Here is a 144179-nt window from a genome sequence, read left to right as displayed (position 1 = left end):
TGCTGAAATAACAATTTGAGTAAAGAGAAGTTATCTCTTTAGCCATAGAAGTTTTGGAGAAGATTTTGCTAGATTTTAGATAGGATTCTAGTGCTTCACCATCCATAAAGCTAAAGAATATGCTAAGTGTTGTTGAGACTCATTCTGACTCATTAGAAAAGGTTATGGATGAATTAATTCAGAAGAAGTTTAATGAGATGCAGTTGCACCAAAATTTAAAGATGGTTGAGGGAGATAGAATAAGTCTTAGAACTATTATGAAGAGTGTAGAAGATGCATTAGATGAAGGCGACAAAATATTCAAATCATGTATCTTTTTGCCCAAATTTACTACAAATATTGATAAGCAAATAAGAGATCTTGAAGGGAAACTAGTTGGTATTGGTAATTCATTTGTCCCTTATTCAGTTTTTTCAAGTTCCCTTGAAACTCAAATAATGGATATCACTAACAAAATAAAGGGATTTCATAAGGAAAAAGAAAAAGTGTTAAGCAAAGTGGTAAAGCTAAGAAGTTTGATCACTCCCCGAATTGACACCTTACTTGGAGCTTAGCAGGATGCAGTCAGTGCTTTAGGTAAACCGATGCCATCTGATCTCAAAGGCATTGAAATTCATGCATATATGTTCAGTGCTTTAATAAATGTTTTAGATTTTTTCCTGGGAGGATGGAACAAGTACTTGAAATCCTTGAAGGTCACTTATGCAGACATTTTTAAATTCATGTAAATTATTGCATTCATTTGTACATAAGTTTTGGCGGATTCCTACCCTTTTCCATTAATGTCAAAGGGGGAGAGATTTGGGAGAAAGCGGTAAAAAATGATTCTCATTTTTAGGGGGAGTCAATTGAGTGTACAGATTTTAGATTGTTGGATTTCTTGCAGTTTTTGGAGTTTTGGAACACTTATCATTTTTCACAATGTTTCCATCAATGCCTAATGGGAATATTGTTGGAATAAGTTTGTCGGTGATACTTAGTTTATAGTTTTGGTGAGCATTTCTCATTTTTCACAGCATTGAGTAAGTTTTGGTATAAGTTTTTCGGTGATACTTAGTTCATAGTTTTGGTGAGCATTTCTCATTTCTGGTGATGTTTTTTTGGTTTCAATGATCAGAGTTAAGTTGATTGAGTATGATAAGTAGATTATCACACAATCCTATCCTTTGTTGTTGTTTATTAAGCATGTTAGAAGGTTCGATATCTAGTAGAGCAGTAAAAAAGGGTTATCTCCATAATTGGTGGTGTAACGTATGGACCAGATTCTTTGAGGTGATTCCAGTGGTGGTTGGTAAGTTCCAGGTAATTGAACCAACTTATGGGAAGTGTGTGATCATATGTTTTGGATCCGGAATATGGTTTTGTGAAGATTTGAGCCGACTTGAAGCTACATGTTTAATATTTTGATATTTTGAGAAGCCGACTTGTGGGAGATCAATTTTGTTAGTGTAGATATATAAGATCAACTTGGATAATGTTTTTGGGAGATGATATGATATGGGATATGATTTTGGGAGTGATTGAGCATATTTTCACGTATGCACCTTAATTTTTGGTGATCTAGTAACTAGTAGCAAAGCACAACAAAGCAATATATCAAAACAACAACAACAAATCACTTTGTGCCTAATCGAAACTATCATTTGGCATAGTTAGATGCTTTTCTTTAGTTCATTACTCATTGTAATAATTTTTTATTAGCCTGTAAGGTAGTGAGCCTTCTTCCAGGTTGTAGCCCTTTTGTAATTGAGCAATGAGATCTAGGCAGTGTGCCTGAATGTATGTGCATTCCCCTCATGTAATATTGTTCTACTACTAGTCATAGTATAATAAGCACTTGATAAATTCAAGATATTCAAAGATAAGGTGGAGACACAAACATGGTTGAAGCTGAATTGTCTAAGATTTGATAGAGGGGGAGAATTCACATCCATTGAGTTTGATTCATTTTGTGAGGAATGGAATTAGAAGATAGTTATCTTCTCCTATAACCCCTCAACAGAATGGAGTTGTTGAAAGGAAGAACATAACTATTTTGGATACTGCTAGGACTATGTTGATTGAAGGAAATGTTGCACGGACCTTTTGGAGAGATTTTGTTAGCATTTCTATTTACACATTCAATCGGGGATATATAAAAGGTGATTTTGGTAAGACTCTTTATGAGTTATGGTTTGGTCATATTCATACAGTTAGATATTTCAGAGTTTTTGGAAGAAAATGTTATATCAAAAGAGATTAGGATATATGAAAGTTTGATTCAAGATGTGATGAAGGAAACTTGTTGAGTTATTCTACTAAGAGAAAGGATTTCTATTGTTGAGTTATTCACATAGTCATTTAAGTATAAATTACATTTTAATAAAATTAAAGTTTAAGTCAAAAATGATTATTAATTTGAATTTTTGCTTGGTCTTAGATGTACAAAAGCTTAAGTCAACATCATGAGTTCTTTGTTAAAAGAAACCCTAATAAATAGAGTGACTGTCTAATATTAATTATAATAGAAACCTAGTTCATGACTCCACAACCTTAGTCTCCGTCATCATAACATAACATGACCAATACTTGCAGGCTTCACAGAATCAATGGTAGCTCAACCCTTCACCTGTTTATCTTCTATATCTAATGATACTTTTCCTCCCTTCTTGAAGGATAATGAATTTCCTACAATCACTAGGTCATAACAATGTATTTAGCTTGAAATCTTATCAATAATTCTAACATGTATAAATATGATTAGATAACAATATAAAACTTATTGACTTTTCAAAATTATTTCACATGTGAAATTAAGTACCATTGTTTAATTAACGTTAACTAAATATCACAAATCAATGCAAATAAAGTATAGCATAGTATCAATGAAAAAAAGGGATCTAACATATCTCCCCCTTGTGAATAATTATCCTCGATGATTTAAAGTATCAACATTACACCAAAATGAAAGTAGTGTTTATCAAAACATTGGAAATAGTTCAACCATTGAAGAATTTAAGAACTAAGATTGAAAAGTAATAGTCTCCAAAATTTTAACCCCTAAGCTTGAAAAATATTTGACACAAGATTTATACAACTCCTTCTGTATAATGCCTCAAATGGTGCCATCTTTATGGATGATTCATAGGAATAATTCTAGGAAAATTCAACCAAGGGTAAGTAATCTTCTTGTTTGTATTGTTGATCCATTTAATACATTTTCAAAAGGTCTTTTAGAACCTGATTGACCCTCTTTGTATGTCCATTTATTTCTAGATGGTAGGTTGCGCTAATGTTCAGTTGAGTACCTAAGGCTGCAACATGGCTTGCCAAAATCTAGATGTCTTTCGAGAATCCCTATTTGATCTTATCTTTTATGGTACCCCATGTATTCTTAATATCTCTTAGACAAATTTGTGGTCTATAATGGGTGCTCTATCTGTTAAGTTTTTTGGTATAAAATTGGCTACCTTAGTAAATCTATCAAACACTACTAGTATATCATTATGCTTATTTATGGACATTGGAAATACATGGACAAAGTTCATACTAATTATTTGTCACTTCCATTTTGGTACAATATTAGGTTGTAACAAACCTATTGGAAGTTTGTGTTTTATCTCACCATCTGGTATTCAAAAAAATTGGCTACAAACCTTGCGACATGCATTTTCACACCCTTCCAAAACTAAAAAGGTTTTATATTGTTAGGAGTTTAGTGACTCTTGCATGACCTGGATATTGTGCCTATTGCATCTCTTTTCATATTAGACTTCTTATCTCTAGAGATTCCAACACAAGCATTTTGCCTTGATATCTTAATAGACCATCATATTCAAAATTGAATCCTTCATATCTATGGTCTTGAGGGTTAATCTAAAGGGGTTCTTTTACCTACTAGTAATACCCATCTCCCTCTCCTTGTTGTAGCACCCAGTCTTGAAATCTATGTGGACTGAAACCATGACAGTTATATGATGTCTGCATCTCAATATATTTGCCACTTTGTTTTCCTTTCCCTTTATGTAACTAATCTCAAAATTATAATCAGAAATCAATTTCAACTACCTCCTCTAACATGCATTAATATTCAATTGAGTGAAAATATATCTTAGCCCTTGGTGATCATATCAATATTTAAATGACTTCCCTAATAGGCAGCGATGCCACATTTATAAAGTGTGCATAATTGTACAAAGTTCTAGATCATGAGGTGCATAATTCCACTCATAGTTTTACTCCATAATCCTTTCTAGTTGGTGATTCTCTACCTCAATGTTCTCACATAGTGAAAGGATATTATGATCTTGATTAGGAAGTGGATTATGAATGAGACTTGGAAGGAAAATTTCCTCTTGTGATGGAAGGGTATCATCTTGGAAGGAATGAAAATGGGTATTGGTATCATCATTAGAATCTAGGAAGATGGTATCTTCATCAAAAATTGGATGAGATGAGGAAGCTTTGAGATCTTGATATTGATTCACTTTAGGACTTTTTAATTTGTGTTTTTAATTACCCTCTTAATATGGGGCATGAGTTTGAATATGCATTAGTTACTCTTCAATAAATTCCATGTTTTGTTAATGATGGAGATGGATCTTGAAAGGGACTCCCTTGATTGGCTTTGATTGGAAATGGATTGTATGGTGGCATAGACTCTAGATTTTTTTACTCATGAGAGGGTTTAATATCAAGAAGTGGATTAGCTTGGATTTGTATAGTTGATAGCCCTTGACGATAAACTTAAATGGTGTCCTTGTTGAACTCATTGTTTGTTGGAGATGGTGGGATTTTTGTTATTTAATGCTTTAGATGATGAGGGAATGATAAGAGAGATGGAGATATTTGTTTGTCAAAATTTTCATGGGAGATAGATATGTCATGGGTGTGATTGTTGCGAGATGAGCCATTGGTAGACATAATTGGATAATTTTGATCGTTCTTAAAAAATGTATCTTGGCATATACCTAATTCCTCAGTAGGTGAATTATTAATATGTTCTTCAATACTAATGTCACCTTTCTTGATAAGGCATTAGATTAGATTTTCAATATTGTTGCAATTAGAAGTCTTATGTCATATGTTTCTACTATATTCACAAAATTCATTATCATTCCAGCATGATGGTTTTATTCAAGGTTCAAAAGGTCCATTCGTAGGAAGTGTAATTAGATTGGATGCGACAAGTATTTGCAAGATGAATTCCATAGGCTCTTCCAAAGGTGTTTATTTTTTCCTTCATGATTTACCAATATTTACTAGAAGGTTTTTCATGGATTTGTTGTTTTGAGCAATGTGAGAGTGGTTTTGGTTTGCTTGAGATGTAGGCATGCATGTGGATGGTTGGTTGGGTAGAATATTGTGGATGGTTAGTTGTGTGAAATTATAGAAATAACATTTTAAAAATTTGAATTCCCCATTCTCCTATAAGAAAAACAAATAATAATTATTATGAGTTTATCTACCCACCATAACCATCTCATTACTTGTCATGAAAAATTTGTAGAAATAGATCTTTGCAAATCTTGAGTACCTTATGTAACCATTGAGTCATGACATAGAAAACACTTTGAAATTTAAAAAAAAAAAAATTCACCTTTTGAAAATTTCCCCATTCTCTTCTAAGAAAAATAATAAACCAAAAAAATAATATTCACTTACCTACCTAGCACAACCATCCTCTTATAAATATTGAAACTAACAATATGAAATATTGTATTAATATGATATATAGAGATATAAGCATACTGGGCATTAATTTTTTTTTATTTGATAATATGAATCTAAATACTAATAATACTTTAAATTTTTTATATTTTTTGAATTAATAAAATGTTCAATAATATTGTGATTTAATGGTATAAAGTAGAGTATCAATCATTCATTTTTCTAAGCTATAAATTTTCATAAAATATAATAAAATAGTATAGATATACTAAATACATCTATCTAAGAGATATTAGATATATCAACCTAAATAACTTTATCTAACCTTTGTAATGAATCCGATATGAAAATAAAACTAATATTTTTCTACATCTTTTATATAAATGTACATTTGATATCTGTACTATTTAAATTTTGTTTTAACAAATTATTTGACTATATCTATATAATTTATGTGACAATATAGACCCTTGAAAGTATCATCTTTATATACATATACATGTATATAATTTTGTCAAGGTTTTTTTTTTAAATTAAAATATATTAATGCTAATTATTTAGTATTTAATAATATTAAAATAGTCATTTCCCTTATTTAACTATTTGTATTACTTGTTTCACATACAAAACTATTCAATTTATCTAGAAACTCTTATTATAAAATAATTCAAGTCCAACATCACATATAAAGATGATTTTGATTTTATTTATTTTCAATTCTTCTCTAAAATTAATAATATTTCTCTTCTCTTCTACATAATCATTGGTTCATTTATATGTTGCAACTTAAGTCTATTTAGAAATTACTAAAGGGGATCTTTTAAAATATAAATTATTGATTTTCACTAGAATAAAATTATAAAAAATCATTTGGGGGTGGAGCGTTATTATCTGGATGGCATAAATTTACTATACCTTTTGGAAATACAAATTTTCCTTTTCTTCTCTAAGAAAAACCAAAGAAATGTATTTCCTTACCTACCCAACATAACCATTTATCACTTGGTTATCACGCACCATAAGTTTAGTGAAATTTTGTGGAAGCAAAACTTTGAAAATATTAATTGCAATATGCAACCATTGGATACAAAACTCTTTGAAAAATGAAACTATTTTTTGCCCTTTTTGAAATCCAAATATCCCTTATTCTCCTCTAAGATAAATAATAAAACTAATAATATTCACTTTTCCACCTAGCATAACCACATCATCACTTAGTCATCATGAGGCATGAGTTTACTGAGAAATTGTAAAAACAAAGCCTTGCATATACATTAACTATCGTACCATTGAATCACAAATAGCAAACTATTTGAAAATTGAAATTATTGCTTTGCCTTATAAAATAAAATAATATTTCTCTTACCTATCCTTTTTAAATATTAGATCACTAATATACCACGTGGCATAACTTTAGTGGAAAATTATAGAAACAACTCCTTCAAACTATTAGCTATCCTATGTAGGAACTACTACTTTGCCTTATAAAATAAAACAATATTTCTCTTACCTACCCTCCTTAAATATTATATCACTAATATACCACAAGGCATAAGTTTAGTGAAAAATTATAGAAACAACTCCTTGAAACTTTTAATTATCCCATGTAATGGTTTGATCATGAGACTCAAAATCTTTGAAAATGGATTCACCTTATAAATAAAACAATGTTTCTTTTAGCTACCCTTCTTGACTATTGGACCAATGAATTTAAATTGTTTCCATTTATTTTGACTTAGTGGCTACCTACTTTAAGTAAATTCTTAGTGGCTACCTATTGTTTCCAATGTGTCCGCCTCTATCACATGGCATTCACTTGTCTGAATGATCTAGGAGGTCCAAGCTTGTGAATTAGAACCAGAGAGTGTGTTCAGAAATTTTATATTGAAAGACTTTGACAACAAGAACTTTCAATGGATGGAGGGAAGTACACAGGTGACTAAATAAGCCTGTCAAATTAAGTATGGTTTGTTCTTTGAGTGTAGTGAACACAGAGAGTATGTACAAGTGTGTCCACAAGATTGAAGCTATTAGGGTTAAGTATAATATTTCCTTTGTTTTTTATATATTTAATAGTTTTCTCAAAAATGATTATATTATAGAATTCATATATATACTAACTTATGCTCATGTGTATGCAAGAAGGAAAAGAGAATGATGAGTTTTGTAAGAAACATGTTTTAGATGTTTCTAAATTGAGAACCTTAAAATTAATTTCTTTGAGTCCTCTTCAAAATAATAAAAAAACAATAAAAACCAAAATAAAACCAAACAAAATAAACAAGAAGAAACAACTAATTCAAATTCTTCAAAGCTTCAGCTGCTTCCACTTCAAGCTTGTTAGCTCCATTTTTAACAGTAAAATTTAAAATTTTTAGGTCAAACTTTAAAGTGCTAAAATCCTTGAACTAATAATCTCATGGCCGAAGAAGTTATAAATGAGGGGTTTTAAAATAAAAAAAATTATGATTTATTATCCTTCTTGATGAGTGTTGTCAATACAAGTTAAAATACCCATGCATTCCATTCGTGAAAACTTAGTTGTTAAAGCTCATTCATCGAAGATTTAACAAGTTGGCCAAGTTTGTTCAAACACTTTCAATGATAAAGTCTTCATCCGCAAGTTGGTTTATTTTCTAAAGAATCCCATATACTTATATGAGACATATTCTCAAAGTTTCACTTAAAAAAAATTCTCAATATTCCAAAGTTACCAACATATCAACTCATTAATATCATTGGCAAGTTGTAGCACTTTCAAAAGCACTAATTGACTGAAGATGTGGACGATAAATGAAGTAATATTTGTAAGATTGCCAACTTTGCAAAGTATAGAAAAAACACCGATGCACTCTCAAAGTTAGTTACTCTAACTCATTTATTGACAATTTTATCAAGTTGCCAAAGAGCTGATGCATTCTTAAGCGAAAAGGTCGTTATTATTTCATCCATGATTGAGAAAAGTTGTGCAAGCTTCTGAAAGCACATATGCATTTTTCAAGGAAGAGTTAGTTATCATAACTGATTCTTATATTTCTTTGAAACTACATGCACTCAGTAAAACCAACTTGGTAACCATCAAGAAAATTTAAAGTGACAGTTGCGAAGCCGAGCTCTACAATCTTTGTCTCCATCCTCTCTGCCTACGCAAAATGGAAGCTTTCGAACAGGTTACGTTCACCCATCAAAATGCCTCAAATCGATGTGATCTCATGAAATGCGATGACTGCAAGACATGCACAAAATAAAATTGGCGAAAATTCTTTAGAAACTTTCAAGCAACTGCAAATGCCGTGTTGAACATGAATGTAAAATGTGGAAGCATACACAAGGCATACGAGTTGTTTGACAAAATGACTCAACGAAGTGTTGTCTCATGGACTGCTATGATTGTTGCATATGAACAAAATAGCCTTGTGGAAAACTCTTTAGAGATTTTTAAGAAAATGCAGTTGGCAGATGTAGAGCTCAACTCAGCAACCTTTTCCAGCATCCTCCCTGCGTGCACCAAAATGGGAGCCTTGGACGAGGGTATGGAAATCCATCGAAAAGTATTTGAAGATGGATTTTCTTCAGATGTTATAGTTGTGACAGCCTTGATAGACATGTATGCAAAATGTGGAAATCTACAGAAGGCACATGAATTGTTTGACGGTATACCTCAACAAGATGTGGTTTCATGGACTGCAATTGTCGCTGGATATGCACAGAATGGGTTTGTTGATAAAGCTTTGGAGATATTCAAGCATATGCAATTTTCAAGTCCAAATTCAACAACTTCTGCCAGCGTTCCTCTACGCCAGTACTAAGGTTCGGAGTAGGCTGTGAACGTCCATCATCGAATGACTTAGTTGCTATTACCTTGGCCGATATGAATGCAAAGTGTGGAAGAATATAAAAAAAAATGAATGAGTTGTTTGAGTTGCAGAGTGCGCAAAATGGAGATGTTGAAAAAGATTTCAAAACTTTCAAACAAATGCAATTTGCAGAGGTAATGTCGCATTTCCCAATCATTTCGTAGGGCTCTTCACGTCTTCATAGCAATGTATGGTCATGCACTAAAGCATCTTCAAAGGAAAAACATCAAAGAAATGTGGTCTCATGACAACCAAAGATTGCAGGATATGCACAAATCGGTCTGTTAAAAGAAAGTCTTTAGAAATTTTCAAGTCGATGCAATTGGCGGGTGTAAAGACAAATTCTGTAACCTCTGCTAGCATCCTTTTGCCTTTGTTAAAACTGGACTTTTGTAATAGCACAAGGAAAGAATGTAAGTATAGACAAGGTGAAGAAAAGGTTTCAAGGTGGCATATTGGTTTTGTCAACAAGTTGCTAACTCTTCCTAGGTTGCCAAAGTAAAGATTCTCACACATACCATAACGTGGATGAAGAGGGAGAACAAAGAGTTAAACATTGCCAATACTCCTTAAATTGCCTGTGAAAGATGTTAGTTTTAACTATGTCCTAGCAATCAACATTGTCACCCAAGAATACAAAGTAAAGGAGAGGCATTGGTTGACATGTGTGTAGTATGACAAACATAGACATGGCATCATGAATTATTCAAAAGGATGCTTGAGAGAAACATTATTTCATGCTCATGGTATGGACACCCACTGAAGTACACCGGACAAGCCGTGAAAGAATTTGCATAGAAAATATCCATTTGACAAATGCCTCCAAAACATGTCATCTCATGGAGGAAAATGAAATAATAACAAGTTGCACACAAAAGACATATTAGAATGAATTTAAAATCTTATGAGAAGATATGTAAAAAAAAATCCCAAAGTCAATTTCCGGAATCTTGCTGATGTGGAGATAAAGAGAAGTGCAGGAAGTATTGATAGAATGTGACAAAGAATGTATAGATGTATATAAATTTATCATTTAGCGAATACATTCAACTCTTCTCACTTTAATGTCATGTTAAGATGGTTATGGGGAAATGTGAACAAAATATGCAGTATTTTGAAATAAGTTAGTCACATTGATGCAAGACTCCTTGGTTTCTGGAAGAATGTGTATTCATGGAAGCCAAATATGCTTGGTTTCTGGAAGAATGTGTATTCATGGAAGCCAAATATGCTTAACGGGATAGTTGAAGCACATATGTACTTGAAGAATATTTGTTGGCGAAAACTACTTTTTGATGTCAATAAAGATGAATAGATGATGAGACGGTCACGAAGATCAATAAAGAAGATGGAGATGGATAAGTACCTTACATTGGTCCTAACTTTAATGTTTTAATGTTTCAAGTTGATCTTTTTAAAAGTGACCTAAGTCACTTATTGTAATTAAAATTAGCTTTTGGGCTTGAGCTTGGCAAAAGTTAGTTATCCTAACTTGTCTTCAAAAAAAGGGTAGTTACTAGAAGTAGTCACTTGAGGTAGTTATCCTAAGTCCTCATTTTGGGTAGTTATTCTAAGAAGTTATTTCTCCCAAAGTTGAGGAAGTTATTTCAAGTAGTTGAGGAAGTTATAAAGTAGTTATAAAGGTGGTTAGGGTAGTTACCTCATGTGGTTACCACTTCACCTATATATACCTCATTATTATTCAATATAGGCGATTCCACTTTTCACAAGCTTTGTATGAGAGACTTGAATAGTATTATTCGAGAAGTTAAGCAATAGAGATCAATTTGGATGTGTGTTCAACTTATTCTCATGGGTTATTGTCAATGTTCTTATGTTTAATTGATGATTACCTAATGCTTTCCCTTTAACATTGAATGTGAAGAAGATTATTTCAAGTTGTGGTATCTCAAACTTGATTATATGGAATTTATTTTAAACTAGATTCATACCTTGTATGGCGTTCAATCTTTCTTTATTGTTCGTTCTTTAAATTTTTGAAAAATCCAAATACCCCAATTATACGAGGGAGCTGCCCCTCTCAAACGCAGAGAAGAATTACCATTCTTTTGTTTTTGTGATTCTTCAACTGTTGTGAACGCTTTGTTGCTAATTACAGGGCAAAACAGAGTTTTTCAAGAAAGTTTCTTAAAGCAACAAATCTGTTTACCAACAAAGCTAAGAAATGTTCATGGACAACTTAAAGCTTCTTGTTGTTTCCGTATCAGATTGATGATTGTCCTGCCAATGCTCACAAAAACAAGAATGATTGGCAAGTTGGAGATTCATTCTCTCAATTTTAATACTGGAAATTCTCTTGCATTCAAACTATTGTCCATGCTGATTTCCCAATTGTTGAATTATTCCTTCATTTCTAGCAATCAATACTTCTGTGTCATGGGACTTTTTTTTTTTTCTCTGTATTCTTGCATTTCACTTTTGTACCTTTCTTTATCCTTCAATGCAAGCTCCTCGTAAACCTGATATATTAAACAAGGATAAAATATTAAGAAAGGACGCACAAAAGCATTTATTTTTAGCTTTAAAAATTAACAAAGAAGACTAATTATGTACTGGAAAAAGATAAGTCAATATCAGAATTCATTTCTATCTTACCGATTTTTCTTCTTCATTTAGATTTTTCACGAATTACCAATCATTTTACTAATCTCCCTATCCTTTCCAATATCAATGCTTTCAATTTTGTATGCTGCTCGGCAAAGAAAAAAGTGTAATCACTCCTATTTTGGTTTGTGAACCCCTAAAGAAGTATCCCCATTTATTATGATTATTCTAGTAATTATGTACTTCTGTAAACTGTTCTGTGGAAAATCCAACAATACACTAGTTGATTTCTCTGATCCAACAACCACGATAACAAGATAAATTAAGGAGTTTATTATACACTACTTAATTTCTCTTGTTACTATAGTCATTGGCTCAGACAAATTAAGTTGTGTGTTATAAGATTTTTTAGAAAACAATTCGCAGAATTATCTAGTTACATGAAAAATCATAATAATGGGAGTGAAATTAGAAAAGGGATCTTGATCATCCTAAACCAAATAAGAGTGGCTACACTTTTTTCTTTGTTGAGCAGCATACAAAATTGAAAGCATTGCATCCTGGAAAGGATAGAGAGATTAGTAAAATGATAGGTAATTTGTGGAATAATCTAAATGAAAAGAAAAATAAGACAAATGAATCTTGATATGAACTTTTCTTTTTCCAGTACAAATGAGGAGTCGGGGCTTATATAGTGCCCTCAATATAATTCAATGGCTCAGATCAACTTAAGATCAATGGCCAAGATTTTACAATGAAAACCCTAATTAGAGTTTGTTACAAAGACTCAATTCTGGCCAATGAAATAATTGCATTATTTGGACACATGTCTTCTTTGGAATATTCGACCAATGGAGAACTAGGGTAGGTACATCGAAGTTTGTGCCATCTCCCATGAGTCAGGTACATTGAATCTAGACATGCTAAAGTGGACCAACCTGACTGGAGGAGTGATGATTGGGATGCCACCTTGTCTTTCCTTCAAATGTTGGACTGGAAGAGGTCGTCCTTGATGAGGCTGGACTGGAGAAGGTCATCCTTGTTGATGCTGGGCTGGAGAAGGTCATCCTTGTTGATGCTGGGCTGGAAAAGGTCATCCTTATCCTAACCTGGTCTTCTTTCATTTGCCAAAACAAGCCAAAAGATGATTAAGGACACATGATAAATTCATTTCAACATAGCATTTTCAACTTAAATCATCAACAAAAAGATATTAACATGAAACTTGCCCAAGATTTTCTCCAGGAACAGACCCTATAAGAATTTCACCTTGGACCCTTTGGAAGGGTCAAGAGCGAAATTCCAACTTTAGCTCAAAATTCACATTTTTGAAGGTCAAACAACTTTCCAAGGCATTCCAAATAGCTTTTCTCACCCTAGTCCAGGCCTGACTTAGCACAAAATTTGGAGAAAAGGATGGTTTTAGTGTTTTTTGCTCTGGACCCTTTGGAAGGGTCAGCAGCGAATTTCTTGTTTGTAGCTCATTTTTTCATCATTTCAACTTCAATCCACTTCACAAGGCAAGGAAACACTTCTCTTCTCTCATCCAACCTAAGTTTGATTTGATTTTGCAAGGAGAAAAAGGTGATTGAAGGATTTTTGCCCTGGACCCTTTGGAAGGGTTAGGAGTGAATTTCTTCCTTTAGCCCAAAATCATCATTTCTAGAGACAACAATTGACTCAAGGGCAATCTCAAGGGCATCTTTCACCTTGGCCTAGGCATGGTTTAGCATAAATTTGAAAGAAATATGTAAATTTTAGGATTTTCGCTCTGGACCCTTTGGAAGGGTCAGGAGCAAAAATCTTGTTTTAGGGTTATTTCCTCATCCTTTCAACTTCAAATCACCTCCAAGACTTAGAACACCTTGCCTCACTCCTCTCTAGGCCATAAAAATCAAAATTTTACCTTGCCTTGCAAAGAAAATAGGTGGAATTGGGATTTTCGCTCTAGACCCTTTGGAAGGGTCAGGAGAAAAAATCTTGACTTGAGCTTACTCCTTCATTAGTTTTCCTCAATCAACTTCAACAGGGCAAGAACACCTCTCCTCGTACCCATCCAAGCCATGAAAACCTAACGTTTAACTAGACTTGCAAGGAAAATAGGTGGTTTTAAGATTTTTGCTCTGGACCCTTTGGAAGGGTTAGGAGTGAAAATATTTTTTTTGGCTCAATTCCTTCAAGTTTGATAATCATTGCTAAGTCAAAGTCATTCTTGAGGACCTCTCCCATCAAAACTCACCCTAGTCAGCACTTGGCTTGGCACAAAATTGGGAAAAAAGGTGATTTAGAGAAAATTCGCTCTGGACCCTTTGGAAGGGTCAAGAGAGATTTTCATCATTTGGCTCAATTCCTTCAAACTTGATAATTATTGACCATTCAAGGACATGCCTAAAGACACCTCTAATCTTGACCCACACTAGTCTTGGCATAAATTTGAAGGAAACGATAAGTTTTGAGAAAATTCGCTCTAGACCCTTTGGAAGGGTCAGGAGTGAAAATTTCATTCTTGACCAAAAATCATCATTCTTTCAACTTGAAACTTCATTGCAAGGTATAATCTCACCTTTCTTTGCCCTAGGAACAAGGTTTTAAGCCTAAGAAAGGTCAAAAAGTAGGCTTGTAAGGAATTTCGCCCTGGACCCTTTGGAAGGGTCAGGAGCGAAAATTCCTTTCTTGGCTAAAACCCTCATTCCTCAATTCTATCAAACACTCTCAAAGGAAAGATCATGTCCATTTTCCCTTTCAACATGCTTTGGACATCACAATTTGGTCAAATAGGGAAGGAAATGAGGTCTAGGAGGATTTTCGCTCTGGACCCTTTGGAAGGGTCAAGAGCGAAAATCTCATTCTTGGCTTAATTCTTCATTTCTCCAACTCAAAATCACCTCAAGAGGAAACTAAACATCATTCTTCACCCAAGGGATAAGGTCTTAAGCCAAAACAAGGTCAAAAGAATAGGCTTGCAAGGAATTTCACTCTAGACCCTTTGGAAGGGTCAAGAGCGAAATTCATCTTTTGGGCTAAAATCCTTCATTTTTTCAAAACATTTCCAATGTCCAAACATGTCTAATCTTCCCTTCAAAATGCCTTGCAAATAAAAATTTGGTCAAATAAGGCAAGAAATGAGTCTTAGGTTGATTTTCGCTCTGAACCCTTTGGAAGGGTCAGGAGCGAAAATCTTGATTTAGGCTTTAATTGCTCATTTTTCAAACTTCAATCTTCTCTTGGAGGAAAATATAGATTGTTTTCCACTTGAGGAACCAGGTTTTAGGCCCATTCAAGGTAGCCAATGAGGATTATAGTGAATTTTGCTTTGGACCCTTTGGAAGAGTCAAGAGCGAAATTCCTAATCTTGGCCAAAATCCTTCACATTTTTACATTCCATCACTTCAAAAGGCAGAGACATGTTATTTCCTTCCCAAATTCGCCCATGGAACAAGGTTGGTATCCAAAACAAGGGAGCAAATGAGGCTTATCAAGAATTTCGCTCTAGACGCTTAGGAAGGGTCAAGAGCGAAATTCCTATTTTTGGACAAGATCCTCACTTTTCAAAACACTTCTCAAGGCAAGAACACATCAATACTCACACACAAAGCCCAATAAACCAATGCCCATCCAAAACAAGGAAGGAAAATGAGAGTTATAAGGATTTTCACTCTGGACCCTTTGGAAGGGTCAGGAGCGAAATTCCTCTCCCAGGCTAGAATCCATCATCCCAAGGTCTAAAATCTCCTCTCCAAGCCAAAGTTGCATCAGACCTTCTCAATTATGCCTCAAAAGTCTACAAACTTGGCCAAGCTAAGGAAAAAAATAGAGGAAATATGAATTTCGCTCTAGACCCTATGGAAGGGTCAGGAGCGAAAATCACCTTAGGCCATGATCCTGACTTCATTTTTTCGCATTTCTTCACTCAAACAAGTGCTTTTGCCTTCATTCAAGCCTAGGAATGCGTTAGTTCTAGGTTTTGGTCAAAGTAGAATGTCTTATGGAGAATTTCACTCTGGACCCTTTGGAAGGGTCAGGAGCGAAATTCGCTTTGGACCCTTTGGAAGGGTCAGGAGCGAAATTTGACATTTTGAACTCTCCGTCAGGATCATTTTATGGAATATAACATTTAAGTATAAGAAAATACTTTAAGTTATATTCCATATATACTTTTAGGATGTTTGAGAGTGGTTTCGGACCTCCCGGAGTTATATTGCAAAATCTAGTTTTTGGAGGATTCTTCAGTTTTCCAGACTTAGTCAAATTTCAGGATCAGGACATTCCAAACTTAGCCAAATTTTAGGATTAGGGCATTCCAGACTTAGCCAAATTTCAGGGCATTTGAAGATCAAGATGACATTCTAGACTTCATCACTCACCAACTCGACCTAACTCAAACCTTCAAGGATGATACTCACTCACCAAGCAAGACACAATTAGCAACAAGAGCAAAACCAGGCCCTAAGGAAGACTCTCAAAGAAACCCTAATTCTGGGGCCCCAAAGACTTACCTCGCACAAGCAAAGCCTGTCATCCTATTGATCCCCTGCTGACACTCAAAATGCAAAGGCTAACAAATGAACCCTAAACTCCTAGAAGGCGAACCCCAAAAAGCAAAAAAAAGTAGGGGTCCCCATTTGCAATGGGGCGATGTGTGAATACATCACAACACTACTACGATAAAAACTTTCAATAGAACAAGAAAACTATACAGGTGAATGAATAAGCCTTTCCATTTTGAGTTCATTTTTTGCTCCTTTTTAATATTAGAATGATATTTATTTATTCGTTTTTCTTTTCTTCTACATTTCATTCTACTATAGTGTGTAGGTTGGTTTGTTCTTTGAATGTAATGAAAAATACCAACTGTAGAGAGATGCACAGAGAAGACAAGCTCCAGAAGTGTGTCCGCAACATGGAAGCTAACAAAGGTGAGTATTATATTTCCTTTGTTTCTAATGTATTTAATAGTTTTCTCAAAAAGGATTGTATTACAAAATTCATATATTTACTAATTCAAGGTCATGTATATGGAGGAAGGAGAAGAGAGAATAGTGGGTTTTATAGGAATCATGTTATACAAGTTGAGAATCTTAGAATTATTTTCTCTATGGTGTGATGGTGGAGAGTTATCTTACAATTTTCTTTTATTTTGGCCTTTGCAAGAAAAGACACCAGAATCTTGAGTGGTCGCTCAAAGGTTAGATAATGAAATAGCTAAAAGTGATTCTACATAGCGCCTTTATCCAAGTTTAGACAATGAATGAGATTGTATTTTGTTGAAACATGATATCCGTTTCATTCAGATTATGATGTACGCCACGTAACATCCATATATCTAAACTAACTCATGTCTTTGTGCAGTTAGATAATGAAATAGCTAAAAGTGATTCTACATAGCGCCTTTATCCAAGTTTAGACAATGAATGAGATTGTATTTTGTTGAAACATGATATCCGTTTCATTCAGATTATGATGTACGCCACGTAACATCCATATATCTAAACTAACTCATGTCTTTGTGCATATTTTATAAGTTCTCCACGTTTTCTCAATAACCAAAACTTTTAATTCGCTCAGTGATTTTGCGTATTGAATTTAAATGGTTAGTGTACACATGCAAGAGTTTTTGATTGTGTGTTTTAAGATTTCATTTAAGCTTACCAATCTGATAACTGAGTATGTTATTAGTCTATTAGAAATACATAATAGACAAAGAGATGTATAACGAATATTAGTGCGATACAAATTATTAAGACTTAAAATCAGAAGCAAAACACAGAAGAGTAGGTTTTTTTATTGGATAATAATTTTTACAAGGTCTATCTTGCTATGTTATCACATCTAGATGAAGATTCCTCCTTTCTATTTTCTTTCTATTGAGTGCATATATTAATTAATGTAAATTATTAAATATATATATGTTAGTATCAATCATAATATAATTAGAAAACATAATAAAATTATAATAAAATTGACCCTAAGTAAACTAGTTTCCCTGGTTGAACCTAAACCTAACACTAACGGAAATCCTATTTAAAACTAAGTAGTAACCTTAATTGAATCTTAACACTAACCTTATTTCAATTCAAACCATTATTTTACCCTAATCCTAAATCAAATATTTCTCCTAGGGTATGAACCCTAATCTTAAATTTAATTAAATCCCAAGATTTCGACCCTTACTATATCCTAACTCAAATTGAAAAGTAACATGTAAACGAAGTAACATGTAAACGGAGCCCTTATTGAACACTAACCCTATCCTAACCTTAACCCCTAACCTTAATTGAATTGTAACTATAATTCAACTTTAACTTTAAATATAATAATATTAAATTTATCCATCGGACTAACCCTAACTTTAATCCTAAGTGTAATTGAAATCTAGTATTTTAATTATATAATTTTTAAAAAAATATCTAGATTTCAATAGAATTTACATTATAATACATTAATATGTAAAATTATGACTTTTAAAAATAAAAATTAACTTATCAAAGTTAAAATCAGAACGAAAACGTGAAGATCAGATTTTCTATTTAAAAAAAATAAAACTTTTAATTTTTTTTACTTGCCCTTATTTATTATCTCTCATGTGTATCTGACTTTCCTCTATTTTCACTTGTCCGTCTTGCTTCCCTATCATACCCAAATATAGAATTCTCCTAAAAACCATTTTTATTCAAATTAATCCATCAGAAAGGTTTCGTTTTCTTTTTATTCACGGAATATCATATGCAAGATTAGGGTTTGAGGTTCAATAAAACTTCCAGTTTCTCAAGCTTAGATTAATGGAATATTGTATACATGGACTAGAATATCAGAACAAAAACAGCACAAAGAGACCAAAAATGTTCTGAGAGTAAAAAACACAGAGAACATAACCTCATAAAAAAAATTAGGGGCAAATTAACCAGTCCCACCAATCGACAGGACACATCGAAACCGAGGGCCAACATCAAACAGAGACAAAAAAACAGAACACCAGAGACATTGCTTAGGCGAGTTTTCATCACCCTCCTCCTTACCAGACCCTGAACAGAAGACACCTTCTTCATGAATTGATACCCCACAAAGAAATTTTAATCATTTGAAATTTTGATAAAAAAGTTATCAGGAAATCTGTAAACAAATTTACACTGAATCAAATCAGTTTGTGAATGTGAAATTTTGGTAAAAGTCATAGAATATAAGAATTATATATGTTTAGGCGAATTTGTTTCATGATATTAATTTTATGGATCACAGGTAGACTATTGCAATCCGGCTATTTGTGCTTTTAGTCCCTTCAATTTTTATTACAGTCGGTTTATCTGGGTCAAAATTCTATCACGGCTTTTTGTAAAATTTAGTTCCTTTATGAATCAGGTTAGGTTTTGTGGTCTAGTGAAGTTTCTACAGTTCATAATGTAATGTTTGTTATTTTTCTGCTGTATGCATTTTTACATCTCACAAATTGCTAGCCACTCTTAATTGAAAATCTGACTTTAGCAAACGTCGAATCCTACAACATCCTAACTAAAATGGAGTGAGTTAAGGTTAATATATCAGTGAGATAGCACAAATTTCGAAATGAACATAATACATGATCGTAAAAAATAGGAATTGACATCCCAAATTGTTTTGATGCCTCTTATGAGATCTGATTTATAAAATAAGGTGGGATTTCTACCTGATGAAGTTATAAGGCAGTATTTTTGGGTTTCCATGCTAGATCTTACTTTAGGTTTCTAGATGTCAACTTTTGGGATTCTAAAATTTGTTGTTTTCATGAAGTTTTAAGGTAGCATTATTTGGACTACATTATGTTTCAATGATCTATTTATTTTCAAGTATGTTCATATTGGTTACTATTTAATGAGTTTATACTGTAGATTTTGTATTGGCTTTATCAGAGTATCGTTTATTTTTTAAGGTTGTTCTAATTATTTTCATGTTTCTGGATTCAATTGTGTGAAATTTTTTTATCATCTCTAATTGTTGATATTTCACAGATAATTACCTCTCATGAAGGACATCAATTAATGTTATCAGATTTCTACAACCCATGCTATAATTCTTTTGATGCTATCAGATTGAATTTGATTGATGATAAAAATTACATACAAATCCAAAAGCATCAAAAAAATTATAACATGGACTGTAGAAATCTGATAGCATTAAGATTGTTTTAATTAGTCTGTTAGCCTTGCCGATATTTTCATGAAGTTTTAAGGTAGCATTTTTTGATTTCCATGTTAGATCCTCTTTCAGATTTCTAAATTTGAACTTTACAGATTCTAAAATCTGTTTCCTCTCCTATGGTTGGACTGCATTATGCTTGAACGAGCTATTCATTTTCAATTTTAGTCACATTTGGTTAATATCTGCCACTGCCAACGTACTTGGATAACCACGATTGCATGTGATACAGACCCTTTGAAGTTTGAAGTGCTCGACATTAGTGCTCTCTGCCACCACCTTATAAAAGTTTATGATTTCAAAATCTAAATCTTAGCAGTTGGCTACAATTATCTGTAAAAGAGGCTTATGATCACCCAACGTTTAACATGCGTTCTCTATTGTCAAATGCAACATTAGTGCTCTATGTCATGCTGGCTTTCACAGGGATAGGAATGATGTCAAACAATGATGGTGTTGGTAGCAGAGGGAGCAGATATATAAAATCTAAAATGAAATTTATATTCATCAATAAAAACATTACAGAGCTTCAACTCATTGACAATGACAACCTTCTTCAGTCACACATTAACTGTCTCATACATCATTTATACATCATTTCATTGGACAGACTTACGGTTGATACATTTATATCGATAGATACATACTCAACTTCTAACAGCTCTGTGGAGCTGGACTCTAAAAGAGTGAAGTATGATTCAAATATTATATAAACCACCTACACACTACGGAGGAGATAGAGCATGAACAAAATAAATATATATTTTTGAACTGACCAAAAAGAACATGTGACTCGACAATCAACATGTTGGAGGAGTTAATAGAAAATCTTTTCAAATCCAAAGAAAGTCTGCTTGAATGCTTGTCTTAAATGTTTGTGTTAGTGCTGCAGATATGATGGCAGACAGGAGGATACGGAGTTAATTGCAACAGGCAGATATAAATGAGCATTTGGGATTATAATCTCCAACGGATGATGGCAATTGATAGTGCGCCAAGTTGTTTTTGGTATATTGAATTAAGCTTTTAGCTAGAAAGCAGCAGATTACAGCCAAACATCAGAAAGAAGCTGTCACAAAAATGCCAAATAAATAGTGGATGTAATTGCAGCAGATCAAAGGTCTGTAGCTGTCAAACTAATATAAATAACCGAGATTAAGACACTTTAAATAACTCAGTCGAAATAACAAAAGCAAAATTCATCCATCTGTCAAACTAATATAAATACCATCGTTTGCGCCATATCATCACTTTTGCCTTCCATTGCCTTCATTGATTCCTACTTTTAGGTTAAATAGGTTACTTCATACCAGCCATGTCTTTTTCTTTTGTCTTCTATTGTCTTAATTGACCCCTTCTGTTCTTATGTTAGAGGGATTTGTTGATACCAGACTGTACATTATTCTATAGAATTACAATATAAACAATAAAATGAAAGTGGAGGAGAGCCCGGTATTCTAAAGGCACATGACATTGGAAAGACATTGTTATTATTGTTCGTTAAATTTGTTGCAATAACCTCTTTCGAAAATGTGTTCCATTATATGTGTTCCATTATATGTGTTCCATTATTAGTTCATAGGACACTCTCATGGAGGAGATTCCTTATAGAAGCAAGGGATTATTGTCTTGAAAGGTGTAATATGGTGTCTATTGCAACCCAGTTTTTGTGATTTCTATCATCAACTTAAGGTTGGAAAGTAGCCATTAGCAATGAGCCTTTATGTATCGTGAATTCCACAAATAACAGGGCATCGTTTGACCATCATTCAATTCCCTTAGCTGACTTCTTTGCATTTAGAAAATGTCCTTCAAAATCAGATTTCCTTATTCAGAAATATATCTTGTTATCCCAATCAATCAATGATGATTGATTGCCTTAAGCATATTCTTCGTTGGATTCCATAGGCATCATTAAATATTTCTTTCATCTACCTATTCAACTTAATTTGAGAAAGCTTCACAGCAACAATTAACCTATATCTCATGTCAACAATCACGAGCCTTGACTGAGTGCCAATGTCTTTTCTTTATACCTGGCTAAGGTAAGAACATCCAATAAGAACACATTAGATGGTACATTCCTCATTTATGTCAAGATTTTAATTCCCCTTAGGCTTCAATGTGAACAGTCATGGGTCATTCGTTGAGAGTAACAATGCTTGTTTTATATTTAGCTGATGCACCACAACCTAGCATAAAGCACAATGCTTTCACATAATTGTATTCACAAATACCTCACAAATGAACCCATTGAGCTGACCAAACTTATGGTTTAACTCCTTCACTAATTTTGCATTTGGACTTACGATGAATAGGAATCAATCTACGATGCCAAGTTCCTTAAGAAAAGGTAGCACACAACTTTACAAAGTTTAGTAGAAATGCTTATCAACATGGATAAAGCATGGGCCTGTTAAATTCTTAACATTGAAGCTCTTCAAGAAAAAGAATGAAACTGTAGACAACATGGTAACTTGTTGGTCTGACAAGTAGAAAATGCTATGCTACCTTTCAAAAACCTTTAAGCATATTACAAACGTGTAGTAGTTCCCATCCTTGATCTTTGGTCAATGACAATGGGTTGCTCAAATCACTGATAGTGGGCCATTTGCCAACTTTAGAGATATCGGCAATTTATCCACTACCATAGTCTTTTGGTAGAATTGTGAAGTGAATCCACTTTTTCACATGTATTCTCCAAAACAAATGATCGTATTTACAACCTTATTAACATCATAAATATGACTTTCATTTGACAGAACAAAAATGTTGATATATCAACCTTGTTGCTGTGGTCATCTAAAAAAAAGCGAGAGAGAGAAAACGTTGGATATATCAATAAAATGATAATACTCGAATAGTTTGTTACTACTTATATGGGCCATCTCATTCCACAAAATGGTAATATAGTTATTAGTGATCCACCCTATCACAAATTTTCCTATATCCAATTTTGAGTGACCCCATGTACATGACAAATCATTGAAGTGTGTTGTCATTGTTTATGGCAAGTTAAGATCACTAGTAGGGCTTTCATATCCTAGCCTAAACTTAGATGCGCATGAAGAGCTTGATAGAGCTAATTGTACGAGCCTAATTATCTTAGATTGGTTATTACTATGAACAGAAGTAAGGTATAATAGATAGTTATAATAATGCAATCTTAAGTTGGATGGAAACAATTATTTTAGTTGTAGATGGAAAAGGAATTTTAAATGTTTTCAAGGGAGTATACTAGACAAAGGATACAAGGGAAAATGGGAAAATCAAAATACAATAAAAATTCTTAGATAGAAACAAAAAATTGACAAGAATAGAAAAAAAAATAACATTATAATAAAAAAATGATTTAAATCTAAAATACTAATCTATGAACATGAATGACCATCAAAGTTTCACCCTAACCAAGATATGAAGCATGATTGTAATGACCACATAACTCATATGTAGCTAAATTGGCATGAACTTGTTATATGTCATACTTAACCACGTCTCAACTTCTCCACGATATGAAGATAAAGTGATGAATTGTATAGAAAATAAGTACAATACAGTCTCACAACTTTGCCACAGCCTTTGGTTAATAATATGCCAATTATGTGTCACCAAATATGTCATGACCCATTTTCAAAATAAAACTTACTAAAAATAATAAGTCCCACTATCCAAAAATAGTAATTGGGGGTCTTAAGATAGTTTGGGAAAAGAATTATTAATTTATTTTGATGCAATTCTTATATCTCAAATAAATTAATTTTAAATTAATATCCTTGTAATGTTGAAAAATAGGGTTGACTAGTTTAAACATGTAAGCTAGGAATCAAACCCATTTATCACACATCACATTAGGGTAAATGAAATTCAATAAGTTCAACATCAAAACCTATTGGAAAAGGGATTGAGCAGAAATTGGATTCACTTACCTGATTTTAGTTGAAATTGATTTTTAAATGACATGAATTGAAATTCAAGAACTAAGGTGATTATGTAAAATTGAAAATGATAAACATGTATTTAGAGTTTTAGAAAATGTATAAGACATCATGTGCAAGTCTAAAAATGGAAAGTAGAGAGGAACCTATGTCTAAAATAAGAGCTAAAAAATGTAAGTCAATGATGCTAAGCAAACATGACTCAAAAGTGTTAGATGTGGATAGTGGAAATAGTTTAAAAATCATAATGTTGTTCTTAGTATCTCCTTGAATTTTTTTTCAAAAAAGTGTCAATCATGGATGCTAGGTGACCTTGACCCAAATTTTTTGCTTCTTTAATATATGGTTTTGTGTGTCTCATCTGGATCTATATTTGTTCTCTCCAGAATTTGCCACTTACTCACACAAGGGAGAAAAATGTTGTTGGGTTAATAGAGGTTTTCCTAGATCAAACAACGAGTTTGGAATTAACCCTGTGATAAATAAAATAGAAAAGAAGGTGTGCATTAATAGGGCAGACTCTAGATCTAGAATTGAAATGCTTAATTGAAATTGTGTACCTTTATGAATCTCTTTTATCTTGAACTCTTCATGAAAAGGTTAATGTTGTCATGTAGGAATTCATGGATATCTTCGTAAGAACATGATCATGGATGCCAAGTGAATTCTTGAAATCTAAATAATTGACTTCTCCTTTACTACTCCAATGATGCTTGTTTTCTTGCTCATTTAAATTTGAATTTCTCTAGGTGGAATGTAATTGAGATATGTTTCAAATGATAGGGTAAGAATTTTTTTGATACCTATCCTCATGAAACGTATTCAAAATTATGAAGAAGACCAACATTGAAAATCATTGCTAACTCAATTTTTCCAAACCATTAGAGGGTTCAAAAATGGGTCCTTTTGATGGGAAAATGGTACTAGGCATCCTTGACGTGTCCTTAAGGACTAAACAAAGTCCTAGGAATCAAAGAAGATTAGAATCACATACTTCGCACTGGTGTGAGAAGAATCAAACATAATCAACTCATAGCTTGACAAAAATGCCAAAGTGAGGACCAAGTGACTATGAAATTGTATAAGTATACAAACAATCCTCATGGTGGGTGTGGATTTCTGGAAAAATTTCTTGGCATATTTGGGTATCCTGGCATTTAGTAGTTTTGATAATGATTATTATGGTAGTTTCCATAAAATTATTTTTTTACTTAAAATCCAAGATTCCTTCCAACCTTGGCATTAGATTTTGGGAACCCATTTGGTCTAAATTTGGATTTCTTATATTTGCCAATTGGGATTTTGTAAATCATTCACTTTTAAAATTTAAAAACTAGTGGAGGAAGTTTGCTGGATAGTATGTTTTCAAGTGATCAAAGGAGGAGATGTTAGGAAATTAAGCAAGTTGAACACTAAATATTGTGAAGATCAATCTCTATCAAATAAACCAATCAAATGATGAGATATATAAGATCTGGATAACTATGAGATGAAAAACTAAAACCTATATGCAAATCTAAATATTAAGTTGCCTTAATATGGAGAACCGTGATCAAATCCTTCTTAATGATATTAAATTAACCTATATGTCATGCTTAATTAACCTATCTTATGTCAATTTATAATAGCAATAAATAAATAATATCATCACCATAAGCCACAAATTAGCAACATAGGATCACCACATCACAGTATTTAGATGGAAAATCCCTTGTCAAAAAAACTCCATCAAGAAAAGAGAGGAGGTAAGCATTATCAACTATAAAGTATGATTATAGTAAATTCACATTCATTCTCCTCATTTCCTTCAACATGGGAAAAAAATTATACCTATTTGAATAACCTTCTAATGTCCCATCTATCCTTGTTTCTAGAAGAAACTCTACATTTTAACTCTTCACTAATTATACATCTAGAAGGCTGAATTTATAGAATGAGAAGATCTACAAAACCACTACTAAATATTTACAAAAAATGTTCATTACTCACAGCCACAACAACATGAAAGTAAAAAAAATAATAGTTTTGGCTCCAATAGTTTTTCTCCATCTTGGGCACACAATCTTGCACGATAAAAAATATAGTAAATGTAATAAATGATGAAATACCTAGAGACTATGTTTCTCTTCCAATCCCATACTTGGAGAAGACCAAAGGTCACTCATTTTTCCACTTCTTGAATCATTAATTATCTTATTCTAGGTGTCCACATGTGGAAGGAAAAAAATTAAAAAGTGTTGGTGTAATTATTTATTCATGTTGGATATTACTACACCTTATTTAAGTTTACTTAGGTACATGCATATCATAGTACTTTAGGTATGAGACACTAAGGTGTTTGTGCCACATTGGGATAGTGTGTGTAGGAGAATTTCCACCTTTTGTGGTCTTATCTTGTTATTACATTCCACCTTTGGTGGGTGATCCACTTCATCTAGAATATTATATTGTTTCTCCTACCTACCACACCTATTTCCTACCTACCCTTGTTTCTCATTGAGCCACACGTCATGTTTGTGTGCTCACATATCCATATAGCCTTGCCTATATAACCAGACTCATATTCATTGTATGTATTTGATTGATTGATTGATTGATTGATTGATGATCCAGTTGATCGGTATTTTCATCTTGATAGAATACAGTTTATTCCTATTATCCTTTTTGTCTCTCTATTTTAGTTTTCATTGAGCACTTGATCTTGGCAAAATCTCACATGGTATTAGAGCCTAAAGGGCTTCTCTGATTAGTCATTATTGGAGGCTTCAATTTTTGGATTTGGGGATCTGCATTTTTTGGGGCGTCCTACAATAATTTGGACATCACGGTTGAGTCTAGAAGGCCATTCCCATAAATTTTGATTATAAACTCAGCCTATTTTGGGAAAAAATCAGTTTTGGAGGAAAAATTTAGCTTATTAGGCTAGATGGTACAGATTTTGCAATATATATATTTTATTCTGCATTTTAGAATTTATTTAAATTATCAAAAGAATATTTTTTCATCGGGAGGTATTTCAAAATTTTTGTTTTTAAATAAAATAAACCAAAAAAAAATAATTTTTTGGGGGTCGTGACACCCACCCCCGACACCCCGTACTGCATGTATTGTTGCAGGGCTGGACACCTTCTTCTGTCGCTGCTGTCCATATTTTCTGACACCTGCCGACTCAACCTGTACCTCCACCAGGTCCCATTGCTCGTCCCCACTCTGGCTCCCTTTCTCCGTCCCATACATCCCCTTCCCACAGCCCCCAATAGTGGCTGCACCGTCTACCGCCGGTCTTCGCTCTGCCTGCTGCTCACCGCTCGGTGGCTGCTCCGTGCCTAGTCCCCGCCAGTGCTCACCTTTCTGGAAAATCCCATTGACTACTCCCCAACGACCTCCCCGACCGACATCCCCGGTTGCCTCTCTAGTGACCTCCATTTGGCCTGCTGCTGCAGTCTTTCCAGGCGGCCCCTCCTGCGGCCCTCGCCGCTCCTATGCCTTCTAGCAGTCCCACTCCCTATCTCCAGCCACGTTAAATCCATACAGCCACGCTGTCTGCCACCTCAACACACAACGCCACCTGCACCCTCATCATCCGTACAAGTATTAAACCATTCGCAGACTGCCACGTGGCACTTTCCGTATGGCTAGCTAGGGGGAGCGACCATCATTTTGATGGTCATATGACCATCAATTTCAAACTTGCAGGTTGCTAACATCAGCCTGCATCAGATTTTTTTCAAAATTTGAAGACCCCCTTTCATTTGCATATTCAGTTTTGGAGTCCGACTTCACATGGCCATATCTTGGTCATTTTGGCTCCTTTTTTGGTGTATTTTTTTTGGAATTGGGATATAATTTTATGCTCTTCACAGTGGTGGAGGAATTTTCTGATTTTGATAAACAGATCTTTCATAATTTTCATATTTTTATGAATTTACCTATCTAATCCTCAATTTTGTAACTTCAGAGGCTTCATTTGAGATCATACGACCTCCTTTTCAGGTGTCATTTTTTTTTTAGTGTATAAGTTTTTGTCTACTTTCATAATCTGCCATTAGTTTGTAGTAATTTTGAGCAGAAATTGTACTTTCAATATTTGGTCATTTTTGGCCTATTTAGTACTTGTATTTTGCTTGGATCTCAGTTTAGATAACTTGTGGTATTTGTTGGAGTCTCTTATAGCCTATTTGAGGCAGTTGTAAAATTGAACTTAGAAGTCTATTTTTCCTTGTTTTGCAAGTGGACCATTGTATACGCACTAACTATAAAGTGCCAAATCACCATTTTGGGGAAGGTTTCTTGATTGAGTGAATTTGGGGGGGTGTCTTGCGTGATTGTGCCTCTCTATCTTTTTTTTTCATTTTGGTGCTATGGGTTCTCCTAAATTGCCACTTTTAACTCCTCATAATTATGCATCATGGAAGATTAAGGCTTGGAGTAAAATTATAGAAAAATGACTCATTCATTATGTAAATGGAACTATTATAGCACCACTTCATCCTAAGGGTGATCCTAATTCTCAAATTGAATGGCTCACTAAGAATGCTATGGCACTTGGAACTCTTAGAAAGTATGTATCAGATGACCTCATTTTTCACATTGATAAGTGTACTACAATTAAAGAGGCTTGGGATATTTATGAGAAATTGTATGGTCAAGTTGGTGAGATTAAGGGCTACAAGCTTGATAGTGAACTCACAACTTTGGATCCCAAGGATTTTAATATATTCCAAGATTATGTCACAAAAGCAAATGAGCTAAGAGCAAAGCTAAATGATTGTGGCATTGATAAAAAGGATGCTCAATTGGTTTATAACTTGTTGGACAATCTTCCATCATAGTATGCAACCTTTGTATCTAGCTTTCACACCCATAGGTTAGCTCAAGGTTCCTCATATACTTCTCCCTCCTTTGATGCATTCACAGAGATATTAATACTTGAGAAATCTAAGTTGACCAAGATGGGGATTCTCAAATCTTCAAAGTCACAAGAATTGGTGGCTAATAAGGGGAATCAAAGCAATCAAGGAAAAGGAAAGAATCAAATGAAACCTAAGTCAAAACCACAACAAGATGGAGCACAATACTCCTCTCCAAAAAAAGGTGACTCACCTAAGAGGAAATCATATAAGGACAATCTTTTTTGTACATATTGCAAGAAGTTGGGACATGATGAACATCATTGTTACAAGAAGGAAGTTGATGAGTTGAAGCATCTTCTTGAAAAGAACAAAATCAACCTACCTTCTAGAATGTTTACATTGGCTTCTTCTTCCAAAGAAAAAGATAAAGGAAAAGATCACTCTTTTGGGACATATAAAAAAAGGGACAAGCTCTTTGTGCTACTACAAGTCGTGATTTAGGGAGATGGCTTCTAGATTCAATGGCTTCTCATCATATGGCATCTTCACAGTCTATGTTCTCTTCATTTGAGTCTTGCCACATGCCGCAAATTTTTATGGGAAATTATACATACATGGATCTGATTGGGAAATGATCTATTGCCATTGGGGATAACTCCTTCAATGATGTGTTGTGTGTACCCCACTTGACAAACAATCTTCTTTCCATCTATCAAATCACACATGGGGAAACTAGGAAAACTGTGGATTTCACACGTGATTCAGTTATCATTAGAGACCTGGATACTAGATCTATCATTGTGACTGGGGTGATTGATCATGCATCTCAGTTGTACTCCTTTTTACATTTTGGTCCTATTGATGAGGTTGATTCTTCCTATGTTGATGATTCTGATTTTGAGGATAAATTTAGGTACTTGAATTTGGGTGTTCTCACATGTGACCCCATTCTTGATCCTTGCATTTCATCTCCTCCTAATGATATCACATCACCTATTGCACCCAATGATGTAGCTAGTGCGACAGTTTTGCCTTCTTGTGATTCATTGCAACAGGATATTACTTGTCTTCCAGCTTCAATTGACTGGGATGACTACTTGACAAACATTGCATGTTTGTTTCTGGAGTCCTAAATTGTAGACTTTGGAGACATCATTGATGACATTCATCTTTTCTTTGATGAAGATGATCCTTCTTCGATTGTTGCGAGGGAAAACTCTGACCCTCTTGTGCATTCTCTACATGATCATTCATTTGAGGTTGACATGATTGTGGATACTTTTGTACATTAGTTGGAGGAGGTCTCTTTATCTTTTCAAGAGACATGTGAGTCTTTGGATATTGTTCTAGATTCATCTCCACTAGATCTTGGAGTGCCCTTTTCAGCAGTGTGGAGCAGTTCACCACCTTTGGAGGGGGTACCTTTCAGCATCAACATGCAGACACTTGAGCAGTTTTCAGAGATTCCATTCATCATGAGTTTTTTTCCTACATCTTCCCTTCATGATTGGGGAGACTTCATGGATACACCTTTGGTTTTGTTTCTTCCCAAGGGGAGAAATGTTCTTCGACATTCCTGGAGCAGTTTCTTCATACATCATTGAGCTTCTATCATTGGTGCAGATTCTACATTGAGGGGGGGCTACCTAGTCTCTCTTCTTCTTCTCTCATATGGGGGGACTTTTTCCTCACATGGGGTTTTGTTCCCCACATACTTCTATGAGAGTTTCTTTGTATATGGTTTTCATCTCTCTTTTAGGGGGAGGGTTTTTTCCCACTGGGTTTTTCTCTCTTTCCCGACTTTGTGAGAGATTCTATTACATTGGTTTGCATGCATTTGCATTTGTACATGGGTACCTAACATGGCCTTGTAGCCGGGACCCATCTTACATTGCTTAGTTGAATTGTAGACTTAAGCACATTCCCCTAAGTTGCACTTAAGGGGGGTGTTGGTGTAGTTATTTATTCATATTGGATATTATTACACCTTACTTAAGTTTACTTAGGTACATGCATATCATAGTAGTTTTGGTATGAGACACTTGGGTGTTTGTGCTACATTGGGATAGTGTGTGTAGGAAAATTTCTACCTTTTGTGGTCTTATCTTATTGTTACATTCCATCGATCCGCATCATGTGGAATGTTATATTGTTTCTCCTATCTACCACACCTATTTCCTACCTACCCTTGTTTCTCATTGAGCCACATGTCATGTTTGTGTGCTCACATATCCAGTTGATCACTATTTTCATCTTGAGAGAATACAGTTTATTCCTATCATCTATTTTGTCTCTCTATTGTACTTTTTATTGAGCTCTTGATCCTAGCATAATCTCACAAAAAATTGTGTTCATAACCCACATTTAATATTGCTAGTGGAAGACATCACCCCTAATGAATGTATTACAAAAAATAGTGAGAATAAATCTTACAAAATATTTTTCTAATAACCCCTAAGTGCCTTGAGACACTTTTCAAATATGTTGGAACCATGTCATATAATTTACAAGGTAGGTGACACCTTAATCATAATATTCTGCCACTTGACATCATACATTGTAAATACACCCATCAAAATCACAAGCAAGGGAGAGCCATACCTTATCCATCTATGTACCATTTTAATATTCACCATCCTCTCATTCTCGGACAATAGGCCTACAAATGAAACCATGATAACCATCATCAAGAAAAAATATTCTTAGATCCTGCAACATGCCACATATGTAAGAAAAAAGGAACATCCCAAGGTGAACTATATCAACTATCACTAAAACATGCACCAATATTTACACTTACAACCGACCTCTTCCTATCCTTACAAAAACATTACCCTAGATAACATGTACTTCAAATATTTCAACCAAACAACTCCTATTGTTTTATTTCAACTCAAAACTTCTCCAATCCCTTCATTATACTATTGTAGACCCTTTTTCTCTTCTAAAAACTAATTAATAATTTCACTCACAACTACTCTTATTACCAAAATTCCTATAACCAATGTTGGCTTCTCTTCAAGCATTTTGAGCATTAGATGTATTCAAATCTCCTTTTTGGTCATGTAGGTTCCTTTCTCAAGCATTTTGGGCACCATAAATACATCCACATTACCCAAAAGGTTTGAATAGCTAATTTAGTATCTAGCTATCCTTAAATAGTTATAAAAACATAAATATGCTTCACCTTCACACTATTATTTTGTAAATAATTTCATAGAGGCAATTCTCTTAGAGATAAAAATGATGTTATTGGATTCATAGAAAATTTATATATTTGGATATGTTTAATTTTGATATTTTTTGTTAAATAAAGACATAAAATTATTTACAAAATAATGTTGTGAGGATGATGCACATTTATGTTGCCATGAGTAATTAAGGATAGGTAGATTCTAAATTAGTTATTCAAACCATTTATGCGATTTGGATGTATTTATGGTGTTCAAAATGATTGAGAAAGGAATCTACATGATCTCAAATGATATTCTGATATCTTTATGATTTTCAAAATGCTTGACTGGCCAACATTGACTATAAGAATTTTGGTACTAAGACCAGTTGGGTGTAAATTTATTCAGTAGTTTTATGAAGAGAAAAGGGCTCTAGAATAGCCTATTGAGGGGGTTGACAAAGTTTTTGGTTGATATAAGAAACTGGAAGTTGTTTGGTTGAAATATACGAAGTATATTAGCAAGGGTACCATTTTTGTAAGGATGTGAAGAGATAGGTTGTAAGTAAAAAAAAGAATACGATGCCGAAAATCATGAGGGAGCCAAATATGAACATTTTCTCCCATGATGATATATGATTATTCATGGATAATACACTACAGATTGTGTAAACCCAAATTCTAAAGAGTCAAATTTTGGTTGAAAATAATGGTAACTTCCAACAGAGAATTAGATAATTCAAGATTCGTCCATGATAAGGGTAAAAAGAGCCTTATACAAATTGGCTCACACTTGGAATTGAGCAAGCGATCAAAAAAGGCATGGTAAGGGTAAAAAGATGGATTCAAAGAGGAAAGGTGATGGATTGATATGATGAAAGAAGTCTTTTAATGGACTTGGATTGTTTGATGTGAGTAGAAGGTATTGGAATTAATCTCAAGTACGACTATTTTTTTTTGTAGGCTCTAATTTTCTTCTTGTTGTTCTTATCTTCCAGGTATGCTCACCTATCATCTTTCATTGCATATGAGAAAATTTTGGTTACAATCTTGATTGTGATCTTTCATTGCGGATATACTCTCCTGAACCAGGTCTTGTAAACTTTGATTTTTAAATATTAATATATTTAGTGGCTTGCCATTTTTATCAAAAAAATAAAATAATTTAATATGTTAATTAAATTAAATTATATGTAATTTATTTTCAACTCTTTTGATTGAATGTTTTATGTATCAATGTTTTTATGTTTAAAAGAAAAAAAATGGTGAACTATAATAAGTAATTATTAAATAATAAAATTGCATAAAATAATTAATATTAATTTTTTAAAAATAATAGTATTATTTTCGTGAATGATTTAATAAGTTTATTTGAAGATCACAATATAAAAAATATTTAAATATATAAATTTTACATGTTTGTTTAGTCATATTTTTTAAATTCTAAAAAGTTGTCTATATGAAAAATCATTTTTCATATATCATTTATGAGATATGAAAAATAATTAAAATTTACATAAATGATGACATTCGTAAAATGGTAAATAAAAAAATTGACTGAAGAAAAAGATATATATTTGCTCCCTTCAAATAATTTATGAAATTTTTAAAAATTATTTTTATCTTAATAATTAAAGAAGGCTTTAGCATGTTCATTAAGCTATAACAATGTGAACTGAAACAAAAATCAATATTAACAGATATACAAACCATTAACATCTTCCTCTTTTGCAATCTTTTGTTAACCTCTCAAATCAGAAAGTGCACATAAAGTAAGATAATAACCTTTTTACATTGTAATGATATAAAAGATATATTCTTTATTTTGTAGAACTTGATAAAATATACTGCAAAAAAAGATATCATAATGTTGTGGATGTGCATATCAAGTTTGATCTAGAGGAAATGACCTATCAGACAATTGTTATAATTGCAAATACTTATTTTCTGAAAAGAAATAAATTAGTTGTTTTAATTTATAGATCTGCATAACAGAGATGGAAAATTAAGGACGATCACTTTTTTCTGAAGATGAAGCTGAGTGGGTATGTATGATATGAATGGAGATGGCAATATTAGGTTTCTTTATATTTTAAGGACCTTGGGAATTATTATGTACAAGAACAACAGAATGATAATGGTTTGTAAAAATGAATCAATGGAACTCTGCCATATACACATGCAATTTTACAAGTTTGATGAGCTTGGCTTGTAGTAGAGATCTAAATACGGGGCAATTGTATCGGCTAAAAATTAAGGGACAATACAATCGATGGACCTGAAAATTCGGCAAGGAAATATAAACTTAAAAATCAGGAAGAAAATCTAAATGGGTTCTTATCTGAACAAATACAGTCATTTTGGAAGACCGTGTCTAATATAACCACAAATTAATATTTTGAGTCTTGAACTCTTTTTTAGAACTCTTTATTGAAGGATCAGCACATAAATCTTAGCGTTTTGCGTATAAATTCAGATCTCTAGGGCAAGCCAAGCTCATCAAATTCGTAAAAATTCAAAACATATGTGTATGGTGGGAGATCCATTGGTTTTCTTTTATAAAGCATCATCATTCTTCCCTTATGCATAATGATTCCCAAGAAAAAGTGCATCCCCAAAGTACAAAGAAACTTGCTATTGCAATATCCATTCATATCATACGTACCCAAATCTGCTCCGTTTTTAGAAAAACAGAAGTTTTGTTTCTGCATAAAAATGCTTGGAAAATAGTTAATTGTCATACTTCCATTTACTCTTTGAGCCAAGTGAGCATCTCTGTTTTGCCATCTCCGTTTGCCAGATCTATAAATCAAAAAAACCAATCTATCTCTTTGAGAAGATAAAGACATCCAATTATAACAATTACCTAGTAAGTCCTTTCCTTTGAATCAAACTTGAGGTGCACACCCACATCATCATGCTATCTTTCCATGTAAAACGAAATATTGCAGTTTTTTGGTCAGTCTCGCATCTTCAAACAATAGAATTGCATAGTCAATCCATTGATGACTCGAAGGCTTCCATTTCTCTTACAGCTATAAAGATCTTCATCTCCAGCTCTCTAATCCATTACGAGCGACTACATCTCCACTCCTCATTGAATATCCTTTTGCTCCAGCATCAACTTTCTTCTCCACTCCTCCCTTTACCCTTGCCATGTGTATCTTCGATTGATCCATCCTCAATGCGTGAGCCAATTGGTATAAGACTCATTTTCTTCACTGCTAATCCTATTCCAGCTCATTCTCATTCTTTTAGTGCCATGGATGAACCTTGAATTATCAGTTTCTCTCCTGGAAGCCATCATCGCTGTGAGGTTTGTAACTTGTTAACAAATCCCTGTACTTAAATAGAATTAAAACTTGCAATGTGAGAAAATTTAGAGCTATTCCCCAAACTTCGGCTGTTATTTTTTTTTTTTGTAGCCATGCATTATTTTCAATCAAATTTGACTCTCTTGAGATTTTGAATTTGAACAATCTGTAGAGTATTATCCATGACTAAGCACGAATCTTCATGGGACAAAATGGAGAGATTTTTGGAACGTATATTTTGCTGATCTCTAATCGGAGTTAGTGTTCGGTAGCATTTGTCCCAATGCCATCTCAGGATGGTAAAAACGGAGGAACTTGCGGGTTTTCAATACGCAGTTATTTTATTATTTTATTGACCTATCCTAAATAGCTGTTACCTTATTTCGGATATTGGTGTGCGTTGCTTCTGTATATTAACATACAGACAGCTATGTCAATGCACTTGATCTTATTAACACTTTTATTTTTATGTCAATGCACTTGATTTTTATCATTTGTTAATATCCTGTAATATCCTGTCATTCTTCTGCATTTCTTCCCCCTTTGGATTACTTTTTTTGCATTTTCAATTAGGTCTTGTCAACATCATCTTTGAATTGCAATTTTTGATTGTGATCAATCCTATCCTACCTTTTTCAATGTCAGAATTAGGGTTTTGTCCTCAATCTTTATCATTGTGAGTCATAATTGTCCAATTTTCATCATTTTTGAATGGATCTTACATCAATTGCTTATTGTCATGACCTAATTGTTGTCTTTAAACCAATCTTACAGTTTAAACCATTCTAAGTAAACTGTAAATTGGGGGCAGCATAACATAAATGCTTTTTATTTTTGGGTAATCTTACAGTTTACTTAAACCAATCTACCATATTGACGTAAAATTTTCAAAATAGAAAATTTCCAAACAAATTATTTTTTCCCTCCCCTTAAAATCATATCATATAAGATTCATTGAATTTTAAATTATAAATAAAAAATTAAAAAAATTCTCAAATGACTTCTTTCAAGATGTAAATGTGTAAAATTACCTAATGATATTTTAAATTTTTATTAGGATTGCAATTTGGTACTAGAGATCTAGTCTTAAGAAATTCTTACTATCAGCAAACAATGCCTAATGAAACCATCAAAAAGTAAGCTTCTTCTTTCCATGATATAATCAAATTTCACAAATTGGGCAATGTTAGCATTTTCTTTGTTTTATGCATTATCAAAGCCTTGCTTCATTATTATTGTTCTATGTTTTTTTTCATGTTTGAATTATCTAATGTGATGATCTTGTGTATTGTTGTAGTTACAGTATAAACTTCTTTTAGGCCTTTAAGTTTGTGGCTTTTAATATTTTTAGAAGAGTGGGCCTATTGTTTGCATAAGTATCCATGACATTATTATTAGGTCAAATGTGATACATTTTCATATGTTTTGTAAAACGACGAATTTTATCACCTTCTACTTGGAGATTAGAGTTGCTCTGTATATATAGGTCAAATTGCATAAGGTCCACATTAATACTTAGCAATTCTTTTTTATATATCAGGCAAGGTTCTCTAAATCAACAATGGTAAGGTCCAACTTAACATTATAGATTTTCGGTCTTATGACATGATGTGATAGTGCTAACTTAAAGCTTCATGAAGATGAACAATATTGAAGTGGTTGCTAGTAGAGGTTTTCAATTTACAAACATGTAATTAAGGGTTTTCAATTTACAAACATGTAATTAAGGCCTGATAAGTATCAAAAGCTGATCCCTCCATGCGATGTTGATTTTGCAGGTCCACAAATGTACAAGGAATCATTAATAGTACATATATGGAAATTTGTTTACTATCATTTTTTTCTCACCATTTTAGCTGATAGATAACCAATAGATTGCATTGTCTGTTGCCTATATCTTGTGTTCTCACATCTCTCTCAGAGATTGTATAATTCTTTTCTAATCTTGGGGCTAAATTTTCTTCAATTTGCTAAAGATATTGAACATCATTAGTGCAAAGAGTATCAAACAGTAACTGAATTTATTGTAAGTCATGACAGATGTAATTTCATTAAAATTGGTAAGGGTTCTTGTTTTCATGTGCAGATATTGTAATGTTCTCTATTCTTTTATTAGGAAGCTTTATTATGACACAAAAAATTAAGATTGAGTGTAAACAAAAGTTATCAATTAGGTGCTATCATACAAATTGAGACAATCAAAAAGCATTATTTTTATGCTTACACCTTTTTTATTTAGATTTTTTTTTTTAAGTCAAATTCTGTTGATGGAGATGGAATTTATTGCAATATTTATCAATGGCATGGTTTTGCAGTCTCAACCACCTGTTAAGGTCTGCTTTTGTAACCTTTTGCAAAGGGTCAATCTTACGGGTCTAAGTTTTCAAGGGTTTGTGCCTGCTACTGAGGTGGGAAACTCCCCAAGATTAAAACCTTAGTTGATGGCACTGACATCAGTATCAACACCATTAGCATTTGTTTATAAATTTATTCTGCTAGTTTTTTCAAGGGTTTGTGCCTGCTGACGAGGTGGGAGACTTTTCGACATTTACCTCACTTTGCATATGTTTACATATAGATTCACCCTTGCGAGGTGGGAGACTTTTCAACATTTATCTCACTTAGCGTATGTTTTATAAATGCCTGCATATAGATGCAAAAGTGTTTTATATCTTTACAGAAAGTATTGTATAGTGAAAGGATTGGTGTGTGTAAATCGTCTAGTTATGATAGGGACAGATGCCTTGTATTCAACAAATATCATATGGTATAAAAGAGTCAAGGACAATGGCTAACTATTACAGCTGCAGAAATGAAATATTGGTTCATAATTTAATTTTAAATTTGGCATGTTTCTCTATGAAGGGTTCCAACTATTGGAGGCAAAGGATGCATCTTTTATACATGGAAGTTACTTCTCGAGGAGGACTCAAACAAGTAAGGAACCACTAGCCTTAAATTCTATGATCAATATTTGTTTTGGCGTACGTATGAGATTTTTAATATACTTGATTGGTAATTTGTATCTTATCCATTTCTCTTATGTTGGGTCTATTAATTATTCCATTTAGTTTGTCCACATTATTCTTCTTGCCTTACTACATATTGTCTAATCATGCTTTCTTTATTATTAATTGTTGTCATAACTGTCTCTATTTATGGATTTGTATTAATGACTATAAACAAGAATGGCACTAAGTGGTGAAGCTAATTGTGTTTCACGTATAATAATCAGAAATTACAAGTATTCTTTAGTTGTGATTGTAATTATTGCAGAAGCTTCGTTACCATCCAAGCTTTGATTTGATATACTTATTTTTTTTCCTGGATATATTTTTGAGAGGAAAGGTTTGAGAACAATAATTCACTATGCTTTTGGTATGTTTGCGTTTGTCTCTAAAATCTTTCCAAGAAAATCAAATAAAATTTTGAAGATACACGGAGAGTAGAAACTTTCAAAAAAAAACTAAAAGTGTCACTTATTATAGGATAATGGACATGATTCACATCTCAAGCTTTATACGTATACATAGAATGCCAGTACCAAATTAGTTTAGGTTTGTAAGCTTAGTAATGTAACAAGAATGAAAATATATTAATTCATTGTGTCTCTACATTACATGCCAAAGCATGATTTTATACAAATTATGAACCAATGCATGAACATAGATCATGCAAAAATTGTTGGAATGGAATGGAAGAGGCAGACTGAGTTTAACTCACGGTTTGCTTAGTTAGCTTATGCGTTAAATCAACATACAATCAAGAACTTCACAAGTAAGAGAGAAAACTGGACGTGAAGCATGTAATCAACGGAGCAATAACACACTGAGTGCCTGACTATGCACTGCATTCTCAGCGTAAATCAGGAAGTTACACTAACACCCAGCCTTAATTCCAACTAAGGAGAAAAGGAAAAGATAAAAAAGAAGAAAGAGGAAAGAGGGAAAACCCAATGGGAAGAAACCTTCCCTCAAAATTACAAAGATGCAATTATAAGATGTGCAGAAGAATATCCTTTGAGAAGTGTGAACAACTGTCGAATGATGACAACGAAAGTGTTGAATGAAGAACCTCCTCACAAGTCAAGATGATGATCAAGATCAAGAATTGCATGAGTGCCTTAAATGACACTACTCGAACAATAATTAGATGGCAAAAAAAGGCAAAACATCTGACATTGGAAGATGCACATGGCACATGAATCTGCACGAGTGACCCCAATGACACTACTCAACCAGGCAAGAAGAAGCCACTACTAAAAAATACAGGTGCCAATAGTGAACTAATCAAACTTGAAAAAAAAAAGGGAAGCATTAGCACTAATAGTAGAAAGACATGTCCACTGAAACGATGTGTCACAAAGGAGAAGATGAAGGCAAGGCCCATGAACAAAGGTTTACATCAGCTTCCATTCTTTAGAAATCTGCCTGCAAATAATTTTTCCTTCCTCCTAGCTCTCACGCTCTGATACCATGTTAAATTTTTTGCATTGCAGAATACAGACCTAGCTAGAAAAAGAAGACAAACTTGCAGAAAAAACAGAGAAGAAAAATAGAGCTGCAAGAATGAAAATATATTAATTCATTGTGTCTCTACATTACATGCCAAAGCATGATTTTATACAAATTATGAGCCAATGCATAAACATAGATCATGCAAAAATTGGTGAATGGAATGGAAGAGGCAGACTGAGTTTAACTCACAGTTTTCTTAGTTAGCTTATGCATTAAATCAACATACAATCAAGAAATTCACAAGTAAGAGAGAAGACTGGACGTGAAGCATGTAATCAACGAAGCAATAACACACTGAGTGCTTAGTTGGAGTTAACACTAAAACTGACTATGCACTGCATTCTCACCGTAAATCAGGAAGTTACACTAACAATATGAGTAGTTCACATGTTTGGCAAGCTCCAAAGATAGGCCTTTAAGTTTCCTAAAATTAAGATCCCAAGTTAACGTCAATCTATCTGCCTGTTTTAACTATTTTCCATTTGAACGGAGCTGTGGAATACTAATAGTTGAAACTCTCAGAAAAAAAATACCCTTATCTTATTTTAAAACAGCAGGTTCTATTAATGTTGTTTCAATTTTCTTCAAGTCAACTAGTTGAAACTCAAATTTGCAACACAAGAGAAGATCTATGAGCCTAACTGAAAAATAAGTGTTTGTTGCTCCTACTAAGTAACATGTGGTAAATGGAGTCCAAGCTGTCTGTAACAAGGCACACAACTTAAGATATATTTAATCATGTTGAATGGATGCAAATGAAATTGAATATGGTTACTATATTTGCCAATATACGAGTCAAACCGTTTAGAGAAAGAGCTGATCAATTTATCAGGTAATGATGCTCCAATTAGAGGATCACAAAGGACCTAACCTTCTAATCATGAGAATGAAAACATTTTAAGTAACTCATATAAAAAAAAATTGAAAAAATACTAGAAGCAGATGTATCTGTATATCTTATTCTAAAAATAATTTCTGGGAAGGCATTTGCAATCAGTTTGAAGGATAGATACTGAAGAAATGGGATATTATCAAACCGATTACAATTTTTCGTTGACGGTATAATGAATAGACTTCCTTACAGTTATTGGCAAGTCATCGAAGACAGGAAATGGAAGGAGATAACTGTCGGATTTAATTTTCCACCAACAACAACCAACGCATCCTTTGTTCTAAGTACATTACCTTGCTTCATCATTATGAGAAAGTTTACTTCTTTAGGGCCCAGGGTCAACTGATTCCACTGCCACAAAGTAGGTGGAATTCTCCTTATGTTTCTCATGTTCTTTTGTTGTGAAATGCATCTGACAAAAGTATCTTGACTTTTTCTGCTGTCTTCTCCAAGCCCTGTTTCAAACTCTCTGATTTTAAATGAACCTACTAATCCAGTTTTGTATGAAGTCCAGCCTCACATCAAGAGAATAAGGAGGAGAGCCTCAATTCCTATTTCTGGAGGTTGTCAACTCCTGCCAATTCTATTCCTTAACATTTTTTTAATGTTTACTATTCGAATAAATTGGATTTTCTATTTAACTAGTCATATTTATCTGATAAATTCTTGTGTAGCTTGAATTAGTGACTATTGCTAAGATATATTTCATTTTCCTTTCTCATAGGTAGCCCTGCATCATCTGTGGGTCATCTCATAGTTAGCCCTGCATCATTTGTGGGTCATGCCATGGCTGGATTTATGTATGGGAAGTTCGAACATGGCTATATTATTACCGTGGGTGTTGGGTCAGAGAAACTAGGTGGTTTATGAGAACATATCTTGCGGAGTATGTAATTTTGAGGGTTCGGTCTTATTATCTTACTCCACAGGCCACATGCATTTTACTTTCTCCACATGCTTATGTTTAACATTGCACAGTCCTATAAATGGACGCCTTGGGCATCTTCTTTCACATACAGATCAAAGCGCTAGAAGTTGCACACCAAAATTTGTCGAGAAGGTATGTTTTATATTTTACAATTGTGTCATTATTTTAGATCAATCTTTGTGGAGATTTTACTATTTCTTTTTACTATTTCTTTTTCACGTATTGCTTTTATGTTTTAGATTATACAATTGTGTCAATATTTTAGATTATACCCCATAATTCAGTTAGAAAAATCCTTGTGGAGATTTTACTATTTCTTTTTCACGTATTGCTTTTATGTCCAGTTGGAAGACCAATGTGGACAATTATGGAACAAAAACTAGCTATCATTGGGGAATTTCTGCCAGTTATTTTAGAAATTTAATTATTTTCCCTACCTTTTTAATATTAAAATCAGTTTAGTATCGAGAGTTTAAGAAAGGAGGGTCTTTTACCATTACCATGGAATGTAGAAGCTCAAAATATATAATTATTATACATTTGTAAAGCAGAGGTTGTGAATGGAACAGGTCAAGGCCATCCTGCTATGGACGAAGAAAGCCAAGAAGAATTTAACAATAATGAAGAAGCAGGAGGTGGTCGACATCAATTTGGACATGAAGTAGCCCTGAATGTGTAGATAGAAGAGGTCCAAATTGATACCAACCACCTCCTGCTTCTTCATTATTGTTCTTCCTAGCTTTCTTTCTCCATAGCAAGACACCCTTGACCTGTTCCATTCACAACCTCTGCTTTACAAATGTATAATAATTATATATTCTGAGCTTCTACATTCCATAGTAAAAGAGCCTCTTTTCTTAAACTATGAATACTAAACTGAATTTAAGATTAGAAAGGTAGGGAATATAATTAAGTTTCTAAAATAACTTGCACAAATTCTCCAACGACAACCAGTTCTTGTTCCATTATTTTTCACAAGGGTCTTCCAACCAGATATAAAAGCAATACGTGAAAAAGCAATAGTAAAATCTCCACAAGGATTTTTCTAACTGAATTATGAGGTATAATCTAAAATATTGACACAATTGTATAATCTAAAACATACCTTCTCGATAAATTTCGGCATGTAACTTCCAGCGCTTTGATCTGTATGTGAAAGAAGAGGCCCAAAGCCTCCATTTATAGGACTGTGCAATGTTAAACAAAAGCATGTGGAGAAAGTCAAATGCATGTGGATTGTGGAGTAAGATAATTAGATCGAAGCCTCAAAATTACATACTCCGCAGGATATTTTCTCATAAACCACTTAATTTCTCTGAGCCAACGGGATTTTCCAGAGAACAGCTCCGAGAAGTACCTAGTTTCTTGGATGGGGATGGTACTTTAGGGGTTCGCCCTCATCGCCATCACAGGAGAAAATATGAAATTAAGAAAAAGGATTCGGATTATCCTAAACAAAATAGGAGTGTTTACACCTTTTTTTTTTTGCTGAGTAGTATACAAAATTGAAAGCATTGATTCTTGAAAAGGATAGGGAGATCAGTAAAATGATTGGTAATTCGTGGAGTAATCTAAGTGAAGAAGAAAAATCGGTAAGAGAGAAATGAGTTCTGATATGAACTTTTTTTTTCCCACTACATAATTAGTCTTCTTTATTACTTTTTAAGATAAAAATGAATGTTTTTCTGTTGTCTTTCTTAATATTTTATTCTGATTGAATATATCAGGTTTACCACGAGCTTGCATTGAAGGATAAGGAAAGGTACATAAGTGAAATGCAGGAATACAGAGAGAAACACAAATTGCTACATAGCAATAATCATAGAATTGCTTTAAAAAACAGATAAATCTTTATATTTATTCAAAGCTGAATACAAAACACTTCTTATCACGTGATCAAGGATCAATGATCGAAAGATCAAAGACAGAGAATTCATTACAACCTATCTCTTTATATAGAGGTCTTTGGCACATGATTGCCAGCTAAAAATAAAAAAGCAAACATGCATTTAAAATCTTGATGTAAATTCTATTTTTAGAGCTCTTATTTTAGCTCTTACAAACTAGCGTTCTTCTCATGGAAATGGAAGAAATTACCAATATTCTATTTTTATCTCATGTAATGAACTGCAGTTCAAACTACAGTTGATCACATGCATGTGGGGAAATTAATATGCCAACATTCTCCCCCTTAATTTCAACAACTAATCGATTTAATAGTATATTTTAGCTGATAGCTAACCAACAGTTTGCATTGTCTATTGCCTACATCTTGTGTAAATTTCTTAAGTTCTCCCATCTCTCCCAGAGATTTTATAATTCTTTTCTAAATATTGGGGATAAATTTTCTTCAATTTGCTAAAGATATTGAACATTAGTTCAAAGAGTATCAAATAGTAACTGAATGTATTGGAAGTCATGACAGATTTAATTTTATTAAAATTGGTGAGGGTTCCTATTTTCATGTGCAGATATTGTAATGTTCCCTACTCTTTTATTAAGAAGCTTTATTATGATATTTAAATTACACAAAAAATTAAGATTGAATGTAAACAAAAATTATCAATTAGGTGCTCCATAAAATTAATATCATGAAACAAATTCGCCTAAATATATATAATTCTTGGACTTTTAACAAAATTTTACATTCACAAACTGATTTGATTCAGTGTAAATTTGATTACAGATTCTCATCAATCCTGATAAACTTTATTATCAAAATTTCAAATGATTAAAATTTCTTTGTCGGGTATCAATTCATGAAGAAGGTGTCTTCTGATCAGGGTAAAGAGGAGGTGGATGAAAATTCGCCTAAGCAATGTCTCTGGTGTTCTGTCTGTTTGATGTTGGCCCTCGGTTTCGGTTTGTCCTGTCGATTAGTGGGACTGGTTAATTTGCCCCTAATTTTTTTTATGAGGTTATGTTCTCTGTGTTTTCTACTCTCAGAACATTTTTGGTCCCTTTGTGCTGTTTTTGTTCTGATATTCTAGTCCATGCATACAATATTCCATTAATCTAAGCTTGAGAAACTGGAAGTTTTATTGAACCTCAAATCGTAATCCTTGCATATTTTATTCCGTGAATAAAAAGAAAACAAAACCTTTCTAATGGATTAATTTGAATAGGAATGGGTTTTAGGAGAATTCTTTATTTGGGTGTGATAGCGAAGCAAGACAAACAAGTGAAAATAGAGGAAAGTCAGATACACATGAGAGATAATAAATAAGGAAAAATAAAAAATAAAAATAAAAATTTATATTTTTTAAATAGAAAATCTGATCTTCATGTTTTCCTTCTGATTTTAACTTTGATAAGTTAATTTTTATTTTTAAAACTCATAATTTTACATATTAATGTATCATAATGTAAATTCTATTGAAATCTAAATATTTTTAAAAAATTATATAATTAAAATATTAGATTTCAATTACACTTAAGATTAAGGTTAGGGTTAGCGCGATGGATAAATTTAATATTATTATATTTAAGGTTAAAGATGAATTATAGTTAGGATTCAATTAAGGTTAGGGGTTAAGGTTAGGTTAGGGTTAGAGTTCAATAAGGGCTTGGTTTACAAGTTACTTTTCAATTTGAGTTAGGATATAGTAAGGGTCGAAATCTTAAGATTTAATTAAATTTAAGATTAGGGTTCAATTATGGTTATTGTTAGGGTTAAGGTATGTTAATGTTAAGGCTAGGATTCAATTAGGGTAATAGGAGATATATTTGATTTAGGATTAAGGTAAAATAATGGTTTGAATTGAAATAAGGTTAGTGTTAAGATTCAATTAAGGTTACTAAGTTTTAAATAAGATTTCCGTTAGTGTTAGGTTAAGGTTCAATTAGAGAAAATAGTTTACTTAAGGTGAGTTTTATGATAATTTTATTATGTTTTCCATATTACATTATGATTGATACTAACATATATATATATATATATATATATATATATAATAATCTGCATTAATTAATATATGCACTCAATAGAAAGAAAACAGAGAGGAAAAATTTTCATCTAAATGTGATAACATAGCAAGATAGATCTTGTGAAAATTATTTTCCAATAAAAAACCTACCCTTCTGTATTTTGCTTCTGATAATTTGTATCACACTAATATTCCTTATACATCTCTTTGTCTACTATGTCTCTCTAATAGACTAATAACATACTCAGTTATCAGATTGGTAAGCATACACTAACCATTTAAATTAAATACGCAAAATCACTGAGCGAATTGAAAGATTTGGTTATTGATAAAACATGGAGAACTTATAAAATATACACAAAAACATGAGTTAGTTTAGATATATGGATTTTACGTGGTGTACATCATAATCTGAATGAAACGACACAATAACAATCTCATTCATCTGTCTAAACTTGGATAAAGGTGCTATGTAGAATGCAAGTGTATAAGATAGAACAACATAAATTTCAATAACACGAAAGTTGACTGGCACATGTTTTAAAATTATAAACTATGTCAAATATCTACATAGAATTAAAAACTGTGAATGAGAACTTGTCTTTTTATTACCTAGGCATATCTCTCCTTTCTTGTGAAATAATTTGTTTGCATTCAAGCTAATTTTGTTGGTCATTTTGTGGGAGAGAATTTGCAAGTTGCCATCTTGTCTCCTTACATGTTTGCTAAATTACTTATTATTTGAAACGATTTGAAATTGGTCCCCATCAAAATAAAAATAAATGTGATTAACTTATAAAAAGGTATTATAAAACTATTTGAGTACATTATATTTGTCTGATTTTCAAAAAAAATTCCCTATTACCTCTACTGGCAACCTTGATAACAATCACTTCTAGCTATTTCATTATCCAACCTTTGAGCGACCACTCAAGATTCTGGTGTCTTTGCTTGCAAAGGCCAAACTAAAAGAAAATTGTAAGATAACTCTCCACCATCACACCATAGAGAAAATAATTCTAAGATTCTCAATTTCTATAACATGATTCATATAAAACCCACTATTCTCTCTTCTCCTTCCTCAATATACATGACCTTGAATTAGTATATATATGAATTTTATAATACAATCCTTTTTGAGAAAACTATTAAATACATTAGAAACAAAGGAAATATGATACTCACCTTTGTTAGCTTCCATATTGTGGACACACTTCTGGAGCTTGTCTTCTTTGTGCATGCATCTCTTTGCAGTTGGTATTTTTCATTACACTCAAAGAAAAAACCAACCTACACACTATAGTAGAATACAATGTAGAAAAAAAGAAAAATGGATAAATAAATATCATTCTAACATAAAAAAGGAGCAAAAATGAACTCAAAATTGAAAGGCTTATTCATTCACCTGTATAATTTTCTTGTTCCATTGAAAGTGTTTCTCGTAGTAGCCTTACAACATAAAATCTCTGAACACATTCTCTAATTTACTAAATGAAATTCCTCAAACTATAGTTGCTAAGTAGAGAAAATAAATGGAAATCGTTTTAATTAAGCCGTCCAATAATTAAGAAGAGTAGGTTAAAGAAACATTGTTTATTCTTAAGTGAATCATTATTTTCAATTTTAAAAGAGTTTCTTATCTTGTGATCTTATGGTTACATATGGTGTTTGAGAATTTCAATGATTTGGTTCTATATTTTTCAACTAAACTTATGTCACATAGTAAATAAGTGATCCAATACTTAAGGAGGGTAGGTAAGAGATATATTGTTTTATTTTTAAAGAAAAGCAATAGATTCAATTTTCAAAGAGTTTCTTATCTAGTGGTTCAATTTTTAAGGAGGGTAGGTAAGAAATATATTGTTTTATTTTTAAGGAAAATCAATGGTTTCAGTTTTCTAAGAGTTTTCTACTTGGTGATTCAACCGTAGGGTTGTGAATATTTGGGAGGATTTGTTTGTACAATTTTCCACTAAACTTATGCCTCATGACAAATAAGTGACGAGAATAGGAAAATTTGTATTTCTAAAAGGTTATTTCTAAAATATTACATTAAATTTATGCCTTCTACAAAATAAATGATCAATTGGTTATGTAGGGTTGGTAAGAGAAATAATATTATTATTTTTTTAGACAAAAATAAACAATTTATATTATCGAAGAGCTACTTAAATAAATTTCAAATAAACTTATGTTACAACAAATAAATGAACCAATGATTTTGTAGAAGAGTTAAGATAAATATTATTATTTTTAAGAAAAATTGAAAATAAATGATTAAAAGAAATAAAATCAAGAGTCTTTAAATGTGATATTTGACTTAAATTATTTTATAATAAAAAGATATAAATAATTTAACAGTTTAGTATGTGAAACAAGTGATACACAGTTAAATAACCCAGTATTGAAGGACACCCACGTATTGAAGGACGGGATGGAAATACAATAAATAAAAAGGCGATCTTTAGATCTTTAGATGTGAATCATGGCATAAATATCCTTACGCAATTTGTGTAGCACTGTTCATATTTTGATCTTGTTTGAGAAGGAAACCAGGTTAACCAACCTGTCCATACACTTGTTCCCCTCTTTAAGGGTGTGGTTGATTCTTATGTTGCCAAATGTGGCTACAAAACTTCCGTATTTGGTATTTGGTGATTAGATCTTTAATACTTTAGCCTAACATACCTTTACCTTGTAGCATCATGATGACAATAGTTTATTCACCCTCAATAATAATTATTTGATATCCTTTGTCTTCGACAATAGATATCCTATAATAAGGCACCACCACTTCTGCCAAGATGGAAGTTTGAATGCCAAGGTTAATTGCATAGGCCAATACTAGGTTGCCATTGGGATCCCTGATGATCCTAATCCCACCTGCCTGACCTGATTCCCCTTTAGATAACTCATCGATGTGGATTCCCCATTTCTAGAGGTTATCAATAGTGAGAAACTTTTTGTGGTAGACAATCGTCTAGAAGAAGCAAATTTTTGGTATCATTTTGGTACTTTTAATGCTCATCCATTTGAACTAAGAAGGTTATAAGGGAGCCTGAACATGAAAACTAGACTTGATGAAATAATTCTTATCTTTGGAAGAGGCCCAATCAGTTTGTCTTTAGTTTCTAACCTAAAGAATCTTAAGTTATGTATAATCCTTGAGTGTTCCTAAACCGTCATTTGAAGTGGTTGATTAAAATCTATAGGATTAATTTTCCACTCAAATGGAGAAGAAGTTGGATTCCATAATCTTCAACAATGATTTCAAAACTATTAACCAAATCTTTCTCAATAGCTAAGTAGATCAAGTGATATTCCAATGGGATAGCAGAAGACGAAGGTTCCTTACAAAATATTACATTCCCAAACAACTGAAGAGCATCTTTTAGAAGAAAAGGTTTAGTTTTTAGAAAATTATTCCATATGTGAAAACCCCAAGGTAGAGCATCATCAACTAGAAAGGATCTACTATCCCTCCCATGAAAGTATTTTATTTTCATCACATTTGAATAGTCCATCCTTTCAAAGGTAAGTCTCTACCCAATTTTTGCAAGGAGAGCCATATTTAGGTAACAATAATCTCTTATGCTTAGGCCTCTAGATTATTTTCTACCTTAGACCTTTTTCCCAATCGACCAAGGGAATCCTATTCTTCTGTTCAAGGCTAGAACAAAGTAACCTTATTATTTACTCTAAGGTAGAAAATTTAGTTCCTTTATGAATCAGTTTAGGTAAAATCTAAATCTAAGCAGTTGGCTACAATTGTCTGTAAAGGAGGCTTATGATCACCCAACGTTTAACATGTGTTCTCTGTTGTCAAATGCAACTTTAGTGCTCTATGTCATGCTGGCTTTCACAGGGATAGGAATGATGTCAAACAATGATGGTGTTGGTAGCAGAAGGAGCAGATATATAAAAACTAAAATGAAATTTATATTCATCAATAAAAATATTACAGAGCTTCAACTCATTGACAATGACAACCTTCTTCAGTCACACATTAACTGTCTTATACATCATTTCATTTGACAGACTTACGGTTGATACATTTATATCGATAGATACAGACTCAACTTCTAACAGCTCTGTAGAGCTGGACTCTAAAAGAGTGAACAATGATTCAAAAATTATATAAACCACCCACACACTACGGAGAAGATAGAGCACGCACAAAATAATATATATTTTTGAACTGACCAAAAAGAACATGTGACTTGACAATGAACATGTTGGAGGAGTTAATAGAAAATCTTTTCAAATCCAAAGAAAGTCTGCTTGAATGCTTGTCTTAAATGTTTGTGTTAGCGCTGCAGATATGATGACAGACTGGAGGATACGGAGTTAATTGCAACTGGCAGATATAAATGAGCATTTGGGATTATAATCTCCAACGGATGATCACAATTGACAGTGTGCCAAGTTGTTTTTGGTTTATTGAATTAAGCTTTTAGCTAGAAAATAGCAGATTACAGCCAAACATCAGAAAGGAGCTGTCACAAAAATGCCAAATACATAGTGGATGCAATTGCAGCATACCAAAGGTCTGTAGCTGTCAAACTAATATAAATAACCGAGATTAAGACACTTTAAATAACTCAGTCGAAATAACAAAAATAAAATTCATCCATCTGTCAAACTAATATAAATAACCATCATTTGAGCCATATCATCACTTTTGCCTTCCATTGCCTTCATTGATTCCTACTTTTAGGCTAAATAAGTTACTTCATACTAGCCATGTCTTTTTCTTTTGTCTTCTAGTGTCTTAATTGACCCCTTCTGTTCTTATGTTAGAGGGATTTGTTGATACCAGACTGTACATTATTCTATAGTATTACAATATAAACAATAAAATGAAAGTGGAGGAGAGCCTGGTATTCTAAAGGCACATGCCATTGGAAAGACAATGTTATCATTGTTCGTTAAATTTGTTGCAATAACCTCTTTCGAAAATGTGTTCCATTATAAGTGTATAGGAATGTGTTCTATTATTAGTTCATAGGACACTCTCATGGAAGCAAGGGATTATTGTCTTCAAAGGTGTAAGCATGGTGTCTATTGCAACCCAGTTTTTGTGATTTCTATCATCAAATTAAGGCTGGAAAGTAGCCATTAGCAATGAGTCTTTATGTATCTTGAATTCCACAAATAACAGGGCATCGTTTGACAATCATTCAATTGCCTTAGCTGACTTCTTTGCGTTTAGAGAATGTCCTTCAAAATCAGATTTCCTTATTCAGAAATATATCTTGTTATCCCAATCAATCAATGATTGCCTTAAGCATATTCTTCGTTGGATTCCATAGGCATCATTAAAGATTTCTTTCATCTACCTATTCAACTTAATTTGAGAAGGCTTCTTTAACTAGTTTAATCTCTATTACCTTAAATCAATAAGTCAGCTAACTACTTTGGACTATAATGTCAGCGAACAGCAACAATTAACCTAGACCCCTTAGGCTTCAATGTCAAGACTTTAATTTATGTACAAGAACATCCAATAAGAACACATCAGATGGTACATTCCTCATTTATGTCAAGACTTTAATTTCTAAGTACCCAAAATAATCAACAACCTAGACCCCTTAGGCTTCAATGTCTACAGTCATGAGCCATTGGTTGAGATTAGCAATGCTTGTTTTATATTTAGCTGATGCACCACAACCTAGCATAAAGCACAATGCTCTCACCTAATTGTATTCACAAATAGCTCACAAATGAACCCATTGAGTTGATAAACTTATGGTTTAACTCCTTCACTAATTTTGCATTTGGACTTATGATGAATAGGAATCAATCTACGATGCCAAGTTCCTTAACGAAAGGTAGCACACAACTTTACAAAGTTTAGTAGAAATGCTTATCAACATGGATAAAGCATGGGCCTGAAAAATTCTTAACATTGAAGCTCTTCAGGAAAAAGAATGAAACTGTAGACAACATGGTAACTTGTTGGTCTGACAAGTAGAAAATGCTATGCTACCTTTCAAAAACCTTTAAGCATATTAAAAACGTGTAGTAGTTCCCATCCTTGATCTTTGGCCAATGACAATGGGTTGCTCAAATCACTGATAGTGGGCCATTTGCCAACCATAGAGATATCGGTAATTTATCCACTGCCATAGTCTTTTGGTAGAATTGTGAAGTGAATCCACTTTTCACATTTATTCTCCAATACAAATGATGTATTTACAACCTTATTAACATCATAAATATGACTTTCATTTGAGAGAACAAAAATGTTGATATATCAACCTTGTTGATGTGGTCATCTTAAACCAAGAAGAGAGAAAAAATGTTGGATATATCAATAAATGTTCCCTTGCCACATCATAATTTTTGAATAGTTTGTTACTACATATATGGGCCATATCATTCCACAAAACGGTAATATAGTTATTAGTGACCAACCTATCACAAATTTTTTTATATCCAATTTTGAGTGACCCCATGTACATGACAAATCATTGAAGTGTGCTGACATTGTTTATGAAAAGTTAAGATCACTATTAGGGCTTTCATATCCTAGCCTAAACTTAGATGCACATGAATAGCTTGATAGAGCTAATTGAAGGAGCCCAATTATCTTAGATTGGTTATTAATATGAACAGAAATAAGGTATAATAGATAGCTATAATAATGCAATCTTAAGTTGGATGGAAATAATTACTTTAGTTGGAGATGTGCATAGTTGTAGATGCAAAAGGAATTCTAAATGTTTTCAAGGGAGTATACTAACAAAGGATACAAGGGAAAATGGGAAAATCAAAATACAATAAAAATTCTTCGATGCAAACAAAAAATTGGCAAGAAACAGAAAAAAAAAGAGGATTATAATAAGAAAATGATTTAAATCTAAAATACTAATCTATGAACATGAATGACCATCAAAGTTTCACCCTACCCAAGATATGAAGCATGGTTGTAATGACCACATAATTCATATGTAGCTAAACTTGCATGAACTTATTATATGTCATACTTAGCCATATCTCAACTTCTCCAAGATATGAAGATAAAGTGATGAATTGTATAGAAAATAAGTACAATGTTGTCTCACAACTTTGCCACACCCTTTGGTTAATAATATACCAATTATGTGTCACCAAATATGTCATGTTCCATTTTCAAAATAAAACTTACTAAAAATAATAAGTCCCACTATCCAAAAATAGTAAGTGGGGGTCTTAAGATAGTTTGGGAAAAAAAAATATTAATTTATTTTGATTCAATTCTTATATCTCAAATAAATAAATATTAAATTAATATCTTTGTAATGTTGAAAATTAGGGTTGACTAGTTTAAACATGTAAGCTAGGAATCAAACCCATTTATCACACATCACATTAAGGTAAATGAAATTCAATAAACTTAACATCAAAACCTATTGGGAAAGGGATTGAGCAGAAATTGGATTCACTTACCTGATTTTAGTTGAAATTGATTTTTAAATGTCATGAATTGAAATGCAAGAGCTAAGGTGATTATGTAAAATTGAAAATGATAAACATGCATTTAGAGTTTTAGAAAATGTATCAAGACATCATGTGCAGGTCTAGAAATGGAATGTAGAGTAGAGAGGAACCTATGTCTAAAATATTAGCTAAAAAATGTAGGTCAATGATGCTACGCAAACATGACTCAAAAGTGTTAGATGTGGATAGTGGAAATAGTTTAAAAATCATGATGTTGCTCTTAGTATCTCCTTGGATTTTTTTTTTAGAAAAAGTGTCAATCATGGATGCCAGGTGACCTTGACCCAAATTTTTTGCTTCTTTAATATATGGTTTTGTGTGTCTCATCTAGATCTATATTTGTTCTCTCCAGAATTTGAGTTTGGAATTAACCCTATGATAAATAAAATAGAAAAGAAAGTGTGCATTAATAGGGCAGAGTCTATATCTAGAATTGAAATGCTTAATTGAAATTGTGTACCTTTATGAATTTCTTTTATCTTGAAATCTCCATGAAAAGGTTAATGTTGTCATGTAGGAATTCATGGATATCTTTGGAAGAACTTGATCATCGATGCCAACTTGAATTATTTAAATCTAAATAATTGAATTCTCCTTTACTACTCCAATGATGCTTGTTTTCTTGCTCATTTAAATTTGAATTTCTTTAGGTGGAATGTAATTGAGATATGTTTCAAATGATAGGGTAAGGATTTTTTTTATACCTATCCTCATGAAACATATTAAAAATTATGAAAAATACCAACATTGGAAATCATTAAAATGGGTCCTTTTGGTGGGACAATGGTACTAGGCATATGATGAATAGTTTGGGAAATCTGAAGCCCGAATACAAGATTCTTCATGACAAGGGTTTTGCACAATTTATCTATTATCTGGTATTTGATGAGGTGGAATGGGTCTGATACATTCTTAGAAGGGTTCATGATGAGTTCATATGGCTGGACAGACCTCATAAGATTACAAAGCAATCCATTCAAGTAGTCACATGCTTGAGTGCAACTTGTGAGATTCATAGTCTGAGGAAAGTATAGAACACCACTGTGGTAGCTATTACCGGTTCCCAATATGACAACCGATTGATGACAATTAGTGACATAGTTGAGAATTATGTAAGATTTTCTTCAATGGTAGTGGGCTACAAGGTATATCAATCTAGTAGGCAGAACCCAGTCTCTGGTACTTCCCTATTCTCTCCATATCAGATACTCAAGGAGGATAAAAGATATGATCTTTGTTTAGTACTCCTATGTGAATTGATGAGAAACTTGAAGAAAATAAGGAAGACAAGAAACATACCTTCAAGTTTGGATCCCTTATTGTCTTTTTAGCATTATACTTCATGAATGAGATCCCTAGTATAGGAAAATTGCAATGGGCTTATGACAAACCCGTGGCTATGAAAATTAAGGAAGGACTGTCGGGTATAGGTGACAATGTAATGAGAATATCTACCTTATGGGGATATTTCAAGAACTTCCAAGCCACTATGAAAGACAAAGAGAGAATTCCTAAGACCATAGTAGAGAAATACGAGAAAACTATCTATTTTATGGTGGACAAGGATCAATGTCTGATGGAGGTAGTTGAGCCAAGAAATATGTGGATCATGCCCACTGGGTATAAGGTTGATTCTAACACACTTGATGCATATGCTCAACACATGTTGACCCAACTGGTGGAGCAGAGAGAGAAGAGATTTAGCACATTTAAGGAGAAGTATATGGACTTGGACATGAAATTCACTGAACTGGAAAGGAAAAGGAAAATAAGGAAAAAAGTTGAAGTGTTTATAGAGCATATAGGTATTACAAGAGAAGTTGTGCAAAGGGATAGAGCACAAAATATATTGAAGGAAGAGGATATTGTGAAGCCTCAAACCAGACCAAGGCAATCCAAGGCCAAACCTAGCAAATCTTCACCTACCTCTGGTGTATAAAATCTGGTACCTCCACCCAATCCTAAACCAACATCTATTGGTGGAGCTGAGAAGGGGAAGAAGGAGAAATCTACAAGGAAATATGTTGCAGCAGAAGATGAAACAGAGTTGGATGAAGAGGTGAGGGAAGTAAAGAAGACTACCACTTATGTAAGGGTAGTCCATTAACCTACATCTAGTGATTCTCTTCATATCAAGAAAGCTAAGTCACAAGGAGAGCAATTTAGCAAGACAAGAGTAGGCAAGAAAAAATCCGAGATAGATGATGCCCTCAAGTTCGGTAAAACTTGGAGGCCCATATGAAATTGTGCTTCCTATGGCTTTGCAGTAGTTAATTGATGAGATTTTGAAAGATGGAAATTTAAAAAATGTTTCTATATATTATGAGAATTTTGAGGATAAAGACCAGCGAGCTATAGAAGAATCAATTGTAAAGTATATAGATAAATTTAGTAAGGGTTTGATAGAATTATAATATATGATCCCCAAGAGTTTGTATGACATTTGGGATGCAAGAAGACATACAACTTCACTTGAGCATGAGAGAATAAAAGAATATGTACTAGTAAGTTTATCTCATAATATTTCTAAGGAATAAGCCATTGATCTACTAAAGGTTCCAAAGGATAGGTTTAGAAGCAAGAGGAGAGTTAACAGGCTTATGGTCAGCAAAAAGGATTAAGTCATAAAAGAAACCAAAGCAATTTTGAAATTTTTTTGATAGAGAAGGGCATAGAAGTGATTCTAAAAGAATCTTCTCAAGAAAAATCTATTCTAGAAGAACATGCAATAGTCTCTAGGCCTAAGGGTACTCCATCTATCCCAGATGTCTTTGCAAATGTTCCTAGTGGATAGCAAGATTAGCTATCCGTCAATCAAGTTGGACAGGAAGCAAATCATGAAATCAACAACTCTGGTAATGCTATTCAAGATCCTCCATAGATTGAGATCATAGTAGAGATGATAGCTAAGGAGTTAGGTATAGTGGGAAAGGGTGACGGAGATTGTAAGAGTGGTGAAGAGGATAAGAATAAAGAAGTTGGGAAGGAGAAGAGTAAAGAGAAATTTGACAAGGCTTTGACAACCATAATACCAGTCACTATTTCTAACAAAGGTAAGTAAATTGCAGATGTTGAGGATGATTTCTCTCATGGTCCAGTAGATCTAAGACCCTATTCCCTCTTCAAGAACTTAAACTTGCCACTCTTGCATAGATAAGGGCAAGTGAGGACCTGCTGAAATAACAATTTGAGTAAAGAGAAGTTATCTCTTTAGCAATAGAAGTTTTGGAAAAGATTTTGCCAGATTTCAGATAGGATTCTGGTGCTTCACCATCCGGAAAGCTAAAGAATATGCTAAGTGTTGTTGAGCCTCATTCTGACTCATTAGAAAAGGTTGTGGATTAATTAGTTCAGAATAAGTTTAATGAGATGCAGTTGCAACAAAATTTAAAGATGGTTTAGGGAGATAGAATAAGTCTAAGAACTGTCATGAAGAGTGTAGAAGATGCATTAGATGAAGGCAACAAAATATTCAAATCATGTATCTTTTTGCCCAAATTTACTACAAATATTGATAAGAAAATAAGAGATCTTGAAGGGAAACTAGTTGGTATTGGTCATTCATTTGTCCCTTATTCAGTTTTTTCAAGTTCCCTTGAAGCTCAAATAATGGATATCACTGAAAAAATAAATGGCTTTCATAAGGAAAAAGAAAAAGTGTTAAGCAAAGTGGGAAATCTAAGAAGTTTGATCACTCCCTAAATCGACACCTTACTTGGAGCTTAGCAGGATGCAATTAGTGCTTTAGGTAAACTGATGCCATTTGATCTCAAAGGCGTTGAAATTCATGCATATATGTTCGTGCCTTAATAAATGTTTTAGATTTTTTCCTTGGAGGATGGAACAAGTACTTGAAATCCTTAAAGGTCACTTATGCAGACATTTTTAAATTCATGTAAATTATTGCATTCATTTGTACATAAGTTTTGGTGGATTCCTACCCTTTTCCATTAATGTCAAAGGGGGAGAGATTTGGGAGAAAGCGGTAAAAAATGATTCTCATTTCTAGGGGGAGTCAATTGAGTGTACAGATTTTAGATTGTTGGATTTCTTGCAGTTTTTGGAGTTTTGGAACACTTATCATTTTTCACAATGTTTCCATCAATGCCTAAGGGGAATATTGTTGGAATAAGTTTGTCGGTGATACTTAGTTTATAGTTTTGGTGAGCATTTATCATTTTTCACAGTGTTGAGTAAGTTTTGGTATAAGTTTGTCAGTGATACTTAGTTTATAGTTTTGGTGAGCATTTCTCATTTCTGGTGATGTTTTTTTGGTTTCAATGATCAGAGTTAAGTTGATTGAGTATGAGAAGTAGATTATCACACTATACTATCCTTTGTTGTTGTTTATTAAGCATGTTAGAAGGTTCAGTATCCAGTAGAACTGTAAAAAAGGATTATCTTCATAATTGGTGGTGTAACGTATGGACCAGATTCTTTGAGATGATTCCAGTGGTGGTTGGTAAGCTCCAGGTAATTGGACCAACTTATGGGAAGCGTTTGATCATATGTTTTGGATCCGGAATATGGTTTTGTGAAGATTTGAGCTGACTTGAAGCTACATGTTTAATATTTTGATATTTTGAGAAGCTAAATTGTGGGAGATCAATTTTGTTAGTGCAGATATATAAGATCAACTTGGATAATGTTTTTGGGAGATTATATGATATGGGATATGATTTTGGGAGTGATTGAGCATATTTTCACGTATGCACCTTAATTTTTGGTGATCTAGTAACTATTAGCAAAGCACAATAGAGAAATTTATCAAAACAACAACAAAAAATCACTTTGTGCCTAATCGAAACTATCATTTGGCATAGTTAGATGCTTTTCTTTAGTTCATTACTCATTGTAATAATTTTTTATTAGCCTGTAAGGTAGTGAGCCTTCCTCCAGGTTGTAGCCCTTTTGTAATTGAACAGTGAGCTCTAGGCAGTGTGCCTGAATGCATGTGCATTCCCCTCATGTAATATTGATCTACTACTAGTCATAGTATAATAATATTGGGGGTACTCAATCCCAACATGGCTTTTCCCTTTCCAGGTTGCCACGTAAAAATATTGGTGTTATGGTGACAAATATGTCATGTTGTTGATTGATTACTATTCTAGAATGATGTGGGTTACCTTTCTAAGGGAGAAATCATAGGCACTTGAGAAATTCAAGATATTCAAAGATAAGGTGGAGACACAGACATGGTTGAAGCTGAATTGTCTGAGATTTGATAGAGGAGGAGAGTTCACATCCATTGAGTTTGATTCATTTTATGAGGAATGGAATTAGAAGATAGTTATCTTCACCTATAACCCCTCAACACAATGGAGTTGTTGAAAGGAAGAACATAACTATTTTGGATGCTCCTAGGACTATGTTGATTGAAGGAAATGTTGCACAGACCTTTTGGAGAAATTTTGTTAGCATTTCTATTTACACATTCAATCGGGGGTATATAAAAGGTGATTTTGGTAAGACTCCTTATGAGTTATGGCTTGGTCATATTCATATAGTTAGATATTTTAGAGTTTTTGGAAACAAATGTTATATCAAAAGAGATGAGGATATATGAAAGTTTGATGCAAGATGTGATGAAGGAAACAAGTTGAGTTATTCTACTAAGAGAAAGGATTTCTATTGTTACAATAAGAGAAAGGATTTATATTGTTGAGTTATTCACATATAGTCATTTAAGTATAAATTACATTTTAATAGAATTAAAGTTTAAGTCAAAAATGATTATTAATTTGATTTTTAGCTTGGTCTTAGATGTACAAAAGCTTAAGTCAACATCATGAGTTCTTTGTTAAAAGAAACCCTAATAAATAGAGTGACTATCTACTGTTAACCATAATAGAAACCTAGTTCATGACTCCACAACCTTAGTCTCTATCATCAAAACATAACATGACAAAATACTTGCAGGCTTCACAGAATCAATGGTAGCTCAACCCTTCACTTGTTTATCTTCTGTATCTAATGATACTTTCCCTCCCTTCTTGAAGGATAATGAATTTCCTACAATCACTAGGTCATAACAATGTATTTAGCTTGAAATATTATCAATAATTCTAAAATGTATAAATATGATTAGATAACAATATAAAACTTATTGACTTTTCAGAATTATTTCACACGTGAAATTATGTACCATTGTTTAATTAACGTTAACTGAAAATTACAAATCAATACAAATATAGTATAGAATAGTATCAATGAAAACAAGGGATCTAACATATCTCCCCCTTGTGAATCATTATCCTCAATGATTTAAAGTATCAACATTACACCAAAATGAAAGTAGTGTTTATCAAAACATTGGAAATAGTTCAACCATTGAAGAAATTAAGAACTAAGATTGAAATATAATAGTCTCCAAATTTTTAAACCCCAAGCTTGAAAAATATTTGACACAAGATTTATACAACTCCTTCTGTATAATGCCTCAAATGGTGCCATCTTTATGGATGACTCATAGGAATAATTCTAAGAAAATTCAACCAAGGGTAAGTAATCTTCTTGTTTGTACTATTGATCCATTTAATACATTCTCAAAAGGTCTTTTAGAACCTGATTGACCCTCTTTGCATGTCCATCTATTTCTAGATGGTAGGTTGCGCTAATGTTCAGTTGAGTACCTAAGGCTGCAACATGGCTTGCCAAAATCTAGATGTCTTTCTAGAATCCCTATTTGATCTTATCTTTTATGGTACCCCCTGTATTCTTAATATGTCTTAGACAAATTTGTGGTCTATAATGGGTGCTCTATCTGGTAAGTTTTTGTGTATAAAATGGGCTACCTTAGTAAATCTATCAAACACTACTAGTATATCATTATGCTTATTTATGGACATTGGAAATACATGGACAAAGTTCATACTAATTATTTGTCACTTCCATTTTGGTACAATATTAGGTTGTAACAAACCTATTGGAAGTTTGTGTTTTATCTCACCATCTGGTATTCAAAAAATTGACTACAAACCTTGCAACATCCATTTTCACACCCTTCTAGAACTAAATAGGTTTTACATTGTCAGGAGTTTAGTGAGTCTTGCATGACCTGAATATTATGCCTATTGAATCTCTTTTCGTATTAGACTTCTTAGCTCTACAGATTCCAACACAAACATTTTGCCTTGATATCTTAATAGACCATCATATTCAAAAATGAATCCTTCATATCCATGGTCTTCAGGGTTAATCTAAAGGGGTTCTTTTAACTACTAGTAATACCGATCTCCCTCTACTTGTTGTAGCACCCAGTCTTGAAATCTATGTGGTCTAAAACCATGACAGTTATATGATGTCTGCATCTCAATATATTTGCCACTTTGTTTTCCTTTCGCTTTATGTAACTAATCTCAAAATTATAATTACAAATCAATTCCAAGTACCTCCTCTAATAGGCATTAAGATTCAATTGAGTGAAAATATATCTTAGCCCTTAGTGATCATATCAATGTTGAAATGACTTCCCTAATAGGCAGCGATGCCACATTTATGAATGAGACTTGGAAGGAAAATTTCCTCTTGTGATGGAAGGGTATCATCTTGGAAGGAATGAAAATGGGTAGTGGTATCATCATTAGAATCTAGGGAGATGGTATCTTCATCAAAAATTGGATGAGATGAGGAAGCTTTGAGATCTTGATATTGATTCACTTTAGGACTTTTTAATTTGTGTTTTTAATTACCCTCTTAATATGGGACATGAGTTTGAATATGCATTAGTGATTATTCAATAAATTTCATGTTTTGGTAATGATGGAGATGGATCTTGAATGGGACTCCCTTGATTGGATTTGATTGGCAATGGATTGTATGGTGGCATAGACTCTAGAATTTTTTACTCATGAGAGGGATTAATATCAAGAAGTGGATTATCTTGGATTTGTATAGTTGGTAGCCCTCGAGGATAAACTTAAAAGGTGTCCTTGTTGAATTCATTGTTTGTTGGAGATGGTGGGATTTTTGTTATTTAATGCTTTAGGGGATGAGGGAATGATGAGAGAGATGGAGATATTTGTTTGTCAAAATTTTCATGGGAGATAGATATGTCATTGGTGTGATTGTTACGAGATGGGCCATTGGTAGACATAATTGGATAATTTTGATCGTTCTTGAAAAATGTATCTTGGCATATACCTAAATCCTCAGTAGGTGAATTATTAATATGTTCTTCAATACTAATGTCACCTTGCTTGATAAGGTATTAGATTATATTTTCAATCTTGTTGCAATTACAAGTCTTATGTCATATGTTCCTACTATATTCACAAAATTCATTATCATTCCAGCATGATGGTTTTATTCAAGGTTCAAAAGGTCCATTCGTAGGAAGTGTAATTAGATTGGATGCGACAAGTATTTGCAAGATGAATTCCATAGGCTCTTCCAAAGGTGTTTATTTTTTCCTTCATGATTTACCAATATTTACTAGAAGGTTTTTCATGGATTTGTTGTTTTGAGCAATGTGAGAGTGGTTTTGGTTTGCTTGAGATGTAGGCATGCATGTGGATGGTTGGTTGGGTAGAATATTGTGGATGGTTAGTTGTGTGAAATTATAGAAATAACATTTTAAAAATTTGAATTCCCCATTCTCCTATAAGAAAAACAAATAATAATTATTATTAGTTTATCTACCCACCATAACCATCTCATTACTTGTCATGAAAAATTTGTAGAAATAGGTCTTTGCAAATCTTGAGTACCTTATGTAACCATTGGGTCATGACATAGAAAACACTTTTAAATTTTAAAAAATTTCTTTTCACCTTTTGAAAATTTCCCCATTCTCTTCTAAGAAAAATAATAAACCAAAAAAATAATATTCACTTACCTACCTAGCACAACCATCCTCTTATAAATATTGAAACTAAACAATCTGAAATATTGTATTAATATGATATATAGAGATATAAGCATACTAGGCATTTTTTATTTATTTGATAATATGAATCTAAATACTAATAATATTTTAAATCTTTTATATTTTTTGAATTAATAAAATGTTCAATAATATTGTGATTTAATGGTATAAAGTAGAGTATCAATCATTCATTTTTCTGAGCTATAAATTTTCATAAAATAGTATACATATACTAAATACATCTATCTAAGAGATGTTAGATATATCAACCTAAATAACTTTATCTAACCTTTGTAATGAATCTGATATGAAAATAAAACTAATATTTTTCTACATCTTTTATATAAATGTACATTTGATATCTGTAAAATATAAAATTTGTTTTAACAAATTATTTGACTATATCTATATAACTTATGTGACAATATAGACCCTTGAAAGTAACATCTTTATATATATACATGTATATAATTTTGTCAAGGATGTTTTTTAAATTAATATATATTAATGTTAATTAATTAGTATAATAATATTAAAATAGTCATTTCCCTTATTTAACTATTTGTATTACTTGTTTCACATACTAAACTATTCAATTTATCTAGAAACTCTTATTATAAAATAATTCAAGTCCAACATCACATTTAAAGATGATTTTGATTTTATTTATTTTCAATTCTTCTCTAAAATTAATAATATTTCTCTTCTCTTCTACATAATCATTGGTTCATTTATATGTTGCAACTTAAGTCTATTTAGAAATTACCAAAGGGGATCTTTTAAAATATAAATTGTTGATTTTCATTAAAATACAATTATAAAAAATTATTTGGGGATGGAGCGTTATTTTCTAGAGGGCATAAATTTACTGCACCTTTTGGAAATACAAATTTTCATTTTCTTCTCTGAGAAAAACCAAAGAAATGTATTTCCTTACCTACCCAACATAACCAAAGAAATGTATTTCCTTACCTACACAACATAACCATTTATCACTTGGTTGTCACACACCATAAGTTTAGTGAAATTTTGTGGAAGCAAATCTTCGAAAATATTAACTGCAATATGCAACCATTGGATATAAAACTCTTTGAAAAATGAAACTATTTTTTGCCATTTTTGAAATCCAAATATCCCTTATTCTCCTCTAATATTAATAATAAAACTAATAATATTCACTTATCCACCTAGAATAACCACCACATCACTTAGAATTAAAGCCTTGCATATAAATTAACTATCGTACCATTGAATCACAAATAGCAAACTATTTGGAAATTGAAACTTTTTCTTTGCCTTATAAAATAAAATAATATTTCTCTTACATACCCTTTTTAAATATTAGATCACTAATATACCACGTGGCATAACTTTAGTGGAAAGTTATAGAAACAACTCCTTCAAACTATTAGCTATCCTATGTAGGAACTACTACTTTGCCTTATAAAATAAAACAATATTTCTCTTACCTACCCTCCTTAAATATTAGATCACTAATATACCACAAGGCATAAGTTTAGTGGAAAATTATAGAAACAACTCCTTGAAACTTTTAATTATCCCATGAAACGGTTTGATCACAAATAGCAAACAATTTGAAAATTGAAACTATTGCTTTGCCTTATAAAATAAAATAATATTTCTCTTACCTACCCTTTTTAAATATTAGATCACTAATATACCACATGGCATAACTTTAGTTGAAAGTTATAGAAACAACTCCTTCAAACTATTAGCTATCCTATGTAGGAACTACTACTTTGCCTTATAAAATAAAACAATATTTCTCTTACCTACCCTCCTTAAATATTCGATCACTAATATACCACAAGGCATAAGTTTAGTGGAAAATTATAGAAACAACTCCTTGACTACCCTCCTTAAATATTAGATCACTAATATACCACAAGGCATAAGTTTAGTGGAAAATTATAGAAACAACTCCTTGAAACTTCTAATTATCCCATGAAACGGTTTGATCATGAGACTCAAAATCTTTGAAAATGGATTCACCTTATAAATAAAACAATTTCTTTTACCTACCCTTCTTGACTATTGGACAAATGAATTAAAATTGTTTCCATTTATTTTGTCTTAGTGGCTACCTGCTTTGAGTAAATTCTTATTGGCTACCTACTGTTTCCAATGTGTCCCCCTCTATCACATGGCATTCACTTGTTTGAATGATCTAGGAGGTGCAAGCTTGTGAATTAGAACCAACGAGTGTGTTCAGAAATTTTATATTGAAAGACTTTGACAACAAGAACTTTCAATGGATGGAGGGAAGTACACAGGTGACTAAATAAGCCTTTCAAACTATGTATGGTTTGTTCTTTGAGTGTAGTGAACACAGAGAGTATGTACAAGTGTGTCCACAAGATTGAAGCTACTAGGGTTAAGTATAATATTTCCTTTGTTTTTTATATATTTAATAGTTTTCTCACAAATGATTATATTATAGAATTCATATATATACTAACTTATGCTCATGTGTATGCAAGAAGGAAAAGAGAATGATGGGTTTTGTAAGAAACATGTTTTAGATGTTTCTAAATTGAGAACCTTAAAATTATTTTCTCTGAGTCCTCACAGTGGAGGGAGGCTTATTTTGCAACACTCTTTTTTTTTTCATTTGCAACGAAAGGCACCTGAATCTTGAGTGGTCGTCTAGAGGTTGGATAAGGACTATCTAAAATTGGTTGTTATCAAGGTTTCCAATAGAAGTAATAGAATTTTTTTTCAAAAAGAACAGAAATAATGTACTCAAATTATTCCATAATACCTTTTTTCTTATTTAGTGTTACAATATTTTTATCTTAATGCTTACTTTTTTCAAATCACTTTACAAAACTTCTGTCCCACAGAATGGCCATCAAAATCTTGAATGCAAACAAATAATTTAAAAAAAGGGGAGATATGCCTATATGATAAAAAGACAAGAAAAAACATTATCTCTTGAAAATGCCAAAGGTATTTCCTTTAAAATTTCTATAATATAGATTCTGTGATCATAATCTAGGAAGATGTTCCTGCTTATTTGCTTATTTGTTAACTGCAGTTGATTATATTATTTTAGTTTCAAACAAACCTTTTAATTCTCTGTGAATGTTTAACATAATTTTTTTTAAAAACATATAACACTTAATATTTTTTTTATTGACATTTATGCTGTTTTATCTTATACATTTGTATTATAGCGAGGACATTATCTAAAGTTTAGAGAGATACGCTTCATGCAGATTGTGGTTTACAACAAGTAAGATCCATATCTCAAGTCTAACTCATGTCTTTGTGCATATTTTATTGGAACTCCATGGTTGCTCAAGAATCAAATATTTCAGTTGGCTCAAAGTTATATTGCATCTTGAATTTAAAAGGTTAGTATATGTATGGTACATAGTAGAGAAAGAGAAGTGTACAAGGAATAATATTTGCAACACAGAATATTAAGACTTAAAATCAGAAGGAAACTACAGAAGATTAAGTTTTTTATTTGAAAAGTATTCTTTTATTTTTTCTTCATTTGCCAAATTATTTATTATTTCTCATGTGTTTCTGACTTTCATCTCCCTATCATTCTACTCTAACTTCTTCAGATTGCAACTGTCTCTATGAAATATCGCATATTCGAAGTTTCGAAGTTCCATTACTGACATCACCTATCTTATCTACTTGTAGTATCACCATCTCATCATACACACTTTCCATTTCCTATAACAGTTCTCTACAATCATAGACTACCGTTACATTAAACACCTTACACATAACATCATGAGTTCTCTCCTCTTTACTTCCATCCTTAATGGATATTTATTGCTTATTACGCCTAGTTATAACATTCCTCTATGACATTTTTCTTAGCCTCCTTGTTTCTCACTTGTAGTACCATGGAAGATGCTCCCACTTATAGATCCCCTTGTTGCATGTACTAAATCTTCCTATTCTTCCTATTGCATTTTTGGTTGTATTCAATACTCTTCTTTGTTCTACAACTTCAGCTTATAGCATCTTTGTAACTATATCAACTATCCTTAGAAGTTCATGCCCACATATTTCTTTTGTCACACCCACTTCTAACATCTTCCTATTGCATTTTTGGTTGTTTTCAATACTTGCAACTACCCTTATGCACTGGTCTTCTTGCACTCTTCTAAACTTTTTAGACATGTACTTGCAACTCCTTGATGATCTCCTTAATGACCTCCTTGTAGCCTCACCCAGACTACTTCTTCACAATATTTACTTGTAGTGCCATGAGAATCCTCTCATGACAATCAACAACACATAAAATAAGATAACACTTTTACATTGTAATAACATAAAAAGACCATTCTTCATTTTGCAGAACTTGATATTTACAAGAAATGATAAGATATCAGGATGTTGTGGATGTGCACATCAAGTTTGATTCAAAGGAAAAGACCTATGATATAATTGTTATAATTGCAAATCTTTATCTTCTCCAAAGAAATATATTAGTTGTTTTCATTTATAGATCTGCAAAACAGAAACGAGATTCTAGAGACATCACTTAGAGTAAAGAGATAATTGACATAAGACAATTGGCTTTTTCCCAAGCATTTTAATGCATAACCAAAATTTACTAGTTTTCTGAAGAAGTAAACGTGGGTGGGTATGAACTGAATCGAGATGACAATATCAGGTTTCTTTATATTTCGAGGATGCACCAGACCTTGAGAATTGTTATGTACAAGGGTAGAATGATAATTAACAGATCTCCACAGCAAGACAAGCTCATCAAACTTGTAAAAAAACTAAGCGTCTGTATATAATGGGAGCCGTTTGTTTATACAAATCAATATGATTCGTCCCTGATGCATAATGGTTCCCAAGAAACAGTGCATCCCGAAAATACAAAGACTTGCTATTACGATCACCATTCAGATCATATGTACCCTCATCTGCTCAATGAAAACAGTAGAATATTTTTCTGCACAAAAATGTTTGGAAAAAAGTTAATTGTCATATTTCTGTTTACCCTGTGAGCCAAGTGAACATCTATTCTTTGCCATCTCTATTTTACAGATCTATAAATCAAAACAACCAATCTATATCTTCTGAGAAGATAAAGACATCGAATTATAACAATTACCAAATAAATGCTTTCCTTTAAATCAAACTTGAGGTGCACAACCACATCATTAGAATCGCATAGCCAATGGACTGATGATTCGAAGGCTTCCATTTCTCTTACAGGTACGAAACCAAGAGACCACCATCTCCAACTCTGAGAATCCATCCTGAGCGACTGTATGTCCACTCCTCATTGAATATCTTGTTGAACATTGGGCTTCTACTCAAATCAAATAGTCCAAGCAAGTCATAATAGTTTGCCTTGAAGAACAGATGATTTGAAATCGGAAAAGATTATGAAGAGAAAGTTTACAAAATATTATCTTCAACATATCCTCCAGAATAGGATCTATCACCATTGATTCTCGCATGAAATATACATTTTTTGTTGGAGATATCTCCTCCGCATGGCCTGTGGACTATAAATGTGCATGATGATCTCTCACATTTCTTCTTGGCTTCATCCTTTCTTCTAAGTGTGAGCCAGCTGGTATAAAGTCCTTTTGATCCAGCATCACCTTTCTTCTCTACATCCACAACTTTACCTTTGCCATGCCTATCTTCGATTGAGCCATCCTCAATGTGTGGCCCAATTTCATGTGTGAGCCAATTGGTATAAGGCTCTTTTTCTTCACTGCTAATCCTATTCTCATTGCTTTAATGCCATGGGCGAACATTGAATTATCAGATTCCGTCCTAGAAGCCATCATCTCTGTGAGGTGCTTCTAACAAATCCCTGTGGTTAAATAGAAATAAAAATTGAATTGTGAGAAAATTTTTAGCTATTTCCAAAACTTTGGGAATAGCTATGCAATATTTTTAACCAAAATTTGAGTCTCTTGGGAATTTAATTTTGGACAATCTATAGAGTATTATCCATGACTAAGCACCTACCTTCATGGGACAAAATGGTGAGATTTTAAGAACGTATTATTTCTTCTTAGCTCTAATTGGAGTTGTGTTAGGCAGCATTTGTCTCAATGCCATCTAGGATGGTTAAAATGGAGGAACCTGTTTGCTTTCCATTTTACTTTTGTTCGTTTTGTTTGGGTATTTCTCTAGTGGAGCTACGTCTTTACAAAGACACCTGCAAATATAAAACATTAGAACATCATTCGATCTAAATTATAGTAAATAATGTAAGATTTACATTTTCCTAGCAATAAAACAATTATATTTTGAAATATGTACATAAGAATCGTAACTCTGTGCAGGATAATCTCATACAAATATAGAGAAAAATTTCGTTGAATCTTACTTTATTCTAGACATTAAAATAAGGAAATCCATTTATCTGTATCGGATGATCCATGCTTGATGATTAAAGGGAGACGATTAAAGGGGTCAGATTTATGATGCAAATCTGCATTTTAAAGTCGGGGTCAACCATGTTTTGAAGGGATCCCAAATCTTATTTATCTAAAGTTGTCATCAGAATATCATTAGCATACTATCAGCAAATAGGCAGCCAAAACAATAAAAACCAAAATAAAACCAAACAAAATAAACAAGAAGAAACAACTAATTCAAATTCTTCAAAGCTTCAGCTGCTTCCACTTCAAGCTGAGAAAGGTTCATGGACAACTTAAAGCTTGTTGTTGTTTCCGTATCAGATTGATGATTGTCCTGTTAATGCTCACAAAGTCCTGTCAACCTCACAAAAACAAGAATGACTGGCAAGTTGGAGATTCATTCTCTCAATTTTAATACCGGAATTTCCCTTGCATTCAAACTGTTGTCCATGCTGATTTCCCAATTGTTGAATTATTCCTTCATTTCTAGCAATCAACACTTCTGTATCATGGGACTGCAATTTTTTTTTCTCTGTATTCTTGCATTTCACTTCTGTAGCTTTCTTTATCCTTCAATGAAAGCTCCTCGTCGTAAATCTGATATATTAAACCAGGATAAAATATTAAGAAAGGCAGCACAAAAGCATTTATTTTTAGCTTAAAAATTAACAAAGAAGATTAATTATGTACTGGAAAAAGATAAGTCAATATCAGAATTCATTTCTATCTTACCGATTTTTCTTTTTCATTTAGATTTTTCACGAATTACCAATCATTTTACTAATCTCCCTATCCTTCCCAATATCAATGCTTTCAATTTTGTATGCCGCTCAGGAAAGGAAAAAGTGTAATCACTCCTATTTTGGTTCAGGATTATTCAGATCCTTTTTTTTAGTTTCATCTTTTCTCCTGCAGAGTGAACCCCTAAAGAAGTATCCCCATTTGTTATGATTATTCTAGTAATTATGTACTTCTGCAAACTGTTCTCTGGAAAATCCTATAATACATTAGTTGATTTCTCTGAGCCAACAACCACGATAACAAGATAAATTAAGGAGTTTATTATACACCACTTAATTTCCCTTGTTACTGTGGTCATTGGCTCAGACAAATTAAATTGTGTTTTATAAGACTTTTTAGAAAGCAATTCGCAGAATTATCTAGTTACATGAATAATCATAATAACAGGAATGAAATTAGAAAAGGGATCTTGATCATCCTAAACCAAACAAGGAATAGCTACACTTTTTTCTTTGTTGAGCAGCATACAAAATTGAAAGCATTGCATCCTGGAAAGGATAGAGAGATTACTAAAATGATAGGTAATTTGTGGAATAATCTAAATGAAAAGAAAAATAAGTAAGATAGAAATCAATCTTGATATGAACTTTTCTTTTTCCAGTAGATAATTAGTCTTTGTTACTTTTTAAGGTAAAAATAAATTCTTTTTTGATGCCTTTCTTAATATTTTATCCTGATTTAATATATTAGGTTTACTAGGAACGTGCGTTGAAAGATAAGGAAAGGTACAAAAGTGAAATACAAGAATAAGAGAGAAACAAATATCGCAATACCATGACACAGAAGTGTCAATTGCTGGAAATGAAGCAATAGTTCAACAATTGGGAGATCAGCATGGATAATAGTTTGGATGTAAGGGAATTTCCGTTACTACAATTGAGGGAATGAATCTCCAACTTTCCAATTATTCTAGTCTTCTTGAGTACTAGCCAACACAAACATTAAGCTGTCCATGAACCTTTCTAGGCTTGAAGTGGAAGCATTTGAAGCTTTGAAGAATTTGAATTAGTTGTTTCTTTTTGTTTTGTTGTTTGCTGATGGTATGCTAATGGTATTCTAATTTTTTATGGAAGCTTTTCTTAAAGAAGATTTCGAATCCCTTCAAAACTTGTTAGACCCTTTTAATAAAAAACAAGCTTTAAGATGGCAGATTTGCCTGATAAGTTTGACACTACAAATACCATTATGCCTAAAAAACAAAAATCTTTGGTTTGTAGCATTGTTTCAATAGATTAACAATGTTTAGTGGATATCACTGTGTCCATTAAGAATGAAAGTTGCATCCAAGAAGACAAATGTAAGCAATCAGTATCAGAACAATAATTCCAATAAACTAACAAGATTTTTATAGAATAGCTCAATGAACTACTCACATTTTCAATAAACGTGTAATGACAAACTATTCTTTACTCTTAATTTGTTTGCTTATTTTGTTCTGGTTTTGGTGAACAGAATGCCCCAAAACCAATGTAACTGAGCTGATTAAAAGAACAACAATATAGTGTGCCAATGTTGGTGTGCATCTTTGAACAAGTAAAGTACATAGTAATTCGTCTTTTCTGTTGATTGTAATTGTTGAGGCCTTCCAAGTTGGAAGATAGTAGTTAAACTAATTGTTGAGGCCTTCCAAGTTGGAAGACAGTAGTTAAAGTCACAAAAGGTTGTTTAGATTTGAATATCCACAATATCAAGCACAATCAACTTAATAACAAAGTTCTTGTTTTAATCTTAGGATGTTATTTCTTTTATAAGCATTTTAATCCTTTTTCAATCTCAGGATTTTTAGTTTTTATCAGTAAATGTGGTTTTGTTAAGTTTCCTCTTCAAGATTAGTCTTCTGTTATATTTTTTTTATTTTTTTTAGTTTGCATACCATTTGTTAAGTTTCCTCTTCAAGATTAATCTTCTGTTATATTTTTTTTAGTTTGCATGCCATCTGTCATGTTGGTTTGTAGAAAAATTACTTTTTAAGATTTACTTCTTACATGGATTTGTAAATTATAAAGAATAAACAATGCTAGTGTTTGTTGATAACAAATGGTTGAATTCATAGTGACATTTGAACTCTCACCTTTGTTTGAATTCACACTCAAAAACATATGAATATCATATAATCTAGTTCAATCTTACCTGGATGCTTGTAGGTCATTCTTGAGATATTAGAGAAATTCTGTGTTGTGAATTTCGGTCCTTTCAACTCCAAAGTCTTAAAGAGTATCTTTGGATTTTGACGGGAATTACATTCCGTTTAAGGATTTTACTGGAACATTCTCATATATTCGTCACTGATTTTTATCTGTCTACAAGTATTTCATCCGTGTCACGCCCATTTTCTCATATGCCTTGATGAATTCGAGTGCATTGCCAAACTGTTATTGGCCTGTGTTGCACCTTGGTGTTATTCCACAAGGGTATTTTTGGCCAATATTAGTGCTTTTTAATCTTCATCCACCACATTCAATGACAATGTTAGGCTAAAGATATAGGGGCATACTATTTCTTTTAACCTTTTGTAAATCCAAATTTCCCCATTCTGTTTTAATAAAACACAAAAAATAAACAAAAAAATATATATATTCACTTACCTATCTAGCATTACCATCCTCCTATAAATATTGAAACTAAACAATATGAAATATTGTATTGATATGATATATATAGATATAAACACACCATGCATTAGAATATTTTTATATTTGTTGTTCCATAATATGAATCTAAATATTAATAGGAATTTAAATTTTTGGGAAAAAATAATTGATATAAATTTCATGATCATAGGGATGTCAAGTATTCATTTTTATTAATTATAAATTTTCATAAAATATAATAAAATAGTATACATATATTAAATACAACTATCTATAGATGTTAGATATATCAATCTAAATAACTTTATCCAACCTTTGTAATGAATCTAATACATAAATAAAACTAATATTTTTCTACATCTTTTAGGTAAATGTACATTTGATATCTATACTATTTAGGTAAATGTACAAAAGACTCCCAATCACCTCTTCCTCAAGATTTCCATTTAAAAATACAGATTTTACATCCATTTGATAAACTTTGTAACCTTTGTATGCTAAGAATGCCAAAACCATTCTAATGGCCTCAAGTCTTGCAATAGTGGAAAATGTCTTTTCAAAGTCTATGCCCGTCTTGCAATAGTGGAAAATGTCTTTTCAAAGTCTATGCCCTCTACTTGTGAGTATCCTTGTAGAGCAGCCTAGCCTTCTTTCTTATCACCTTGCCATCTTCATTCACTTTTTTCCTATAGACCCACTTTGTGCCTGTGACATTTTTGTCAGCTGGCCTTGGTATCAAACCCCATGTTTTGTTCTTCTCAATTTGTTGGAGTTCTTCTTCCATTTCCTTCACTCACTTCTTATTCTTGCTAGTTTCAGTGTAATTCTTTTGTTCCATCTCAGTCAAAAGGAAAAAAATTACTTGCTCATTGTTTGTAGCATGCTTCCTTCTTGTTTGTACACCTTCATCCTTGCTGCCTATGATATGATCATTAGGATGGTACTTTTGCACATAGTTGCTTGGTGGCTTTTTAGTGACTTCTTCTTCATTTTTCATTTTCTTCATCTTCTATATAACATGGTTCTTCAAACGGATGTATAACATTTTGCTTTCCATTTCGCATGTCTTCATCAACTCTTACATGTTTCTTGATGTGTTTGTTGAAACATTTATCTGCCTTGCTATGAGTTGAGTAGCCCAAAAATATTCCTTCATCACATTTTGACTCAAAGATACCTAATCCATCCTCATCTCTTTTGATGAAACATTTACTACCAAAGACCTTGAAATACTTGACTGAAGGTTTTTTGTCATACCACAATTCATATGGAGTCATCCTGCTATTCACCCTTAGTTGAACCCTATTAAGTGTATATGCAATTGTATGGACTGCCTCTTTACAATAAACATCAAGCAGATTATATTCATTTAACATTGTTCTAGCCATCTCCTTGTCAGTTCTATTCTTTCTTTCCACCACATTATTTTGTTGTGGTGTTGTAGGAGATGAATATTGTCTTCTAATTCCATGTCACTCACAATAATCTTCAAATTCGTTTTATGTGAATTCTACCCCTCTATCTAATCTCGAATAATTTATAACCACTTTCCTTTTCAACCATTTTTCTATAAATCTTGAATATTTCAAAGGCTTGTGACCTGTCTTGAAAGAAGGTGATCCATGTCATCCTTGAGAAACCATCAATGAGAAACATGAAATACTTCTCACCATTGATAGCTCTTGTTCTAGTTAGACCACACAAATCAATATGCACTAGTTCCAATGGCCTTGTAGTTGAGTATTCCTTTGTCTTCAATCTTACCTAAGTTTTCTTTCCTCTATGACACTCATCACATATGGTGTTTGCAAGCCTAACAACCTAAGGTAAGTGTCTTATATAACCTTTCTTGCTTATGTGACCCAATCTTGTGTGCCACAACGAACTCTCATCAACTTGTCCCATCATGAATTGAGGCTCAAAGTATTATTTCAAGTTGTAGACATTTCCATCAGTCCTTTTTTCCTTCTTCAACTAATTTTGCATTTCTCTCCTTCCCGAGTCCACATCTTTTGGAGTCAAAAGTGAACTTATATCCTTTGTCACACATTTGACTCACACTAAGTAGATTGTGTTTCAATCCTTCTACATACTATACATTGTGAGCTTTTTACTTGCCATCAATTCTTAGTGTGCCCTTGCCTTTTATTTGAATTGAGGAGTTGTCAGCAAACCTCACCGAGAATCCATTCCAATCTTCAAACTTGGTGAACTTCTTCCTATCGCTTTTCATTTGATTGGAGCAACCACTTTCGACAACCCAGAGATTTCTTCTTTCTGTATGGAGAGTTCTTTGCACAATCAAACTTGATTCATTCCTATCTTTTTCTTTTTCAACCCATATCTGCTCAGTCTCATTCTTCTTGTCTACTGTAACATTTTGACTAGATGTAGTTTTTTATTCTATTTTTGTTGTCCTTTTGTCTTTAGCTACCCTTAATTTGTAGTGCTTCACACTGTGGCCAAAGTTTTGACAATAATAGAACTTTACATTCTTATTGAAAGATGAAATAGGGGGATTTCTATATGACTGAACTATATTTTTTCTACACTCATGACTTTTATGATCAGATCTATTATAATTATAACATCTGACATGCGCATCTCTTAGAGTAGCAAAAGGGTTCTTACTTACATAATTAGGGTGCGGTCTATTTATAAGTCTATAATCTGAAACTCTATGTCCATAAGCATTACATTTAAAGCAATAAGCATAAAATTGAGGAGCAAACCAATTACTATTTTTGAAGGTGTTTTTCATTTGTCTCGTTGGAGCAACATAACTCGCTCTTCTTGAGATCTTCCTTGTGTCCTTGATCTTTGTGAAACCTTCATCATCCACTTTGTCATTTCCTTTCGGATCAACATGTTTATTTCTTGTCGTAGCAACGATATTATTCTTCTTTGGATCAACAACTTGAGTCTTCATCCCCTCAGTTGTAGTATTTAAGTCTATCTTCTTTCTTGGAGCATTGTTAACCTTGAAAATTTTATCAAGATCATTCATGCTTGAAGATACAAAATTTATGTCCCCTTTGGATGACTCAGCACTAATAAAATTTTTTCCAACCTCATATCCTACACCTGTAGAATATTTTGAATGATCTTTCTCTTTTAGCATATCATTTAATGGATTGGTGTTGCCCTCATACTTCATCCTCAACTTGAGATCTTCCTTACATTTTTCAAGTTCTTCCGTAAGGCTTCCCACTTCTTGTTCCGGCTTTTGACATTCCTTTTATTTTATATGTAACTCTAATTTTATTTCATCACCTTTTCTCTTAGAATCTTTTAGCTCAATTGTCAAAGTAACAATACTCTGATTATCTTCTTCAAGAAATTTGTTTAGCTAAATTTTTTCCTTTGTGGCTGACTTCTTATAGTTTCTAAATTCTTTCCTTACATTGTCAAGTTCTTTAAGAGCACATATTATCTCTCCTACAAGATCAACCTCGACATCTACATCCTCTTCCTCACTATCATTTAAATTTTTAAATCATGGTATAATTTTCTCCTCTTTAAGGACCTCTTGAGCCATGAAGAGATTAGTTTATTTTTCATCTTCACTGCAATACTCTACTGACTCACTTTAATCATCAGAAACATCACTATCAATAGTGTAAATAATTTTCTTCTTTTGAGAGTTCCTTCTCCTAGTATTATAAAACTTTTTACCTTTATCCTTGACACTTTCCACATCATTATCTTCCTTCTTCTTATAAGGACATTTAGTAGGAAAATGTCCAATTATTCCACAGTCAAAACATTTGAAGGGAAGCTTTCTTTTATACTTACCTGATCCTTTCTTCAATTTTCTTACAAAGTTGGCTTCAACATCATCTGATTCTTCATCATCTACACAATTTAGAGTCTCTTTCCCTTTCTTCTTAGAGGTGAAGGTAACTTCTTTCTTTTATGATTCAACACTTAGAGCTCTCATTTCATATGCAAGTAATGAACCGAATAGCTCATCGATGGAGAATTTTTTTAGTTCTTTAGCTTACTCAATTTTAGAAATCTTAGTATCATACTTTATTGTCAAAGATGTCAACACTTTCTTAATTTTAGCTTCATCTGGAACATCTTCTCCAGGACCACTAATTACATTTACTATCGCATCCACCCTTAGAAAATAGTTAGAAATCTTTTCTTTCTCTTTCATCTTCAAACATTCAAATTAAGCTCAAAGATGCTACAATTTAGCCTCCTTTACTTTAACATCTCTTTCATATATTCTCTGCATCTTGTCCCATGTTTCTTTTGTAGTTGTACAATGTGTAGCTTTAACAAACTCAGTGTCTGACAATCCACTAAGGATAGCATTGTTGGCTTTAGCATTGTGTTCATATTCCCTTTTTGCACCAGGATCAGTAGGAGGAGTGGCAGGGACAGTATACCCACTCTTAATAGACATTGAGACATCATATCCTAGGGATGACAAGTATCTTTATATTCTTCTACTTGAGAAAGCATAGTTGGTGTCATTAAACATTGGTACTTTAATAGAGGATGACTTATTTCTAGCCATCGGGTTCACACACCAGAATCTACACAAGCTAGAGAATGCATATCTAAAAGGGAACCTAGGGGTTTGATACCAATTTTTGAACACAAATGGACTACTAAGAGGAGAGTCTCAATTATTGGTAATTAAAAACTTGAACATTTTGAAAGGTCTAAGCTTTAATAATAGAAATCAAGATACTATGAGAAGAAATGTTAAACACATTTGCACATAGACAGAAGGCAAGCACACAACAAATTGGATGACCTATTCTCTACTCTTTGATCTCTGTCGTCAATCCCATCTCTCTGATTTTTTTTTTAAAACTCCTATTTCTCTATCTCACTATGTGGATGACCTTTTGTGTTATCAGCCTCGGCTCTGTACTCTCTGGTCTTTGGCCTCTACTATTCACTTCAATTCTCTTCTCTATCTCTCTTTGTTCTTTCTTTCAGCCACCTCCTATCTCCTCTTCACCTATTGATTATTCTTCATTCAATCTATTCTACGATTTTATGCCTGCACTGATGTCGTGTTATGTGCACTTGCAAAAATTGCTTCTTTGTGGGCTTCTTTTTCTTATTTGTTCACTGAGCTTAATTTATTGCATTCCAACAACACACTCTTACTCATCTACCACTTCCCTTATTTACAAACTTTTCTTCTTTGTCAATTATATAACCAAATTTTTTTCCCTCCAATAAGAAATTAAAAAACAAATAGTTCCAGCAAAGAAAAATCTTGTCTCCACATTTCAAATTTATAGTCTACCAAATTAAATGGCTCTTCTATGCTAACCAAACTCAACAACTTGATTTGACTTTGCATGTAATTTATATATATTTTTTAAATATCTTCAATTACAACTCAGCCCAACATTTATTCTTCTTATTGTTTTCTATTTAGAATGAAAGATCACATTTGATACGCATGCCCCTTTTTCTGGCTACATAAATATGTCAACAAATATTTTTTCACCTAACATTCACATGTCACTAAGCCACGTGGCAGATGGTGGGACCCATCAATAAAATATTATGCTCACAAAAATTCCATGTGTGGAAGAAATCTATGTTGGATTCATGAGCTACACTAATGTGTTCCATAGATTGACTAACACACATGTTATATGGATCATGATATATCAAAACCATCCTTCCTGCAGACTGGCAGGGTAACGTGCCTTCTTCCTCTTAATTTGTCCATGAGATTATTTGGCAGTTGTCTTCTCGATTGTGAGATGGTAGGATGTCTCACACTTCTTCTTTCTTGTTACCCCAAAAGACCTTTTTCTTCAAATCTTCTTTACCATGGGATACTGTGGTTTGTAAAACTTCTTTTTTTTTGTTACCCCACAATGTTTTTTGACTGAACAATCTTCTTTTCCACGACATAGTGAGGGATTCCATTTTCTTTTCTTTTATTTTACCTCATAGGGTCATTTGTCTTCCATTATTCATGTTGCAGGATAGAAGGGGCTACCATTTGCTTTGCTTTTATGTTATTGCCTAGGTTCTTTTGCCTTTAGTCTTGTTTTTTGTGGGATGGTGGGGGAACTAGTTGCAGTTTTAGCATTACCCCACATAGAAATTTGTCTGAGGTCTTCCTTCGTGTGGGACAGTGATAACATGGTGTGTTATGCACTACCAATAACAGTGTGCGACTAATACGCCTAGTAACTGCGTGCGGCTAACATGGTGTGTTAGCATAATTACAACTACACTTTTTCTTGAGTCAAACCAATTTTTTCAAAGCCTTACCAACTCAATGACCTATGTCTTTTTCGTCCAATTTGCATGTCTCAATAACACATCTCATTCTTTCCTTCTATGTCTTCATGTGGGACTAACACGGTGTGTTATGTTTTGCTACAACAACACTTTTGTTGAGTCAAGTCAGTTCACCCAGCACATCCTCTCAAATATTGACATCAATGAAAATCTAATAAAAACACATGCATGTAGAAATACCAAGTTAAACCCCACCCCTCCTGAGGAAGAGACATTACCAAATGGACATAATGTTGTTTTCATCCTAAACTGTTGCTTGAAGGGAACAAATGATGATTTCCTATGTGGAATTCGAGATAAAGATGGTCATATTTCCGAAACCAAAATTGTTCATGATTCAAGAAACATGGAAAAAGGTATGGATAGTGTTGCATCTATATTTTCTCTTCCCCTAAATATGAGTCCTTTACTTTTTATATTTGTGAAGAAGATCTAACGGTGGAAGATACCATTCAAAGTGCTAAAGGAGAATTTATAGACGATGACTCATAAATGGAAGTTTTTTTTGGCAAAGATGATTAAATTTATGGAAAAAGAATAAAAGGTCTGAATCCCTTTAATTTGTCTTCTCAAGAGGAAGCAATATGCTATTCCATTACTAAAACTCCATGTTCAAGGGAAGATATTGCACAAGTTCACATGGTTTCATTTCATTTTTTAATAACTTGTGATGTCGGTATTTAATAAATTGATAAAAAAATGGTCAAGCTTGAGCAAGATAGATGACAATCATTTTCTCATTTTTTCCTCTTCTTGAGTAATGAATTCTTTTAGTTTAGGGCCAAATGAATTCCTCTTGTTAAATTTGATCCTATGTAGGAAGGGTATGATATCTAGGTCTCTAAAATAGGTATGACATTGTCTAAAATGGTATCGTCGAGGGCCCCCTTTTTCACATTTGGATTTGGATTTTCTAAAATTAACCTAATGAGTGTTCTTGTAGGTGAGGTCAATTTATGAAAAACTTCTAATAATTTCTTGCAAGGGTAATTCTAGTGTGTGTCTTCGCATTTCAATTCCTAGCTTAATTGGGCTCACACGTTTTCATTGATATTTTTCTTTTTTTGTTGAAGGTATATTGAATTTGCTTGAAGTGTCTTATGCCTCTTGGAAAGTTTTTGTTTATATTAGAACCCTAAAGTTGATAGCCAAAGTATCCTCTCCCCTTTCCCTTCATTAGACCTTAGGTGTAAGAAAAATTGTTATTCTCTTTTAGAGGGTCTACCTCCCATACAATTTCTCTTACATGCAAGATCCAATGAAAACCAAGGGGAAATGATACTTTTGTTATCACCTTTAGGGTTCTACTCTAAACACAAACATTCCAAGAGGCACAAGACACTTCAAGCAAAGTTAATTAACCTTCAACAAACAAAGAAAAAAGATCAATGAATGTGTGAGCCTAATTAAGCAAGGAATTGAAATGTGAAGACACACACTAAAATTACCCCTGCAAAAAATGATTAGTAGTTTTTTACAAATTACCCCCACCTACAAGCACACAAATTAGATTAATTTTAAAAAATCCAAATCCAAATGTGAAAAAGGGGGCCTTCGACAATATGTTTTTTATTTATTTTATTTTTTTACCTAGTCAACAAGATATTGATTTCCTTTTGCAATGATTTTTACCATAAAAATTAAAATGTAAAGAACAAAGCCTTGCTAAAATTCTGAGAGATTTTTGAAAATATAATTTTTGTAGGAAAATGTCTTGATTTGAGCCCTAGAAAACAAATTTATTGAAAAAACCTAATTTCCAAAGATCTGATTTTTTGTGAATTATTTTTGCATTAGAATTAAAATAATAAAGTACAAAGCCCCTCTATAATTCTGAGATACTTCCATAAAATTAAGGAAATCTGAAAAAATCACTAATTTACTCTGACAATTAATTATTTTATGAAAAAAACATAAAACAATCATAAATAGTTCAAACTTGATCCCAAAAATCTAAATTTCAGATTGACACCTCCTGATACCATTCCAAACCAGCAAAAAATATTTAATGCAAACATTTTGAGTTGTTAATGAGATATGATCAAATCATTACGAAACCCTAATTTTCAAAGATCTACTTTTTAATAAAGAACAAACCCTTCTATAATTCTAAGACCTTTCTAGAAATGTAAGAAAATATGAAAAACAATTTTATGGAAAAATGCCTAGCCATATGTGCGATATGATCAAATATTTCCAAATCCCTAATCCAACCTTAGCTGCATAAGGTTAGTCTTCAAATTGTTTTACAAAACAACAATATAGGGTTAAAAATACTCAAGCAGAAAAAAATAACATAGATCTAATAGAAATCCATGTCCCACTAGACATGCCAAAATCTCTGAGGTGAAAAATGATGATGACAAACTATTGTAAAACCACAAACATCCAACCACAAACAATCCTAGTTCTACAATAAAACATTCACCATAAACCAATGAAGAAAGATGAGAACATGAAAATTAACAAATTGAAACAATAATACCATTCACATGTTAAGTAGGGTCCGATCTACATTATCTCATATCTCCATTGATCTTGTTTGATATATTTTGTCTTATATTTTGTATTGTGTAGCAGATACAGAGGATGGATTGTGGTTGTAAAGTCGCTTGATCGCAATAAATATTGATAAAAGTATTAGGACTAGAAGGATAAAAGAATCCTCTTATATCAAAGACACTTTAGAAAATGGAGGGATAGGATTAAGAGGTCAAAAGATAAATGGTCGACTAGGATTAAAGGGTAGGTATCGAAAATGATAAAATAATAAGAAGGTAGTTAGGAAAAATGATAAAATAATGGAGGTAGGTAGAGGAAAATTAAAGGATAAATGACATGTGTATTTTTATATATTTTGTTTAGAGGTGTTTGGATAGGCAATAGTTGTTACTATTTGTGTTAGATTTGTAAATATTTCAAGGTTTACTCGTTACTTGTGTAATTTGCCATTTGTCTTAAATTTCTACTATGGAAGAAGGCCAACTCTTAGGAAATTTGAGGTGGCAAATGAGGAAACCAACACCATGTCTATCTTGTATTGAGCCATCCTCAATGCATGGGCCAATTCCATGTGTGTGTCAGGCTCTTTTTCTTCACTACTAATCCTATTCTCATTAATTCCCATTCCTTTAATTCCATGGGTGAACCTTGAATTATCAAATTCTATCCTAGAAGTCCTTATCTTGTGAGGTGCTTCTAACATATACATGTGCTTAAATAGAAATAAAACTTGCATTGTGAGAAAATTTTGAGCTATTTCCAAAACTTTGGTGGTTAATTTTTTCTTAAGCCATGCATTATTTTCAGCCAAAATTTGACTCCTTTGTGTTTGGATAATTTACAAACTATTATCCATAGCTAAGAACCAATCTTCATGGGACAAAATGGTTAGATTTTTAGAACATACTATTTATTTTTATATCTAATTTGAGTTGTGTTGGGTGGCATTTATCTCAATGCCATCTCACAATGGTAGAAACATTAGAACATTATTTCATGTTATTTATAGTATAAGAAAAAAATATTTGATGAAAATTTCAAATTTCAATGTAGTAGTACTAAACCGCCCTAACCACAATAAAATCCTAACATGTGACATATATTTTTTAATATTTTTTTTGAAATTGATAATTAATTATGATTTATTTACTACAAATTTTAAAAATATAGAAATTTGTATGTGTGACCACCATAACTTGGTCAAAAATTTATGAAACTCGGTTTTTCTCTTTTTAATTGTATAGTATATGAAGCATGGAATGTGACACATGTTTTAGATTCAAATAAAAAGATACCATTTGAAAGTTATAGATAATTTTGACCCCTCGTGATGCTACACATACCCTCTAATAATAAAATACATAAGAATCATATCTGTGTACAAATAAGGAAACCCACTTACCTGTATTGGATGATCCATGCTTGCACCCAATCTTATAAGAGAAAGATAAGAGAAGAATAAACAAAATAGTAGAGTTTGATAAATTAGAACAAGGAAACAAATATCTATTGGCGTCATGCAAGGTAGCTTGAGAGCAATTAGTTTTCTCATCTTCTTGTTCTTAGGTAAAATGTTGCTTTCTTTCTTTAAAAGTTTATCTACTAAGCAGTATAAATAAACCATTTTGGTGTGTAGAAGAGGTAAAGATGCTTTATTTTTACATTTATGTTGTGATTAATTAGTTTGTAGATCTAGGGTTTAGTGTTTGTATCTTATTATTGCAACCAGACTTGGAGAAGCAAGCTTAGGGTTTAAAAATATTAGTTTTTTCCCATAATAATATTAGATATTATTATGGATTATGGAAATCTGATAATATAAATCTTCTATTTTTAGGAAACTCTTAGAATTATAAAGAGGGTTTGTTCTTTTTATTTTTAATTTTGATGAAAAATAACTAGCAAAATAACAAATAGATCTTTGAAAATTAGGGTTTTGCAAAGATTTGATCATATCTCTCAAATGGTTGCAAATTTTTATACAAAACATTTACTATAGATTGGAGATGGTATAAGAAGATTTTAGTCCCCAAAAAAATAGAATTATTGGATCAGTTTTATGTGACAATATAGACCCCTGAAAGTAAAATCTTTATATACATATACATGTATATAATTTTGTCACGGATTTGTTTTTAAATTAAAATATATTAATGTTAATTAATTAGTATTTAAAAATAGTCATTTCCCTTATTTAACTATTTGTATTACTTGTTTCACATACTAAACTATTCAATTTATCTAGAAACTCTTATTATAAAATAATTCAAGTCCAACATCACATTTAAAAATGATTTTGATTTTATTTATTTTTAATTCTTCTCTAAAATAAATTGTTGATTTTCATTAAAATAGAATTATAAAAAATTATTTGGGGATGGAGCGTTATTTTCTAGAGGGCATAAATTTACTGTAACTTTTGGAAATACAAATTTATATGCAACCATTGGATACAAAACTCTTTGAAAAATGAAACTATTTTTTGTCCTTTTTGAAATCCAAATATCCCTTATTATCCTCTAAGATAAATAATAAAATTAATAATATTCACTTATCCACCTAGCATAACCACCTCATCACTTAGTCATCACCAGGCATGAGTTTACTAAGAAATTGTAAAAACAAAGCCTTGCATATAAATTAATTATCGTACCATTCAATCACAAATAGCAAACTATTGCTTTGCGTTATAAAATAAAATAATATTTCTCTTACCTACCCTTTTTAAATATCAGATCATTAATATACCACCTAGCATAACTTTAGTGGAAAATTATAGAAACAACTCCTTCAAACTATTAGCTATCCTATGTAGGAAGTATTGTTACCAACCCTCCTTAAATATTAGATCACTAATATACCACAAGGCATAAGTTTAGTGGAAAATTATAGAAACAACTCCTTGAAACTTTTAATTATCCCATGTAATGGTTTGATCATGAGACTCAAAATCTTTGAAAATGGATTCACCTTATAAATAAAACAATGTTTCTTTTACCTACCCTTCTTGACTATTGGACCAATGAATTAAAATTGTTTCCATTTATTTTGTCTTAGTGGCTACCTACTTTGAGTAAATTCTTAGTGGCTACCTACCGTTTCCAATGTCTCCCCCTCTATCACATGGCATTCACTTGTTTGAATGGTCTAGGAGGTGCAAGCTTGTGAATTAGAACCAGAGAGTGTGTTCAAAATTTTTTTATTGAAAGACATTGATAACAAGAACTTTCAATGGATGGAGGGAAGTACACAGGTGACTAAATAAGCCTTTCAAATTAAGTATGGTTTGTTCTTTGAGTGTAGTGAACACAAAGAGTATGTACAAGTGTGTCCACAAGATTGAAGCTACTAGGGTTAAGTATAATATTTCCTTTGCTTTTTATATATTTAATAGTTTTCTTATTTAATGTTACATTTATTTTTATCTTAATGCTTACTTTTTTCAAATCACTTCACATAACTTCTCTCCTACAGAATGGCCATCAAAATCTTGAATGCAAACAAATAATTTACAAGAAAGGGGAGATATGCCTATATGATAAAATGACAAGAAAAAACATTATCTCTAGAAAATGCCAAAGGTATTTCCTTTAAAATTTCTATAATATAGATTCTTTGATCATAACCTAGGAAGATGTTCCTGCTTATTTGCTTATTTGTTAACTATAGTTGATTATATTATTTTAGTTTCAAACACACCTTTTAATTCTCTGTGAACATTTAACATAAATTTTTTTAAAACATATAACACTTAATATTTTTTTTATTGACGTTTATGCTGTTTTAACTTATACATTTGTGTTACAGTGAGGACCTTATCTAAAGTTTAGAGAGATACGCTTCATGCAGATTGTGATGTACAACAAGTAAGATCCATATATCTAGTCTAACTCATGTCTTTGTGCATATTTTATTGGATCTCCATGGTTGCTCAAGAATCAAATATTTCAGTTGGCTCAAAGTTATATTGCATCTTGAAATTAAAAGGTTAGTATATACATGCAAGACTTTTTGGCTGTGAGTTTTAAGATTTGAGTTCTAGTTACCAATCTGATAGTCGGGTATGGTACATAGAAGACAAAGAGAAGTGTATAAGTAATAATATCTACAACACAGAATATTAAGACTTAAAATCAGAAGGAAAGTACAAAAGATTAAGTTTTTTATTTGAAAAATATTCTTTTATTTTTTCTTCATTTGCCAGATTATTTATTATTTCTCATGTGTTTCTAACTTTCATCTCCCTATCATTCTACTCTAACTTCTTCAAATTACAACTGTCTCTATGAAATATCGCATATTGGAAGTTTTGAAGTTCCATTACTAACATCACCTATCTTATCTACTTGTAGTATCACCATCTCATCATACAAACTTTCCATTTCCTGTAGCAGTTCTTGGATATTTATTGCTTATTACACCTAATTATAACATTCCTCCTATGACATTTTTCTTAGCCTCCTTGTTTCTCGCTTGTAGTACCATGGAAGATGCTCCCACTTTTAGATCCCCTTGTTGCATGTACTTAATCTTCCTATTGCATTTTTGGTTGTATTCAATACTCTGCTTCTGTTCTACAACTTCAACTTGTAGCATCTTTGTAACTATATCAACTATCCTTAGAAGTTCATGCCCACATATTTCCTTTGTCACACCCACTTCTAACATCTTCCTATTGCATTTTTGGTTGTTTTCAATACTTGCAACTACCCTTATGCACCGGTCTTCTTGTACTCTTCTAAACTTTTTAGACATGTACTTGTAACTCCTTGATGACCTCCTAAATGACCTCCTTGTAGCCTCACCTAGACTACTTCTTCACAATATTTACTTGTAGTGCCATGAGAATCCTCTCATGACAAACAACAACACATAGAATAAGATAACAACACTTTTACATTGTAATAACATAAAAAGACCATTCTTTTTTTTTTGCGGAACTTGATATTTACAAGAAAAGATAAGATATCATGATGTTGTGGATGTGCACATCAAGTTTGATTCAAAGGAAAAGACCTATGACATAATTATTATAATTGTGAATCTTTATCTTCTCCAAAGAAATATATTAGTTGTTTTCATTTATAGATCTGCAAAACAGAAACGGGATTCTGGAGACATCACTTAGAGCAAAGAGTTAAATAGACATAAGACAATTGGCTTTTTCCCAAGCATTTTAATGCATAACCAAAATTTACTAGTTTTCTGAAGAAGTAAAGGTGGGTGGGTATGAACTGAATGGAGATGGCAATATCAGGTTTCTTTATATTTCGAGGATGCACCAGACCTTGAGAATTGTTATGTACAAAGGTAGAATGATAATGAACAAATCTCCACAGCAAGCCAAGCTCATCAAACTTGTATAAAAACTAAACGTCTGTATATGATGGGAGCCGTTTGTTTATACAAATCATTATGATTCGTCCCTGATGCATAATGGTTCCCAAGAAATAGTGCATCCCCAAAATAGAAAGACTTGCTATTACGATCACCATTCAGATCATACCTACCCTCATCTACTCAATGAAAATAGTAGAATTTTATTCTGCACAAAAATGTTTGGAAAAAAGTTAATTTTTATATTTCTGTTTACCCTGTGAGCCAAGTGAACATCTATTCTTTGCCATCTTTGTTTTACAGATCTATAAATCAAAACAACCAATGTATATCTTCTGAGAAGATAAAGCCATCCAATTATAACAATTACCTAATAAATGCTTTCCTTTAAATCAAACTTGAGGTGCACAACCACATCATTAGAATTGCATAGCCAATGGACTGATGATTCGAAGGCTTCCATTTCTCTTACAGGTACGAAACCAAGAGACCACCATCTGGAACTCTGAGAATCCATCCTGAGCGACTGTATGTCCACTCCTCACTGAATATCTTGTTGAACATTGGGCTTCTACTCAAATCAAACAGTCCAAGCAAGTCATAATAGTTTTCCTCGAAGAACAGATGATTTGAAATCGGAAAAGATTATGACGAGAAAGTTTACAAAATATTATCTTCAACATATCCTCCAGAATAGGATCTATCACCATTGATTCTCGCATGAAATATACATTTTTGTTGGAGATATCTCCTCCGCATGGCCTGTGGACTATAAATGTGCATGATGATATCTCACATTTCTTCTTGGCTTCATCCTTTCTTCTAAGTGTGAGCCAGCTGGTATAAAGTCCTTTTGATCCAGCATCACCTTTCTTCTCTACATCCACAACTTTACCTTTGCCATGCCTATCTTTGATTGAGCCATCCTCAATGCGTGGCCCAATTTCATGTGTGAGCCAATTGGTGTAAGGCTCTTTTTCTTCACTGCTAATCCTATTCTCATTGCTTTAATGCCATGGGCGAACCTTGAATTATTAGATTCCATCCTAGAAGCCATCATCTCTGTGAGGTGCTTAGCTATGCAATATTTTTAACCAAAATTTGAGTCTCTTGGGAATTTAAGTTTGGACAATCTGTAGAGTATTATCCATGACTAAGCACCTGCCTTCATGTAACAAAATGGTGAGAACGTATTATTTCTTCTTAGCTCTAATTGGAGTTGTGTTAGGTAGCATTTGTCTCAATGCCATCTAGGATGGTTAAAATGGAGGAACCTGTTTGCTTTCCATTTTACTTTTGTTCGTTTTGTTTGGGTATTTCTCTAGTGGAGCTAGTTCTTTACAAAGACACGTGCAAATATAAAACATTAGAACATCATTCGATCTAAAGTATAGTAAATAATGTAAGATTTACATTTTCCTAGCAATAAAACAATTATATTTTGAAATATGTACATAAGAATCGTAAATCTGTGCAGGATAATCTCATACAAATATAGAGAAAAATTTGTTGAATCTTACTTTATTCTAGACATCATAATAAGGAAATCCAATTATCTCTATCGGACAATCCATGCTTGTTGATTAAAAGGAGATGATTAAAGGGGTTAGATTTATCATGCAAATCTGCATTTTAATGTCGGGGTCAAGCATGTTTGAAGGGATCCCAAATCTTATTTACCTAAAGTTGTCATCAGAATATCATTAGCATACTATCCTCAAACAGGTAGCCAAAACAATAAAAACAAAAATAAAACCGAACAAAATAAATAAGAAGAAACAGCTAATTCAAATTCTTCAAAGCTTCAGCTGCTTCCACTTCAAGCTTAGAAAGGTTCATGGACAACTTAAAGCTGCTTGTTGTTTCCCTATCAGATTGATGATTGTCCTCTCAATGCTCACAAACACAAGAATGATTGGCAAGTTGGAGATTCATTCTCTCAATTTTAATACTGGAATTTCCCTTGCATTCAAACTGTTGTCCATGCTGATTTCCAATTGTTGAATTATTCCTTCATTTCTAGCAATCAACACTTCTGTGTCATGGGACTGCAAATTTTTTTTTCTCTGTATTCTTGCATTTCACTTCTGTAGCTTTCTTTATCCTTCAATGAAAGCTCCTCGTAAACCTGATATATTAAACCAGGATAAAATATTAAGAAAGGCAGCACAAAAGCATTTATTTTTAGCTTAAAAATTAACAAAGAAGACTAATTATGTACTGGAAAATGATAAGTCAATATTAGAATTCATTTCTATCTTACCGATTTTTCTTCTTCATTTAGATTTTTTACACATTACCAATCATTTTACTAATCTCCCTATCCTTTCCAATATCAATGCTTTCAATTTTGTATGCTGCTCAGCAAAGGAAAAAGTGTAATCACTCCTATTTTGGTTTAGGATTATTCAGATCCCTTTTTTTAGTTTCATCTTTTCTCCTGCAATGGCAACTAGAGTGAACCCCTAAAGAAGTATCCCCATTTGTTATGATTATTCTAGTAATTATGTACTTCTGCAAACTGTTCTCTGGAAAATCCTATAATACATTAGTTGATTTCTCTTAGCCAACAACCACGATAACAAGATAAATTAAGGAGTTTATTATACACCACTTAATTTCTCTTGTTTCTGTGGTCATTGGCTCAGAGAAATTAAGTTTTGTGTTATAAGATTTTTTAGAAAACAATTTGCAGAATTATCTAGTTACATGAATAATCATAATAATAGGAATGAAAGTAGAAAAGGGATCTTGATCATCCTAAACCAAATAGGAGTGGCTACACTTTTTTCTTTGTTGAGCAGCATACAAAATTGAAAGCATTGCATCCTGGAAAGGATAGAGAGATTACTAAAATGATAGGTAATTTGTGGAATAATCTAAATGAAAAGAAAAATAAGTAAGATAGAAATCAATCTTGATATGAACTTTTTTTTTTCCAGTAGATAATTAGTCTTCTTTGTTACTTTTTAAGGTAAAAATAAATTCTTTTTTGATGCCTTTCTTAATATTTTATCCTGATTTAATATATTATGTTTACTAGGAACGTGCGTTGAAAGATGAGAAAAGATACAAAAGTGAAATGCAAGAATAAGAGAGAATCAAATATTGCAATACCATGACACAGAAGTGTCAATTGCTGGAAATGAAGCAATAGTTCAACAATTGGGAGAACAGCATGGATAACAGTTTGGATGCAAGGGAATTTCCGTTACTACAATTGAGGGAATGAATCTCCAACTTTCCAATCATTCTAGTCTTCTTGAGTACTAGCCAACAACAAACTTTAAGCTGTCCATGAACCTTTCTCAGCTTGAAGTGGAAGCATATGAAGCTTTGAAGAATTTGAATTAGTTGTTTCTTCTTGTTTTGTTGTTTGCTGATGGTATGCTAATGGTATTCTAATTTTTTATGGAATCTTTTCTGAAATAAGGTTTCAAATCCCTTCAAAACTTGCTAGACCTTTTTAATAAAAAACAAGCTTTAAGATGACAGATTTGCCTGATAAGTCTGATACTACAAATACCATTATGCCAAAAAAACAAAAATCTTTGGTTTGTAGCATTGTTTCAATAGATCAACAATGTTAGTGGATACCACCATGTCCATTAAGAATGAAAGTTGTATCCAAGAAGACAAATGTAAGCAATCAGTATGAGAACAATAATTCCAATAAGCTAACAAGATTTTGATAGAATAGCTCAATGAACTACTCACATTTAGAATAAACGTATAATGACAAACTATTCTTTACTCTTAATTTGTTTGTTTATTTCGTTCTGGTTTTGGTGAACAGAATGCCCCAAAACCAATGTAACTGAGCTGATTAAAAGAACAACAATATAGTGTGCCAATGTTGGTGTGCATCTTTTCTGTTGCTTGTAATTGTTGAGGCCTTCCAAGTTGGAAGATAGTAGTTAAAGTCACAAAAGGTTGTTTAGATTTGAATATCCACAATATCAAGCACAATCAACTTAATAACAAAGTTCTTGTTTTAATCTTAGGATGTTATTTCTTTTATAAGCATTTTAATCCCCTTTCAATCTCAGGATTTTATTTCTCGTTTTAATAAGTAAATGTGGTTTTGTTAAGTTTCCTCTTCAAGATTAATCTTCTGTCATATTTTTTTAGTTTGCATGCCATCTGTCATGTTGGTTTGTAGAAACATTACTCTTTAAGATTTACTTCTTACATGGATTTGTGAATTATAAAGAATAAACAATGCTAGTGTTTGTTGATAAAAAATGGTTGAATTCATAGTGACATTTGAACTCTCACCTTTGTTTGAATTCACACTAAAAAACATATGAATATCATATAATGTAGTTCAATCTTACTTGGATGTTTGTAGCTCATTCTTGAGATATTAGAGAAATTCTGTCTTGTGAATTTCGGTCCTTTCAACTCCCCAGTCTTAAAGAGTATCTTTGGATTTTGACGGGAATTACATTCCGTTTAAGTATTTTACTGGAACATGCTCATATATTCGTCACTGATTTTTATCTGTCTACAAGTATTTCATCCATGTCACGCCCATTTTCTCATATGCCTTGATGAATGCGAGTGCATTGCCAAACTGGGGTATTTTTGGCCAATATTAGTGCTTTTTAATCTTCATCTGAACCTTGGTGTTATCCACACGGGTATTTTTGGTCAATATTAGTGCTTTTTAATGTTCATCCACCATATTCAATGACTATGTTAGGCTAAAGATATAGGGGCATACTATTTCTTTTAACTTTTTGTAAATCCAAATTTCTTCATTCTGTTTTAATATAACAGAAAAAATAAACAAAAAACTATATATATTCACTTACCTATCTAACATTATCATCCTCCTATAAATATTGAAACTAAACAATATGAAATATTGTATTGATATGATATATATAGATATAAACACACCATGCATTAGAATATTTTTATATTTGTTGTTCAATAATATGAATCTAAATATTAATAGGAATTTAAATTTTTGGGAAAAAATAGTTGATATAAATTTCATGATCATAGGGATGTCAAGTATTCATTTTTTCTAATTATAAATTTTCATAAAATATAATAAAATAGTATACATATATTAAATACAACTATCTAGAGATGTTAGATATATAAATCTAAATAACTTTATCCAACCTTTGTAATGAATCTAATACAAAAATTAAACTAATATTTTTCTACATCCTTTAGGTAAATGTAAATTTGATATCTATACTATTTATATTTGAAAATTATTGAAGCAACTCTTTGAAAATATAATTTTTTAAATTTTCTTTAAAATAAATTTTAAAAAAATTATATTTATTTTTTTACCTACATTACATAACCATTGGATAGTTTATTCTCTAGAGGGCATAAATTTAGTGTAAAATTATATATTCCCTTACCTATCCAACATTTGGTTGTCACACAACATAAGTTTAGTGATATTTTGTGGAAGCAAATCCTTGGAAATCTTTACTACAATATGTAACCTTTGGATACAAAACTCTTTGAAAAATGAAACTATTTCTTTAACCTTTTTGAAATCTAAATTTCTCTTATTCTCTTCTAAGAAAAACAATAAAACAAATAATATTCACTTACCCACCTAGCATAACCATCTCATCAATTAGTCATGATGAGGCATCAGTTTAGTGAGAAATTGTAGAAACATATCCTTGCAAATCTTAACTACCCTACCATTTGCCCATAAGATAGGAAACTCTTTGAAAATTGAAACTATTGTTTTTCCTTATAAAATAATACAATATTTTTCTTACCTACGCTCATTAGATATTAGATCACTTATTTTTACCACAAGCGATAAATTGTGTGAAAAATTATAAAAACAACTTCTTCAAACTCTTCAACTATCCTATATCTTACAAAATTGAAACCCGAAGCCATTCTTCTTGTACTCTTCTAATCTTTTTAGACATCTAATTGGTCTTCTATGGTTGCACAGCCCAACTCTACACTTGCAGGCTACTCACATGGCACTTTTCTTAAGGCTATCTTCTCCATTATTTTTAGTCCTATTGTTTGTCTCTTTTTCTATCTTTCCACACATACAGTCCCCCTCTTTGTAGAAACTTGTTTGCTTTCAATTTTAGTTTTTCTTGTTTTGATCGAGTTATGCGTTAAGTAGAGATTTTTTCTCTAGCTTTATATTTTACTAATAATAAAATAATTATACTTTTTAACGTGTACAAAAGAATTGTATTTGTTTTTTTTTTAATTTGTATGCATTTTTAACATGTACAAAAGAATCGTAAAATCGTACGATGATTTTGCAAAGTGAAATCATCATTCTTTGGGTACCACAAGCCAAAATCCAAAGTGCTTTGCAAGTATCTAAATATCCTTCTCACAATATTTACATGACTTTTCTTTGGGGCAGCTTGAAATCTAGCTACCATGCACACTGCTTGCATAATGTCTAGCTTGGAGGCAGTTATGTACAAAAGACTCCCAATCACCTCTTCCTCAAGATTTCCATTTAAAAATGCAGATTTTACATCCATTTGATAAACTTTGTAACCTTTGTATACTAAGAATGCCAAAAACATTCTAATGGCCTCAAGTCTTGCAACAGTGGAAAATGTCTCTTCAAAGACTATCCCCTCTACCTGTGAGTATCCTCATAGAGAAGCCTAGCCTTCTTTCTTATCACCTTGCCATCTTCATTCACTTTTTTCCTGTAGACCCACTCTATGCCTATGACATTCTTGTTAGCTAGCCTTGGTATCATACCACAATTCATATGGAGTCATCCTGTTATTCACCCTTAGCTGAACCCTATTAAGTGTATATACAATTGTATGGACTGTCTCTTTACAATAAACATCAAGCAAATTATATTCATTTAACATTGTTCTAGCCATCTACTTGTTAGTTCTATTCTTTCTTTCCACCACACTATTTTTTTGTGGTGTTCTAGGAGATGAAATTGTCTTCTAATTCCATGTCACTCACAATAATCTTCAAATTCATTTTATGTGAATTCTACCCCTCTATCTAATCTGGAATATTTCAACTTATAACCACTTTCCTTTTCAACCATTTTTCTATAAATCTTGAATATTTCAAAGGCTTGTGACCTATCTTGAAAGAAGCTGATCCATGTCATCCTTGAGAAATCATCAACGAGCAACATGAAATACATCTCACCATTGATAGCTCTTGTTCTAGTTACACCACACAAATCAATATGCACTAGTTCCAATGGCCTTGTAGTTGAGTATTCCTTTGTCTTCAATCTTAAATTAGTTTTCTTTCCTCTCTGACACTCATCACATATGGTGTTTGCAAGCCTAACAACCTAAGGTAAGTGTCTTATATAACCTTTCTTGCTTACCTTGACAAGGTTGTCAAAATTTATGTGACCCAATCTCATGTGCCACAATCAACTCTCTTCAATTTGTCCCATCATGAATTGAGGCTCAAAGCATTATTTCAAGTTGTAGACATTTCCATCAGTCCTTTTTTCCTTCTTCAACTAATTTGACATTGCTCTCCTTTCTTATTTCACATCCTTTGGAGTCAAAAGTGAACTTATATCCTTTGTCACACATTTGACTCACACTAAGTAGATTGTGTTTCAATCCTTCTACATACTATACATTGTGAGGTTTTAACTTGCCATCAATTCTTAGTGTGCCCTTGCCTTTTATTTTAATTGAGGTGTTGTCAGCAAACCTCACCAAGAATCCATTCCAATCTTCAAACTTGGTGAACTTCTTCCTATGCCTTTTCATTTGATTGGAGCAACCACTATCAACAACCCAAAGATTTCTTCTTTCTGTATGGAGAGTTGTTTACACAATCAAACTCGATTCATTCCTATCTTTTTCTTTTTCAACCCATATCTGCTCGATCTCATTCTTGTTCTCTACTATAACATTTGACTAGGCTTAGTTTTTTATTCTATTTTTGTTGTCCTTTTGTGTTTAGCTACCCTTAATTTGTAGTGCTTGACACTGTGGCCAAAGTTTTGACAATAATAGCACTTTACATTCTTATTGAAAGATGAAATAGGTGGACTTCCATATGACTGAACTATATTTTTTCTACACTCATGACTTTTATGATCAAATCTATTATAATTATAACATATGACATTCACATCTCTTAGAGTAGCAAAAGGGTTCTTACTTACATAATTAGGAGGTGGTCTATATCTAAGTCTATAATTTGAAACTCTATGTCCATAAGCATTACATTTAAAGCAATAAGCATAAAAATTGAGGAGCAAACCAATTACTATTTTTGAAGGTGTTTTTCATTTGTCTCCTTGGAGCAACATAACTCGCTCTTCTTGAGATCTTCCTTGTGTCCTTGATCTTTGTGAAACCTTCATCATCCACTTTGTCTTTTCCTTTCAGATCAACATGTTTATTTCTTGTAGTAGCAACGATATTCTTCTTCTTTGGATCAACAACTCCAGTCTTCATGCATCAGTTGTATTATTTAAGTCTATCTTCTTTCTTGGAGCATTGTTAACCTTGAAAATTTTATCATGATCATTCATGCTTGAAGATACAAAATTTATGTCCCCTTTAGATGACTCAGCACTAACAAAAAATTTTCCAACTTCATATCCTACACCTGTAGAATATTTTGAATGATTTTTCTCTTTTAGCATATCATTTAACGCATTGGTGTTGCCCTCATACTTCATCCTCAACTTGAGATCTTCCTTACATTTTTCAAGTTCTTCCCTAAGGCTTCCCACTTCTTGTTTTGGCTTTTGACTTTTTATTTTATTTTATATTTAACTCTAATTTTATTTCATCACCTTTTCTCTTAGCATCTTTTAGTTCAATTTTCAAAGAAACAATACTCAGATTAGCTTCTTCAAGACATTTGTTTAGCTAATTTTTTTCCTTTGTGGCTGACTTCTTATAGTTTCCGAATTCTTTCCTTATATTGTCAAGTTCTTAAAGAGCACATATTATCTCTCCTACAGGATCAACCTCAACATCTGCATCCTCTTCCTCGCTGTCATTTAAATTTTTAAATGCTCTAATTTTCTCCTCTTTGAGGACCTCTTGAGCCATGAAGAGAATAGTTTATTTTTCATCTTCACTGCAATACTCTACTGACTCACATTTAATCATCAGAAACATCACTATCAATAGTGTAAATAATTTTCTTCTTTTGAGAGTTCCTTCTCCTAGTATTATAAAACCTTTTACCTTTATCCTCGACACTTTCCACATCATGATCTTCCTTCTTCTTATAAGGACATTTAGTAGCAAAATGTCCAATTATTCCACAGTCAAAACATTTGAAGGGAAGCTTTCTGTTATACTTACCTGATCCTTTCTTCAATTTTCTTACAAAGTTGGCTTCAACATCATCTGATTCTTCATCATCTAAACAATTTACAGTCTCTTTCCCTTTCTTCTTAGAGGTGAAGGTAACTTCTTTCTTTGATGATTCAACACTTAGAGCTCTCATTTCATATGCAAGTAATGAACCGAATAGCTCATCAATGGAGAATTTTTTTAGGTCTTTAGCTTACTCAATGGTAGAGACCTTAGTATCATACTTTGTTGTCAAAGATGTCAACACTTTCTTAAATTTAGCTTCATCTAGAACATCTTCTCTAGGACCACTAATTACATTTACTATCACATCCACCCTTAGAAAATAGTTAGAAATCTTTTCTCTCTCTTTCATCTTCAAACGTTTAAATTAAGCTCAAAGATGCTACAATTTAGCCTCCTTTACTTGAACATCTCTTTCATATATTCTCTACATCTTGTCCCATGTTTCTTTTGTAGTTGTACAATGTGTAGCTTTAACAAACTCAGTGTCTGACAATCCACTAAGGATAGCATTGTTGGCTTTAGCATTGTGTTCATATTCCCTTTTTGCACCAAGATCAGTAGGAGGAGTGGCAGGGACAGTATACCAATTCTTAATAGACATTGAGACATCATATCCTAGGGATGAAGGGTATGTTTATATTCTTCTACTTGAGAAAGCATAGTTGGTGTCATGAAACATTGGTACTTTAACAGAGGATGACCTATTTCAAGCCATCAGGTTCACACACTAGAATCTACACACGCTAGAGAACGAATTTCTAAAAGGGAACCTAGGGTTTGATACCAATTGTTGAACACAAATGGACTACTAAGAGGAGAGGCTCAATTATTGGTAATTAAAAACTTGAACATTTTGAAAGATCTAAGCTTTAATAATAGAAATCAAGATACTATGAGAAGAAATGTTAAACACATTTGCACACATACAAAAGGCAAGCACACAACAAAAAGTTTTGATTACAATGTTTATGGGCACCAACCCAAAGGAGCACCGACTAAAAGAATAAAGTTGTGTCACACTTATATAAAGGAAGTGGCCAATGGTTATTTAGCTTTTTAAATTGAATCAATAGAAAGTTAAATGTATGTTTTTAATTTTGAAATTCTGTAAACTAATAAAATGTATATTTATTTGTGTATTTTATGTTTGTAATTTTTCTAAAAATTATTTGAATATACTTTCGTATAAAGTAAACACTATAATTTAGCTATTGATAAAATGCTGCAGCTTGAAACTTTAGTGCAAAAATATATTTTTTACTTTTTTTTATGTATATATATTTTTCAATAAATTTGAAAAGTTGTGTTTACTGAAATAGAACTCTTTCCATTTGGTATCACCTTTTTTCTTAATTATTTATCCAAATTATTAAATAATTATATCATCTTCACATAGACTCTTTTCTCTAGTGCTTTTATTTTTTCAAAAATTTTAAATAAATTTTAGTATTTTTCCTTTACAAGATAATCAACCATATATTTTAGTGCTCATGACCTACAATTCAATAAAAGTAAAATATAAAATATTAAAAGATATATATTTTGGAAAATTCACTTATAGATCTATAAAAGGGCATTTTTACATTTCAAAAAAAGAAAAGTATAAGAGTAGGAGTTGTTGAAACATAGAGTTTCTCAAAAAAACATTTTTTTTAGTAATTAAATCCAAAGTGGTATAAAATATACATTTAGTAGACAACTCCAATTGGGAAAGTTGTGGCCCATATATAAGATAGCTATAATCAATCTTTATAGACCATATGTTTGACTAAAATTAATTTTTAGTTAGAATTACTTAAATTCACATGTGCTGATTAGTTGGCTTTAAACGTGACATATATCTATACTTTTACCTCACCAACCCCTAAATTTATGAGAATCAACTCAAAGAAGCACCTACCCCTAATCTGAGCACCCACTCAGAAGACATACAATGAATGAATATTCAATATCAACTAAGAACCTTCTTACAAATGAAATTTTATCTCACAACTTGTTCTCTGCACCTGATATTGTCTTGATTCTTCGCTTCTCTTAATCTCTATTCTTTTCTCTTTGATCTCTGTCATCAATCCCATCTCTTTGATTTTTTTTTGAAAACTCCTATTTCTCTATCTCACTATGTGGATGACCTTCTGTGTTATCAGCCTCGGCTCTATACTCTTTGGTCTTTGGCCTCTACTATTCAATTCAATTCTCTTCTCTATCTCTCTTTGTTCTTTCTTTCAGCTACCTCCTATCTCCTCTTCACCTATTGATTATTCTTCATTCAATCTATTCTACGATTTTATGCTTGCACTGGTGTCATGTTATGTGCACTTCCAAAAATTGCTTCTTTGTGGGCTTCTTTTTCTTCTTTGTTCACTGAGCTTATTTTATTGCATTGCGACTAATACGCCTCGTAACTGTGTGCGACTAACACGGTGTGTTAGCATAATTACAACTGCACTTTTTCTTGAGTCAAACCAATTTTTTCAAAGCCTTACCAACTCAATGACCTATGTTTTTTTGTCCAATTTGCATGTCTCAATAACACGTCTCATTCTTTCCTTCTATGTCTTCATGTGGGACTAACACGATGTGTTATGTTTTGCTACAACAACACTTTTGTTGAGTCAAGTCAGTTCACCCAACACACCCTCTGAACTATTGACATCAACGAAAATCTAATGAAAACACATGCATGTAGAAATACCAAGTTAAACCCCACTCCTCCCGAGGAAGTGACATTACCAGATGGACATAATGTTGTTTTCATCATAAACTGTTGCTTGAAGGGAACAAATGATGATTTCCTATGTGGAATTTGAGATAAAGATGGTCATATTTTTGAAACCAATATTGTTCATGATTCAAGAAAGATGGAAAAAGGTATGGATAGTGTTGCATCTATATTTTCTCTTCCCCTAAATATGAGTCCTTTACTTTTAATATTTGTGAAGAAGACCTAATGGTGGAAGATACCATTCAAAGTGCTAAAGGAGAATTTATAGATGATGACTCATAAATGGAAGCTTTTTTTGGCAAAGATGCTTAAATTTATGTAAAAAAAATAAAAGGTTCGAATCCCTTTACTTTGTCTTCTCAAGAGGAAGCAATATGCTATTCCATTACTAACACTCCATGTTCAAGGGAAGATATTGCACAAGTTCATATGGTTTCCTTTCATTTTTTAATTACTTGTGATGTCGGTATTTAATAAATTAATAAAAAAAATGGTCAAGCTTGAGCAAGGTAGATGACAATCATTTTCTCACTTTTTCCTCTTCTTGAGTGATGAATTCTTTTAGTTTAGGGCCAAATAAATTCCTCTTTTTAAATTTGATCCTATGCAGGAAGGGTATGATATCTAGGTCTCTGAAATAGCTATGACATTGTCTAAAACGGTATTGTCGAAGGCCCCCTTTTTCACATTTGGATTTGGATTTTCTAAAATTAACCTAATGAGTGTTCTTGTAGGTGAGGTTAATTTATGAAAAACCTCTAATAATTTCCTGCAAGGGTAATTCTAGTGTGTGTCTTCGAATTTCAATTCCTAGCTTAATTGGGCTCACACGTTTTCATTGATCTTTTTCTTTGTTTGTTGAAGGTATATTGAATTTTCTTGAAGTGTCTTATGCCTCTTGGAAAGTTTGCATTTAGATTAGAACCCTAAAGGTGATAGCCAAAGTATCCTCTCCCCTTTCCCTTCATTGGACCTTGGGTGTAAGAGAAATTGTTATTATCTTTTAGAGGGTCTACCTCCCATACAATTTCTCTTACATGCAAGATCCAATGAAAACCAAGGGGAAATGATACTTTTGTTATCACCTTTAGGGTTCTAGTCTAAACACAAACATTCCAAGAGGCACAAGACACTTCAAACAAAGTCAATTAACCTTCAACAAACAAAGAAAAAACATCAATGAATGCGTGATCCTAATTAAGCAAGGAATTGAAATTTGAAGACACACACTAAAATTACCCTTACAAAAAATGATTAGCATTTTTTTATAAATTACCCACACCTGCACGCACACAAATTAGATTAATTTTGAAAAATCCAAATCCAAATGTGAAAAAGGGGGCCTTCGACAATATGTTTTTTATTTTTATTTTTTTTTACCTAGTCAACAAGATATTGATTTCCTTTTGCAATGATTTTTACCCTAAAAATTAAAATGTAAAGAATAAAGCCTTGCTAAAATTTTGAGAGATTTCTCAAAATATAATTTTTGTAGGAAAATGTCTTGATTTGAGCCATAGAAAGCAAATTTATTGAAAAACCCTAATTTCCAAAGATCTGATTTGTCATGAATTATTTTGCATTCAAATTAAAATAATAAATTATAAAGCCCCTCTATAATTCTGAGATACTTGCATAAATTTAAGGAAATCTGAAAAATTCGCTAATTTACTCGAACAATTAATTTTTTTATGAAAAATCATAAAAAAATCATAAATAATTCAAACTTGGTCCCCAAAATCTAAATTTCAGACTGACACCTCCTGATACCATTCCAAACCTGCAAAAAATATTTTATGCAAACATTTCAAGTTAATGAGATATGATCAAATCATTACAAAACCCTAATTTTCAAAGATCTACTTTTTAATAAAGAACAGACCCTTCTATAATTCTAAGACCTTTCTAGAAATGTAAGAAAATATGAAAAACAATTTTATGGAAAAATGCCTAGCCATATGTGAGATATGATCAAATATTTCCAAATCCCTAATCTTGTGTCCAAAACCTTAGGTGCACAAGGTTAGTATCCAAATTGTTTTACAAAACAACAATATAGGGTTAAAAATACTCAAGCGGAAAAAAATAATATAGATATAATAGAAATCCATGTCCCACTAGACATGCCAAAATGTCTGAGGTGAAAAATGATGATGACAAACTATTGTAAAACCACAAACATCCAACCACAAACAATCCTAGTTCTACAATAAAACATTCACCATAAACCAATGAAGAAAGACGAGAACATGAAAATTAACAAATTGAAACAATAATACCATTCACATGCTAAGTAGGGTTTGATTTACATTATCTCATATCTCCACTGATCTTGTTTGATATATTTTCTCTTATATTTTGTATTGTGCACCAAATCTCAATAGAGGATGGATTGTGGTTGTAAAGTCGCTTGATTGCAAGAAATATTGATAAACGTATTAGGAATAGAAGGATACAAGAATCCTCTTATATAGAAGACACTTTAGAAAATGGAGGGATAGGATTAAGAGGTGAAAAGATAAATGGTCAACTAGGATTAAAGGGTAGGTATAGAAAATGATAAAATAATAAGAAGGTAGTAAGGAAAAATGATAAAATAATGGAGGTAGGCAGAGGAAAATTAAAGGATAAATGACATGTGTATTTTTATATATTTTGTTTAGAGGTGTTTGGATAGGCAATATTTGTTACTATTTGTGTTAGATTTGTAAATATTTTAAGGTTTACTCGTTTCTATCTTGCAAAGCTTGAAGAGAAGGAGAATTCACTTATTCTAGCAAGTACTCATGTAATTGGTCATTTGTCTTAAATTTCTACTATTGAAGAAGGCCAACTCTTAGGAAATTTGAGGTAGTAAATGAGGAAACCAACACCATGTCTATCTTGTATTGAGCCATCCTCAATGCATGGGCCAATTCCATGTGTGTGCCAATTGGTATAAGGCTCTTTTTCTTCACTACTAATCATATTCTCATTGATTCTCATTCCTTTAATTCCATGGGTGAACCTTGAATTAACAAATTCTATCCTAGAAGTCCTTATCTTGTGAGGTGCTTCTAACAAATACACGTGCTTAAATAGAAATAAAAATTGCTTTGTGAGAAAATTTTGAGCTATTTCCAAAACTTTGGTGGTTAATTTTTTCTTAAGCCATGCATTATTTTCAGCCAAAATTTGACTCTTTTGTGTTTGGATAGTTTACAAACTATTATCCATAACTAAGAACCAATCTTCATGGGACAAAATGGTTAGATTTTTAGAACATACTATTTTTTTTTATCTCTAATTTGAGTTGTGTTGAGTGGCATTTATCTCAAATCCATCTCACGACGGTAAAAACATTTGAACATTATTTGTAGCACTAAAATTTTAGGAAAAAGATAAGAAGAAGATGTATGCTTGACCACCCTAACCACAATAAAATCCTAACATTTTTTTATAATATTTTAGATATAAGTAGAAGAGTCATGTCTGGATGTGACAGATATTTATATATATATATATATATATATATATATATATATATTTAAGAAGGGTAAAAACTTTATTGAGAATCAGAAACAAGCATTACAAAAAAGAATCAGAGGCCCAAGGCCCCAAAGAAAAACTACCAACCCAGCCACAGATCAACCAACTTCAAAGCCATACGTGTCCTCAGTGATAATCTTCTGCAATTCTTGACAGTAATACCCAGAGAGATACTCCCAACCTTCCACTTTCCACTCACTATCATGATCCGAGGCCCACTTGGCCAAACAGTCAGCCACTCCATTCCATTTGCGAGGAATATGGATGAAGGACACCTGCTCCATCAAGGAACTAATTTGGAGAATCTGGTGAACAATCCTTGCCAACTGCCACTGAATCCCACTCACCTTCTGATCAGACAACAAATTAACAACAATTTGTGAATCCGATTCACAAATCACCTTCCTAAAACCCCACTCCAAAGCCCGCTCAAGTGCATAAAGAATCGAATAACCCTCCATAAAATTATTAGACTGACACCCTTTATGCACCGAAAAGAAGAAAAAAACCTCCCCCCTGCTATTCCTACCAACACCCCCTACCCCAATCGGGCTTGGGCTACCTCTAGAAGAGCCATCAGTGTTGATCTTGATATACCCATCCTAAGGGGGTGCCCACCTTCCAATCCTTTGCACCTTCTTCATAGCCCATCTACCTTTCCTGACATAAGCAGAGGTAGAAGACAACTCTTGCAAGCCATTCCTACTCACAACATCCACCTCATCTCTACCCAACGAGAAGTTTACCTCATAACAGTGATTCTATTCCAAACTTGTTGAACAAACAGTTTGGCCTCTCGAAAAATCCTCCTGTTCCTTTCGAGCCAGATCTGCCATAGAATGAAGATAGGCCCAATATACCAGACCATCTGGAGGAAGGAGGATGAAATAGGAGGTCTGCCCAAACTGCTCCAAAACTCTACCAGAGAATCTGTGTGGACACAAGGATGCTTCCACACCCCCCACCAATAGTGCCAGATAAGTATAGAGAAGAGGCATCTAAAGAACAGATGTGAGGAGTCTTCCTCTCCGTTACCACACAAAACACAAATAGAAGGCCCCAAGAATAGAACCTCAGCCCACATTATGCTTAATTGGCCTCCCCAGACCCTCAGCAAGAAGAATGAATAAATAAGGGGAGAGGGGATCTACCTGGCGGAGACCCCTAGAGGCACCAAACAGCTCGGTATGGTCTCCATTGATAAGCATAGAGAAAGAGGTGGACGTAACACAACTCATGACCCACTAGATCCACTCATCCACAAAACCAAAAGCCCTAAGGATCTTCTAAAGGAAGGACCACCGGACTCTATCGTATGCCTTTGCCATGTCCAGCTTGATAAACATAGCTTTTTCCTTGGAGGTTGCCATAGAATGAATGGTCTCCATAGTAATGACCACCCCATCCAAAATTTGGTACCCTTCCACAAACCCACTCTGCTCCTTAGATATAACACTCCCCAAACACTTCTTCCATCTATTCACTATCAACTTCGAGATGATCTTATAAATCACATTGCAGAGGGAAATCGGGCAAAACTGGCCTAACTGGTCAGCCCCTACACACTTGGGGATTAGAGAAATGAAGGTTGCATTCAATGCCCTAAGCATCTATTTATTCCTCTGGGACTCCTGGACTACTTCCAATAAATCCAGCTTAATTATATCCTAGAACTCTTGAAAGAATTCAACGGGGAACCCATCCGGTCCAGGAGCCTTTCCTTTCCTCATGTGGAAGACTATCCTCTCTCAAGTTCCTCCAGCAAAATAGGATACAAAAGCTACTCATTCATCTCCCTCGAGACAAGAGAAGGGATGCAATCCAAAACCAGATTCTCCTCCACTATTTCCCCTTGAGAATCGTCCCTAAAGAGGGATTGGAAAAACTGGAGAGACTCCCTAGACATCTCCTACATGGATAAGCACTGCTCCCCTCTGTCATTAACCAGAACAGGAATGGAATTTCCATGTCTTCTTTCTTTCACTGAGTTGAAGAAGAAAGCAGTGTTCTTGTCCCCCTCCTTTAGCCAGTCAATACGAGCTCTTTGCTTCCAATATATTTCTTCCCGAAGCTCCCATTCCTCTACCATCTTGACAGCCCTGTCTTCCTCTCTAAGTAGATCCTCAGACAACCCATGCTCCCTAATTTCCCTGGTGATCTCATTCAGTGAAATTTGAACAGCTTTCTTCTCATGAAAAATGTTCCCGAAGCCTTGTCAGTTCCATAGTTTAAGCTGAAGCTTTACAAATTGTAGCTGCTTGGCAAAAGAGTAAATGGCAGTGCCAAAGGTCAGCCTCCCTTTCCTCCACCAGTCTGTAACAAGGACTTGCAAAGAAGGGTCCCAAAGCCACATAAGTTGGAATTTCAATGAAGGCGAATGGGAAACCTGAGCCGAAGATGAAACCATCTTGATGGGCCAATGGTCTGACCCTCTCCAGTCAAGAATCTTAGAACTTGTGGACCACCCCCCACCGATCCAAAAATAGGAAACCAGAAAATGATCCAGTCATTCGGCAATCCAATTCTCTCCCACCCTCCTATTGTTCCAAGTGAACAAACCATTGCTAGGCTTGATGTCAACTAGCTGTAGCAAGGAGATACTATCCTGGAAAAGGAAAAAAGAAGGTTCCAACCGCATTACACCCCCCTTCTTTTCACTCAACTCCAAGATGGCATTGAAGTCTCCCGCCATAATCCAAGGGTAAAAGGGGGCCAGCCTTCGCATACCTGAAACATGAGACCATAAGCCTTGCTTACCCTGAAAATCAATGGGAGCATAGATATTCAAAAACAAGATGAATTCCCCAGTCTCAAGACTAGATAGCACCCCGGATAATGAGGATCTAGAAGCAACCCACCAGACAGGGCAGAACCTTAAAGGGTTCCAAAGGCAGGCCACCCCTCCCGAGGAACCAGCTGCCCCAACACACTGACACTCGCCTCACCCCCATAGCTTTGGCATGAGACCCATCATACTCTCCATTGAAAGTTTAGTTTCTTGCAAGAAAAAGACATCAAGTGAATGATTCCTGATCAAATCCTGAACAACTTTTTGTCTAGGGCCGCTATTCAAGCCCCTTACATTCAATGAAAGCACAGTCATTTAGGAGGGTTGGGGAAGTGCAAATCGAAAGTCTTCACCGATCTTGACTCGACCAAATTCTCCCCCATCAATTTGATCTTATCCAGATCCTTCTTTCTGCCGACCTTTGAGCTCTTCTCTAAAGCGCTTTTCTTAATATCTCTTTGATGTAGACCTAGGTGAACGGCTGATTTATTACTTTTAGCCCCACCCGGTTCCAATTTTGAAGCTATGGGAGAACCCTCCCCCTCAGCCAGGTTCACCTCCATCCCAAGAGCCAGGACCAACTGAACCCCTATTGTCTTGTCCATCTCCATCTGCTGGCTTCCAACCACTAGCAGGGCTTGGGAAGATTTCTCCATTACACTTTCTGACACCCCTCCTGATGCACCCTGATCTAGAGGGGTTAACCCCGGATTTACTTCCTAATGGCTCAGGTCATCCAAGGCCTCAAATCTGTTGAAGGTATCCTCATCACGTCTCTCCTGTAAGGGTCTCTTCTATCCTCTGTTCTTATTCTTTGTCTTTACTGAGACAAAACCATCAGCACCCTATACCACACCCGACATGGCAGCTTTCCCTTTCTCAGCCCTATCAAGGCTCGGTTTTGGCTGCTGAGGTTGTCGCACTACCGGTTTGTATCTAGGACACTTCCACTGTAAATGACCATACTCATGACACAGATGGAAACAAAATGGTAAAGTCTCATAATCTAACTGTTGAACCCATGAATAAGAGCCTGCACACATATCTATAGCATCTGGCAAGGGTTTACTAAGATCTATTTCAACATAGATATGTGCAAAGGTCATTACCTTTCTCCCTAGAGTTTGTGATGAGGATCCCACTGGCCTCCCAAGCAGAGCAGAGAGCATCCATAGAACATCCTCCCGATAGCATTCCACTGGAAGATGTGGTAACCGAACCCACACCGGAACCCTATTTGGGAGCTCCTTTGAAGGATTAAACCCCGCATGCCATGGTTTGATGAATAATCCCACTTGGTTGTAAAAATACGGACCTCCTTCAAAGACCCTATTGCGATCCTCCATGCAGTTGAATGTGACCATGAAATAGTTATTTGCCAAAAGCATAATCTCCATTTCCCCTTCCGGTGCCCATGTCCGCTACGCCCAGTTTTCCAAAAACTGCAGTGAAACCCTCATTCCCAAAAACTTGCAGTATAGTGAGTGATTTGAAAAGTATTCAATGTCTTCAACTATTATCTCAAGAGGGATGATTAGCTTTGGCCTCTCACTGCATCTCTCCAAATTACCATTAATTTTTACCATGCGAGAGCTACCAGCACTCCCAGATCCTGAGTCAGAAGAGAATAGGTTATTCTTAAATGTCTTCACATTCTAAAATGAGGGTCTTGAGCCCATCACAACATGGAAATCCATAGCTGGGACCGCCTACGAGGCTTCCCCACCCAAAGTCTCCATCGGGGCTCACAAAGAATAAAAAAAAAACAAAAAAAAAAACAAGGACGTTTGCCGAGGACCCACACCCCAAAGGTCTCCCCACGGGGGCTTGGCACCCAAGGCCCCTCCCCTCACCCGTACCACCAAAGATCGGCCTGCCTAAAGTCCCAAGCTCCTGGGATATCCTCGGCCGTAGTAGCAAAGACCCTGCCCCCGTATAGCCTTCACACCCCCCAGTGACCACCCTTCAGCCACCCTTGAGCCCTCCAGCCCCTTCCACCACCATCTACCCCCCTCACGTAGCACTTTCCCCCGCACGAAGCCACACCAGCGCCGCCTGCGAGATAGGGCCATGAAACCCTAGCTCGGCTTCCTGCACGCACCCACATGGATGCCATCCTAAATTCTATCTTAATATTTTTTTTGAAATAGATAATTAATTATGATTTATTTACTACAACTTTTAAAAATATAGAAATTTGTATGTGTGACCACCATAACTTGGTAAAAAATTTATGAAACTTGTTTTTTCTCTTTTTAATTGTATAGTATATGAAACATGGAATGTGACACATGTTTTAGATTCAAATAAAAAGATACCATTTGAAAGTTATAGATAGTTTTCAATCAGTCTATCAATGAAGACTTTAGTCAGAATATCACCACTTTTTGACCCCTCATGATCCTACACATACCCTCTAATAATAAAATACATAAGAATCATATCTGTGTACAAGATAATCTCACATAAATATACAAAAAACTTTCATCTAATCTTACTTTATTCTAGACATAAAAATAAGGAAACCCACTTACCTGTATTGGATGATCCATGCTTGCACCCAATGTTATAAGAGAAAGATGAGAGAAGAATAAACAAAATAGTAGAGTTTGATAAGTTAGAACAAGGAAACAAATATCTATTGGCATTAGACAAAGTAGCTTGAAAGCAATTAGTTTTCTCATCTTCTTGTTCTTAGGTAAAATGTTGCTTTCTTTCTTTAAAAGTTTAACTACTAAGGAGTATAAAAAGTTTTATTATCTATAGTTCTTTCTGTATTAGATTGTGTGACTTTTGATGCCAAAAAAATCACACTATCAAATCCAAAAGGAAGATATAGATATTATTATGGATTATGGAAATCTGATAATATAAATCTTCTATTTTTAGGAAACTCTTAGAATTATAAAGGGGGTTTGTTCTTTTTATTTTTAATTTTGATGAAAAATAACTAGCAAAATAACAAATAGATCTTTGAAAATTAGGGTTTTGCAAATATTTGATCGTATCTCTCAAATGGTTGCAAATTTTAATACAAAACATTTACTATAGATTGGGGATGGTATAAGGAGATTTTAGTCCAAAAAAAATAGAATTCCTGGATCAGTTTTTATGGAGTTGCAATTTTTTAATAAATTTTTATAAAAATTAATTTTTAGGCACAAATTAGCCAAAAATTTCAAAACTTCATACATTAGTTGTTGGATAGAATGTGAGGATTCCATTAATTGTTGCTAATGCTTGAGTGGCTATTATACTACTTGGGAAGTTGATATTACTTCTACAACATGCAAACCACCTAGGGAGGAATTTCAAGGTTGGCATACAACTTTTAGTAGGCATGCATTAGATAAGTTGGAGTTGTTTGAAAACACAACCAAACTGAGTAATATATGAATGGTTGGTGTATGAGATATCTCTGCAAGAGAAGCATTAGGCATTGTAAACACAGAGTGAAGAGATGGTGTGCGAATTTTTAGTTATACTTATCACATGGAAAATGACAGGTTGGTGATGATTTTAATTATTGATGAGGATGGAAAGAGAGTTCATTATGAGTTTATCCACTAAGCAAAGCAAAATTCATTTGTGAGAAGAAGACATTCCAAGTTGGTGTGTGAAGGAAGGTGGCATGATGCAGACGAACTTCTACTTGTAGACCACCAAACCTATGGTGGCATTCTAGGGAAGGAAAACTAATGAATGCCTAATCCATGTTTTTTAAAATCATAGACCTGACCTTCTTGATAAGAGTGAAAATTATTTTGGGGGATGAATACTCTAAGGCATAGTATCAATATTGAACCAAAATCTATATTGCATCCCTATTCTTGGCTTGGTGCTTAGAGTGTGAATCAAGTGAATCAATTTTGTTTGGTGAGCCTAATTGGGATGGCTTGGTAAGGGGACATGATCAGAAGAATTTTTGAATTATATTTTTTTTAGTTTAGTTTATCTATATGTTAGTATTTTATAATTTTGAAGGTCTTAAGGGCATTTTTAGCCATTGAAAGCATATCCTTTTGCAAATTCAGGTCTACATCTCTTGGAGACCTTTCCAATGAGATCAACGGCTCGTAGTTTCGAGTCCCGAGCAGAAAGTTATGTCTAGTTGAAGTTAGGATAAATTTTCATATAGTTTTTTGAAAATTTCATAGTTTTTAGATTTTATTATGTAATAAACAAATGTGACTGTTGGGCTTCGATTCTCAAGAGTTCTTTGTGACCCTTGGAATCTCATGAACTTCTATATGTTGGATTTTCGAATGAAATAGATTGCTTTTTGGCTTGCTTCAATTCTATGATTTTTGGTTCTTGTAAACAGAATTTACAATACCATAGGTTCTCACTGAGGTGTTGTCATCCGAATCCATAATTCGGATCAGGAAGGGTTCGGAACAACGTAGATTTTATGTTGCAAGGCTACTATGATAAAAACTTCAAACCATTCCTATTCAAATTAATCCATCAGAAAGGTTTTGTTTTCTTTTTATTCACGGAATATCATAAGCAAGGATTAGGGTTTGAGGTTCAATAAAACTTCCAGTTTCTCAAGCTTAGATTAATGGAATATTGTATGCATGGACAAGAATATCAGAAAAAAAACAGCACAAAGAGACCAAAAATGTTCTGAGAGTAAAAAACACAGAGAACATAACCTCATAAAAAAATTAGGGGCAAATTAACCAGTCCCACCAATCGACAGAACAAACCGAAACCGAGGGCCAACATCAAACAGAGACAAAAAAAATAGAACACCAGAGACATTGCTTAGGCGAGTTTTCATCTAACTCCTCCTTACCAGACCCTGAACAGAAGACACCACCTTCATGAATTGATACTCCACATTTGAAATTTTGATAAAAAAAGTTATTAGGAAATCAGTAATCAAATTTACACTGAATCAAATCAGTTTGTGAATATAAAATTTTGGTAAAAGTCCTAGAATATAAGAATTATATATGTTTAGGCGAATTTGTTTCATGATATTAATTTCATGGATCACAGGTAGACTATTGCAAGCCAGCTATTTGTGCTTTTAGTCCCTTCAATTTTTATTACAGTCGGTTTATCTGGGGTCAAAATTCTATCACGGCTTTTTGTAGAATTTAGTTCCTTTATGAATCAGGTTAGGTTTTGTGAAGTTTATACAATTCATATTGATATGTTTGTTATTTTTCTCAATTCAACTATATGAATTTTTACATCTGACGAATTGCTAGCCACCCTTAATTGAAAATCTGACTATGCAAACGTCGAATCCTACAACATCCTAACTAAAATGGAGTGAGTTAATGTTGACAATACAACAAGGTTAAATATATCAGTGAGATAGCACAAATTTCGAAATGAACATAATACATGATCGTAAAAAATAGGAATTGACATCCCAAATTGTTTTGATGCCTCTTATGAGATTTGATTTATAAAATAAGGTGGGATCTCTACTCGATGAAGTTATAAGGCAGTATTTTTTGGTTTCCAAGCTAGATCTTACTTTAGGTTTCTAGATGTCAACTTTTGGGATTCTTAAATTTGTTGTTTTCATGAAGTTTTAAGGTAGCATTGTTTGGGCTACATTATGCTTCAATGATCTATTTATTCTCAAGTATGTTCATATTGGTTACTATTTAAAGTTTTTGTATTGGCTTTATCAGAGTATCATTTATTTTTCAAGGTTGTTTTAATTATTTTGATGTTTCTGGATTCAATTGTGTGAAATTTTTTTATCATCTCTAGTTGTTGATATTTCATAGATAATTACCTCCCATGAAGGATATTTGGCATAGTTTTTAAAACATGTGCCAGTCAACTTTCGTGTTATTGAAATTTATGTCGTTCTATCTTATACACTTGAATTCTACATAGCACCTTTATCCAAGTTTAGACAGATGAATGAGATTGTTATTTTGTTGAAACATGATATCTGTTTCATTCAGATTATGGTGTACACCACGTAACATCCATATATCTAGACTAACTCATGTCTGAATTACCCTATCTTATGTCAATTTATAATAGCAATAAATAAATAATATCATCACCATAAGACACAAATCAGCAACATAGGATCACCACATCACAGTATTTAAATGGAAAAGCCCTTGTCAAAAAACTCCATCAAGAAAAGAACCGAGGTAAGCATTATCAACTATAAAGTATGATTATAGTAAATTCACATTCATTCTCCTCATTTCCTTCAACATCGGAAAAATATTATACCTATTTGAATCACCTTTCTATGTGCCATCTATCCTTGTTTCCAGAAGAAACTCTACATTCAACATTTCACTAATTATACATCTAGAAGGCTGAATTTATAGAATGAGAAGATATACAAAACCATTACAAAATATTTCCAAAAAATGTTCATTTCTCACAACCACAGCAACATGAAAGTAAAAAAAAAATAGTTTTGGCTCCAATATTTTTTCTCCATCTTGGGCACACAATCTTGCAAGATAAAATCTATAGTAAATGTAATAAATGATGCAATACCTAGAGACGTATGTTTCTCTTCCAATCCCATACTTGGAGAAGCCCAAAGGTCACTCATTTTTCCACTTCTTGAATCATTAATTATCTTATTCTAGGTGACTAAATGTGGAAGGAAAAAAATTAAAAAGTGTTGGTGTAATTATTTATTCATGTTGGATATTATTACACCTTACTTAAGTTTACTTAGGTGCATGCATATCATAGTACTTTGGGTATGAGACACTAGGGTGTTTGTGCCACATATGCATATCATAGTACTTTGGGTATGAGACACTAGGGTGTTTGTGCCACATTGGGATAGTGTGTGTAGGAGAATTACCACCTTTTGTGGTCTTATCTTGTTATTACATTCCACCTTCAGTGTGTGATCCATTTCATGTGGAATATTATATTGTTTCTCCTACCTACCACACCTATTTCCTACCTACCCTTGTTTCTCATTGAGCCACATGTCATGTTTGTGTGCTCACATATCCATATAGCCTTGCCTATATAAGTAGGCTCATATTCATTGTATGTATTTGATTGATTGATTGATTAATGATTCACTTGATCAGTATTTTCATCTTGATAGAATATAGTTTATTCCTATTATCCATTTTGTCTCTCTATTGTACTTTTCACTGAGCTCTTGATCTTGGCAAAATCTCACATGGTATCAAAGCCTAAAGGGCTTCTCTGATTAGTCATTATTGGAGGCTTCAATTTTTTGATTTGGGGATTTGCATTTTTTGGGGGCGTCCTACAACAATTTGGACATTATGGTTGAGTCTGGGAGGCCGTTTCCGTTAATTTCAAAAGTTTTATTTTAAAATTAAAAAAACCCAAAAAAAATATTTTTTGGGGGGGGCCGTGACACCCACCCCCGACACCCCGTACTACATGTATTGTTGTAGGGCCCAACACCTGCTTCTCTCACTACTGTCCATATTTTCTAGCACCTGCCAACCTGACCTGTACCTCCACCAGGTCTCGCTACTCGTCCCCACTCTGGCTCTCATTGCTCCATCCCGTACATCCCCTTCCGACAGCCCCCAGTAATTGCTGCTCTGTCTACTGTTGGTCTTCGCTCCGCCTATTGCTCACCACCCGGTGGCTGCTTTGTACCTAGCCCCCTCCAGCGCTCACCTTTCCGAACAATCCCGCTGACTACTCCCCAGTGACCTCCCCGACTGACCTCCCTGGTTGCATCCCCAACGACCTCCATTCTGCCTGCTATTGTAGTCTTCTCGAGCGGTCCCGCCTATGGCCCTCACCGCTCCTATGCCTTCCAGCAGTCCCAATCCCAATCTCCAACCATGTCAGATCCATATGGCCATGCTGTCTTCTACCTCAACACACCACGTCACCTGCAGTCTCACCATCTATACAAGTACTAAACCATTCACAGACTACCACGTGGCACTTTCTGTATGGCTAGCCAGAGGGAGCGACGAGCATTTTGATGGTCATACGACCATCAATTTAAAACCTGTAGGTTACTAACATCATCCTGCGTTAGCATTTTTTGAAAATTTGAAGACCCCCTTTCATTTGCATTTTTCAGTTTTGGAGTCCGACTTCACATGGCCATATCTTGGTCATTTTGGCTCCTTTTTTGGTACAATTTTTTTTGAATTGGGATATAATTTTATGCTCTTCATAGTGGTGGAGGAATTTTTTGATTTTGATAAACATATTTTTCAGAATTTTCAGATTTTCATGAATGTACTTGTCTAATCCCCGATTTTGCAACTTCAGAGGCTTCATTTGGGGTCATATAACCTCCTTTTCAGGTGCCATTTTTTTTAAAGTGTATAATTTTTTGTCTACTTTCATAATATGCCATTATCTTGCAGTGATTGTGAGTAGAAATTGTACTTTTAGTATTTGGTCTTTTTTGGCCTATTTGGTACTTGCATTTTGCTTGGATCTCAGTTTAGATAATTTGCGGTATTTGTTGGAGTCTCTTACAGCCTATTTGAGGCAGTTGTAAAATTGAACTTAGAATTCTGCCTTTCCTTGTTTTGCAAGTGGCCCATTGTATATGCACTAAGTATAAAGTGCCAAATCACCATTTTAGGGAGGGTTTCTTGATTGAGTGAATTTGGGGGGTGTCTTGTGTGATTGTGCCTCTCTCTATCTTATTTTTTTTTTCATTTTGGTGCTATGAGTTCTCCTAAATTTCCACTTTTAACTCCTCATAATTATGCATCATGGAAGATTAAGGCTTGGAATAAAATTATAGAAAAAGGACTCATTCATTATGTAAATGGAACTATTACAATACCACCTGATCCTAAGGCTGATCCTAATGCTGAAATTGAATGGCTCACAAATAATGCTATGGCACTTGGAACTCTTAGAAAGTATGTATCAGATGACCTCATTTTTCACATTGGTAAGTGTACTACAATTAAAGAGGCTTGGGATATTTAAGAGAAATTATATGGTCAAGTTGGTGAGATTAAGGACTACAAGCTTGATAGTGAACTCACAACTTTGGATCCCAAGGATTTTAATACAATACAAGATTATGTTACAAAAGAAAATGAGCTAAGAGAAAAGCTAAAAGATTTTGGCATTGACAAAAAGGATGCTCAATTGGTTTATAACTTGTTGGACAAGCTTCCATTAGAGTATGGAACCTTTGTATCTAGCTTTCACACCTTTAGGTTAACTCAAGGTTCCTCATATACTTCTCCCTTTTTTGATGCATTCACGAAGATATTGATACTTGAGCAATCTAAGTTGACCAAGATGAGGATTCTCAAATCTTCAAAGTCACAAGAATTGGTGGGTAATAAGGGGAATCAAACCAATCAAGAAAAAGGCAAGAATCAAAAGCAACCTAAGTCAAAACCACAACAAGATGGAGCACAATACTCTGCTCCACAACAAGGTGACTCACCTAAGAGGAAATCATATAAGGAAAAAAAAAATTGTACATATCGCAAGAAGTCAGGACATGATGAACATCATTGTTACAGGAAAGATATTGATGAGTTGAAGCATCTTCTTGAGAAGAACAAAATCAACCTACCTTCTAGAATCTCTACATTGGCTTCTTCTTCCGAAGAAAAAGATAAACGAAAGGATCACTCTTTTGGGACATATAAAGAAAGGGACAAGCTCTTTGTGCTGCTACAAGTCATGATTCAGGGAGATGGCTTCTAGATTCAATGGCTTCTCATTATATGGCATCTTCGCAATCTATGTTCTCTTTGTTTGAGCCTTGCCAAATGCCATATATTTTGATGGGAAATCATAAATACATGGATGTGATTGGGAAAGGATCTATTGCCATTGGGGATAACTCCTTCAATGATGTGTTGTGTGTACCCCACTTGATAAACAATCTTCTTTCCATCTATCAAATCACACATGGGGAAATTAGAAAAACTGTGGATACTAGATCTATCATTGTGACTTGGGTGGTTGATCATGCATCTCGGTTGTACTCCTTTTCACATTTTGGTCCTATTGATGAGGTTGATTCTTCCTATGTTGATGATTTAGATTTTGACGAGAAATTTAGGTACTTGAACTTGGGTGTTCTCACATGTGACCCCATTCTTGAGCCTTGCATTTCATCTCCTCTTATTGATATCACATCACCTATTGCACCCGATGATGCAACTAATCCGATAGTTTTGCCTTCTTATGATTCAGTGCAACAGGATATTACTTGTCTTCCAACTTCAGTTGATTGCGATGACTGCTTGACAGACATTGCATGTTTGTTTATGGAGTCCTAAATTGCAAATTTGGGAGACATCATTGATGACATTCATCTTCTCTTTGATGAAGATGATCCTTCTTCGATTGTTGCAAGGGAACACTCTGACCCTTTTGTGCATTCTCTACATGATCATTCATTTGAAGTTGACATGATTGTGGATACTTTTGTACATTAGTTGGAGGAGGTCTCTTTATCTTTTGAGGAGACATGTGAGTCTTTGAATATTGTTCTAGATTAATCTCCACTAGATCTTGGAGTGCCTTTTTCAGTAGTGTGGAGCAGTTCACCACCTTTGGAGGGGTATCTTTCAACATCAACATGCAGACACTTGAGTAGTTTTTAGAGAGTCCATTCATCATGAGCTTTTTTCCTACATCTTCCCTTCATGATTGGGGGGACTTCATGGATACACCTCTGGTTTTGTTTCTTCCCAAGGGGAGGAATATTCTTCAACATTCATGGAGCAGTTTCTTCATACATCATTGAGCTTCTATCATTGGTGCAGTTTCTACATTGAGGGGGGGCTACCTACTCTCTCTTCTTCTTCTCTCATAATGGGGGGACTTTTTCCTCACATGGGGTTTTGTTCCTCACATACTTCTATGAGAGTTTCTTTGTATATGGTTTTCATCTCTCTTTTTGGGGGAGGGTTTTTTCCCTTTGGGTTTTTCTCTCTTTCCCCGCTTTGTGAAAGATTCCATTACATTGGTTTGCATGCATTTGCATTTGTACATGGGTACCTAACATTGCCTTGTAGGTGGGACCCATCTTGCATTGCTTAGTTGCATTGTAGACTTAAGCGCATTCCCCTAAGTTGCACTTAAGGTGGGTGTTGGCGTAATTATTTATCCATGTTGGATATTATTACACCTTACTTAAGTTTACTTATGTACATGCATATCATAGTAGTTATGGTATGAGACACTTGGGTTTTTGTGCTACATTGGGATAGTGTGTGTAGGAGAATTTCCAACTTTTGTGGTCTTATCTTATTGTTACATTCCATCAATCCACCTCATGTGGAATATTATATTGTTTCTCCTACCTACCACACCTGTTTCCTACCTACTATTGTTTCTCATTGAGCCACATGTCATGTTTGTGTGCAAGAATATCCAGTTGATCAGTATTTTCATCTTGAGAGAATACAGTTTATTCCTATCATCTATTTTGTCTCTCTATTGTACTTTTTATTGAGCTCTTGATCCTAGCATAATCTTACAAAAAGTTGTGTTCATAACTCACATTTAATATTGCTAGTGCAATACATCACCCCTAATGAATGTATTACAGAAAATAGTGACAATAAATCTTACAGAACATTTTTCTAATAACCCCTAAGTGCCTTGAGACACTTCTCAAATATGTTGGAACCATGTCATAGGATTTACAAGGTAGGGGACACCTTAATCATAATATTCTAGCACTTGACATCATACATTGTAAATAGACCCATCAAAATCACAAGCATGGGAGAATCATACCTTATCCATCTATGTACCATTTTAATATTCACCATCATCTCATTCTCTAATAATAGGCCTACAAATGAAACCATGATAACCATCGTCAAGAAAAAATATCCTAAAATCCTCCAACATGCCACATATGTAACCAAAAAAGAACATCCCAAGGTGAACTATATCAACTATCACTAAAACATGCACCAATATTTACACTTACAACCGACCTCTTCCTATCCTTACAAAAAGATTTCCCTGGATAACATGTACTTCAAATATTTCAACCAAACAGCTCCTATTGTTTTATTTCAACTCAAAACTTCTCCAATCCCTTCACTATACCATTGTAGACCCTTTTTCTCTTCTAAAAACTATTTAATAATTTCACTCACAACGAGTCTTATTACCAAAATTCTTATAACCAATTTTGGCTTCTCTTCAAGCATTTTGAGCATGATAAATGTATTCAAATCTCCTTTTTGGCAATGTAGGTTCCTTTCTAGAGCATTTTGGGCACCATAAATACCTCCACATTACCCAAAAGTTTTGAATAGCTAATTTAGCATCTAGCTATCCTTAAATAGCCATAAAAACATAAATGTGCTTCACCTTCACACTATTATTTTGTAAATAATTTAATAGAGGCAATTCTCTTAGAGATAAAAATGATGTTATTGGATTCATAGAAAATTTATATATTTGGATATGTTTAATTTTGATATTTTTTGTTAAATAAAGATATAAAATTATTTACAAAATAATGTTGTGAGGATGATGCACATTTATGTTGCCATGAATAATTAAGGATAGGTAGATTCTAAATTAGTTATTCATACCATTTATGTGATGTGGATATATTCATGGTGTTCAAAATGATTGAGAAAGGAATCTACATGATCTCAAATGAGATTTTGATAACTTTATGATTCTCAAAATGCTTGAGTGGCAAACATTGACTTTATGAATTTGGGTACTAAGACCAGTTGGGAGTAAATTTATTCAATAGTTTTTTGAAGAGAAAAGTGGTCTAGAATAGCTATTGAGGGGGTTGACAAAGTTTTTGGTTGAAATAAGAAAATGGGAGTTGTTTCATTGAAATATACCAGGTATATTAGCAAGGCTACCATTTTTGTTAGGATGGGAAGAGATAGGTTGTACTTAAAAAAAAGAATAGGAGGCCGAAAACCATGAGGGAGCTAAATATGAACACTTTCTCCCATGATGATATATGATTATTCATGGATAATACACTACAGATAGTCTAAACCCAAATTCTAAAGAGAGTCAAATTTTGGTTGAAATTAATGGTGACTTCCAACAAAGAATTAGATAATTCAAGATTCGTCCATGGCTTTGGTAAAAAGAGCCTTATACAAATTGGCTCACACTTGGAATTGAGCAACCAATCAAAAAAGGCATGGTAAGGGTAAAAAGATGGATTCATAGAGAAAAGGTGGTGGATTGATATGATGAAAGAAGTCTTCTAATGGACTTGGATTGTTTGATGTGAGTAGAAGTTATTGGAATTAATCTCAAGTATGACTCTTTATTATTCTTTTGTAGGTTTTAATTTTCTTCTTGTTGTTCTTATCTTTCAAGTATGCTCACCTATCATCTTTCATTGCATATGAGAAAATTTTGGTTACAATTCTAATTGTGATCTTTCATTGCGGATATGCTCTCCTGAACCAGGTCTTGTAAACTTTGATTTTTAAATATTAATATATTTAGTAGCTTGCCATTTTTATTAAAAAAAAATAAAAAATTTAATATGTTAATTAAATTAAATTATATGTAATTTATTTTCAACTCTTTTGATTGAATGTTTTATGTATCAATGTTTTTATGTTTAAAAGAAAAAAAATGATGAACTATAATAAGTAATTATTAAATAATAAAATTGCATAAAATAATTAATATTAATTTTTAAAAAATAATAGTATTATTTTTGTGAATGATTTAATAGGTTTATTTGAAGATCACAACATAAAAATATTTAAATATATAAATTTTACATGTGTGTTTAATCATATTTTTTAAATTCTAAAAAGTTGTCTCTATGAAAAATCATTTTTCATATATCATTTATGAGATATGAAAAATAATTAAAATTTACATAAATGATGACATTCGTACAATGGTAAATAAAAAAATTGGCTGAAGAAAAAGATATATATTTGCTCCCTTCAAATAATTTATGAAATTTTTAAAAATTATTTTTATCTTAATAATTAAAGAAGGTTTTAGCATATTCATTAAGCTATAACAATGTGAACTGAAACAAAAATCAATATTAACAGATATACAAACCATTAACATCTTCATCTTTTGCAATCTTTTGTTAACCTCTCAAATCAGAAAGTGCACATAAAGTAAGATAATAACCTTTTTACATTGTAATGATATAAAAGATATATTCTTTATTTTGTAGAACTTGATAAAATATACTACAAGAAAAGATATCATAATGTTGTGGATGTGCATATCAAGTTTGATCTAGAGGAAATGACCTATCAGACAATTGTTATAATTGCAAATACTTATTTTCTGAAAAGAAATAAATTAATTGTTTTAATTTATAGATCTACATAACAGAGATGGAAAATTAAGGACGATCACTTTTTTCTGAAGATGAAGCTGAGTGGGTATGTATGATATGAATGGAGATGGCAATATTAGGTTTCTTTATATTTTGGGGATGCACGAGACCTTGGGAATTATTATGTACAAGAACAACAGAATGATAAGGGTTTGTAAAAATGAATCTATGGAACTCTGCCATATACACATGCAATCAATGGTTTGATGTTTTACAAGTTTGATGAACTTGGCTTGTAGTAGAGATCTAAATACGGGGCAATTGTATCGGCTAAAAATTAGGGGACAATACAATCGATGGACCTGAAAATTCGGCAAGGAAATATAAACTTAAAATTCAGGAAGAAAATCTAAATGGGTTCTTATCTGAACAAATACAGTCATTTTGGAAGACCGTGTCTAATATAACCACAAATTAATATTTTGAATCTTGAACTCTTTATTGAAGGATCAGCACATAGATCTCAGCGTTTTGCGTATAAATTCAGATCTCTAGGGCAAGCCAAGCTCATCAAATTCGTAGAAATTCAAAACATATGTGTATGGTGGGAGATCCATTGGTTTTCTTTTATAAAGCATCATCATTCTTCCCTTATGCATAATGATTCCCAAGAAAAAGTGCATCCCCAAAGTACAAAGAAACTTGCTATTGCAATATCCATTCATATCATACGTACCCAAATCTGCTCCGTTTTTAGAAAAACGGAAGTTTTGTTTCTGCATAAAAATGCTTGGAAAATAGTTAATTGTCATACTTCCATTTACTCTTTGAGCCAAGTGAACATCTCTGTTTTGCCATCTCCGTTTGCCAGATCTATAAATCAAAAAAACCAACGTATCTCTTTGAGAAGATAAAGACATCCAATTATAACAATTACCTAGTAAGTCCTTTCCTTTGAATCAAACTTGAGGTGCACACCCACATCATCATGATATCTTTCCATGTAAATCGAAATATTGCAGTTTTTTGGTCAGTCTTGCATCTTCAAACAATAGATTTGCATAGTCAATCCATTGATGACTCGAGGGCTTCCATTTCTCTTACAGCTATAAAGATCTTCATCTCCAGCTCTCTAATCCATTACGAGCGACTACATCTCCACTCCTCATTGAATATCCTTTTGATCCAGCATCAACTTTCTTCTCCACTCCTCACTTTACCCTTGCCATGTGTATCTTCGATTGATCCATCCTCAATGCGTGAGCCAACTGGTATAAGACTCATTTTCTTCACTGCTAATCCTATTCCAGCTGATTCTCATTCTTTTAGTGCCATGGATGAACCTTGAATTATCAGTTTCTCTCCTGGAAGCCATCATCGCTGTGAAGTTTGTAACTTGTTAACAAATCCCTGTACTTAAATAGAATTAAAACTTGCACTGTGAGAAAATTTAGAGCTATTCCCAAAACTTCGGCTGTTATTTTTTTTTTTGTGTAGCCATGCATTATTTTCAATCAAATTTGACTCTCTTGAGAATTTGAATTTGAACAATCTGTAGAGTATTATCCATGACTAAGCACCAATCTTCATGGGACAAAATGGTGAGATTTTTGGAACGTATATTTTACTGATCTCCAATCGGAGTTAGTGTTCGGTAGCATTTGTCCCAATGCCATCTCAGGATGGTAAAAAGGGAGGAACTTGCGGGTTTTCAATGCGCAGTTATTTTATTATTTTATTGACCTATCCTAAATAGCTGTTATCTTATTTCGGATATTGGTGTGCGTTGCTTCTGTATATTAACATACAGACAGCTATGTCAATGCACTTGATCTTATTAACACTTTTTCTATGTCAATGCATTTGATCTTTATCATTTGTTAATATCTTGTCATTCTTCTGCATTTCTTCTCTTTTGGATTACGTTTTTTGCATTTTCAATTAGGTCTTGTCAACATCATCTTTGAGTTGCAATCTTTGATTGTGATCAATCCTATCCTACCCTTTTCAATGTCAGAATTAGGGATTTGTCTTCAATCTTTATCATTGTGAGTCATAATTGTCCAATTTTCATCATTTTTTAATCGATCTTACATCAATTGCTTATTGTCATGACCTAATTGTTGTCTTTAAACCAATCTAAGTAAACTGTAAATTGGGTGCAGCATAACATAAATGCTTTTTATTTTTGGGTAATCTTACAGTTTACTTAAACCAATCTACCATATTGGCATAAAATTTTCAAAATGGAAAATTTCCAAACAAATTATTTTTTCCCTCCCCTTAAAATCATATCATATAAGATTCATTGAATTTTAAATTATAAATTAAAAATTAAAAAAAATCTCAAATGACTTCTTTCAAGAATATGTAAATGTGTAAAATTACCTAATGATATTTTCAATTTTTATTAGGATTGCAATTTGGTACTAAAGATCTAGTCTTAAGAAATTCTTACTATCAGCAAACAATGCCTAATGAAACCATCAAAAAGTAAGCTTCTTCTTTCCATGATATAATCAAATTTCACAAATTGGGCAATGTTAGCATTTTCTTTGTTTTATGCATTATCAAAGCCTTGCTTCATTATTATTGTTCTATGTTTTTTTTTGAGTTTGAATTATCTAATGTGATGATCTTGTGTATTGTTGTAGTTAAGTATAAACTTCTAATAGGCCTAGTTTGTGGCTTTTGATATTTTAAGAAGAGTGGGCCTATTGTTTGCATAAGTATCCATGACATTATTATTACTTCATATGTGATACATTCTCATATGTTTACATTATTATTAGGTCAAATGTGGTACATTCTCATATGTTTTGTGAAACGACGAATTTTATCACCTTCTACTTGGAGATTAGAGCCGTTGTGTATATTAAATACAGTTCTTAAACACAACAGGTATGTTGATAGAAAGATATTTTACAGGTATAGAAACTTTATGTCATACGAGTATTGACATATAGAAATAGGCTTGTGAATGTTTCCTTTTTCTCTTGTATAGCAATCTTTACACTATGTAAAGATTGAACTTTCAGTTTAGGGAATTGCGTAAGGTCTACATTAGTACTTAGCAATTCCTTTTTATATATCAGGCAAGGTTCTCTAAATCAACAATGGTAAGGTCCAACTTAACATTATAGATTTTCAGTCCTATGACATGATGTGATAGTGCTAACATAAAGCTTCATGAAGATGAACAATATTGAAGTGGTTGCTAGTAGAGGTTTTCAATTTAAAACATGTAATTAAGGCTTGATAAGTATCAAAAGCTGAGCCCTCCATGCGATGTTGATTTTGTAGGTCCACAAATGTACAAAGAATCATTAATAGTACATATATTGAAATTTGTTTACTATCATTTTTTTCTCACCATTTTAGCTGATAGATAACCAACAGATTGCATTGTCCGTTGACTATATCTTGTGTTCTCACATCTCTTGTGTACTTCTTTTCTAATCTTGGGGCTAAATTTTCTTCAATTTGCTAAAGATATTGAACATCATTAGTGCAAAGAGTATCAAATAGTAACTGAATGTATTGGAAGTCATGACAGATGTAATTTCATTAAAATTGATGAGGGTTCCTGTTTTCAGGTGCAGATATTGTAATGTTCTCTACTCTTTTATTAGGAAGCTTTATTATGACACAAAAAATTAAGATTGAGTGTAAACAAAAGTTATCAATTAGGTGCTATCATACAAATTGAGACAATAGAAAAGCATTATTTTTATACTTACACCTTTTTTATTTAGATTTTTTTTTAAGTCAAATTCTGTTAATGGAGATAGAATTTATTGCAATATTTATCAATGGCATGGTTTTGCAGTCTCAACCACCTATTAAGGTCTGCTTTTGTATTACGCTAGGGTCTAAGTTTTTCAAGGGTTTGTGCCTGCTAGTGAGGTGGGAAACTCCCCAAGATTAAAACCTTAGTTGATGCCACTGACATCAGTATCAACACCATTAGCATTTGTTTATAACTTTATTCTGCTAGTTTTTTAAAGGGTTTGTGACTGCTGATGAGGTGGGAGACTTTTCGACATTTACCTCATTTTGCATATGTTTACATATAGATTCACCCTTGCGAGGTGGGAGACTTTTCAACATTTATCTCACTTAGCGTATGTTTTACAAATGCCTGCACATATAGGTGCAAAAGTGACTTCTCGAGGAGGAAATTGGTAATTTGTATCTTATCCATTTCTCTTATGTTGGGTCTATTAATTATTCCACCACATTATTCTACTTGCCTTACTACATTTTGTCTAATCATGCTTTCTTTATTATTAATTGTTGTCACAACTATCTCTATTTATGGCTTTGTATTAATGAGTATAAACAAGAATGACACTAAGTGGTGAAGCTAATTGTGTTTCACGTATAATAGTCAGAAATTACAAGTATTCTTTAGTTGTGATTGTAATTATTGCAGAAGCTTCGTTACCATCCAAGCTTTGATTTGATATACTTATTTTTTTTCCTGGATATATTTTTGAGAGGAAAGGTTTGAGAACAATAATTCACTATACTTTTTGTATGTTTGCGTTTGTCTCCAAAAGCTTTCCAAGAAAATCAAATAAAATTTTGAAGATACACGGAGAGTAGAAACTTTCAGAAAAAAACTAAAAGTGTCACTTATTATAGGATAATGGACATGATTCACATCTCAAGCTTTATACGTATACATAGAATGCCAGTACCAAATTAGTTTAGGTTTGTAAGCTTAGTAATGTAAGGTGTACCTAAAATTGTCTTTATTTCTGACTTTGTTGTAGTCTAGAAATAAAATTTTAAGGATACTAGTGAAAACTTCATCTTTAATGTTATTTCTTATGTTTGTGGACATCATATGTGCTAAATTTTTTGCATTGCAGAATACAGATCTAGCTAGAAAAGAAGACAAATTTGCAGAAAAAACAAAGAAGAAAAATAGAGTTGCAAGAATGAAAATATATTAATTCATTGTGTCTCTACATTACATGCCAAAACATGATTTTATACAAATTATGAACCAATGCATGAACATAGATCATGCAAAAATTGTTGGAATGGAATGGAAGAGGCAGACTGAGTTTAACTCACAGTTTGCTTAGTTAGCTTATGCATTAAATCAACATACAATCAAGAACTTCACAAGTAAGAGAGAAGACTGGACCTGAAGCATGTAATCAATGGAGCAATAACACACTGAGTTCTTAGTTGGAGTTAACACTAAAATTGACTATGCATTGCATTCTTAGTGTAAATCAGGAGGTTACACTAACACCCCCCCTTAATTCCAACTAAGGAGAAAAGGAAAAGATAAAAAAGAAGAAAGAGGAAAGAGGGAAAACCCAGTGGGAAGAAACCTTCCCTAAAAATTACAAAGATGCAATTATATGAAGTGTAGAAGAATATCCTTTGAGATACAAGAGAAGTGTGAACAACTATCGAATGATGACAACCAGAGTGCTGAATGAAGAACCCCCTCACAAGCCAAGATGATGATCAAGATCAAGAATTGCATGAGTGCCCTCAATGACACTACTCGAACAATAATTAGATGGCAAAAAAAGGCAAAACATCTGACATTCAAAGATGCACATGGCACATGAATCTTCATGAGTGACCCCAATGACACTACTCAACTAGGCAAGAAGAAGCCGCTACTCGAAAATACAGGTGCCAATAGTGAACTAATCAAACTTGAAAAAAAAAGGGAAGCATTAGCACTAATAGTAGAAAGACAGGTCCACTGAAACGATGTGTCACAAAGGAGAAGATGAAGGCAAGGCCCATGAACAAAGGTTTACGTCAGCTTCCATTCTTCAGAAATCTGCCTGCAAATAATTTGTCCTTCCTCCTAGCTCCCAGGCTCTGATACCATGTTAACTTTTCTGCATTGCAGAATACAGACCTAGCTAGAAAAAGAAGACAAACTTGTAGAAAAAACAGAGAAGAAAAATAGAGCTGCAAGAATGAAAATATATTAATTCATTGTGTCTCTACATTACATGCCAAAACATGATTTTATACAAATTATGAACCAATGCATAAACATAGATCATGCAAAAATTGGTGGAATGGAATGGAAGAGGCAGACTGAGTTTAACTCACAGTTTGCTCAGTTAGCTTATGCATTAAATCAGCATACAATCAAGAACTTCACAAGTAAGAGAGAAGACTGGACGTGAAGCATGTAATCAACGGAGCAATAACACACTGAGTGCTTAGTTGGAGTTAACACTAAAACTGACTATGCACTGCATTCTCACCGTAAATCAGGAAGTTACACTAACAATATGAGTAGTTCACATGTTTGGCAAGCTCCAAAGATAGGCCTTTAAATTTCCTGAAATTAAGATCCCAAGTTAACATCAATCTATCTGCCTGTTTTAACTATTTTCCATTTGAACGGAGCTGTGAATACTAAAAGTTGAAACTCTCAAAAAAAAAATACCCTTATCTTATTTTAAAACAGCAGGTTCTATTAATGTTGTTTCAATTTTCTTCAAGTCGACTAGTTGAAACTCAAATTTGCAACACAAGAGAAGATCTATGAGCCTAACTGAAAAATAAGTGTTTGTTGCTCCTACTAAGTAACATGTGGTAAATGGAGTCCAAGCTGTCTGTAACAAGGTACACAACTTAAGATATACTTAATCATATTGAATGGATGCAAATGAAATTGAATATGGTTACTATATTTGCCAATATACGAGTCAAACCGTTTAGAGAAAGAGCTGATCAATTTATCAGGTAATGATGCTCCAATTAGAGGATCACAAAGGACCTAACCCCCTAATCATGAGAATGAAAACATTTTAAGTAACTCATATCAGAAAAAATTGAAAAAATACTAGAAGCAGATGTATCTGTATATCTCATTCTAAAAATAATTTCTGGGAAGGCATTTGCAATCAGTTTGAAGGATAGATACTGAAGAAATGGGATATTATCAAACCGATTACAATTTTTCGTTGACAGTATAATGAATAGACTTCCTTACGGTTATTGGCAGGTCATCGAATACAAGAAATGGAAGGATATAACTATCGGATTTAATTTTCCACCAACAACAACCAACGCATCCTTTGTTCTAAGTACATTACCTTGCTTCATCATTATGAGGAAGTTTACTTCTTTGGGGCCCAGGGTCAACTGATTCAACTGCCACAAAGTAGGTGGAATTCTCTTTATATTTCTCATGTTCTTTTGTTGTGAAATGCATCTGACAAAAGTATTTTGACTTTTTCTGCTGTCTTCTCCAAGCTCTGTTTCAAACTCTCTAATTTTAAATGAACCTGCTAATCCAATTTTGTATGAAGTCCAGCCTCACATCAAGAGAATAAGGAGGAGAGCCTCAATTCCTATTTCTGGAGGTTGTCAACTCCTGCCAATTCTATTACTTAACATTTTTTTTATGCTTACTATTCGAATAAATTGGATTTTTTATGTAACTAGTCATATTTATCTGATAAATTCTTGTGTAGCTTGAATTAGTGACTATTGCTAAGATATATTTCATTTTCCTTTCTCATAGGTAGCCCTGCATCATCTGTGGGTCATCTCACAGTTAGCCCTGCATCATTTGTGGGTCATCCCGTGGCTGGATTTATGTATGGGAAGTTCGAACATGGCTATATTGTTACCGTGGTTGTTGGCTCAGAAAAATTAAGTGGTGTATGAGAACATATCTTGCGGAATATGTAATTTTGAGCGTTCGGTCTTATTATCTTACTCCACAGGCCACATGCATTTTACTTTTTCCACATGCTTATGTTTAGCATTGCACAGTCCTATAAATGGACGCCTTGGGCATCTTCTTTCACATACAGATCAAACGCCTTGGGCATCTTCTTTCACATACAGATCAAAGCGCTAGAAGTTGCACACCAAAATCTGTCGAGAAGGTATGTTTTATATTTTACAATTGTGTCAATATTTTAGATCATTCCCCATAATTCAGTTAGAAAAATCCTTGTGGAGATTTTACTATTTCTTTTTCACGTATTGCTTTTATGTCCAGTTGGAAGACCTGTGTGGACAATTATGGAACAAGAACTAGCTGTCGTTGGGGAATTTCTGCCTGTTATTTTAGAAATTTAATTATCTTGCCTACCTTTTTAATATTAGAATCAGTTTAGTGTCGATAGTTTAAGAAAGGAGGGTCTTTTACCATTACCATGGAATGTAGAAGCTCAAAATATATAATTATTATACATTTGTAAAGCAGAGGTTGTGAATGGAACAGGTCAAGGGCGTCCTGCTATGGAAGAAGAAAGCCAAGAAGAACTTAACAATAATGAAGAAGCAGGAGGTGGTCGACATCAATTTGGACATGAAGTAGCCCTGAATGTGTAGATAGAAGAGATCCAAATTGATACCAACCACCTCCTGCTTCTTCATTATTGTTAACTTCTTCATAGCTTTCTTTCTCCATAGCAAGACACACTTGACCTGTTCCATTCACAACCTCTGCTTTACAAATGTATAATAATTATATATTCTGAGCTTCTACATCCCATAGTAATGGTAAAAGACCCTCTTTTCTTAAACTATGAATACTAAACTGAATTTAATATTAGAAAGGTAGGGAATATAATTAAGTTTCTAAAATAACTGGCACAAATTTTCCAACGACAACCACTAAAATATTGACACAATTGTATAATCTAAAACATACCTTCTCGATAAATTTGGGCATGTAACTTCCAGCGCTTTGATCTGTATGTGAAAGAAGAGGCCCAAAGCCTCCATTTATAGGACTCTGCAATATTAAACAAAAGCATATGGAGAAAGTAAAATGCATGTGGGTGGATTGTGGAGTAAGATAATTGGACCGAAGCCTCAAAATTACATACTCCGCAAGATATTTTCTCATAAACCACTTAATTTCTCTGAGCCAACGGGATTTTCCAGAGAACAGTTCCGAGAAGTACCTAGTTACTTGGATGGGGATGCTACTTTAGGGGTTCGCCCTCATAGCCATCACAGGAGAAAATATGAAATTAAGAAAAAGGATTCGGATTATCCTAAACAAAATAGGAGTGTCTACGTTTTTTTCTTTGCTGAGTAGTATACAAAATTGAAAGCATTGATTCTTGAAAAGGATAGGGAGATCAGTAAAATGATTGGTCATTCGTGGAGTAATCTAAGTGAAGAAGAAAAATTGGGAAGAGAGAAATGAGTTCTGATATGAACTTTTCTTTTCCCATTACATAATTAGTCTTCTTTATTACTTTTTAAGATAAAAATGAATGTTTTTCTGTTGTCTTTCTTAATATTTTATTCTGATTGAATATATCAGGTTTATCACTAGATTGCATTGAAGGATAAGGAAAGGTACATAAGTGAAATGCAGGAATACAGAGAGAAACACAAACTGCTACATAGCAATAATCATAGAATTGCTTTAAAAAACAGATAAATCTTTATATTTATTCAAAGCTGAATACAAAACACTTCTTTATCACGTGATCAAGGATCAATGATCGAAAGATCAAAGACAAAGAATTCATTACAACCTATCTCTTTATATAGAGGTCTTTGGCACATGATTGCCAGCTAAAAATAAAAAAACAAACATGCATTTAAAATCTTGATGTAAATTCTATTTTTAGAGCTCTTATTTTAGCTCTTACAAACTAGCGTTCTTCTCATGGAAGTGGAAGAAATTACCAATATTCTATTTTTATCTCATGTAATGAACTGCAGTTCAAACTACAGTTGATCACATGCATGTGGGGAAATTAATATGCCAACATTCTCCCCCTTAATTTCAACAACTAATCAATTTAATAGTATATTTTAGCTGATAGCTAACCAACAGTTTGCATTGTCTATTGCCTACATCTTGTGTAAATTTCTTAAGTTCTCCCATCTCTCCCAGAGATTTTATAATTCTTTTCTAAATATTGGGGATAAATTTTCTTCAATTTGCTAAAGATATTGAACATTAGTTCAAAGAGTATCAAATAGTAACTGAATGTATTGGAAGTCATGACAGATTTAATTTTATTAAAATTGGTGAGGGTTCCTATTTTCATGTGCAGATATTGTAATGTTCTCTACTCTTTTATTAGGAAGCTTTATTATGATATTTAAATTACACAAAAAATTAAGATTGAATGTAAACAAAAATTATCAATTAGGTGCTCCATAAAATTAATATCATGAAACAAATTCGCCTAAATATATATAATTCTTATATTCTTGAACTTTTAGCAAAATTTTACATTCACAAACTGATTTGATTCAGTGTAAATTTGATTACAGATTCTCATCAATCCTGATAACTTTTTTATCACAATTTCAAATGATTAAAATTTCTTTGTCGGGTATCAATTCATGAAGAAGGTGTCTTCTGTTCAGGGTAAAGAGGAGGTGGATGACAATTCGCCTAAGCAATGTCTCTGGTGTTCTGTCTGTTTGATGTTGGCCCTCGGTTTCGGTTTGTCCTGTCGATTAGTGGGACTGGTTAATTTGCCCCTAATTTTTTTTATGAGGTTATGTTCTCTGTGTTTTCTACTCTCAGAACATTTTTGGTCCCTTTGTGCTGTTTTTTTTCTAATATTCTAGTCCATGCATACAATATTCCATTAATCTAAGCTTGAGAAACTGGAAGTTTTATTGAACCTCAAACCCTAATCCTTGCATAAAACAAAACCTTTCTAATGGATTAATTTGAATAGGAATGGTTTTTAGGAGAATTCTTTATTTGGGTGTGATAGCGAAGCAAGACGGACAAGTGAAAATAGGGGAAAGTCAGATACACATGAGAGATAATAAATAAGGGCAAGTTAAAAAAAAAAAAAATATATATTTTTTTTAAATAGAAAATCTGATCTTCATGTTTTCCTTCTAATTTTAACTTTGATAAGTTAATTTTTATTTTTAAAAGTCATAATTTTACATATTAATGTATTATAATGTAAATTCTATTGAAAACTAAATATTTTAAAAAAATTATATAATTAAAATATTAGATTTCAATTACACTTAAGATTAAGGTTAGGGTTAGCGCGATGGATAAATTTAATATTATTATATTTAAGGTTAAAGATGAATTATAGTTAGGATTCAATTAAGGTTAGGGGTTAAGGTTAGGTTAGGGTTAGAGTTCAATAAGGGTTTGGTTTACAAGTTACTTTTCAATTTGAGTTAGGATATAGTAAGGATCGAAATCTTGGGATTTGATTAAATTTAAGATTAGGGTTCAATTATGGTTACCATTAGGGTTAAGGTATGTTAATGTTAAGGCTAGGATTCAATTAGGGTAATAAGAGATATATTTGATTTAAGATTAAGGTGAAATAATGGTTTGAATTGAAATAAGGTTAGTGTTAAGATTCAATTAAGGTTACTACTTAATTTTAAATAGGATTTCCGTTAGTGTTAGGTTAAGGTTCAATTAGAGAAAATAGTTTACTTAAGGTGAGTTTTATGATAATTTTATTATGTTTTCCATATTACATTATGCTTGATACTAACATATATATATATATATTTAATAATTTGCAATAATTAATATATGCAATCAATAGAAAGAAAACAGAGAGAAGGAATCTTCATCTAGATATGATAACATAGAAAGATAGATCAGATTGGTAAGCATACACTAACCTTTTAAATTCAATACGCAAAATCACTGAGTGAATTAAAAGATTTGGTTATTGATAAAACGTGGAGAACTTATAAAATATGCAAAAAAAAACATGAGTTAGTTTAGATATATGGATGTTACGTGGTGTACATCATAATCTGAATGAAATGACACAATAACAATCTCATTCATCTGTTTAAACTTGGATAAAGGTGCTATGTAGAATGCAAGTGTATAAGATAGAACAACATAAATTTCAATAACACGAAAGTTGACTGGCACATGTTTTAAAATTATAAACTATGTCAAATATCTACAGAGAATCAAAAACTATGAATGAGAACTTGCTTTTTTATTATCTAGGCATATCTCTCCTTTCTTGTGAACTAATTTGTTTGCATTCAAGCTAATTTTGTTGTTCATTTTGTGGGAGAGAATTTGCAAGTTTCCATCTTGTCTCTTCTACTGGCAACCTTGATAACAATCACTTCTAGTTATTTCATTATCCAACCTTTGAGTGACCACTCAAGATTCTGATGTCTTTGCTTGCAAAGGCCAAAATAAAAAAAAATTGTAAGATAACTCTCCACCATCACACCATAGAAAAAATAATTCTAAGATTCTCAATTTCTATAACATGATTCAAATAAAACCCACTATTCTCTCTTCTCCTTCCTCCATATACATGACCTTGAATTAGTATATATATGAATTTTATAATACAATCCTTTTTGAGAAAATTATTAAATACATTAGAAACAAAGGAAATATGATACTCACCTTTGTTAGCTTCCATGTTGTGGACACACTTCTGGAGTTTGTCTTCTCTATGCATGCATCTCTTTGTAGTTGGTATTTTTCATTACACTCAAAGAACAAACCAACCTACACACTATAGTAGAATAAAATGTAGGAAAAAAGAAAAATGGATAAATAAATATCATTCTAATATAAAAAAGGAGCAAAAATGAACTCAAAATTGAAAGACTTATTCATTCACCTGTAAAATTGCTAAATTAAATTTCTCAGACTATAGTCGCTAAGTAGAGAAAATAAATGGAAATCGTTTTAATTAAGTCTTCCAATAGTTAAGAAGAGTAGGTTAAAGAAACATTGTTTATTCTTAAGTGAATCATCATTTTCAATTTTCAAAGAGTTTCTTATCTTGTGATCTTATGGTTACATATGGTGTTTGAGAATTTCAATGATTTGGTTGTATATTTTTCCACTAAACTTATGCCACATAGTAAATAAGTGATCCAATACTTAAGGAGGGTAGGTAAGAGATATATTGTTTTATTTTTAAAGAAAAGCAATAGTTTCAGTTTTCAAAGAGTTTCTTATCTAGAGGTTCAATTTTTAAGGAGGGTAGGTAAGAAATATATTGTTTTATTTTTAAGGAAAATCAATGGTTTCAGTTTTCTAAGAGTTTTCTATTTGGTGATTCAACCGTAGGGTTGTGAATATTTGGGAGGATTTGTTTGTACAATTTTCCACTAAACTTATGCCTCATGACAAATAAGTGATGAGAATAGGAAAATTTGTGTTTCCAAAAGGTTATTTCTAAAATATTACATTAAATTTATGCCTTCTACAAAATAAATGATCAATTGGTTATGTAGGATTGGTAAGAGAAATAATATTATTATTTTTTTAGACAAAAATCAACAATTTATATTATCAAAGAGCTACTTAAATAAATTTCAAATAAATTTATGTTACAACAAATAAATGAACCAATGATTTTGTAGAAGAGTTAAGATAAATATTATTATTTTTAAGAAACATTGAAAATAAATGATAAAAAGAAATAAAATCAAAAGTCTGTAAATGTGATATTTGACTTAAATTATTTTATAATAAAAAGATATAAATAATTTAACAGTTTAGTATGTGAAAAGATACACAGTTAAATAACCCACGTATTGAAGGACTCCCACGTATTAAAGGACGGGATGGAAATGACAATAAATAAAAAGGCGATCTTTAGATCTTTATGCCTCATTAAGCTTTATGCCCGCGTGAATCAGGGCACAGATATCCTTAGGTCATTTGTGTAGCACTGTTCATATTTTGATCTTGTTTGAGAAGAAAACCTGGTTAGCCAACCTGTCCATACACTTGTTCCCCTCTTTAAGGGTGTGGTTGATTCTTATGTTGCCAAATGTGGCTACAAAACTTCCGTATTTGGTATTTGGTGATTAGGTCTTTAATACTTTAGCCTAACATACCTTTACCTTGTAGCATCATGATGACATTAGTTTATTCACCCTCAATAATAATTATTTGATATCCTTTTTCTTCGACAATAGATATCCTATAATAAGGCACCACCACTTCTGCCAAGATGGAAGTTTGAATGCCAAGGTTAAATGCATAGGCCAATACTAGGTTGCCATTGGGATCCCTGATGATCCTAATCCCACCCGCCTGACCTGATTCCCCTTTAGATAACTCATCGATGTGGATTCCCCATTTCTAGAGGTTATCAATAGTGAGAACCTTTTTGTGGTAGGCAATCGTCTAGAAGAAGCAAATTTGAACTAAAAAGGTTATAATGCTCATCCATTTGAACTAAGAAGGTTATAAGGGAGCCAGAACATGAAAACTAGACTTGATGAAATAATTCTTATCTTTGGAAGAGGCCCAATCAGTTTGTCTTTAGTTTCTAACCTAAAGAGTCTTAAGTTATGTATAATCCTTGAGTGTTCGTCAACCGTCATTTGAAGTGGTTGATTAAAATCTATAGGATTAATTTTCCACTCAGATGGGGAAGAAGTTGGATTCCATAATCTTCAACAATGATTGCAAAACTATTAATCAAATTTTTCTCAATAGCTAAGTAGATCAAGTGATATTCCAAAGGGGTAGCAGAAGACGAAGGTTCCTTACAAAATATTACATTCCCAAACAACTGAAGAGCATCTTTTAGAAAAAAAGGTTTAGTTTTTAGAAAATTATTGCATATGTGAAAACCCCAAGGTAGAGCATCATCAACTAGAAAGGATCTACTATCCCTCCCATAAAAGTATTTTATTTTCATCACATTTGAATAGTCTATCCTTTCAAAGGTAGAAGGAGAGCCATATTTAGGTAACAATAATCACTTATGCTTAGGCCTCTAGATTATTTTCTACCTTAGACCTTTTTCCCAATCGAGCAAGGGAATCCTATTCTTCTGTTCAAGGCTAGAACAAAGTAACCTTCTTTTAATTTGGTCTAAGGTTGATTTTTGTAAAATTTAGTTCCTTTATGAATCAGTTTAGGTAAAATCTAAATCTAAGCAGCTGGCTACAATTGTCTGTAAAAGAGGCTTATGATCACCCAACGTTTAACATGTGTTCTCTATTGTCAAATGCAACTTTAGTGCTCTATGTCAAGCTGGCTTTCACAGGGATAGGAATGATGTCAAACAATGATGGTGTTGGTAGCAGAGGGAGCAGATATATAAAAACTAAAATGAAATTTATATTCATCAATAAAAATATTACAGAGCTTCAACTCATTGACAATGACAACCTTCTTCAGTCACACATTAACTGTCTTATACATCATTTCATTTGACAGACTTACGGTTGATACATTTATATCGATAGATACAGACTCTACAGACTCAACTTCTAACAGCTCTGTAGAGCTGGACTCTAAAAGAGTGAACAATGATTCAAAAATTATATAAACCACCCACACACTACGGAGAAGATACAGCATGCACAAAATAATATATATTTTTGAACTGACCAAAAAGAACATGTGACTTGACAATGAACCTGTTGGAGGAGTTAATAGAAAATCTTTTCAAATCCAAAGAAAGTCTGCTTGAATGCTTGTCTTAAATGTTTGCCTTAGTGCTGCAGATATGATGACAGACTGGAGGATACGGAGTTAATTGCAACTGGCAGATATAAATGAGCATTTGGGATTATAATCTCCAACGGATGATCACAATTGACAGTGTGCCAAGTTGTTTTTGGTATATTGAATTAAGCTTTTAGCTAGAAAATAGCAGATTACAGCCAAACATCAGAAAGGAGCTGTCACAAAAATGCCAAATACATAGTGCATGTAATTGCAGCATACCAAAGGTCTGTAGCTGTCAAACTAATATAAATAACCGAGATTAAGACACTTTAAATAACTCAGTCGAAATAACAAAAACAAAATTCATCCATCTGTCAAACTAATATAAATAACCATCATTTGAGCCATATCATCACTTTTGCCTTCCATTGCCTTCATTGATTCATACTTTTAGGTTAAATAAGTTACTTCATACCAGCCGTGTCTTTTTCTTTTGTCTTCTAGTGTCTTAATTGACCCCTTCTGTTCTTATGTTAGAGGGATTTGTTGATACCAGACTGTACATTATTCTATAGCATTACAATGTAAACAATAAAATGAAAGTGGAGGAGAGCCTGGTATTCTAAAGGCACATGGCATTGGAAAGACAATGTTATCATTGTTCGTTAAATTTGTTGCAATAACCTCTTTCGAAAATGTGTTCCATTATAAGTGTATAGGAATGTGTTCTATTATTAGTTCATAGGACACTCTCATAGAGGAGATTCCTTATAGAAGCAAGGGATTATTGTCTTCAAAGGTGTAAGCATGGTGTCTATTGCAACCCAGTTTTTGTGATTTCTATCATCAACTTAATTTGAGAAAGCTTCTTCAACAAGTTTAATCTCTATTACCTTAAATCAAGGTGTAAGCATGGTGTCTATTGCAACCCAGTTTTTGTGATTTCTATCATCAACTTAATTTGAGAAAGCTTCTTCAACTAATTTAATCTCTATTACCTTAAATCAATAAGTCAGCTAACTACTTTGAACTATAATGTCAGCGAACAGCAACAATTAACCTATATCTCATGTCAACAATCACAAGCCTTGACTGAGTGCCAATGTCTTTTCTTTATACCTGTCTAAGGTAAGAACATCCAATAAGAACACATCAGATGGTACATTCCTCATTTATGTCAAAACTTTAATTTCTAAGTACCCACAATAATCAACAACCTAGACCCCTTAATGTCTACAGTCATGGGCCATTGGTTGAGAGTAGCAATGCTTGTTTTATATTTAGCTGATGCACCACAACCTAGCATAAAGCACAATGCTCTCACCTAATTGTATTCACAAATAGCTCACAAATGAACCCATTGAGTTGATCAAACTTATGGTTTAACTCCTTCACTAATTTTGCATTTGGACTTATGATGAATAAGAATCAATCTACGATGCCAAGTTCCTTAACGAAAGGTAGCACACAACTTTACAAAGTTTAGTAGAAATGCTTATCAACATGGATAAAGCATGGGCCTGAAAAATTCTTAACATTGAAGCTCTTCACGAAAAAGAATGAAACTGTAGACAACATGGTAACTTGTTGGTCTGGCAAGTAGAAAATGCTATGCTACCTTTCAAAAACCTTTAAGCATATTAAAAACGTGTAGTAGTTCCCATCCTTGATCTTTGGCCAATGACAATGGGTTGCTCAAATCACTGATAGTGGGCCATTTGCCAACCATAGAGATATCGGTAATTTATCCACTGCCATAGTCTTTTGGTAGAATTGTGAAGTGAATCCACTTTTCACATTTATTCTCCAATACAAATGATCGTATTTACAACCTTATTAACATCATAAATATGACTTTCATTTGAGAGAACAAAAATGTTGATATATCAACCTTGTTGATGTGGTCATCTTAAACCAAGGAGAGAGAAAAAATGTTGGATATATCAATAAAATGTTTCCTTGAGACATCATAATTCTTGAATAGTATGTGCCATATCATTCCAAAAAATGGTAATATAGTTATTAGTGATCCAACCTATCACAAATTTTTTTATATCCAATTTTGAGTGACCCCATGTACATGACAAATCATTGAAGTGTGGTGACGTTGTTTATGGAAAGTTAAGATCACTATTAGGGCTTTCATATCCTAGCCTAAACTTAGATGCACATGAATAGCTTGATAGAGCTAATTGAAGGAGCCCAATTATCTTAGATTGGTTATTAATATGAACAGAAATAGCGTATAATAGATAGCTATAATAATGCAATCTTAAGTTGGATGGAAACAATTACTTTAGTTGGAGCTGTGCATAGTTGTAGATGCAAAAGGAATTCTAAATGTTTTCAAGGGAGTATACTAACAAAGGATACAAGGGAAAATGGGAAAATCAAAATACAATAAAAATTCTTTGATGCAAACAAAAAATTGACAAGAAATAGAAAAAAAAAAGGATTATAATAAGAAAATGATTTAAATCTAAAATACTAATCTATGAACATGAATGACCATAAAAGTTTCACCCTAACCAAGATATGAAGCATGGTTGTAATGACCACATAATTCATATGTAGCTAAACTTGCATGAACTTATTATATGTCATACTTAGCCATATCTCAACTTCTCCAAGATATGAAGATAAAGTGATGAATTGTATTGAAAATAAGTACAATGCTGTCTCACAACTTTGCCACACCCTTTGGTTAATAATATACCAATTATGTGTCACCAAATATGTCATGTCCCATTTTCAAAATAAAACTTACTAAAAATAATAAGTCCCACTATCCAAAAATAGTAAGTGGGGCTCTTAAGATAGTTTGGGAAAAAAAAATATTAATTTATTTTGATGCAATTCTTATATCTCAAATAAATAAATATTAAATTAATATCTTTGTAATGTTGAAAATTAGGGTTGACTAGTTTAAACATGTAAGCTAGGAATCAAACCCATTTATCACACATAACATTAAGGTAAATGAAATTCAATAAACTTAACATCAAAACCTATTGGGAAAGGGATTGAGCAGAAATTGGATTCACTTACTTGATTATAGTTGAAATTGATTTTTAAATGACATGAATTGAAATGCAAGAACTAAGGTGATTATGTAAAATTGAAAATGATAAACATGCATTTAGAGTTTTAGAAGCATGGTCTAGAAATGGAATGTAGAGTAGAGAGGAACCTATGTCTAAAATATTAGCTAAAAAATGTAGGTCAATGATGCTAAGCAAACATGATTCAAAAGTGTTAGATGTGGATAGTGAAAATAGTTTAAAAATCATGATGTTTCTCTTAGTATCTCCTTGGAATTTTTTTTCAAAAAAATGTCAATCATGGATGCCAGGTGACCTTGACCCAAATTTTTTGCTTTCTTAATATATGGTTTTGTGTCTCTCATCTATATCTATATTTGTTCTCTGGAGAATTTGAGTTTGGAATTAACCCTATCAGAAATAAAATAGAAAAGAAAGTGTGCATTAATAGGGCAGAGTCTAGATCTAGAATTGAAATTGTGTACCTTTATGAATTTCTTTTATCTTGAAATCTTCATGAAAAGGTTAGTGTTGTCATGTAGGAATTCATTGATATCTTCGGAAGAACTTGATCATCGATGCCAACTTGAATTATTGAAATCTAAATAATTGACTTCTCCTTTAATAATCCAACGATGCTTGTTTTCTTGCCCATTTAAATTTGAATTTCTCTAGGTGGAAAGTAATTGAGATATGTTTCAAATGATAGGGTAAGGATTTTTTTTATACCTATCCTCATGAAATGTATTAAAAATTATGAAGAAGACCAACATTGAAAATCATTAAAATGGGTCATTTTGGGGGACAATGGTACTAGACATCCTTGATGTGTCCTTATGGACTAAAAAAAGGCCTAAAAATCAAAGAAGATTAGAATCACATACTTTGCACTGGTGTGAGAATAATCAAACATAATCAATGCATAGCTTGACAAAAATGCCAAAGTGAGGACCAAGTGAGTATGAAATTTAATAAGTATACAAACAATCCTCATGGTGGGTGTGGATTTATGGAAAATTTCTTTGGCATATTTGGGTATCCTGGCATTTAGTAATTTTCATAATGATTATTATGGTAGTTTCCATAAAATTATTTTTTCACTTCAAATCTTAGATTCCTTCCAACCTTGGCATTAGATTTTGGGAACCCATTTGGTCTAAATTTGGATTTCTTATATTTGAGAATTGGGATTTTGTATATCATTCACTTTTCAAATTTAAACAAAGCTTTTCTTGTTCTTATTTGGTTGTCAATTTAGTGGAGGAAGTTTGTTGGATAGGGTGTTTTTAAGTGATCAAAGGAGGAGATGTTAGGAAATTAAGCAAGTTGAACACTAAATATTGTGAAGATCAATCTCTATCAAACAAACCAATCAAATGATAAGATATATAAGAATTGGATAACTATGAGATGAAAAACTGAAACTTATATGCAAACCTAAATATTAAGTTGCCTTAATATGGAGAACCACGATCAAATCCTTCTTAATGATATTAAATTTTAACCTATATGTCATGCTTAATTACCCTATCTTATGTCAATTTATAATAGCAATAAATAAATAATATCATCACCATAAGACACAAATCAGCACCATAGGATCACCACATCACAGTATTTAAATGGAAAAGCCCTTGTCAAAAAAACTCCATCAAGAAAAGAGCCGAGGTAAGCATTATCAACTATAAAGTATGATTATAGTAAATTCACATTCATTCTCCTCATTTCCTTCAACATGGGAAAAAAATTATACCTATTTGAATAACCTTCTTATGTCCCATCCATCCTTGTTTCTAGAAGAAACTCTACATTTAACTCTTCACTAGTTATACATCTAGAAGGCTGAATTTATAGAATGAGAAGATCTACAAAACCACTACTAAATATTTCTAAAAAATGTTCTTTTCTCACAACCACAACAACATGAAAGTTAAAAAAAAAAAAGGTTTTGGCTGCAATAATTTTTCTTCATCTTGGGCACACAATCTTGCAAGATAAAAATCATAGTAAATGTAATAAATGATGGAATACCTAGAGACGTGTGTTTCTCTTCCAATCCCATACTTGTAGAAGACCAAAGGTCACTCATTTTTCCACTTCTTGAATCATTAATTATCTTATTCAAGGTGTCCACATGTGGAAGGAAAACATTAAAAAAGTGTTGGTGTAATTATTTATTCATGTTGGATATTATTACACCTTACTTAAGTTTACTTAGGTACATGCATATCATAGTACTTTGGGTATGAGACACTAGGGTGTTTGTTCCACATTGGGATAGTGTGTGTAGGAGAATTTCCACCTTTTGTGGTCTTATCTTGTTGTTACATTCCACCTTCGGTGGGTGATCCACCTCATGTGGAATATTATATTGTTTCTCCTACCTACGACACCTATTTCCTACCTACCCTTGTTTCTCACTGAGCCACATGTCATGTTTGTGTGCTCACATATCCATATAGCCTTGCCTATATAAGTAGGCTCATATTCATTGTATGTATTTGATCGATTGATTGATTGATGGTCCAGTTGATCAGTATTTTCATCTTGATAGAATACAGTTTATTCCTATTATCTATTTTGTCTCTCTATTGTACTTTTCACTGAGCTCTTGATCTTGGAAAAATATCACATGGTATCAGAGCCTAAAGGGCTTCTCTGATTAGTCATTATTGGAGGCTTCAATTTTTGGATTTAGGGATCTGCATTTTTTGGGGGCATCCTACAACAATTTGGACATCACAGTTGAGTCTGGGAGGCCCTTTCCATGAATTTTTATTATAAACTCGGCCTATTCTCAAGAAAATCAGTTTTGGAGGAAACATTTAGCCTATTAGGCTAGATGGTATGAATTTTGCAAAACCACTATATATATATATATATATATATATAAATATATATATAGATATATATATTATTTTGCATTTTCAAATTTATTTAAATTATCTGCACAATATTTTTTTACCGCGAGGTATTTCAAAATTTTTGGTTTTAAATTAAAAAAAACAAAAAAAAATTTGTTTTTTGGGGGGCCGTGACACCCACCCCCGACATTGCAAGGCCCGATGCCTGATTCTGTCACTATTGTGCATCTTTTCTGATGTCTCCCAATTTGACCTATACCTCCACTAGGTCTCACTACTCGTCCCTGCTCTAGCTCTCGCTTCTCCATACCGTACATCCCCTTCCGACAGCCCCCAGCAACGGTTGCTCCACCTACCACCAGTCTTCGCTCCGCCTGCTGCTAACCACTCGGTGGCTGCTCTGTGCCTAGCCCACACCAACGCTCACCTTTCTGGAAACTCTTGCGAACTACTCCCCGACCAACCTCCTCGGTTGCCTCCCCAGTGACCTCCATTCTGCTTGCCGCTCCTATACCTTCTAGCGGTCCCACTCCCTATCACCAGCCACATTGGATCCATATGGCCACACTGTCTGCCACCTCAAAACACCACGTCACCTACACTCTCATCATCTGTACAAGTACTAAACCATTCGCAGACTGTCACATGGCACTTTCCATTTGGCTAGCCAGGGGGAGTGACGATCATTTTGACGATCATATGACCATCAATTTTAAACTCTTAGGTTGCTAACATCAACCTGCATCAGCATTTGTTGAAAATTTGAAGACCCCCTTTCATTTGCATTTTCAATTTTGGAGTCTGACTTCACATGGCCATATCTTGGTCATTTTGGCTCCTTTTTTGGTGCTTTTTTTTTTTGAATTGGGATATAATTAGTTCTCTTCATAGTGGTGGAGGAATTTTCTGATTTTGATGGACAAATGTTTTAGAATTTTCAGATTTTCATGACTGTACCTATCTAATCCCCGATTTTGCAACTTCAGAGGCTTCATTTGGGGTCATACAACCTTCTTTTAGGTGCCATTTTTTTGAAAGTGTACTATTTTTTGTCTACTTTCATAATCTGCCATTAGTTTGCAGTGATTTTGAGTAGAAATCGTACTTTCAGTATTTTGTCATTTTTGGCTTATTTGGTACTTGCATTTTGTTTGGATATCAGTTTAGATCACTTGGGGTATTTGTTGGAGTCTCTTATAGCCTATTTCGGATAGTTGTAAAATGGAACTTAGAAGTCCACCTTTCCTTGTTTTGCAAGTGGCCCATTGTATACGCACTAAGTATAAAGTGCCAAATCACCATTTTGGGGAGGGTTTCTTGATTGAGTGAATTTGGGGGGGTGTCTTGTGTGATTGTGCCTCTCTCTATCTTGTTTTTTTTCCATTTTGGTACTATGGTTTCTCCTAAATTTCCACTTTTAACTCCTCATAATTATGCATCATGGAAGATTAAGGCTTGGAGTAAACTTATAGAAAAAGGACTCATTCATTATGTAAATGGAACTATTACAGCACCACCTGATCCTAAGGATGATCCTAATGCTCAAATTGAACGACTCACTAGAAATGCTATAACACTTGGAACTCTTAGAAACTATGTATCAAATGACCTCATTTTTCACATTGGTAAGTGTACTACAATTAAAGAGGCTTGGGATATTTGTGAGAAATTGTATGGTCAAGTTGGTGAGATTAAGGGCTACAAGCTTGATAGTGAACTCACAACTTTGGATCCCAAGGATTTTAATACAATCCAAGATTATGTCACAAAAGCACATAAGCTAAGAGCAAAGCTAAAGGATTGTGGCATTGACAAAAACGATGCTCATTTGGTTTATAACTTGTTGGACAAGATTCTATCAGAGTATGCAACCTTTGTATCTATCTTTCACACCATAGGTTAGCTCAAGGTTCCTCATATACTTCTCCCTCTTTTGATGCATTCACGAAGATATTGATACTTGAGAAATCTAAGTTGACCAAGATGGGGATTCTCAAATCTTCAAAATCACAAGCATTGGTGGCTAATAAGGGGAATCAAAGCAATCAAGGAAAAGGCAAGAATCAAAAGAAACCTAAGACAAAACCACAACAAGATGGACCACAATAGTCCTCTCCACAACAAGGTGACTCACCTAAGAGGAAATCATATAAGGACAATCTTTTTTGTACATATTGCAAGAAGTCGGGACATGATGAACATCACTGTTACAAGATGGATATTGATGAGTTGAAGCATCTTCTTGAGAAGAACAAAATCAACCTACCTTCTAGAATGTCTACATCAGCTTCTTCTTCCAAAGAAAAAGATAAAGGAAACGATCACTCTTTTAGGATAGATAAAGAAAGGGACAAGTTCTTTGTGCTACTACAAGTCATGATTCAGGGAGATGGCTTCTAGATTCAATGGCTTCTCATCAAATGACATCTTCGCAATCTATGTTCTCTTCATTTGAGCCTTTCCACATGCCAAATCATTGATGGGGAATCATACATACATGGATGTGATTGGGAAAGGATCTATTGCCACTGGGGATAACTCCTTCAACGATGTGTTGTGTGTACCACACTTGACAAACAATCTTATTTCCATCTATCAAATCACACATGGGGCAACTAGGAAAACTGTGGAGTTCACACCTGATTCAGTTATAATTATAGAGTTGGATACTAGGGCTATCATTGTGACTGGGGTGGTTGATCATGCATCTCGTTTGTACTCCTTTTCACATTTTGGTCCTATTGATGAGGTTGATTCTTCCTATTTTGATGATTTAGGTTTTGAGGAGAAATTGAGGTACTTGAACTTGGGTGTTCTCACATGTGACCCCATTCTTGAGCCTTGCCTTTCATCTCCTCCTATTGATATCACATCACTTGTTGCACCCAATGATGCAGCTAGTGTGATAGTTTTTCCTTCTTGTAATTCAGTGCAATCGGATATTACTTATCTTCCAGCTTCATTTGATTGGGATGACTACTTGACAGACATTGAATGTTTGTTTGTGGAGTCCTAAATTCCAGATTTGGGAGACATCATTGATGACATTCATCTTCTCTTTGATGAAGATTCATATTCTCTTTGATGAAGATGATCCTTCTTCGATTGTTGCGAGGGAACACTTTGACCCTCTTGTGCATTCTCTACATGATCATTTGTTTGAGGTTGACATGATTGTGGATACTTTTGTACATTAGTTAGAGGAGGTCTCTTTATCTTTTGAGGAGACAGGTGAGTCTTTGGATTTGGTTCTAGATTCATCTCCACTAGATCTTGGAGTGCCTTTTTTAGTAGTGTGGAGCAATTCACCACCTTTGGAGGGGGTACCTTTCAGCATCAACATACAAACACTTGAGCAGTTTTCAGAGATTCCATTCATCATGATTCTTTTTCCTACATCTTCCCTTCATGATTGGAGAGACTTCATGGATACACCTTTGGTTTTGTTTTGTTCCCAAGGGGAGGACTGTTCTTCAATGTTCGTGGAACAGTTTCTTCATACATCATTGAGCTTCTATCATTGGTGCAGATTCTACATTGAGGGGGGGCTACCTAGTTTCTCTTATTCTTCTCTCATATGGGGGGGACTTTTTCCTCACATAGGGTTTTGTTCCTCACATACTTCTATGAGAGTTTCTTTGTATATGGTTTTCATCTCTCTTTTTGGGGGATGGTTTTTTCCCATTGAGTTTTTCTCTCTTTACCCGCTTTGTGAGAGATTTCATTACATTAGTTTGCATGCATTTACATTTGTACATGGGTACCTAACATGGTCTCGTAGCTGGGACCCATCTTGCATTGCTTAGTTTCATTGTAGACTTAAGTGCATTACACTAAGTTGCACTTAAGGGGGGTGTTGGTGTAATTATTTATTCATGTTGGATATTATTACACCTTACTTAAGTTTACTTAGGTACATGCATATCATAGTAATTCTGGTATGAGACACTTGGGTGTTTGTGCTACATTGGGATAGTGTGTGTAGGAGAATTTCCACCTTTTGTGGTCTTATCTTATTATTACATTCCACCGATCCACCTCATGTAAAATATTAGATTGTTTCTCCTACCTACCACACCTATTTAATACCTACCCTTGTTTCTTGTTGAGCCACATGTCATGTTTTTGTTCTCACATATCTAGTTGATCAATATTTTCATCCTGAGAGAATACAGTTTATTCCTATCATCTATTTTGTCTCTCTATTGTAATTTTCAATGAGCTCTTGATCCTAGCATAATCTCACAAAAAGTTGTGTTCATAACCCA

The 144179-nt window shown here is 33.2% G+C and overlaps 1 protein-coding gene and 1 pseudogene across 1 annotated transcript; both read left to right on the top strand.

Annotated features, from left to right (window-relative positions):
• The first annotated feature begins 8951 nt into the window (after nucleotides 1–8951).
• LOC131873961 (pentatricopeptide repeat-containing protein At2g33760-like) lies at nucleotides 8952–9458 on the top strand. The gene has a single exon (XM_059217150.1). It carries the CDS (start codon nucleotides 8952–8954, stop codon nucleotides 9456–9458), a length of 507 nt encoding a protein of 168 aa, XP_059073133.1.
• Nucleotides 9459–41095: 31637 nt separating this feature from the next.
• Nucleotides 41096–127790, top strand: LOC131873960 (high mobility group B protein 15-like; annotated as a pseudogene).
• The last annotated feature ends 16389 nt before the right edge of the window (nucleotides 127791–144179 follow it).

This window comes from Cryptomeria japonica, chromosome 3 (assembly GCF_030272615.1).
Source record: "Cryptomeria japonica chromosome 3, Sugi_1.0, whole genome shotgun sequence".
In the NCBI taxonomy this organism is placed as follows: Eukaryota; Viridiplantae; Streptophyta; class Pinopsida; order Cupressales; family Cupressaceae; genus Cryptomeria; species Cryptomeria japonica.
This window is presented reverse-complemented; position numbering and strand designations above follow the sequence as displayed.

What these genes read in the sequence shown, in the direction of transcription:
- LOC131873961 (XM_059217150.1), top strand. Translation starts at nt 8,952, where the DNA reads ATGAATGTAAAATGTGGAAGCATACACAAGGCATACGAGTTGTTTGAC.